At 47.6% G+C, this 121896-nt stretch overlaps 2 protein-coding genes and 1 pseudogene across 5 annotated transcripts; 1 reads left to right on the top strand and 2 right to left on the bottom strand.

Annotated features, from left to right (window-relative positions):
• The first annotated feature begins 5524 nt into the window (after window positions 1–5524).
• STK26 (serine/threonine kinase 26) lies at window positions 5525–37727 on the top strand. 2 transcript variants are annotated; one of them, XM_074599766.1, is made up of 12 exons: window positions 5525–5796; window positions 5903–6018; window positions 21619–21849; window positions 28843–28899; window positions 30581–30689; window positions 30768–30925; window positions 32682–32867; window positions 33526–33674; window positions 34356–34449; window positions 34920–34982; window positions 35073–35209; window positions 35769–37727. In XM_074599766.1, exons 2-12 carry the CDS (start codon window positions 5977–5979, stop codon window positions 35791–35793), a joined length of 1251 nt encoding a protein of 416 aa, XP_074455867.1. In that variant the 5' UTR covers window positions 5525–5796; window positions 5903–5976; the 3' UTR covers window positions 35794–37727. The 2 variants fall into 2 exon arrangements, with proteins under 2 accessions (XP_074455867.1, XP_074455868.1); XM_074599767.1 differs by having other exon boundaries at window positions 5659–5796; window positions 30789–30925.
• A 4365-nt stretch (window positions 37728–42092) lies between these two features.
• FRMD7 (FERM domain containing 7) lies at window positions 42093–53571 on the bottom strand. Of its 3 annotated transcripts, none has more exons than XM_074599764.1 (12): window positions 53485–53571; window positions 48678–48782; window positions 48270–48312; window positions 46908–46986; window positions 46091–46188; window positions 45832–45946; window positions 45500–45647; window positions 44294–44389; window positions 43873–44036; window positions 43570–43638; window positions 43401–43476; window positions 42093–43214 (listed from the first exon to the last, which is right to left on the bottom strand). In XM_074599764.1, the coding sequence occupies exons 1-12, from the start codon at window positions 53539–53541 to the stop codon at window positions 42201–42203; spliced, it is 2064 nt and encodes a 687-aa protein (XP_074455865.1). In that variant the 5' UTR covers window positions 53542–53571; the 3' UTR covers window positions 42093–42200. The 3 variants fall into 3 exon arrangements, with proteins under 3 accessions (XP_074455865.1, XP_074455866.1, XP_074455864.1); XM_074599765.1 differs by having other exon boundaries at window positions 46908–46941; XM_074599763.1 differs by having other exon boundaries at window positions 45832–46188.
• A 12920-nt stretch (window positions 53572–66491) lies between these two features.
• LOC141749073 (tRNA-dihydrouridine(47) synthase [NAD(P)(+)]-like) lies at window positions 66492–78054 on the bottom strand (annotated as a pseudogene).
• Between the last annotated feature and the right edge of the window lie 43842 nt (window positions 78055–121896).

The following is a 121896-nucleotide window of genomic DNA, read 5'->3' as shown; positions in this document are numbered from 1 at the left end:
AATTCTATAAATACTGTATGCATTTCACTTAAAAAAAATAAAAATAAAAAAAATTGTTGTACCAGCTATGCAAAGACGCTGTGCTGGTAGGGGTGGTGTTTTGTTTGCCCACTGGCAGGGCCTCTCACTCACTTCCTTCACCCCTTCCACTGTTGTGGCCAAACTATTTTTGGTATTCCAAGAGCGTGAGCTTTGCTGAAATTTTGGTTTCCTGCTAAGGGGGAAATTAGAGCAGGGAAGAGTTATTTAAAAGAATAAAATATATTTTCAAGCCGGAAGGAGCCTATATGAGAACATTAATTTGAGAAGATCAATGTTCTGTGATGTTAAACTACTGAATTGGATATAATTACCTATAAATATATATACGTGTGTGTGTGGTTTATTTTACAGCTGGAAGTGTAAGTAGAGTATATTTGTAATAAAGAGGTCAGAAACACAACACTAACCCCATCTCACTTATGTTGCAATATTGGAGGCATAGGACCATGCCACAGAAGACTGGCTTCTTTAAGCCAAATACTATATTGAAATAAAAAAATCAATATCAAGGATCTTTCTGTGACAAAGGGGGAAAGTTTGCCCTTGAATTTATGAACAGTCCATTCAATGCATCATAATCTTTAGTCACGCAGTGACTCACCATTCGCCACACTGGTACAATACACATTCTCTCTTAGCTTAGTACCTGCCTAATGACAACTTACTGATTTTTTTTTCCTGTTATGCAAAATTAAAGATAATGTTGAGGAAGAACTCCCAGGAAACAAATGAAACTGTGCTACAGACTTATCTAGTACCATGGGTACGAAGTCCACTTGACCTGCTAGCAAGTAGCCTTGCCTACCATTGCAGGACAGTTCTTCCCACCTCAGCTGTGTCCTGCTTGCCCAGATGTTGACCCTCCGGGTTGAAGCTTCAACATGGGCGCAGCCCGACCGTGCCAGAACAAAGCCCGTCCATCACGGCAGCTTGTCTCTGGCCGGACCCAGTGGCAGGGGCTGAGGGAAGCGCCTGAGAACAGGGTGAACAAGGGCAATGCTTGCACTTGCCTGCGGGGATTTGCAGCTCACGTACTTCCTCAACCAGAGGTGCTAGTTTTATAAACAGTATTTCCCAATGTTGTTGTTTTTTTCCTTCCATTAGATTGTCCAGTCACTTTTGGCCTGTAGCAAGGAGTTCACCAGCTTAACTATACCCTGTGTGAAGAAGTGCCTACTTTTGTTTGTTTTGAACTTGGCACCTGCTTGTTTGATTTAATGATCCTTGGTCCTTGCATTGAAGGAGATGGTGAACCAGCATCCCTCACCCATCTCTTCCATCCTAGGCATTTGCCTCAGCCTGATTATTTTCCTTAAAAGAGCAGGAAGTGTCAATTAAAAAATAGTTCAGCCATTTCTAAGAAGATTGCAGGAAGATGTATCATTTTGCCCTGCTCAAAAACATCATTTTTCCCCCTTGCTTTTGAAGGAGGACATGGAATGTGATAAAGCCATCATCCTTGTGTCAAGGATGTGCCATTGTCTCCTGGAGAAAATGGGGTTGGCCACGTTATGTGAAAATCTCCATTTGTGAACACTTAGTTGACACTGGCAGACTTTGACAGCTGAATACTCTAAATAATCCGTTTGTGCTGAAGGAGGTCCTTGCACCCCCTGTCCCGCAGAATAACTCAGCTGTCCCTTCTGGGGGAACCCAGAGCTGGAGAAGGCTTTTGCCAGACAGTTGTCCTGGTGGTGTGGGGCTGCTGTCACCATGCTGGGAACAAGGGGAACCTCTGCTTTATGTCCTGGCACTTGGCTGTGTGCATGCAGGCTGTGGGAGGCTGGAAGCAGCCACGCCAGGTCACGGAGGCAACAGGGAAGGTCGGATGTTGCAGGAGCTGGAGAATGAGAGGAGGCGAAGAGGATGGATGCTGGGCATGGAAAGGAAAGTGCTGGGCAGAAGTCGATGTACTGTGGTACTGTTTCTAGTCCAGCTGCAAGGTTTTATAATTTTAAGTGATTAACTGGATACAGAAATATCAAATTTGTAATATGGGATTGACAAGAGCCACAGCTATCTCCCATGGCAGTGAGTATCAGCAGTTTCTAGGGGCAGTCCTGGAAATTCTGCAGCTGCTGAGTAAGTCGCCTCTAAGACAAAGTGATTTCCCTAATGCCTGTGAATCAGAGATTGATTTATGTCAAAGAATGGAGAAATTATAGCCTTGCAAAAACATTTTCATTCTTCCTTTCCCATCTCTGGTGTTCTAATTCATAAAATAAATATGCAGCCCTTTTTTCCCAATCCCAGTCAACTTTTAACCTCCACAACGTCTTTCTCAAGGTGTTTCAAATGTAAAAACTTGAAAGGCATTGGATTTTACCAGTTTGGGATGCCATGTATTCCACTTTTATGTGATGTCCCATTAGCTGTTCTGCTTGTATTGATAGAAAGGTGCAAGGAGGAGAATTGTGGATCACCACCATGAGCCCGAGGCAGCACTGCACCGGCCGGCTGAACTGTGCAAAGGCGCCAGAGGGTTTGAAATACCCAGATCCACCCTGATACATGGAAACTGAGCATCACATTTTCTAGACAGATGTGTGAGTCTGGTGGGGTCTTTCCTCATGGTGAGTTTGTATCAGCTCTGCTGGAACCAGATCAGACACCTGCTCCTTCCCTCAGCCCAGCAAATCGCTGTGAGGAGCCCCTGGAGCCCACAGCTATAAGATGCAGTATTTTTCTGTTTAGCAGTGCAAGTAATTACATTTTATTCATTTATGTTTGGAAGTTTGAGAGAAATTTCTACCACTTTTTGTGGTAGGTCTAAACCAGCTAACGCAGTGCAGGCACTCTCAAAGAGCCCAGTATTTTTATTAGCTCCCTGCAGTCTTCTGATGTAAAAATAATTATATTTTCACACCAGTAACACAAAAATAGTAGTTAAACACACGAAACAGTAGAAGGTCTGACTTGGGTCACATCGCTACTGCGAGGCCCTGTGAGCTGTCCTAAATGAATTATAGACCCGCTTTAAGTCTTGGAAAACAGCAGCAACTGGTATTTACAGGGCGGGCTGGGAGGGGGAAGGTCTTTCATACAGCAATATCAGCAACTGACCATCTGACTTTCTTAATGCACAAATTAGAACTTGCTAATTACAGAGTGGCATACAATATTACAAGTCTTTTCTGAGGTGTTATGGTGCCAGCCTACCTCACTTCACAGCCTGGCTCGATGATTCAGTTGTTACATGACGGGCTGATTACTTAAGATTCCCTGACAGATTTTCCTCCCTGGCGTCGCTCACCGCATCATGCCGGGACTTTCTGAGTGAGGGAGGAGGGCACAAACAAGTCTTGCCTTTTTGCTGAACATTTTGCTTAGTGCTGTTCCTGCAGTTCTCTTAGCCAATCTGCCATGGGTGGGAGATGACTACAGGAGATAACTACCAGGGAGAATACCCCATCACATGCATAGCAATTGTCTTGCTCTTACTGTTTAAATAAACCTCTTACAGTCCATGCTGCATGCAAGTCAGAAATGCATAAAAGGCCAAAAATCTCAGTGTATGGCCTCAAAACAGGGAGTGTGGATTGGCAGTTAGTACTCTTCTCTGGTACGAAGTAAAGAGGTGTCTTCAAGAGGAAATACATGAAGGAGAGTATAAAATCCAGACAAAGCTGAGACAACCAGTTAGCAGGATTCTGGGGAGAAAACTCAAGGTAACAAATGGACAGAAAAAAGAAAAGCAGAGCCTCAGAGCCAGAAGTGGAACGGAGGGATGGTACTGCATTAGCAGCGCAAAACAAAAATCCTCCAATTTCATTTGTCAGGATTTTTTCAGGGGTCATGTTCTAAAGATCATTAAAAGGTAAGAGGAGAAGCAATTTAACTATGTTTGAGCAGAACAAACCAGGCAGGATTTGGAAGTTCCATGAGTGGATGTTCATTCATTTATTTGTTGAACCACTGTACACAATTAAGAAAGCTTTTTGTCAGTAGAAATCCCTCTTTCTTCCCAAATGTTTATTAATAAAAAATATTTTTAAATTAAGTATACAGTATAAACTTTCAGAAAATACTTACCTTAAATATTCCACCCATTAAAATCATCTCCTTATAGTTTCATAGGTAACTTAGGCGTGTAACTATCACGTAGAAGCCTTTTAAAAACACGTTATTTTTTAAAAGGTGCAGAAGAAAGTAAATATTTTAATAACGGGAAAGGCTTAACAAGCTGGCAAGTTGGAAAAAAAAATATTCCAGCATGAACCATGAGTCTGTCCTTAACTAACATCACTGTGAGTTTGTTTTTTGGTTCAAACCACAGTGAGTTAAGGATGGAAAGACTGCCTAACTTTGAAATTCTTGGCTTTTGCCTGCTTTAGCACAACCTTACCTTAAACAGAGGTGTTTTGTGTTCCTTGCCACAGTACAATATTTCTCCGAGTCCTAAGGGAGGGAGACTGCCTTCCGTCACATCCTTTCCGAAGGGACCCACCCTCTGAACAGGGTAGCTCCGATACGGCCAACAATCCAACATCTCCAGCTTACCTGAATGTTCTCTTGGCTTTTAGACCCATAAACCTGCGAATCTGAGACAAGTCCCTGCAATACCCATGAGGATATTTGCGGCGGGCTCATGTGATTTCTACACTCTTGCTCAGAAGGGTGAGGGGAAGACCAGTGTGATAAAAGATGTCATTTTTAACTTTAGCTGGCAAAACTTTCATGTATGGGAATGTGAATCACACACACGAATAGGTGACTCATGTCTGAATGGGAAAAATGTCACCCCAAACCAGTGTTATTTTCTCCTCCCCAGGCCCCGGCAGAAGGCAAGGGGCTGCCCGCCGCGGAGGAAGGTGGCGGTGGGGGACAGCAGCGTGTGTCGGGGGTTCCATGGCAGCTGGGGCAGGGCTGGCGGGGAAATCCTCCAACCACCTCAAACTGGGAGCTGAACCCCCATGGCCGCATCAGGTTTGCCCACACAGCTCGCTGCCAGGAGTGCCCCAAGATGAGCATGCACCCCCTGTTTGTGTCGCAAAAACAAGTGAAACCCATCAAATATCCACTTGATTATCTGCAACTATGTGCCTCTGAGGTGCAGGAGCCCGGGGTGTGGTGATGGCTAGCTGTTTGGGGGTACGAGGAGCTGAGGCTGTATGTCTGGCGGTACCTGTCCTGCGACAGCCACTCTGAGGGGGACAGGGCCCCGTGACAGCCCTATTGAGAGGGACAGGGCCCCGTGACAGTCTGTCTGAGGGGGACAGACCGGTGTGACATCGTATTCAGGGGCCCTGGCCGGTGTGACATAGCCCGAGACGCCCCAGGCGCCGCGCAACGTCGCGGTCGGCCCCGTCCCCGAGCCCAGCCTGGCGCTGAGAGGCGGCGGGCCCTAAGGGGCCGCCGCCGCCGCCCCTCCCTCCCTCCGTCCCTCCGTGCCCGGTGCCTGCCCGCCCGCCGCGGGCGGCCCGAGGAGGCGGGGGCAGCTGACGCCGGGGCCCGTGCGGCGGCGGCTCCGCCCCGCCAGGCCGGAGCTGAGACGGAAGAAGCCGCCGCCGCCGCACAGCAGCCGCCCGCCTCCTGCCGGAGCCCGACATGGCGCTCTGAGCCCAGCCCCGGCCGTGCCCAGAGCCGCCACCCCACGGGGAGCCCCGAGCAGCCGCCCCCGCGCCGGGACCAGGACCGGGGAGGGGGGGCATGGGCAGGGCCGCTGCTGGGAACCCGGCGGGCATGGCAGAACGGCGCTAGGGACCCCCTTCCCGCCTGCGTCGCGCAGCTCGGCCCCAGCCTCGCGGCCGCGAGGTGAGCCGGCCGCGGGCGGGGGCTGCCGGGCAGGGCGGGCCGCGGGGAGGGAAGGAGGGAGCGCGCCCCGTGCTAAAGCCGCCTCCCCGCCGCTTTGTCCTTCCAGGCCCCGCCGCCGCCCAGGAGTAGGGAGGCCGAGAGAGGGGAGCAGCGGGCGGCGCCCGGCCGCCGCAGCCCGCCATGGCCCACTCGCCCGTGGCGGTGCAAGTGCCCGGCATGCAGGTGAGCTCCGCGCCGCGCCGGCCCCAAAATGGAGGCGACGGGCCCGGGCTGGGCCGCGGGGCCCGGCTCCGGAAGCGGCGCTTGCGGCCCCACCGGGCGGAGGCCGCCGCTGGGGTGCGGGGTGGGCCAAGCGTCGCGGGCGGCGCGGCCTGGCCGCCGGGGGGCGGCGGGAAGGCCTCGCTCGGCCTAGGGAGCCGGGGAGCCCTCGCCAAGCGAGGTGGGGGCGGGGGTCGGAGGTAACGGGAGGCCCTGGAGGGACCCCGCTCCCTCGGCGTGCCCCAGGGCCCCGCGTACCTGCAGCCAGCCCCTCGCAGGCCAGGGGTTTCCTCTCCCTCCCTTCCCCCTTTGTTCAGGGTTGGCCGCGCCGCATCTAGGAGCGCGTAAGAGCTCCTAGAACTGATTAAAGGCGAAATTAAGTTAATCGCAGGGTGTGTGGGTGTGCTGTAAATGACATATCGGGCTCGCTGGCAAGCATACCTCCTGCAGGACCTCTCCACCGACCCGCGCCTGCCGCGGGGCCTGCGGCGCAGCTTCTCCCAGGACCTTGCGATTAATGGAAAGGTGGTAAAGGCGAGCTCCGGTGGTGACGGAGGGCAGCAGCCAGCCTGCTGCTGGGAGCCATCACCTGTCAGAAACCTCTCTTCAGCTGGGGATGAGGCCTGCTGTCATTTCTCCGTGTTAGGGGTTGTATCTGCTTGGAAAACAAACAAGCTTATGTGTTACTGATTTTCATCGGAAAGGTGGAATACCGCTGACTTTTCGTTCTTACTCTGCTGAACAGTCCAATAAAAGTTTGGTCAGGGGTCTTTATCAAATGTAAAGGAGCTGAGGATCAAACTCATTTCAGTGTTGTTTGTTGCTTGTCAGGCACTGGCAGCTCAGTCAATGTTTTGAGCTTTCTCTTAACTTCTGGGATAGGCATGCGTGTATAATGTTGGAGTTTTTTTTTAGTTCAAATAACATAGAAGCCTTTATGGTACATCCCTATGTATGCAAGGTAGACAGTAAAGAGTTCAGGAGGTTTCAGAACAGGAGGTTAAAATTTCTCTTGGTCAGGTGTCTTTATCACTTCTGGAAAGTGAAGAATTGATGTATAAACAGTATTTATATATTAATTTAGGCTAGTTACAATACCGAGGTTTGGTTTACCTTTCTGATTTCGAATAATTTGCAGGCTTTCTGCAATTAGTAAGATTTTGGTCTTCCACTGACTTTTTGTTGATGTAAGAGGATATAAATGACATTTTTTCAGCCTCCTTGTTCAGTTAATGTGTCAGGGTTACTATTCTCTTGGTACATCCTAAAGAAATTTTGTGATAAAAGATTTAGAGGCTTTAGCCTGAGCTGCTTCTGTCTTTTTTTAAGTATATTTGTATTGTGAGACTTCTGTTTCAAAACCCAAGTCTGTCAATTTTTTATTTTTGTATTTGCTTAGTGTATTGTTGTCCTATTTTTCAATAGCTGCCCTGCCATCACTAAAAGACCTTGAAATCATTTAGAGTCCTGTTTTCCATTGTTAAACCAATAAACTTTATGTAGTAGCATACTTAATTCCACTAGTATTGTTGTTAGTTTAACCCAGACCCTTTAACATGTATCTGTAGGTTTAAAGGATTTTTCTAACTGTTAGATATGTACAGCTGCATAAAATTAAAATATATTTTTCCCTTGGTGACTTTTTTTTTAGTGAAGACTATTGCACGAGTCCTGAAAGTCTTAGAATACAAAGAAATAGAATTTTGCGAAAAACTATTCTGCTCACTCTTTTTTTAGAAGGGTCATAATACAGTTTTTTTTTTAATTAAAAAAAAAACCCCAGCAACAAATACAAAAACCAAACTACCACACCTATTTGCTAAAACAGGTGGAGTGTGGTAGTTTGAGGTATAAGGGTTCCTTCTTTTGTGTTTTTTAACTTACCTGAACTACTCAGTCAGGATTATCCAAGTGATGATAAAAGCGTCACTGCTTCTGCTCAGTGTTAAAGTAAATGCATGGTGATCGACTGAAGAAGGAATAAACAGGTTCTTCTGTGATGGAAGAAGATCTGATAGTTAAGTTAAAACTGTCACTGTGGGAAAGTGCCTGTAATGTCGAAGCCTTTGTTTTGTAATCTGTGTTGAGGGAAGTGTTTTATTGAATGTAACAGTTGGAAACTGAATTTACCAGAGAATGTATTACAGGTTTGAAGTCTTCAGTTTCATTGTACTCTTGTACTTTCCCTCCTGTTTCATTATACAAAAAAAAGTATCAGCAAAAATCCGTAAATAATGTATTGTATAATTACCATACTCCAAAAAGACAACTTTGACAGTTTATCACCAAAATATAACTTTTTTGACTGTTTTAAAATCTTTCGTCCTGTGAAGAGTGAGGTTCCCTTTAAAAAAAAAATCCGAACGTGGAAAATTACAGAAAGTCACAAAGAGTTACTTTGGTGAACTCAAAGCCTGACTTTCAGTACCCTGGCAACAATGGAGGACCCAGAGGTAGTATTACCCGTTGCCCTTATGAGTAGTTAGGGAACCGTTTGTTTATGTAGTGGTTGTGTTCTGTTTAACCTGTCTTGTGTCCCTAACAGAACCAAATTTTATACCTAACAATTCTTGCCTGTGCAAGCAACTTCCTGAACACATTCATTTCCCTCAATCCTTTGGAAAGGCTGTACTTGATCCAATTGTATGATGTTAACTTACCCGGCTGCCAAACTCCTAAGCCCGTTCAATAAAATCAAAGTACTTGCTGAATGTATAAAATGATTGCTGTGAAGTTGAGCATAATACACCAAATTATGGCTCTTTGTACAGAATCCGAGACTAGAATGAAAGGTTGGTGTAGCTATGTGAGCACAATTAAGGTGTCCAGTTTGTAATGAGTTTGAATGCCAAGTTGGAATTTTTATTCAGTACTGTCACTGTAAATTTGTTCTTTCTTCTAATGGGATAGAAATATTCACGCTAGTTCTTAGTCTGGAATGCTTTGAGATATCACAGTGAGAAACTTGTCTGCTGGGACCATCTTCAAGGGATCCAGTTGAGCTCATACGGAGCATTGCTGGATGTGGCTTACAAGAGAGATGTTAGAGCCTACCTGTGTCTTTTACCAACAAAGTACATGTACTGAGCATAAAGTACTGAAAACAGAGCTGGAGTGAAGGTTTTGGAGCCCTTGTTAGTAGCCTACACTACGGCTTTTCTCCTGCCCAGCAGGCAGGATGCATAGTTCAGAGGGTTATGTTTGTTTCAGGTGATCAGAGAGTTTAAAGTACGTCAGTCATTTCAGATTGATGGATTTCTTATTAACTTATGGTATTGGCAGCATCTCGTATAGTACTCCAAAACTGCCTTACAAATGAAAGAGGCTGGAAACTGTTAACTTACAAGTGAGTAACAATTAACCTTTCTGAGGTGGACAGTGAGGAAATCTTTCTGTCAGCATGCTAAATTTCCAAACTAGTCTGTAAACTTCAGCAGTGGAGCATTACTCAAGTAATAAATACCGTTTTTAGCTGATAGTTTTTATGTATAAACTTTCCTGTTTCCTATTCTGTTGTGCAGAATCTTAAGTCTGTGAAATATTCATTCATTAAGTGACGGAAATATTGTTTCTTCTCATTTGCTTGCTTCTTGTCTGTATGTGTGTCTTTGGAACCTGGTTTGGGCCTTTGTGTCTCTTTATCTCTGCTATCCTACTCATCTAAACACTTTTTGTTTCCTTTCTCATGGCTTTGTTGATATCTCCTGATCCTGTGTGGCAGCAGTCTTGAGTGTGGCCAGAAAGATTGTTTAGACCTATCTCCATCTGTTTTTATTGGCATTCAGGCTATCTTGCAATAAAGAGCGTAACTTCCTCTAAAAGCAGAGCAGCTAGCAGCATGTGACGTGTCAGCCAGTGTGCTCTGATTCACAATTGTAGAATTGCGTGATTAAATACATACTGGGATGTAAAGGTGAGCTTTGCTCTCCGTGCTGCCAGTTACCAGGCTGGCTGTAGGGCACTGCTTGCCAAACAACCTGAGCCTGGCCGCTGGAGAGCCTCTCCCTGCAGGATGCTCAGAGGCAGATCGATTAGACTCTAGTTATTGGATGATGTATATAGAAAGGTTAAAGAAAAAGTAGCATTTCATTTTGGAAGTGGTCTTTTTCATAGACCAAGAAAAAAAAATGTTTTCTCTTAAATCAGTGCACCTGTAGAAATGGGCTCTGTGTGGTGCCTAAAGCTAGTCTGGAAGTGTGTCAGATTTCGAGTAAACCTTAAGCATTGTGGTTGGAAGAACGTGACTTATGTTAGGAGAAAGCAGTCTGTTACTGTCAAATGTTTCAATGTTTTGAGGGTGGGCATTAGAGGAACTTAAATCTTTGAAGAAAGATCCATTCAAGGATATGGTACCTCATTGCTCTCCTAGGAACTGCATACAGATGGTTCCACAGCAAATTTGAAAAGGCTTTAAACTTATTATTTAGAGACAAGACTTACTTAAAGGAAACTGGGAAGTGTAGTGCTTGCAGGGCACCAGGAGACTTCCACAGCAGAACACGTGCCCCTGTGCTACTTGAAGCAGATATGCATCAAAATATTTGTGGAATTCAACACTGCGGTTGTTCCTTTCCTTGTTGTGCTTGATGTACGAGCTGTATCATACCTAATAGTCTGCTAGCTCAGCTCAGCCTTTATTAGCTGAACTTGGCGCGTCCATCTTGTGCATTGTGGTAAGTTACTCTGATGACAAATAAAAGTAGGGCTCAGTCGTACTGTCTTACTGTTATCAAAGGAGGAGGATAGAGCGAACTCTGGAAAGTGTTTGATACATGGGAGCTGTGTAGGTATAATCAGCTGGAATTCAGCAGATGCTTTTATCAGGCTTAGAAGAAAAAATCCACAGCAGTCTTTTACTAGTACTTTTTGTGCAGATTTTACAGTTTAATACACGCGTTAAGTGCACTGACCTGGAATTCGGAGCAAAGCTGCTGAAGCTGCAGAGAGCACGTAAGACAAACTCAACTCGTCTCACCTTAATATCTCTGCTGTTCTGTATTCTCAGTTTTGGGCAGAGAATAATTTCCCCCAAAAGGTAAAAACATTACATCTGAAACCAGACTTCTAGCTTTTAGAAATATATAATTGTTACTTTATTTTGTAGTGGCTTTTTTCTGTGGAATTTAACATTGAAAAGATTGACACTGGCTGGTTTTGAACTCCAGCATCTTACTGTCATGCTTTACAAGTCCTAGTGAAAATTTTCTTTTTATTTTCTCCTTTTCCTCAAACAGGAGAATATATAGCTAGTAGCAGCTCAGTAATATATTGCAATTTGTTATCTAAAAAAATGAAACAAAATTCTTTAGATGCTTATTTTGAGGGGAGGATTTTTTTTTTTTTTTAATATATAGTAACTTTGTGGCACACTACGAAGAGTGTATGTGACTGAATGTGCCTCTGCAGCAGTATTTGTCATATGAGACCTATGAAACATCTTAGTAAAGATAGGCAAGTGAATTATCCTCAGTTTTCATTGTTTTCAGTTGTCTCCAAAAGTGAAAGACTGAATTTTAAATCTGTTAGTAAAAGTACCACTCATTTGCTCTTTGGTGATTCCCTTCAGGTTCAAGAAAGGGTCACCAATTCTGAAAAGTGGTAAGATACTATTATTTTGTCTTCCACTTATTCTTAGGAACAGAGTTTAATAACTGACAGACACTTGAAGAGTTCAGGGATGGTGTTGGGGATAAACAGTATGAAGTTGGTTTTTGAAATTTTTCTGTGACAAATGATTTTCTGACATGCTGTAATTAGTGGCTACATGTACGTTGTCTTTGCAGAAATAGAGTTGGTGAGGTATCTGTCATGTCAGGAACCACTGTTTCAAATCCTGATATTTTATTCTAACTTATAATAATTGAAAATCAAATTTCTTCCTAATACTGCCTCACCAGTTTTTACTCTATTTCAAGAACTGTCATTTGTTCTTTAAATTTAAACTTCGAGCAGTTCTTCTAGAGCAAGTCTGTTCTGCTGATTAGATGAGGATCACCGAGCACACTTCTTAGCTCTGAAGGAGAGACTTAAATCTCATGGGGAGGGTGCCCATCTAGTGATATTCACTGAAATCCCTTCTGCCAGAGGGATTGCTAGCCAAATAAATCTGGCAAAAAGAACTCAATCAGAGGAACTATTAACAAAGGGACTGACAAGGTAACAGTAGCTTGCTGGTGTCAGTCTCGTTCTTCCTCCTATCTCGTGCATGTGATTTTGCAGAAATAGGCTATATTGATTAGATCCATAGCTTGGGAAAGAACATGGCTTCAGCTTAGATCTTTCTTTGTAAAGAAAGCTTTGAAGAACTGCGTAGTTGACTCTTAAAAGCGTGAAGCCAAGTTTGTCTTGCCAAAATCTGTATTTGAGTGGTCCTGATTGAGGCAGCTTTTCTGGAAGAGCTTTGTGGCATGATCTGTCTTGGATCTGTGTGAATTCTCTATGCGTTGGTGAAGGAGAACGAGGAATGAGGAATGTTAGTTATCTGCAGGTTTCGCACTTGCGCTGTGGAAGGGGAAGCCTAAGAGCCCAGGGTGGCTTCACTGTTTTCATGAACCAGAAGTCAAGTGCCATCTGTTCGGTCCTGAAGAACATAGGTTGTTTTTCTGTTCCCCTCTGCTCCTTGATCTTCTGCAGGCTTTACTTTCAACTGGGTACTGTTTTATGTTCTGAGTATTTGAATAATGTTGAATGGGGGGCGATCAGAGGGTGTCTATACTTTGCTAGATGTCAAGTTGTGTTTCAGTACAGGCTTCTGTCTTGGGAGCTGAATGCAGAATAATAAAAACAGTGTACAGAGTGGAATGACCATAGGTGTTGTAAAGTGCCTAAATGTAAAACACTGAATGAAAAAGATTGAATTTCTACTGATGTAAATCAATTAAAAACATATAGAGAATTATGAGGGGAGCAAGATCATCTTGCTGTTGATCTCTCACCTAGGAAGGTGTCATCTGGCAACCGGTCATAGCAAGAACATTTTTACATTCCTGCACAGCTTTATTCCAGCCTAGTTGGTAAGAAGAATCTGAATTTTTTTTTCAGGGTGTTTCTCTTCCTTCTCCCCCCTCCGCCTTCCCTTCGCCTTTTATGTAACAAGATGCTTTGCCATGCTATGAATGAGCTGCAAAGTAATTGAAAAAGGATTTTTTTTGAAACGGGCAGGTTGGTTCTGGCAGGGTAGGTTTCTTGCTTCCTTTGTAGCTCGTTTTGAAGTTGCGTTTCTGGTTTTTCATTGTGTGCTTCTTGTAGCTTCAGGTCCAGTGTGATTGATATGATCAAGGGCCAGGCTTCCAGAGGAGAGTACAGCTTTCGGGCTTGTGGTCATCTAGCCTTGGGGAGAGGATAGAAATCTAGGATTCTAGTAGACTGGTGTGTTTGCCTTCCTTTCTCGAAATAGTCCTTACTAAAGCTAAAGAAATGGTGTGATACCCTCTAACCGTGGGTTCCCACCGGGGCTTCATTGCAGGCAGTGATTACGCCCGAAGAGTTATCTGTTGTAAATAAACTTGTGGCCTGCTCTTTAACCCACATTGTGTTTTGGAGCCATCCTTTTTCAACCGGTGTTTTTCTGCCTTGTGTTAATTTTGTTTAGCCTGAAAATAAGTAATGACTACTTCAGCAGAGAGATTTAACAGAGATACTTATGTGTGTGTTAAACTCGAGGTCTTGTTGTTGCTTTCTAGTTTATGAACTGGCAAGTTAAAAAGCTGGATTTTGTTGTTATTTTTGTTCTATCTGGATTTTAGTACGAGTTTAATCTTACTTACGGGAGGAAAATCTGTGTATCATGTTCTAACTTGCACAGAAAAAATGCTGAAATGGCTTCTCAGAGCATTGAGGAGGCCTTTAAAATTTATGTAGCAGTTGCCATTTAGCTGTAGGTACGGAGCCTCTAAATATTAGGAAAATGGTCCAAATGATATAGTTTATTGCTGGCAGAGTTTTGACGTAGTTTTTCCTTTAAGTGGGTGTGGCAGGAAAATTAAAAAAAAAAATTGTTTATGTGCTGATAAGCAGGCTGCTTGGTGAAAGGAAAGGCATACAGCTAAAAGTAGGCTGCAGCCCATAAATGGTCATTTTTCCATATTCCTGTTAGATGTGGTTTTTGTAATCTGTCTGCAGATTAGGTTTTTCAAAGCAGTTCATAAAATGGAGAGATTACAAATGTTCCTCAGCAATGAGGAATTGCAGTAGTCCTCTGTCTTCTGACTTCTAATTGAGGTGTACAGGCGGTTAGTTCATTGAGGTGGGTTAATTACCATTCAGCAGTCACTTGTCCTGCACCGTTCAGCAAAGGAGGTTAAATTTTTGAAAGATCAGCTTGTTGAACTCTAATAAATGCAGTGCGGAGTTTGAACACTTTGGCATACCAGAACCTGTTGTTTTCTTGAACTGACATCCGTCTCCATCCGCAGATGTCCATCCTTCCTAGCTATTGAGCGATCTGTCACTTAATGTCTTTTTCAAACCATGGTAAAGACCTTGCCACGTAGTTTGTGCTGTTCTCCCTCCCCAATTTCTCTGACTATATTGGTAGGCCACGCTTCTCAGCGGTGTGGGCAGACTGAAGGATGTGCAGCTGTATGTAGTGGTTTGAGGATTTTATTTTTTTTTTTGAAAGATAGTAGGTGGTAAAAAAGTATTGATAGGCAGAATGGAAGCGGAGTGGTACTCCATCTGAAATGTAAGGATACTCAGTTACAGAGAAGCCCACTGACGTGGGAAATTTCTCTTTGTGTTTCCTCTCCTCCCTGCAGAATACTCTTCATAAATAATCAGTGTAATTTTTTTTTAATTGCCTGTGTCAAAGAGCTGATCTTTGGGAGATGCGTTGCGATTCTTTCTTTTTGCTTATTTATGCTGTTCGCTAAGCTTCTTCATGTTGTATTACCAAAGTGAAAGAATAGCTATGAATAGAGGAAATGAGTTCAGTGGTTTCCATTTTCAGCACACCATGCTATTGACAGCTTGCGTCTGCCACAGGTCAGAGATGGTTTGAAGATGAGGGCGATTCTTTCCCTAAAAATGTGCGAATGGGTGGGTTTGTGTGCTGATTTTAAAGTTTTGATAGTCGTATGAATTTTCAAGCATCTTGCCTTACGGCTCACTTGATGAAAACAAAGCCACGTGGATTTTTTGCTTGCTTATTTTTGCTTTTGCTTTATATTGAGGTTCTCTAGGTGCTCACTAAAAATGGCAACGAGTTTTGGCCTTGTCAGATAAGGGAGACATTTCATAAAGGGTGTAACAGAGGTTGGGTCCCATTTAAGAACAGCAAATCTCAGATCTAGTTTTTCCTACTGACTGTGTAGAAAAGCTCGATAATGTAAAAGTTTGATAGTTCATAAAATCAAATTGTTTTGCTTTTAAAATACTTTTTTCTTCACTATGTATCATACAGTTCCAGTAAATGTAATGAAGTGTCTGCTATCCTGGTATTTGAGTCTTGAACAGGACTGCAGGGTAGCATCAGTTTAGCTACATGCGAAAGTCACTGAGAAGCAGGAGTGCGTGTACAAGATGAAGAAAAAAGATGTCTACAGGTTCCACCCTTGTTTTGAATATCTGCAGGTTAATTTTTTCTGCTTCTTTGTAAGTAATAATGGATCTGCACCTGTGCCTTCATTAACTTCAAACTATTCAAATTTTTATATGTGTGTGTGTGTGTGTATATATATACACACACGCCTGTGGCACTGTTCGTGTGAGTAACTTCAATTGTAATAGGATTTAAAAATAAAATTGGTGGGGTGAGGTGGGAAGGAGCACCAGGAGTTAAAATCTATCACTACCTGTGGTGGCTTTATTGTAAAGAAGAAAATATTCCTTCTGCAGGTATAATATGGAAATATATATAATATATGTGAATATATATTGTTATATAATAGAATATGCATGATGTATAATTAATATGTATATATAATATATCTGAAACTACATGCAAATAGTGTATGGAAAGAAATTCAACTAAGAAGAACGTATCGGTTGATTAAGACATTAAGAAGTTGCATATCCAATGTTACTCCCTCTTAGTTTCATTTTTTTGGGGGCTCTGAGCAGAAGAAAAACTTAAAGATACTTTATTATCTGAGAATAGGTAAATGTTTATGAATGGACCGATTACCTATGATTTCACTGTGTTCAACCCAGATGCAATGTAAGAGTTAGATGACTGCTGAGAATAGATGAAATGTCTTAACTTTTAATCTGTTTTTCTTTTATTGACTTTCAATAAGTCTTTTTTATTGTCTTTTTTACTCATGTCTTTTTTACTCATCGTATTTCAGGTCTTCATTCTTAAGACAATAAAAGGTATCTTGGAGACTTTACAGATAATAAACTAGGCCTCATAATTGCTGTTTAATTTTATTGTTAGCCATAATTCAGACAGTACAGACAGTGGAACTTAAAAGAGAAATGGTGCGGTGTATACTGACTTCAGCAGCAAAGTGGGCATACATTCCTGATCTGGCATTTTAATGCTAATGTAACTATGAGGCTGTGCAACAAATTAATTACTGGGGTGTTTTTTTAGTGGAGGGTTGGTTTTGGTTTAGTTTTAAATGTTTTGTCATAAGATAACCTCCTCCTTTTCCTCAGCCTTTCTGTAAGATAACTCTTTTCCTTATAGTTTACCTTTGACTTCTCCCTGGCTATGAAATCAGCTTTTTTATTTTAGTGAGCAATTACTTGAAATGACAGTCTTTTAAACACACAGGTAATTCTGGTGGCTTGCAAAATTACCAGAACATGTTAGGGTGCTTTAATAGTGCATACTCGAAAAACATACAAGTAGACATTCTGGTCTTCTCTTACCAACCTTTTATAAAATCTTTTGAGTTAATTATTGCTTCTTTATCTAATGTATATTTGAGTAATGTCTCCCAGTGTAGGCAAGCTAATCTGTAGTGCTGCTGCAGCTTGGAACTTTTGTTCCAAATAAAGCCTGTGAGATGCTTGGAAATCCAGACAGTATAACAGCATTTCAGAGTCAGGTTTTAGAAGCATTATTAAGACGACAGGATATGCATACTCACATCGACAGACTGCTTAGAAGAAATCTCACAAGACTGTGTTAAATTATTTGCTTTGGATCCTAGAGGATCCTGGGTTTGATCTTGTTAGATAGAAGGCATTAGCTCAGTCTCTGTCCAAGATTCTTTGAAGCTTTGGTTTTTCATCCAGTTGTACTTGGCACCCTTTTAATGGTATTCATTGATGAACCTTCTTACAAGACCTGTTTCTGTGAAAGAGCTGTCCTGTACTGACAGATCCCGAAGCAGTCCAACATAGATGCTGTTTCTTCTAATTTGGTTTATGTCATTAGATATCTGTACAATCATGGAAGTTAGATATTCGGTGTGCTTTAACTTTGCTTCAAAGGAAGAAGGCAGACTTTGGAGAACAGGTGTGTGAAAGGTGAGTCAACAAGTCAGTCTTGCAGCAGAACGCAGCCGGGGTGTTGCTGCATAGCCATGTTTATCAGAATAGAAAGAAAATACTAATGTAAGCCATATTGGCTGAATATTTGATGCAACTACTGCAAGTATGCTGGCAGAAGTTCTGCTCTAGTGTTTTCTATTTGGGGCTTCTGAGCGGGCGGTTGGACTAGGTGACCTCCTGAGGTCCTTTCCAAGCCGGATTACGCTGTGATCCTGTGACTCTGTACGTGCGCGTATGTATGTGTATAACCACAGACAGCAATGGCCCAGGGCTGGAGAGGAGGGGAGACTTTAGTGAACTCTAGTGCGGACTGTATAGCAGTGCTGGGCTGGTGACACGGGGCCTCCCTAAGCTACGCGGAGGGCTTGTATTGTCACGCTGGTGCTGGGGCTGTTACTCCTGCTGGCGAGGTTGGAGTTGGCATGCGAATTTGACTCTGCTTGTCATACTCTCTGCTGCTTTTGTCTGGGGAAACAGGCTTAGGGAGGGAAATCTTTCTGATTTGTCCACTTAAAGGTATTATCTTCGGAGAGGTGATGATGGAATCCATACGCTGACTATTGTATTGTTACCATCTGCTGCCAAACAGACGTGACTCCCCATAGAAACCAGTATTTATTTTTCAAAGGCCAACAATTATTCATGCAGGCAACTTTCAAAGCTTTGAAACCTTTTTCCTGTTCAGTGAAAGATCTGTGAAAGAACAGGGAATAACAATTGGTTGTTTTGCGCAGGAGTGTTAATAGTGTGAGAAATCTTAATTTTTACCCTCGTAGAAGCTTAGCTGGCAGTTGTACTGCAAAAATGTTTTGGTATACGTTGGGGGTGTGTATACACACATATGCGCTTTTCTTTATATAAAATATATTTCCGTTCTTTTCTATACCAGGAGAAGGAGGATAGGCATTACTGGATTATATAAATTTACCTTTGTTTAAAAAGTAGTCTTTTAAAGTTTTTTTTGTTTGGTTTCTTTTGTTTTTTAGTTAGTTGTAGAAAAACATTCCTGTAGAGCAATAGTCTGAAAGACAAGGAAATTAAGAAAGGTGAAAGCAGATCTGTTTCAAAGCGCAGTCTTTGTTCTGACGCCATGTTTTAAGTTATGTAGCGTTCTAAGTTTGAAGCCTTTCCAAAGGACATTATCTCAATATTCATCATAGTTGGTCAGAAATATTTGCCCTTATCCTGGAGTGCCCTGCAGTCCCTTGTCAGCCTTGGTGAATAGCCGGAGCTGTAAAGCTGACTTTGCTTGCTGTGAGAGGATTTTCTCGGAATAGAAAGATGTGACTCTTTTGTCTTGTAGTCCCACACAGTTTGTTCTCCTCCACTGCCCCTGCGTACCACCTCTCCCTCCCAGGGATGTACAGGCTGTTCTGCAGTGCCCCATCTCACCCGTATAATGGTATTAGTAGTTGTTGGAAGTTAAAATAGCCTTTAAAGCCCTGACTCACAAGATGTAGCTTGGGGGAGAGAGTTTGGAGGTCTGGCTGGTTTTGCTGATGGCCGTTAAGTGGGTGTACTACCGGGTTGAGTGATGCGCAGCTCCACAGGGGAGCCCAGAGCAGTTTTCTGCTTAAGGTTTTTCCCCAAGCAAAACCCAAGCGTTGCCCTTTCAGTTCATGAAATATTTGCGAAGGGTTGGATTAGCTGACTGTGTCTGTGACTAAATTGCTTTTCCATTTATCTGTCTGGAAGTGTTTAACAGGTTTCAGCTCAAATAAACAGGTAGTTGAATACAGGTTATTAGGTAGTATGAATGATTCCTGGAATCCCGGGTGTGTCTCAAGATGAAGGTAGTTTTTGTGAAGATGAGTATTTTAGGGTTAATGAGAAGTTTTGCCAATCCTCTCTAACTCTGTTGTTTCTTGGGAGTGTGTGCCTTTGTTTAGCGTAAATGTAGAACTATCGCTTAATTATTCCTTGTTGCAACTAATGTAGTTTAGGAACACATTAGATTGCTATCTAAGCGCGATTTGGCGGCTTAACTAGCAGCAGGGAAAGACTTGGTGGCAGTTGCTGCTGCTGTTGTAAAACCTGTCCCTACAATAAGTTTTGAAACACATCTGAAGACAGATTTTAAATTTAGATTTCTTTTATTAAAAAATGTTTAAAATATTTTTTGGTCTTGATGGCAGGAGTATATGGCAATATGGCTATCTTGGGGCAGTTTGAAGATTTGCTGTTTGTTTCTTTTTTCTTTTTAATTTTTTTGTCTAACTAAAAGCTTTATGACCTAGAATAATTTTCTTTCCCAGTATAATAATATTGGTTGTCCCAGATTTCAGATGAAAATAGTATTCATCCTGTTTTTTCTCATTTGCTTTAATTATGTGTTTGTTCATCTTTTAAGTCTTTCACTGGATCTATCAACAGAAGAAAATACAATTTTTTTTTCGCTTAATTACGTCTCTGAAGGTGGTGTGGGGTTTTTGTTTCTGTTTTGTCTTTAATGGAGCAGAGTAGCAACAAGCTCACTGTAGACAGAGGGGAAATTCATCATTCTTCTTGCTTTAATGTGCTGCTTGGGAACAGCAGTGTGTCTTGTATATTTGTAAAAACTAAAAATCCACAGATCAGCATGAATCTGCCATGCTACTTCATGTTCCCTCTTGTGATAGCACAAATGACAGCATGGTTTCTATGAGCAGTGAACTGATTCTGCTGAAAATAAACCTGACAAGTCATATGGTTAACTCTTACCTAAATCTGTTTCCTGATTCATCTCACCATATTGTGGAACAAATTCTGGTTCTGGTAGAAGGGAAGAAGCGACAGTAAGGGCTCGGTAAGGAAATGAGGCTGTCCATTTTGGACTAGGTTAAAGTAGTATTTTTTTTTTTTTCCCCCCAGTAAAGAAGTATTCTGGAATTTCATGTTGACACTTCAATATTTTGGTATCTAGCATAATCTATGCCTTGGGTTGAATGTCTGCTTTGTCCAAAACTGTCACTTCTTTTGCTGGTTCTGGGGTTTGGGGTGTGAGAAAGATCTAAAACAAAGCATCTCTTTCATATTTTCAAATGTTGCTATTGAATCAGAGGGCTTTTTTTGGCAGATGTTTCTTGATCAAAGATTGGTTTGTGCAATGAGTTGCCCAGTTCTGATAGCAGTAATGTGTTTCATTCTGATGCTCTGCAAAGCGTGGGCTGTTCTCTTAGCACGTCTGTCTTGCTCCTTAAAAACACTTTCCTGTAAACTTTCTTAGTATGGTCTGAAGTTTTGCGTTCTTAAACTGTGGAGCAAGTCATCCTTATCTTTCAGAAATCACTGCCGTGGCTTTTGGATGCGTAAGGTTCTCCAAGCAGCCATGTGGCCTGCTTTGTCTTGAAGGGAAAATGAGAATTTGCTTCCTTTTCGTTTCTGTTGTGACTACTTGAATGGAGCTGAGAAATTTGAAATATTTGTATAATAATCAGTCTGCTGATCTTAAGAGCAGTTGATCAGCAGAGATTCCAAGCCAGTTGTCCTCAGCAGTGCTGTGCTGCTAAGGCATGCTTGCTTGGGTGATACCAGCCAGTTCTGATCGGTACCCCAGTCTCAGTGCTCTGCTACAGCCTTTTTATTCCGTCTTCAAATGTCTGTCAGTCCTTTTTGCTCTGCTTTCCGTCAGCACTTTTAGCTGCCCTGAAAGATGCCTTATCTCACCAGATCTCAGACGTGCAGTCCTCTCACAAGGAGCTCCACGCTCTCTGACTTGACAGGGTGCTTTGTCTGCCCAAGGCTGTTGGGCAGGAAGGCCGCCCAGGCTTTTCTGCCTGGGTGATGGTATTAGTGCTTCTGTGCCAGTAATTGCATTCCCCCGTCTTCTGAATTACTGCACAGATAGGATTAGTATTAAAAACAGCTCTGTTCTTTCACGTTTAAGGGATGTCACGTGGGGAAGTGAAATGAGGTTTGTACCTGACTCCCTCCCTGGTGCGGCTCATTTACCTTTGACATAATTGCATAATGTACGTTCTGTAACTAATAGCTGAATTAGAAGTTAGCGTGCAGGAAATAAATTTCTGATGCGAGCCTTCTAGTGATGATAAATCTGGATGATGTACTTCTTGGGAAGTAATGAGGGCTAATAAATTGGAAGTAAATTAAGTAACTTGTGTGTATTTTTTTTTTTTTTCCTAGAACCATAGAGCAGACCCAGAAGAACTATTTACAAAACTGGAACGCATTGGGAAAGGCTCCTTTGGTGAAGTCTTTAAAGGAATTGATAATCGGACACAACAAGTGGTTGCTATAAAAATCATAGATCTTGAGGAAGCAGAAGATGAAATAGAAGATATACAGCAAGAGATAACTGTTTTAAGCCAGTGTGATAGTCCTTATGTAACAAAATACTACGGATCATATTTAAAGGTAATGTATAATATTGTTCTAAGATTTGCTAGCATCCAGTTGTGTGGAATGCAGCTAGGAGAAAATTCTAAAATTGAGGAAGAGTTCATGACAACATGACCTTTTTTTAGCGGGTTTTTGGTTTTCCTTGAACGGAGCTTTTCACTTTGTTTTGCTCCTTTTGCTGCTTTGCTCTTTGAGGCTGAAATTTTGCACAAAATGGCTAGAGAATGAACAGAGTTGATAGAGGATTCCTGTTGCTATTGCTATTGCTTTTGGATCTTGGTTTTCTGTCTTCCCTCCACCATCCCAGCACAGTTTTGTGGCCTTTCTGGGGAAGAAAAAAATACCTTCATAGCTATAGAAACAAAAACCTTTCTTTGATATGGAAAGAAGCCCTGCACTGTGTAGAGATGTGTTGGTAATTATGCGGCACGGTAGGGCTGAGACAAAGTAAAACTGACATCAGCAGAGTTGTGTAACCGCTGTGTGAAATGTTATCTAAGGCATAATTTAAAAACAAACAAACAAAAATGAAAACTTACAGAAATCCAAAATGTTGAGTAAGTCTTTTTAACTTGCAAAACTATCCAGGTATAATCACCTTAAATATTGCTTAAATGATCTGCAGGGCATACGTTTTCAGATGGTTTAAAAAAAAAACAAAAACCAACCATCAAACTAAAACCATTTAATAAAAGCTAAAGTACTAACCATAGTTAGAGATATCTTAAATGTCTGGGGTTTTTTGTTTGTGTGTGTCTGTTTGGGTTTTTTTTTGGGGGGGGGGGGGGTTGTTTGTTTTTGGTTGGTTTGCTTGGGTTTGGGTTTTCGTGGGTTTTTGTTGGTTTGTTTTATGGAGTTTTTTTCTTCCCCTGTCATTTCTGGCTCCTTAAGGTACAGTGTGTTTTTTGACATTATTCTAAAGACAGATCTCTGAGAGAGGTTCCTGTGTCACGCTTTCTCTTTCAGTGATAGTGTAGAAGTATTTGCAGTATTTGTTTAATAGCGTTCCTTGTAGATTTGCGGATTTTCCTCTTTAAATTGCCAAAGTATTCCATTTTTAATATTTGAATGCTAAGTGGGTAACTTAATTTTCTGTAGTCCAAATACTAAATTCTCATTTTGACCGAAGTAAGACAGCTGTGGTGGCTTGCTGTTTACTTAGTTGCTCAGTATTCTTTGGGTTCTTCTCCCTGAAGTGAAAATACAAGTTGTCACTGATGTCCCATCTTTCCTTCTCTTTACTGGGCTCAATCCGTGAGATTTTCGTTTTGTTTGTTATTAGGTGATAGAGGTCTGGGGTGCAGTAGAATTTACTTTCGCACATCATAGTGTATTAGAACAAGCTGGTTCTTCTCAAGATGACTCTGAATTCAGCTAGCAGTGTTCCCCGGGAGCAGTGCACAAATGGTACTGCAGATCCAGACTTCTTTACAGTCTTTTTTACAGTCCTTTCTTTTCTGAGGTGAGCTAAGTCCTAAATATTACCCTCCTGGGTATCTGTCACTTCAAGTTTGTGTTGTAAAAGCCCAGTTGTTTGCCCTGAAGTATGAGCAGGTCAAGGTAAATCTTGGAAAAGCGTTTTTGCTTGGAAAAGCGCTCTTGGTAAAGTTCAGAATTAACCAGTGATTTCAGCAGCTGGAAATGGAGAAATGAAACCGCTCTTTGGTGAGTGTTTTGGTTTTTTTTTTTTTTTGTTTGTTTGTTTGTTCGGGCTTCTTTTTGAGGGGTGGTGAGTGGAAAAAGCTTTATAAGTCATCGATTGAATAGGGAAAGAAAACAGTCTTTGAAGGTAGGTACGGAAAGCAAAAAGGGTGTTGCAAATCTGCATAAGTACCTGTGCATCTCAGCAGATTGGCTTGGTATGCAAGTCTTTCCCTTTCTGTTCCTTTTCTTAGATACATAAATATAGTTATTCTGTCAGTGATATAAAACTTTAAACTTCTGGTTAGGTTTTTCTTACTTTTTAAAAATCCTGGCAAATACAGGATCATGTTATTGCTGCAGTATTTTCTTCCCCACTGAGTTCTTTCCATGTCTATTCTACATGGATAAATTCTGAAAGATTAATGCTGATCTTCTGTTTACTTTTCACACTTCCAATGTGTTTGGGGAAGGAAAATCTATGTGTAGAGCTTGGGGAGGTGTTTGTGGTATTTTGGTTACTTTCCATTCCTTTCAGAAATTCCTCTTTAAGAAAATAAAACAAAAGAAAACCCTAAAAAGTGGTTCACAGGAATGTTTTTCATCCCAGACTAGCATGACAGGTAATTCTGCTGCTTGCTGTTCCCCAAGTAAAGGAATAAAAATGTCCACAAATAAATGAACACTTTTAGTTCTGTAATTAAAAATAAATAAATAAAAGGACTGTTTAAGTAGAACCGTGGCTCTGAATTTTTCTTAGGCTAGATTTATCCTTGGTTACTAATATGAGATCTTTCAGCTTGAGATTCCTCAGGGGAAAGAGTGTATTAGCTTTGTTAAATGTGCAAAGAATCTTTTATGCTGCATTTTCATTTCAGTAATAACAGCTATTTTAAAAGCTGCATCTGTCTACTTTGTTTTTTTTTTTTTTACTTAATTGCTGTAGCTTTTAACTTTTTATTAGCTGTTACTCTGAGAATGGCTGTCAGCCTACGTTTTTAGCCATGTAGTATGTCATTCATGATTTAATTTCTCCACTGTAGATATCTCTTGGAAACACATAACTTTATAATTAACGGTTAAAGACCATTGAGGCTAAATTCTGAAAATTAAGACAACTTATTTCTTACAAAGCAAAATCCTAGGCTGCAGAGATTAACAGCAGTTTGCTGTGGATATGACTGGTACGTAGATCACGCTCAAATTGGTCCCATAGGTTTGTTGGTGAATACTTAGTTTTGTGTATAAAGATCACTGAAAGTATTGTAGAAATACCTTTTAAGGTAGTGGTTAAAAAGAGCATAAACATACAGTAAATAGGAGGTATTTCAAAATTGAAGAGAGTTTTTTTTTTTGTTTTTTTTTTTTTTCCTTTTCATCTTTATTTACAGGAAAACAAAGCAGTTGAGCCAGTCTGCCCTTTTTCAGATCATGCTTATGGAATAGAAATAGTTTACTAAAAGATATTAATCATATATGTAGCTTTCCCTGAAGCTCTAGGAATGGCATTAGAAATGTTTTTGAGTTTTGCACTGTTTAAATCAAAGAAACTTAGTATTTTCCTGACTATACCAAAGCAAACCCTCAGTGCAAAGGCATTCAGGTTGCCTACAGCACTTACTGATATTTCTTAGCTGAATAATCTAGATCTGGTGTAAATCTTTCTTTAAATTTGATAGTGTCTACTTTGAAGCAACTGCAGCTGAGACAACGTGTTGGCTTCAGGCTTTTCCTGCGTGCCTCAGTTCATCCAGCTGAACTGTAGCGGAACATCTTCTGTCGTTACCTGGGTTTTTAACCAATTTTAAGTAAGCTTTGACTAAGCAGATCATTCTTGTCATCAATTAATAGTCAGTTTCAGGTTTCCCTCTGGTAAGATAGCGTATTTGATAATTAAAAGTTGTTATGACTAAACCACAAAGTAAGAGATGTTAACTGTGAGTGTTTTCTAACTGCAAGCATTTCAGATGAGATATTTTATTTTTGTACGGTCCGTTCTACATGTCCTGCAGCTTTAGAGTTTCCTTGCGCTTCAGGATGCAAAGCCAGCCTTGTGTCTGACAACGATGGAGTGGCCAGGTCTCTGGGAGCCTGGGGTTTCCCAGCTACAGGCTGGAAGGCTCTTCCAGGCTCTTCCAGATGCACCTGCTGCTGAAAGGGGGAAGGGAAGAGTGTCTTCATCTCAATTACTTGATTTACTAATTTTTAACTTAGTCAGCTCAGCTGATGCCGTGTAAGATACTCTTAGTTCTGCAGCCTAGCTGCTCGTTAGCTACAGCTTGTAAATCTGACTTTTAAGTGCAATTTTTAAAATACGGGCAGTCCCTTAATAGTTTTACCTAGCGTTGCAATGTCATTTGTCTGTTACCAGATATTTTACCCTTTACGAAAACCTTATCATTGGTAGAGATGGCAAGGTCTACCTTCTTGAGATTCTTGGGATAAAGCTGATGCCAAGTTTCAGTTATTGTGACAGAAAAAGCTGCAAAACTCCCCTATCTTTGTAATTTGTGGAGATTGAATAGCATTTCCCATTGAATTAATTTTAGAGCTTAGGTATTAGTAGGTTTTTTTCTGAAATTTTTGTTGAGTATCTAGCATGATCAGTAGTGTTTTCTAAACGTACTGGTGGGTGATGTACAAACATACATAAGTCAAAGAATGCACCATAATAAATGCAGTTATGTACGGTAGTAAAATGTTTTACCTTTACATCATGTCTTTCACAAATGCATGTAGAATTGTACAAGCTTAGAGCTGTGTTAATGGAACTCTTGTAACTGCAAGATAACTAAAATCCTGATGTAGATGTCTGCCGATGTTTGTGGTAGGTCAGGATCTAAATTTGTCTCATCGTCCCATATTGCACTTTGATTGCAATTAACATCACACCTCAATAAATAAAACGTCAGCTGTGTAGGGGACCCTTGAAAGCGATAGTACGTAGCAACACAGCGGTGCGAGGTACACTAGATAGCTAAAATGAGTGTTTTCCGCAAACCTAATGGCTTGTCAAAAAGTATTATTACTTTATCGGTTCAGGCAAGAGAAAGATTAAAGGTATTAAAAGTTACTGTGGTTCTGGCATGTTTTGGTTATGCAAATTTGTGAAGCTTGATAAAATACTTGAGCTGTACTTTCCATCTGATCCCACGTCTTCTCTTGATGACCAAAATTTCATGATTATTTTCCCTGTTTTGTGCTGTCTAGCCAAGGGGCTGAAATACCTATCCTTGTGACTGTTACAGACACGTGGGCTTTCTCTGTTCTTTTGCAATTAAAGCAAGCCTGAAGTTATTCTCAATTTTTCAGATTTGATTATGGAGATCTCCTAGAGTAGCATCCAGAGACTTCCATTAAAGTTGTGCAGTACTTTGTGCAGCAAAGCGTTGAGACAATCTAAAGATACTCTTTGTTCTACACTGTCTATTTATACTTGATTGACCTAAAATAGCTAGGAAAAAGGTTGTTCATGCTTGGCTAGAAAATATCCACACCCGGTTGCAGTGGATAGTAGCAATTTCTTTGAGACATTATTTCAGAAACACAGGACTTACTCATTTTCACCTGGTACTGTTTTCAAGTAATAGTCAAATCCTCCAAACACATCTGGTAACCACAATGTTTGCCTTAAACTGCAGTTCCTTGCAGGTCTTGTCAGCTGACAAAGTTGAGCTTTATAAAAACTGCTGGAATTAGCCAGCCCTTCCCTGCTGATCTCATAATATTGGAATAGACTCTCATAAATGGTGTGGTTTTTAAATTCAGTGTAAACCTAATAGAGCACACTTTGTTAAGATAATTGGACGTGCTTCTTTTAGAAACTGCACCTTTATTTGCTTGTTGAGTTTTCTTTAGATTTCTGTCACCACTCAGGCAATAGGGTCGGAAAGCATACAATGTAGAATGCAAAAGTCTTTAAAAAGTAGTTGTGCCCTAAGTTTGTGCTCTGTTACAAGGAACTAGCACTAGTAAGTATTTGCTGGAGAGTTTAACAGCTTGCGTGGTACATCGCCAGGTCTGGTTCAGTTGAGTATTTTTAATAACTAGGTTTTGTTTTAAATAAAGAATTGTTTTTATTCATAGAATTTCTTAGAGTAGTAGCCCATAGATTAATATTTGGGTTTCTTCTGATATGTGAGGGGACTCTGGCAAGAAATAGCAGAAGGTCCCAGTTTTGAAACATACACTCTATACATGTAATACCAAATTTTTCCAGTTTTGTTTATGTGAACCAGCCACCTTTTGCAGGTATGTCCAAGGGCGAAGTCAGCATCTAGAAATCAATGTTAGAAGCATTTGTCAGTTCTAGTATTCTAGTAGTTGAGACATCTCCACTAAGAAAGCACAGAAACTCCTGTACTCCCAGGGGTTGAGATTCAAATAGCACATGGTGAAGGAATACATGCACTGTCCAATAGTACTACAAATAATTAAAAAAATAATTCTTAAGGCAGGTTCCTTAAGTCATACATTTCATTGAATTCTGTTGTTCTTATCTTTGGCTGTTTAATGGCTGATTTTGAACCTCTGATCTGAAAACTTTGGAAACCTGAGCGTCTCTAGGGTTCCAGGTCTGGCGGTGCTGTTTCTCCTGGCTGGCGGTTGTAGTGCTTGGAATCGGAGCAGCCCCTGCGGTAGCGGGCATGTCTGGTGGCGGGGTAGGCGTCCTTGGGTATGGGCGTGTTCAAGGGCTGTCAGTTTTCACTTTTTGCTGGATTTGGCAGCTTAAGTTGGAGCTTGTGGATGTGTCAGATACACACTTGCATGTAGGTGAAGAGGCACCTGGCGGCTTTAAATTCCTCTTGTCTTTGAAGTGTGTTCATGCTCACTTTCGCTCAAAAGCAATTTTAAGTTCTGAGTATTTTCCTCGGATGAGAGGTGTGCTGATGTTACAAGAAAGTTTCCTAGTAAAATTTTAATGCTTCTGTATCACAAATGGCTGGAATTAATAATTGTCATGCAAAGGCAATCTTTTGTAAGAACTACAATCTTACACTAAAACACCTAGTTTAAATTTAAACCACCACCAAATCACTTTCTTCTTTTAAGTTCCATTCCTTTAGGTGGAATCATTTTAGATACCAGTTAGTGGAAAATTATTAGTGGTGGTGGGGTTTTTTTGTTGCTTTTTTAAAATACAGAAGTCAGACTTTAATTGGTATTTAGACATCTTGCACAGGAGCTGCGTAATCATTCTACAAGAAGTAATTACATGTGACTTGGTGATTATTGGGGCTCGATGTTTGCGTTCTCCTGACAGTATGCTGGTAGTCTATAGAAATAGATGTTTGTTGGTGGTGGTTTGGTTTGTTTGTTTTGTTTTTATGGCAGACTTGGACTTCTAACCCCTGCCTTCCTTTACAGGGCACAAAACTATGGATAATAATGGAATACTTGGGTGGAGGGTCAGCTTTGGATCTTGTAAGTATATGATTTTTTTGCATTATAAATACTAGTGAACCTTATTTCCTTGTGCTTTCGTATCTCTTTATAAAACCTAGTCTGTGGAGGCGGCTGATATTGCATCACTGCTGCATTGTAATGCTCCAAAAAGGTGTGAATTTGCATGGTAGTTCTGTTATATTGAGTTGATGTAGATTTTTTTTTTTTTCCCCTGTTTGTCTCTAAGCATTAGAAGCATCCATTTGTTTTCAGTCAAATTTAAGGCAATTTTTTTTTCGTTAGTACAAGGAGAAGTACCATTCTTGCCATACGTGGTGGGTTTTTTGGGTCATCTGTCTCACATGCTGTGTCCCTCCCCCACAAGTGGAATATTCATTACACTTGAATAAAAAAATGTTTCCTTTGGGATTGGGTCTCACGAATGAATGAAGTGTGTGCCCACAGAGTACAGTTAATTTTAACTGGTTAAAAGGTGTCAGGTTTTCCATTTTCAGGTATTTTCAGTTAAGCATGAAAGTGCCTTTTATTTAAGATAGTGTAGCATTCATGAAGGATGTAGCTTAGAGAGCACAAGAGCACAGTCCACTGTATGTGGATGTGGTTTCCCCATCCTTTCAGTGCAGCTCTGCCTCAGCTGTAAAGCTTAGACCCACCCTTTCCTGTAAGATAATATAACTCAGTCTTTGTTTGTGTGATTCTGAAGGAAAAATATCATGGCTTCAGTGTTAAAGAACAGTGTTAATTACGTATTTGCTAGCAGTGGTCCTGTCTGCAAGAGTTGAAGTGTGTGCTTAACTTCATAAATCTTTTTAGACATTATGAAATTACATCACATCAACACAGCTATGGAGATGCAAAAACATAGTAATTATGTGTAGTGTGTAGTAGTTTGTAGCTCTGGAACTTAGTCGTTTTGAGTAAAGGGCTGTTAGATGCTTACTGTTTAACACTTTGGAGTAGTTGATAGTCCTCTGTGGAACGTCAGAAATAATGAAAGAGCTTTCACTAGTGACAACTGAAACCACTGAACCTTTAGAGGAATAACACTATGTTTTGCTTCAGTTTGCCATACCATAATTTTGTGGTGTTCTCTGTTTGTGTTGTGTTGTTGTTAATTTTTTTTTTAATAGCAGAATCACCCACCTTAATTGCTTCTGTTCTGTTTACATAGCTTTCCAATGTGTAGAGTTTACACTTGTTCCATACTAGCATTTTTATAGTAGCGCATTATGTTCTTGACGCAAAAGCAAATATGGAATCAAAAATGCTGTAACAGGAAAAAAAATGCATCATTAAATTTAAAAATGCCAGTCAATAGACTAATTTGTTTTGAAATAAACTGAGTTGCTTAATTCACTTAATCTAAAATGGAAAATTCAGTCTGCTGTGGTTGCTGTCTATAGGAAGCTGTAACTTTGTGGAAAGCTAGTTCTAGCTTTTCACGTGCGTTGCATGCTGAGAACAGTGCATACTTCAAATAACAGCATTTTCAGTGTAGTATCAGTAGATATGTGAAGGTGATCCTGCCAATGGCACCTGTTTCGGACAGAATGGTTGATATACTTCATTGACTATTTCAAGAATTCTGTTAGTTCTTTGCTTTAAAAAAATCTTTCAAGTTTAAGATTTAATGCAATCGGTAACAAGGCAAAAATTAGATGCAAGACTAAAATTCTTTTAATGTGTCTTTTCTCTTAAGCTGCGTGCTGGCCCATTTGATGAGTTCCAGATTGCTACCATGCTAAAGGAAATCTTGAAAGGTCTTGACTACCTACACTCAGAGAAGAAAATTCACAGGGATATAAAAGGTGCGTAATATCTTAAATGTTGCTTTGTTAAAGCCTTTAAAATCATAATTTAATTTAGATATTGTTTCCCCTTGGCAGCTGCCAATGTCTTGTTATCAGAGCAAGGTGATGTTAAGCTCGCTGATTTTGGAGTTGCTGGGCAGCTGACAGACACGCAAATTAAGAGGAATACCTTTGTTGGAACTCCATTTTGGATGGCTCCTGAAGTTATTCAGCAGTCAGCATACGATTCAAAAGTAAGTATGAGAGTAGAATACCTTTTCTTCGTATCTGCAGCTCCAACAGAAATTACTTTGGTTTTTATGTTTTTTAGCTCTATCGGTATGGAGGAAAAAAGTAGATGTCAAATTACAAGGTTTCAAATAATCAAATAAAAATTACAATTAGATTGTTTTTATACAGTAGTTCCATGTTGCTGTACTCACGTGCAAGACCTGTGTAAACTCACCACATAAACTGATGCTTTCATGTTACAGATATTTCAGAGAAACTCCCTGGATGCTGGGTTGGTTAGTTGGTTTCTTTTTAATTTCACCTCAGTATTTTGCATTTAATTCAAACAGTAATAAAGCTCTCACAAATAGAATGCCACCAGAACTTACCAGCTTATTTAAAGCCAAAATGATGCTGAAATCTTACTGTCTTCTCAGATTTTTATAAGCAGCTATGGATATAGTTTCTTTCGTGGTATTTCTGAGCACCTGCACGATGCTGAAGATTTTAGCATGGGTGACTGATCTTGAGAAGGAAAAATAGTGCGTCCTTCAGAATGGGTAGCTGTGATAGCATTATGGTACCATCTACATTTCTTCGTCATGGGAGCTGTTGATGGATGACCAGTTGCAAAGGAGAGTTTCCCTATGCGAACTAGCAGTAGGAAAGCAGACCTGCTCCATGCTGTTCTGAGGGTTGGGAACTGCTGCCAGAAGTGACGATAAGGAGGGAACAGTTCCCTCTTCTTCCATGTGTATACCCGCAAGACAACCTAGAGCATGTAGTTAGTGAAATGGCAGTGTACTTTGGTGCTGGCATTGGACTTTCCACAGTCTGTAGATGCAACCTTAAATAGGAGGAAGAAATCTAAAAATCTTGGTATATGCAAAGTAATACTTCCATACCGTTTTTTCTTAAACAGTAAACATGATGTGCACATAAAGAAAAGACTGTTGAATATCTGAGTTACATTCACACCCCAGGAGACTTTCCCAGGATCATTCAGACTTGAAGGAATTTCTGTACATGTCACTGGGGTCATCAATTAAAACTGAGTTTTAATTTTCATGTTTTGGGTTTCAGTGGCGCAACTGTAACGTGCTCCCTAGGGCATCTTGGAAAAGCACCCTACCCGGTTTTAAAAATGTGCGTCGTCCAGTCAAAGGGAGAATAATTCCTCTTCTGCTTGCCCTGTTTGTAAATCAGCTGTCCCACCCCTTCCTTTACATTCTCCCAGCAACCTAATCTTTTGCCTTCCATATCTCCTCAATATGTTGCAAGAGCAATGCCTCCCCCTTTTCTTTCTATGCCAAAATGCTGGTGGGAAAGCATAGAAGATGCAAGCCTTGTTCTTTTAGAGTGAGGTGTGAAACAAGGTTGGATACCTCAGTGCATCTACGCTTTACAAAGTAACAGGAGCGTGCAGTTTTGCCATCGAAACAAAATCTGAATTAGATACAGGAAATTCGTGGCAGTTTGTAGTTCATTATACGGAAAAAAAAATCAAAGGAAAATTTAATATTTCTGAAGCTTTTTCCAAAAGCATGTGTATTTAGGTGCACATTTAAGTTGCTGAGAGTGTTGCAACAGTGACAGCATGCATCTCTGTCATTAAAGGCTGTCAGCCAGGTCTTCGGAAATTATAGCCTTCAACAAATCTTTGTGCATTAACTGCTTGGACCATTATGTAGACGTGGTATATGTGAAGAATTCAGTTGTTCAATACCTAGTCACAATAGTGCTTCATTTTGTACTAAAAGTAGCTTTTCGCTTCCTCAGGCTGACATCTGGTCATTGGGAATCACTGCTATTGAACTAGCCAAAGGGGAGCCTCCCAACTCTGATATGCATCCGATGAGAGTCCTGTTCCTCATTCCAAAAAACAATCCTCCGACTTTATTAGGAGAATTCAGTAAACCTTTTAAAGAGTTCATTGATGCATGTCTGAATAAGGACCCAACATTTGTGAGTAGATATATATATATATGTATGTGTGTGTGTGTGTGTGTGTATAGAGATGTTTTGGTTTTGTTTTCTGCTCTCTCATGCTTGTGAAGTATTTTGTTGATGTAGCGCATCATAGTTGATTGAAATGATTTTTGAGGCTATACTTTCCACTGTAAGTGGTAGTGGTGCTTTTTAATAGCTGTGTCTCCGTCCTAGTCTCTTTTGTTTAAAATACTGGAAGGAGGAGGGAGAATGCTGAAAGAAACGAGGGTGGCAGAGGCAGCTTCCTCAATGCACTCAAATGCAGGATATTGTCAGAAGAGAAGCTTTAACAGAGGCGAGGCTCTTAAATCTTTTTCTCCAGCAGAACTTTTGCTGTCTGTCTGAATTCTGCTTAGAAGGAAATGTTGCATTGGAGAATTTTGATTAGTCATTTTCCTGGGTGTGTACCTTCTAGTGTAGAAGGATAAGCAGTATAGTGTGTGTTTGTGACTTGGTCATATTTTTAGAGCGCTTGTAAATGTGGATTACTGGCTTTTCTGACTTCCTGTTTCACTAATTTCCGGATACTATATGAGTTAGCTCTAGAAGTCAGTTGTCTTACTAAATCTCCCCTATTAACATTTAAAATCGTGAAATGTTGGCATAACATTAAATATTTAAGTGTTTCTTACAGCGCCCTACTGCAAAAGAACTTCTGAAGCACAAATTCATTATGAAAAATGCCAAGAAGACTTCCTATCTGACAGAACTGATTGATAGGTTTAAGAGATGGAAAGCAGAGGGACATAGTAGTGATGAAAGTGATTCCGATGGTTCCGATTCGTAAGTTTATTTTCAGTTTAGTCTCTTTTGGGCCTTTTTTAAAATTATGTTACTAAAGTAGGTTTTTTGCAGTTTCTCTGTGTAATTAAGTTCTCTTGTGTATATCTGCCTTTGTTCCTTATTTTTTTCGTTGGCTTCTTTCAAGAAGACCCCTTGTATGAACCTAAAGACTAATGCAAAAGTCAAGCTATGTGCTCATTATTTCGTTAAGCTTTCTCTAAACTCAGTTGCAGTTCTGTTTAAGTGCTGTGTGTTTCCTAGTCTAGGGCTAGTGGTTTTACCAAAAGCAATGACTCACAATTAGAAATATTGCAGAGCAAGGTTGAGGTGTATGAAGAAGTTTGCACAATGCCTGTGGAACAACATACGTTCTGTAAGTCTCTTGCTTTTCTGGATATCAGATAACTGTTTTAAATGGGACGCCATGGGAGAAGGTAGACTTTCTGGGTAGATAACATCTTCTCTTTGCTTTGATGATATTTCGATTTATTCAGCCTCTGAAGTTGTTTGTTGTGTTTTGTTTTTTTTTAAAGTTCAGTTAATGCTTCAATACACGTTTTTCTTCTTATTTTAAGGAATACAGGACTAATCCATATAGATTTATTATGTATTAGGGTTACCTGCACTCACTTAGCGTTATGTTGTGGCTGGTATTATGTACATCGTATCCTTTTTCTTCAGGGAGTCCAGTAACAAAGAAAATAACTCTCATCCTGAGTGGAGCTTTACTACAGTTCGAAAGAAGCCAGATGCAAAGAAGCTGCAGAATGGGACAGTAAGTACGGTCTGAGGAGTTCTTCTTTCTAAGTGCTGGTGTTGAAACCAAGTTAAGGAAGATAGTGATAAAACTTAGTAATTATTCACTTATAAGAACTGACTATCTTTTTGTAGTTCAAGAGATGATGCTTGTTAGTGACATTTCTTATGCCTGTGTCAGCCTTAAATGCAAAAGATACCGCATGCTAATAGATTGGTATCTGTTCATAGGGATGTGAATTTTAAAGACCATATAATATTAGAGAGGAAAAACGGAACTGTTTTTCTGGTGATATATGACGTTTTCAGATGTGCGATCAGGCATCTGTTCCCACAACACGTAACGTTTGTTGATGCACTGTGCCTTCATTGGTTTTACAAGTGCTTTGTTGAGTTTAACTGAACTTCCAAAATCACTGTGCTATATTAAATGCAACCTAGATGTCATACAGGAATATGCTAATGTCATCCTTATTTGTTAACTTTTAGGATCAGGATCTTGTTAAAACCCTGAGTTGTTTAACTATGATAATCACGCCTGTGTTTGCTGAGGTAAGTCTTGTCTTAAAAAACTTCTTTGAAAGCATTACCCAAGCGGCTGATAAGTTTTTTAAGTTCTGTCTATTTTGGTTTGCTACTCAGCTCAAACAGCAGGACACAAACAATGCTAGCAGAAAGAAAGCAATTGAGGAACTTGAGAAAAGCATCAATATGGCAGAAGCAACATGTCCAGGGATCACAGATAAGATGGTGAAGAAACTTATGGAGAAATTTCAGAAGTAAGTTAAGGAATTTTTTTTGTATGCATTGTTAAAAAAAAAAACAACAAAAAAACCACAAAAGCCTTCTTTTAAAAGAAAAGAATTAAGTTAAGTACGCCCAGGAAAGGTTAGTTACAGTGAACTTTCTATGTTGGGGAAATTTGAGTAGTTTAGTGGTAAGTGAAAGATCTGCTGTGTCCTGGGCTTTAAACTTTTATCTTCGGTAGTTATACATAACACTTCTGTTTGAGACTGAAACTACTAGTAGCCATTACTGTATCTGTTTGCTCTTGTAGTGCTCCCGTTTTACTGTAGTTGTTATACCTTGCTTCCTTTAATTTAGCCTGCAGTTTTGTTATAAGCATGTTTATAGCAAGTAAGAGAGCAGGAGAATCTTTAACTTATCTTTTTAGCAGATGCTTTCTTGAGACTGTCACTTTGGGTGGCTTTTTCCTGTAATCTGTTGAGATGAAGGCATATGCTGGTTCAGTGATGCAAAGGTAGTTCTGTGCTGTTTGCCAAGCTGAAACAATACAGTTAACAAAGCTCTTGATTGCGCTTTTTTTTTAATCTGTAGATTTTCTGTTAATGACTCATCCTAAGAAACTTCACGTAATTGACTGCTGTTTCGTATGGACCCAGTGAAACCCACCAAAACTACTTCAAGCTTGGCAGTGCTTAGCTCATGAGCTCCTTGTGCCTTTTGGATCTTTGCAACATATCGATGGTGATTGAGGATTTGAAAGAACCTACTCGACTATTTTGTGGCAGTGCACATGGTTTTATATTTTCAGGAAATTATTTTGTAAAGAACAACTTTTAATATTGTAGTTTCACCCGTTTAATCTGATAAATGTTGAGGTGCAGTTTTGCTTTTAGAAATAACCATTACTTTAGTTACTATAAAGTGCAAGTACAGTATGTTTTGATGCTATTTTGTTCCTGTACATGGGGATGTACAGGTCTTTTGTATTCATGAGTTAAACTTTTGTAAATCACTAACAAGCTTCAGAGAAAATAGCTTTTTCACAAGCGTATTCGAAACACGTAATGTAGTGGCAAGGGTATTGCTGTAGCACCTGCTTCAACCAGCATATAGTTATCGTGCCCTGAAAAATAAACCTGCAACAGTATCTATTATAATTCTAAATTGGTACAGTATTTTAGGCAGCTCTATGATTAAATATATTTGAGAGCAATATGTCAATAGTTTGCAGGTGATATGTAGCAACAGGTGTATCCTGATGTACAGTATATGTATTACCTTTTAGAACAGGTTCTGAAGTAGTAATTCAATCTTATATCATCATGGTAGGAAGATTTAAAGCAATACAGTTGAGGGGGTGGGGCTTTTGGCAATAATGGACAAAACCTGAAGTCCAGTTTAACTTAATTTAATTTTTTTTCCTCTGAGTATACATGCCTGGGTGGAAGGGAGCCAGAGAAGCCGAGCGTCACATGATACATACCTCACAAGCAGGTATAAGCGTAACACCAGCGTTCTGTGTGGTGGTGTTGTTTCTCCTGTAAGATATTTATACACGTTTTTGTTCTTAAGTACATTAAATACAGTACATCAACATAATTTGTTTATAATTTTCTGAAAGTGTATTTTAAATATGTATTTACCAGTTAATATGCAAATAACTGAGTTATAGATATTCTTTCACAAAAAGGTAGTACTGTGCAGTACGGAGTGATTTTTTTCTTTTTTTTTTTTCATAAAAAGTAGGTAAGACTATAAAGTTGCTTTCAGTTATATATTTATGGTACTGCTAGATGGGTAATCTCTTCTGTTGGTTTTGTTTTTTTTTTCCCTTTTTCAACCCAGTATGTATATTATGCTGAAGTTTTGAACTGGGATTGTTTTTCAGTACTTAGCTGTGGAACTGTTGGTGTAAATTTATTTTTTATAAAGGCTGGGTGTGTTTATTTTATGGTTCAGACCTGCACATTTTGTTTTTGCACAAAAGTCATTTTAAAGAATCTGAAATATATCTGCCAAATATTGAAAAAGTAATGGTGTGCAAGTAAATACTGCATTTTTAGTCAAATGTTGCCATTACATCGTTTTTATATAAAGGACACTTGCGAGAGATGGTGGTTAGATATGCCAAGGACAATTATTTTCAATGGTGCCTACACTGTAAAAAAAAAAAAAAAAAAAAAAAAAAAAAAAAATTACTTTTAATTCCTTGTTTTAATTTTAAAAAAAAAAGTTTCTGTTTAAAACTTTCATCTGCTATATAACTGAAATCCGATTAGAATTTATATCTGAGAAAAAAGTCTGGAAATAGTTTTTGAAAACAATAATGTTATGGATTAAATAAATATTTTTATAAATGTAAAAGCAGCAAAAGTTGTAAATACAGTTGATCTGAAGCTTTACAAAATAACTGCATCACAGAAACATTGTAGTGCTCCTCTAGCTTCTGTAGTCGTTAGTCTTGTAAATCTGTTTATAGATGAAGCTTATTTCAATGTTTTGGGGGGTTTTAAATGGTTTAAAAATAAATATTTAAGTTCTGTAAACTTTCCTGAGCTTGTTCTGTTGTGCGTTTCATTATGCATTTTAGTCGATGTGCGGGGGTGTGGATATACCTCTCACAAACTCGTGTTCTAGTTCAAGAAAGGTGTTCCTCGCACAGAGTTGTGTGGTTGCTTTGAAAAAGGCTTGGGTCCCCCCCCGCTGTTCTTGTCCAGAGGACACCTGGCAGCTGCTACGCCGCAGGGAACTCTGGAGGCAGACAGAGCAGCCCCAGGGGTTGGTTTGGTTCCGTGCCTAAAGAGGAGTCTCCGGGATCCGTGTGCTCAGATGAACGTGCGGCCCATGACAACGTGGGGGAGATGTCAGAAGACTCTGGCTTCGTTGTGAGCTCGGCGCTGTGGAGTGAAGGTACAAAAAGGCTGGTGCCACCCTTACCTTGTCTTTCACTTCAGCAGTCTTGACCCAAATCTCTTTTAAAAAGAGTTCCACACAAATTTCTCAGAATTCAAAACATGTTTTTGCTTCCACGTCACTTCCCTTAAAGTGTTCTTTGTATGAGGAGAGCCAGGGGAGAGGTGATGGGAGTTCCTCCTGAATTTTGTAACTGGGCTCTCTACCCTGTTGTCACAGGGCCTTTGATCTATGCAACTCCATGAGCAGCTCTGAGTAGGCAGGGTTAGTGAATTATTTGGGAGTTGTCCTTTTGTGATAAGACTGTAACAAGTCGCTGAACTATGGTGCCTCTTCTTTTCCTGTGAAATGGGTGGGATGTGCCCCTACCTTGTAGCACAGTGTGGGGAAGAACTCATCCACGGGTGTATAATACAGCCTCCATCTCTTCAAGTCCCTTTGAGAGGTTTTGTTTGGGTTTTTTTTGTACTGCATATGGCATCTTATGTCTCTGTGCATCATAAGACTGTGAAGAATGGATGTCTGTATTACTGGTTTCCAGAGAACCGTTGTCTTTTTCCCCACCGTGCGTTAGTTATTGATGAACTGTGTAACTTAATCAGCAGTATTCTGTTGCCAGCCGATAGCTAATGGAAAGATATATCAAAATATTCGTGCGGGAACCATCTTCTTGCTTGTCTGGTTTGCTAGGCTTCCCACTGTAGGCTGGGAAGAATTGCTATTGCAGTAGTCTTATCAAAGTAGTTTGAATCGCAGAGCAGAGAAATGTGCTTGTTCTTGGGAAGGTGAGTCCTTTATCGATGTAACCGTCCTTGAGACCCTCTGACCGCTCTCCTGCGCCTCTGTACAGTGAGCACGTGGTATCGGAACCACCTGGTCTTGCCTTCCGTGGAATGGCTGTAGCTGAGTAGGAAAGTATGTAGGTGCTTAATGTGTTTGCACAAAGTTTAGCAGTTGTTAAAGGTCTGATTTTTATCACACTGTTTTATGACTTGACACTGGAATAAAATTATTTTCCTCTTTGCAAAGTTTTAGTGGTATGTATGTTGGCTTGCCTTTTTTCACATTTTTTTGTAATAAATGAAGTAACGCTTAATATGGCGATGAGGTAGATACACTGAAAACTGTCTTCGTGCTTCTCCAAACTGAAGTTCTTTGCATACTGTGTCCATTTTGCTGCTTTTTATATCCTGTGCCTAAAAAGTTGCTGCGCATGGTGCAGCTGAATTTCAAGATTAGCTTCCTCTCTAAGGGATAGATTTTATACGAACGCCAGTTACTTCAGTCCGAATGCATTGAGGAGCTTAATGGTTTTACGCTGTAATGTTGCTATACCTCCCCCCTCCCCTGCCCCCCCCTTAATAATCCTTACCCGTGTAAGAGCTATAAAAGTTTACGCTTTCCAGGTACTGCTGATACCTCTCATTGTCAACAGGCCAAATCCTTCCACGTCCTCTCCATTCTCGTTTTCTTCCCTAGTGAAATACAATCACTTAAATAGATGTTCTTGCCCCTTTCTGTTGAATAGGGCTGAGCAGGGACCACGGGGAAGGGCTTACTCGAGGGTTATTTCGGCTGTCCCTTGACACACAAGACACTGCTTACTGGGATTGTTCCTTTATTTTAGCCAGTCCCAAGAAAGCTCATTTAGGCAATGAATTTATCTTGAAGATGTCTATTTTGGCCATGAGCTGCTTTGTTCCTCTGCTGTTGCCCATCGTGGGGGCTATGCTATGGCAGAGCACGTGCACTGTGCCCCGGTGCTCTCTGCTCAATGGAAAAATCCCAAATTAGTTCCCAACCCTTGTTTCTCCCTCTCGGTACTGGTTTCCTAGCAGCGTCCTGAGTGCCAGAGCTGAAGCTCCTGGAGATGGGGGCGGGCGTGGATGGATGTTGATCCCTCTCTGTGGGGACGCTGTGGCTCTTCTGGGACATGCTGAAGGCAAACCCGACTTGGGCAAGCCTTTACCCGTGTCTCTACCTGCTTTCGTGAGCAAGGTTGTAGGTTTGCCTGTCCCCTCAAGCTATAACCCTTTACGGACGTTCTCCACAGGCTGTGAGTGCACTCTGTTCACTCTGTTTGAAACACTGCTGCTTTTTTTTTTTTTCCCCGCTACCAAATCGTGCCTGTAGACCGTCAGACTTAAACGCTGTATTGAGTGGTGGTTCTTGCTCTTTCCAAGGTGCAGAGCTTTGGGAAAGGGAAGAAACAACCCTCTACGACCAGAAAGTTTATACTCTCTTTAATAGAAACGTGTGCCAGAGCAGCACATGGAGCCCCTGTGGTTCACAGCTTCTTCAGCACAGGGTAACCAGGAGCAAAAGCAAACCCTACAGCGCGCTCTCTTCTTGATCCAACGCATTTCTTTGGGCAACCAGCCAAGAATGTGGCTGTTTCCAGCAGCATTCGGGGCTCTCAGCGAGGCTCCCTGGTGGCTGTGGAGGCTCAGGGGGAGCAGCAGGGAGAGGGGAGTGGGCCTGGAGGGAGCCTAGGGGCCATGTGGCGCTGGGCTGGGGGGCAGGGACGCCTGCAGGGCTGGGGGCGCGGATGTGGCAGGGCACAGGGAGGAAACCAAAACTCGGGCGTGAGCAACTAATTTTTATTGTCCACCTTCTAAAACAAGAGACAAGTGACGTGCGGGGTGAGCAGTACCCATAGGCCCAGCTATTTTTACCTATTTTCTGTCTTCTAACCTGTTTTCTGTCTCTGTCGCAGCTTCTTTATTTCTGAAATCTGTTCTAGCAGGTCACAGTGGTTTCTCAACCATGGATTTAGTGGGTTGCCGCTCTTCTTACAGTCACATCCTACAGAATGTTACAGGGTTGTTCTTACAGAAAAGTAACGAGATCCTCCCCTAAAATCTTACAGAGGTGTCACCATTCTCCAGTCTTTTGAGTGTATTTTGTGTAGTTTTAGGGTAATAATAAGTTTTTGTAATAAAAATGCTTTCAAGAAGTATCTTTATGCCTTTTCTTTTCCAGGGATCAATGGATAAATTGGGAATCCCCCTCCTGCCGCCCCACTGATGGTGAGCAGTCCCATCTCCTCCTCCTTTACAGCCAGAAACAACCCTGGTAAAAATAACATTGCGCTTGTGCGGCAGAGGAGGGTTTGAAAGCACCATGGTTACAGCAGACTGCCTCACGCCAAGGGTGAGCACCAGCTGCCTGTTTCTTTCCCCCCCCCCTCCTGAGCTCTTTCCCCCGTGCTCCTCCACTGGGGCCTGATCTGGGGGAGCGGAGGACCCCTCACAGGTCTTTCTCCCCCTGCCTTCAAGCGGGGCACTGAGGCGCCAGGGCTGTGGAGGTACTGCCAGAAAAAGGCAATCAATGGGCCTAAGAGAAGCGGGGCTTTGCGATATCATTCATTAACCTCCTTTCCACAGCTTGCTGTGGGATGCTGCTAAATGGTTTACAAGCACAGCTGGGATGCTTCTTGGGGAAGGCTAATGCTCTAAACCGGCCAGGGAGAAGGCGGAGGGGTTTGCTTCCTCCATGACTCCAAGCATCACAAGGAGCACCCCAACATGTGCCCCTGTCCTCCGGGGCCAGGCGCTCCCTGCAGCGTGGGTGGGAGGAGAGGCAGGATGGAGGAGATGAGCTCTGTGCTGGGGCATTGGCAGTGTCCAATGGAGGGCGTCAGCTCCTGGAGCAGCCTACCCTGGACATTCTGTTCCTCTCCAAACAGGCCTCAAACACCCTTCCCACCAGTGTGCTTCCCTGCCGCTGTGAAAAACACGTTTAAATTCTTCTGTGAGATGTCTCTTTTCTTTTTCTCCCTACCCCCTCAATGAAGACTGGCGGCTGAGCTCCAAGCATGGGGAGGACGCAAGGTCTTTGCAGGGCTTTTAGGAGAGCCCTGGCCCTTCTGGCTGGAGTGGAACCCCCGTGTGTGGTGGCAGAGACACACCAGCTTCCAAGCGTGGTGCTGGTGTTGAGTACTTCTGAACCTGTTGTCCATTAACACATCCTCTATAGCTAAGAGCACTCGTACAACACAAGCCCATCACAATGGTTTGGAAGCAGTATCCCTGCAAATGAGAGTGTCAGCCTTCTGCAGCCCCAGGTTGGCGCCGGCCACCTCGGCTCCCTCTGGCCAGTGTGAGGCACCTAGGTGAAATACCTGGAGGACCCCCGGCAAGTCCTCTCTTCAGCAGCGCCAGTGGCAAAGGACACCTCCTCATCCTCTTCATCCAGCTGGAGGCTGCCGGAGGACAGCCGCACCCGGGCCATAGGCGACCGCAGCACCCGGCCGTACAGGGAGCAGTAGTCAGTGGCCAGGAAGTCGGAGTCGGAGTCGCTGGACTCGGTGCTGCTGCCCACATAGCGCTCGGCCGAGCGCCGCGGCCCTGGCTGGCCTGGTAGGTGCTGGAAGACGCCCGGCCTCCGGCTGCTCAGCACGGGGCACGGCCCCAGCGGCCTGAACTCAGAGCCGTAGGGGAAGCGGATGGTTTTCATGTCCGACTGGCTCCAAGACCGCTTGGGGGGCTGCTCCTGAAGGCCGTAATCGAAGGAGCGAGCCAGCAACCTGCTCTCCCCAGCTGGGGCCATGCTTCTGCCCGCTGCCACACCCATGGCATCACGGTGAAAATTCCCGGCCCGGGTCCCGCTTGGGCTGCGCCTGGGGGGTTTTGCAGCTGCGGGGCTGCATCCGCTGTCTGCGTCCTCGCCGGACGCCAGTGTGTGGCATGGGGGCTGTGGAGGCCTGTCCAGGTAGAAGAGGACCTGTGGCGCCGGGGTGGCCACGGGCGGGGGGCATGGCACATCCGAGTACACCAGTGGCTGGGTGCTCACCTCCCGCGTGTTGCCCACCGAGGTGCTTTTACTGTTCCCGGCGAACTGGTGGTGAGGCTGAAAGGAGGTCAAGGGGTTCCTGGCGCTGAAGTGGTCGGTGGGCTCCCATGCTCGCTCCAGCTCGGCGTAGAGCAGGGGGAAGGCAGATGAGCTTTTGGAGTGGGGCAGGAAGGCGGGGGACGCTTCAGGCTTGGAGCGCTCCAGCTCGGCAGCGAACGTCACCTCCACAGGGGAGCTCCGGCGCCGGCTGTCCAGGATGGGCTCAGAGGTGTGCACCCCATTGGCATGGTAGGAGCCCCGGCTGCCATAGGCAAGGCGCAGCTCCTCCACCTGAGCAGGGGCAGAGGGTGGGTGGGTGCCCAGAGCCCCAGCCAGGCAAAGCAGGGCCGCTAGTGAGCCCACAGAGCTGAGGGTCAGCCCTGGGGACTCCAGCTGAGCTCCGCCAGCTGGGGCTGCGATGCCAAGACTCTCCCCCAAGCCCTGCTGTTACCTCTCACTGACACTGAAGGGACATACCTGCTTGGAGATGTCTGTCAGGAGGTCTGGGGAGGAGCGGCACTGCCTCTCATCATAGCGGGACGCGTAGTGCTTCCTGCAAGGCCAAGAGCGTGGGTGGGTTCATGGCCAGGAGGGTTGTGTCCGCCCGCACCACCTGGGCACTGCCCTCCTCCCTGCTCCCCGGTACCTCTCAAAGGGCAGGCTCTTCATCTTCGCCTTCCTCCCATGCTCCAGCAGCTGCCGCTGCGTCCTCCCGCTGCAGTAAGGGGGGAGAGGTGTGAGTAGCACCATCAGCCCCAGCCCCAGGGCATCCCCGTATCCCAGGGGAAAAGAGGGGACGTGGCAGGACCGAGGCAGCAGTCTCTCCAGGAAAAGCGGCTATCAGGCATCATCCCCTTGCATCCAGCCAGGTCCAATATAAAAGGGAAGCTCTGAGCCATCCCCATGCCCTTCCTGGCCTCCTGTCTTGGGTTTTCCCTCAGGACTTTACCTGTAGCGGAAACTGGAGCCCTTGCTGCAGAGAAGGGCTTTGGGCTTTGACTTGGGCTCTTCAGACAGCCTGAAGAAGGCATGGTATTCCACGCAAGTCTTCCAGAAAGCCTTGCAGGCGTCCCGGCTTGCCATGGTGAACTCCAGCGTGTCCTTGCACAGCGCCTGCATGGCCAGAGACAAGTGTCGGGGCGCAGGGCCAGGTTCTGCCGTTCGCCCTCCTCACCCCCCAAAGGACCACACTGGGCTGCTGGCAGCTCTGGGTGGCGCAGTGTCACCCTGCTGGGGACATGGGGGTGGCACACGCCACACTCACGAGGAAGGAGCATCACCCATGAGCAGCAGAAACAGACTTTATTCAAAATCAGGGATTTTGCTTGCCTGCTTCTGAGGCTGGCAGCTGCCTGCAGCGCGGTACTTACAGATATGTTTGCATGGAGCTTGATGAGAAAATGCTTCCTCTTGAAACTCAGTTTGCGAATTTTGGACCAGTTGAATGTGTTGATCTTTGTATTGCCCTGCAAGGATGGACACAGCAGTTTACAGCAGGATGGGGCAAGTGAGGACCGCAGAAACATGATGGGCCAAGACCTGAGCTGGGAAAGGGATGCTGAGATTTGGTGTTTGACCCTCCTCTCCATCACTTGGTCCTAAAAGTGGAAATCAAGGTTCAGGCCCTAACTCTGCCTCCTGCAGCTATTTGTAAAACTCCAGGATCCCAAGACAAACCCCGCAGAGGCAGAGTCTCCCAGCTGTCCCAACTCAAACATCACATGAGTTAATGCAGAATCACCCCCCAAAAGAAGACAACCCCTCCTCTCCTTTGCTGGAAGCACAGCAGAGCTCAGCTCCCATGCCTTCAGACCCAGCCCAAGCAGGCTGCGAGCATACCATACCCCTCATTATTGTTATGCATCAATTAAGATGCAGCCAGACAATAAAGGTTTCACGGCAGGAACGTGTAAAATTGCGTTACTCCATGCTGCGGCACTGAGACCCTCTCAGCTTTCTGGGAGAGCCCAGATTTTAATGGGCTCACAGATGCTCTAATCATCCATGAGGGGTGTTTATGGCTCTGAATAAATAACCGGGTCTGGCAGCGCTAATTATGAACAGCAGACCTACAGTTGGTTTTTTTGTTTTTGTTTTGTTTTTTCTTTTTTTTTTTCCCCTGCTCTGGCAAGATGTTCCCAGGTTGAAATTAGCCGGTGTGGGAGGCAAGCGCTGCTTCACGCTGGCTGCGAGGAAGTCTGTGTTTATTCTGCAGCTACGCCGTGATTACAGCATTATGTAATTGCATAGACATGAGGTGGCTATTTTCGCTGGAAGATTACACGGTGAACACATGTGACGCAGCAGTGTAACCTGTGGTGCTTACATGGCTGTGCTCGCCATGACAAGGGCCGAGTGAGCTGGGGCGGGCACGGCGGCATGCAACCGGCATGCATGGAGGTGGTGGGGCTGAACCCCGCAGCGATGCCTCAGAGCATCGCCTCCGTGCCTGAGGTCTGCCCGGGAGTGCTCCCTCTTTGAGGATCTGGGAGGGTTTGGAGCACACAGGGTCCCCCCCCATCATCCAGAGGCGATGTCTCTGGGGAAAGGCTGCCCGCCCTGAGCGCTGGGCTCACCCGCAGGACCAGCACCCCCATGTGTGTCACGGCCAGGTTGATCTGCGTGCCCTCGCCGTCACTGGCGGGGTGCGGGCGGATCCCATACATCTCCAGCTTCCTGGCCACGTCCAGCAGCTGAACGTCTGACTCGGCCGGCGTCTTCCCGCTGGAGACACAAACGCATCGAGAAGTGGCAAGAGTGAGAAGGCAGCCACTGAAATGGGCTGAAAAAATGCCTTTGAGCGTGCTGGCATCGCACCCACCCCGCTGCCCGCTAATGGGGACAGGCCCCTCAGTGGGCCCCTGCCGGGTGCTTTGGGTGGGCGTACGAGGCGCGGAGCAGCCCTTACCTGTGTCTCCGGTGGTAGTGCATGATCTTGTTGTCCAGGTACTCCTGGTTGGGCAGGTACCTGTGGGTTGCCAGGTGCTGCTGTTCTGTCTCCTCATGGAAGTCGCCCAGTTCGGCTGTGGGGGACACAAGGAGAGCATGGGTTAGGCTGCGAGGGGTCACGGCAGGGGGAAACCCTCGCTGCACAGCCGAAGCAGAGCCCGGTTGTCCCCCTCCCCAGGGAAGGGGCACCGTCCCCGCGGGTGCTCGCCTGCCCTTACACTGCAGCAGGTGGGAGACGAGCAGCGCCGCGCTCTTGTCGCTGCAGGGCAACCGCCCCAGTGCCAGGTCCTTCTTGATCTGGAGGGTGAAGAGGTACCTGTGGAGGGGACAGGAGTGTGCCCTGGGCAGGGGTGGCAGGCGCCAGGCTGAGCCCCGAGGGCTCTGCTGCAGGGGGCTGGCTGTCCCCGCACCTCTCTGCACTCGCCCATGTTACAACCCAGGGGATGAGGGTTTGAGGGGGTCACGGGAGGAGCGCCCAGCTCCTGCAGAAGGCTGCATCTGGGCACCACCATGACCAGTATGCCCCTGCCATTGAAATCCCCATTAGTAGCTTTCAGAGTTAAGATTTCTTTGTGCTTTTGAGGCCATTTGCATCTCTCACGGCTAACGTTCTGCAGAAGCACTGTCTTAGTTTTATTCGTAGCTCCTGTACACAATGCTTTCTCTAAAACGGAAGAGCTAACAATGTAATTTTCAAAAATAAAATAAAGGTTCTTCTTTCAGAACGCAGCATGAGGCAGGAGCTAGCCTGAGCGAAGTCAGACCTGATGCCCAACTGCTAAAGCATTTGGCAGTAAACAACTTGCAGCCTCTTTAGACGGCTGATCCTTCAAGTGGACTTTGTTTAAAACCAGGATCAAGAAAAGATACTCTCTTGGTTTTAGTTTTTTTAAAGCACATAGCTCTTTCAATAATTAGAATAACCACTGCTAACAGACAGGTTTGGGTAGATGAAGATAAACAATTAAACACATGCTTCACAATTGCAAAAATACAGGACTGTGCGGTAAGAAAGTAACAGAACAAGTACTGTACCTGGTCAGCTCTTCTCTCAGATGGCCAGGGTCCACTGGGAAAAATTTCACCATAAATTTGAAAAGAACCTCCTTAGGATCTTAAAACACAACATCTTCATAAGTTTTCTTTCCTGTGTCTATTGAGAACATTTACAACTCTCTTCACGCATGCTGTCGCCTTACAGAGGAAATCGCTCTGAGCCCTTACCAGTCAGGGCTGGAAGCCCTGAACATCAGGGACTCCAGCCTCTCCCCAAAAACCAGCCTGCCCAGACCCCCAGTGGAAGCAAAAAGGGAACTGGATGCCTAAAAAATATGAAAGAGAAAATGCCCCATCAATTCTTTAAATTGCAAAAACCCCTACCAGGAGGGGGGGGTTTCTGTGGAGTGGTGCCACGGGTGCTTGTCTGGAGCATGGCCATCGGCGGGGTTGGACTTTAAATCCAGCCCTCCAAGCACTTGGAATGTAACAGCTCCGTAGGACACTGGGCAAAGCTTTTCTGTGGGTTGAGTAAGAGCAAGTTGCCAAGCCCAAGGCAAAGAGCATGGAGGGAGGGAGGCAATTTTGTGGGCACTGACTGTCCCAGGACACAGTGGGACGGTTCAGGGGCTCCTGGAGGCACGGGAGCCTGAGAGAGCAGGCCAGAAGGGACGTGAAAGAAAAAACTGGCACCTGAAATAATCCCACTTCTGATGCACCCAGAAAGGGGAGGCTTTTTTCCAGGCTTTCCCCTTACAAGAAATTCATGCAGACACTGTACTGCAGCCTCCCTGTGACAAATACTGGGGTCATGCACCTGACCACCTCCTGGTCAGCATGTATTTGGGGAAAATATCCTTTGGTTTGCCACAGGGGTGGAAATAGGCATAGGCTGAAAGGGGCACTGTGTTAGCACTGGTCCTGGCCACAGCACAGGATGCTGAAGTGAGGTCAGGCTCGGCAGCATCTCCATGCGACGGCCTGGGGGGGCTGGGGGCTGGAGAGGGGAGTCAGAGCCAGCGAAGGGCAGGGCTCAGGTGGCTGAGTTGCCAGGAGTTGGGAAGGGAACAGGAGGGCATGCAGGGCGTGATGCCCACCACCCTGCCAGCCTGGCAACGGGCGCGCACGCACGCAGCCGCCCCCCGTGCCTCCACCAGGCTGCAAGGCAATTAACGGCTCAAGCCTAAAATGGCGCAGAAGCCAGATTGCAAAGGCAGTGGTGTTTCTACAGGGTTTTATATGGAATGTGGTGTCTTTGCAACCCAGCCTCATGCTATAAAATGAGCTCAGGTAAATGCTGGAAACCAGCCCCCCGCCCCGTCCCCAAACAATAAAGGCTTCACAAATGTGTCTGCACTAGTCACTGGCAGTGATTTAGAATTTTATTCTTTAAGTACTTACTTTTGACTTGCTTTGTTATGGGTTTTAGTAGCTCCAACCAGACCTGAAAGAAGGCAATGAAGAACTGTGTGAGTAAACAGCACAAGAGAAGGGGAATAGAAGCAGCAGCATCACGCTACAACGCAACACAGAAATCTTGGCCAGCTTAGCTGCTGCAGCAAGGGGTCCTGCTGGCAGGCCCACGCCGATGGCTACGGATAAACTCCGTGGGCCGTGGCTATCATCAAGGCTTTGCCAACCAGCTTGTGGCTCCCCTCATAACTCCCATTTTCAAGGGCTTTTTGGCATTGTGGCAAAACTTCCCATTGAAATTTTCCGTCCAGGAGGTGCCAGTGAGCCCCCAGCCATACAGACAGTTGCTGCAAGGTTGCAGCGTGGTGCAGCGCCAGGGCCCCATGCTGCACTCACGTGGTTCCCAGCCTGGCTGCAAAACTCCAGCCCGAAGTACTCCTTCTCCGCAAGGTTGAGGTGGCTGCAGGTGAGGTTGAACAACCCTTTTCCGCAGGATTTTTGCTAGCAAACAAACACACCACAGAAGCAGCAGGTTAGGCAATGCCAACAGCTGTGGTGATGGGATTTCAGTGCGATGGGGGAGAACTTTTAGCTCCCTGCCTTTACCCCAAGAGGATCTGTGGGAATTTTCCTGAACATGCTGCAGCAAAACCCTGCTCAATAAACGTTGCTGGCTTCAGCATGTGGGACAGGATGACTGCGCACTGTGTGCCCCTAACTTCTCTTGGAAATCAGATTCCTTCTCATCACTTCTCTCCTTTATTAAGGAGAAATTGCTGAGATCCCATCCCTGGAAGTTGCCCAGAGAAGCTGTGGCTGCCCCATCCCTGGAGGTGTTCAAGGCCAGGTTGGACGGGGCTTGGAGCAACTTGGGCTGGTGGGAGGTGTCCCTGCCCAGGGCGGGGGAGGGGGTGGAACAATGTGATCTTTAAGGTCCCTTCCAACCCGAACCGTTCCATGCTTCTATAAGGAATGTAAACCAGAGAGGAAAGGTAAGGGAAAGAAATGCTGCTTTTGGCTCACCTTTTGCAACCGTCACTGTCTGGGCAGCTCCATCCCTGGCAAACTGGCAAGCGCTCCCCAGGATGAGCATCTGCCTGAACCAGGGGTGGCCGTGGCAAACGTGCTCGATTAAAAGCAAACGGGAGCACACCCCAAACCTGTGCAGCAAGCCTGTGTGCCCCGACTGCCGGCGACTGGATTGCTGGGGACAAGCTACTATTATGGTTAATGGTAATTAACAGCAAGAGGACCCTGCGGAGATCCTGTGCCTTGGCCCCTGGCTCATCTGTGCACTTTAGCAATATTAATTAAGTGGCACTACACGCTGATAACTACACCAGGCTGTAGTTATTCCGAGTAAACAGAAACACTTGGTGGGTGTTCTGCTTGGCTTGTTGCCGCGCGGTCTGACAGAGCTGGGGAGCGACCCAGGAGGCCCCTGACTTTGGAAAACGCACCAGAATGCACCAGAAACGAACCTGGCAGTGACCCACCCCAACAAAGACCCTGCTACTCCTTTATCAACTTGTGAAAAGCAGACTAAAAATAAGTGTGGGTTCGTGCAAAAGCAAACTGGAGCAGAGAGGCTGGGTTAGACAGCTGCTAAATTATGGCATTTTGGGTGATGGAGGTGAAGGCAGGCTGCAGGTCCCCGTGCCAACGCTGCTCCCGGCAGGGATGGGAGGGACCCTGGCTGCTGGCAGTGATGCACACTAATAACCACCTTTCACGGCTTCTCCTGGAAATTGCTGGCTCCGCGCTGAAAGGCTGCTGAAAAGTGATAGCGTAATAACAGCATTCACTCTGCAGCACCCCCGGTTGTCCTCAAAATTACTAGATCACAAGGGTAATTAAAACAATTATAAATGTTTCTTTCCAAGCTAGAATTTTCTAGCATGAAAGGCCTTGGCCTTTGTCAGGCATCCAGGAAAGACAAGCATTTCTTACTGGGTTATTACCCACCACATGTCTGCTGGGAGCGACCCGCTCTCCTCCAAGCCCAGCACTGCCCAGGGCGGGCACTGATGGAGACCAGTGGCCCCATCCGCGGGAAAACCTGCTGGCTAGGGAGACACAGCCCTGCTGATGCTGGCGACGGTTGAAAAGCAGAGCTTTTCCTCTCACCGAGTGCTGCTTGCAGGTGTCCCGTCCTGGGTTTGCGGGGTACCAAAGTTCCAAGCCGTGCTGGGGTACGGTCGTGCGCAGGTGCACAGCATTGGGTGGGAGTAGTGGGTGCTGTGTTGGAGGAGTGCAGGGCAGGGCAGGAGGGTGATGCATGGGGCTGGATGCCCCACTTCCCACCCTAAATGTGCCTTCAGTGACGTTGCAGGACTGGGTTAGCCCTCACAGACAGAACCCCCTGTGTATAAGGCAGTGGAAAGCAGAGGCTGTGCTTGCCATTCCTGTCCTCGCTGAAAGCAGCTGGGACAGGGTAAGAAAGCAAGATGTGCATCCAGAGGCAGAGAGCAATGTTTGTGACGCATGGGGACACATACATCTGTCCCCAAACGACACTCTGGCAGCATTTGCTGTCCAACAGCAAAGCCATGATTCTGCAGTGTTCCCCGTAGCTTGGGCTGCTACACCCAGGTCTGCGGTTTTAGAGGGAAGTGACACCTTACAGGATTTGGTGTGATCTTTCTCCATCACCGTGGGAAATGCCTCCCATGCTGATGTCTTTTGCATGGCCACAGCTGGTACGCACCAAAAGGCACCAGCCCCACTGCTCCCCATGCCCTTGCTGGACCAGCTCACGTGCAGCTTCTTGTCAATGAACACCCACCGATACTCGTCATGATGGACACAAGACCATGGGAGATTTTTCTCCTTCACTCAGCCCCAGCAATTAGTTTTTCTGGGCTTGTTTGGTTTGCATTTTCTTTCTTTTTTTTTTTTTCCACTCTACTGCATCTTGCCCTCTAGCAAATTCCGCTAGCAGAGACGCCCAGGCTTTGTCTGCCCAGGCTGCAAAGTGGTTCGCCATCTCTGTGCTGCTCTGGGGGAGTCTCCGAAGCCTGACCAGGCTCAAGGCTGCTTCGTTTAAACTGTTCCAGAGTGAAGGGTAACTTTATTGGTGAGGGCACATGCCAGGTCACATCTCTGGGTACCCAGGGATGGAAGGAAGAAGGGAGGCAGCTTTGCAATATCTCCTCTCAGTGCAACAAACCTGTTAAAGGCTGATCTGTGACTGTCCCCGCACCTGGACCCTGGGGCCAGGGGTCCTGATGCCCTCCCAGGGCCAGGCGCAGGGCTCGCTGGCGTGGTTGGCAGCATCCCGGCAATATCCTGTCTGCACCATGGCTCAGCCCTGGCGTGTTCATCAGGGAGGGCACAACAAGAGACGTTTGGACAAGTGGCAGGTCCTCCGCTTTCCCCTGCCTTGAGGGCTCAGAACTGACTCGTCGGTGCCATCCCAAGAACAACCTCCATCACCCAGCAGAAGGAGATCCTTGGAGCTCAGCGGCCACAGAGAGGATGCCAGGCCCCAGCCATCAGCAAGGATGTAGATGAAGGCAGAAGGCTTCCCAGGCCAGCACCCAGCAGGAGAAGAACTCATTCGGGGGCAAAGCCGGACTGAAAACGAGCCTGGCTGCAGGTGCCAGCAGCTGTGATACCCACGTGAGGCAGGTATGGATGCAGACTCCACGCACGAGGCTGAGAGGGAACCAGGCCCGCCGTGTTTTCTCCCTTTTGTTCTTTCCCTTCCATTATACTGAAGTACTGCACACTCAAAAGAGCTTTCCAAAGTCAGGAGGGATTTAGGAAGAGTTGCTTGATGTATCTGCTCAAAACTTAGCCCAAAGCGGTCCTTTTATAATGGAGAAGTCACTAATTCAACTACTCATTTATTGTACCCATACAGCATCAAATGCATGAAATGCCTGAAAGGGGTTTCCAATACTGTTCCATAATAAAAAGGGAAATGACCAGGAGTTCCTCTAATGGAAGCTATTTGCTGCAATAACATGTTGTGCAGAGCTATAGTGCTGTAAGTGTTTCAGGCAAATAAGAAAGCAGAGATGGAAAAAATGCAGCAACATTGTACCAGCAGCATGTGTTAAATTGTCTCTCGCTATGCCCTGATCTAATCAATATGGAAAAAAAAGGCATTTTAAAATGACTAGTCTCATTTTTAAGCTGACTCCAGGTCTAGGATTCATTAATTAAACCAAATCAAACAACTTCCATGCTGTACCAAGGAATGGAACTGCTCTACAATCCTCTTTTGTGCAAAATACTGTCACAAAGAAACAGAGCAGTGCACCCAAGACCGAGCAGTTCTCAGGCTATGCAGTAAAACCAGAGGACAGGACAGGCTGAGAAATGCAATAGAACGTGAAAAAACCATTTATATTACACACTCTGGTCCCATAGGAGATGCAGGTAGGTGCTAGAACAGATCTACTTGAATTAGCTAATTCAATTAGCTACTGTGATTATCAAATCCTAACCAACAGTAAGTGCTCAATCACAATTGTAAAAAGCTCTGTTTCTAACACATAGTCAAGATATACATAGTTTCAGTTACCTATATACATATATATGTAAATCTGACACCATAAATATTAATACTTTACATTTAAAATCTATTTCAGACCTAGCATTTATTAAATGTGAATTTTTTTAGGACAGTGTGTTGTTGGACATTGTCATGCAGAAAATAAGATACAGTGAGTTTTTCCCCTCAGCTATTCACAAAAACACAGAGTTTTCCTTTCCAACGGAAGCCCAGGAAGAGATGCATGCAGATGTTTCTCACTAGGGATAATTTTGTTAAATATGCTACTTTTATCCAGTTGCCAGATTTTTCTTCCTTATTGAATGCTTATACTGGCAGCCAGACAAACAAGAGAAAAACTCCACACTTGTCAAGAACAGCCCTTCATATTACCATTACCTGATTGCCAAAAGACGACACCAGATAAGTAAAGGCCATTCCTCCTTCTTTATAAATAATGCCAATAACAGAGGAGAGCATGAGTGTGTTGGTGCTGAAAGACACTTCGCAACCAGCACTATAACTTCTTGTTTTGGATTTCAGGCTTTTTTTTTCTTTTTTTTTTTTTGTTTTGCTTTTTTTGTTGTTTTTGTTTAAAACTGAAAACCTGAAGCTATCAGAGACCATGCAATCCTTCAAAGCAGCAATGACTTCAATAATTAGCACAAAAAAAACCCCAATAAGAACATGATACACACTTACATCAACTACAAAGATCTTCTGGGAGTCATCCAGAAACTGGACTTTCAGGTGCAGCATCCTTGAGCATGTGGCTGAGCGTGCGGCAGGCACAGGAGTCCTAGCGATGTGAGCGGTGTGCCAGGAAGGCAGCCCTGATTCCTCTTGCACACATAATTTCCTCCTCTCAGCTGGATGGAGAAGGCTGCGTTCACAAATGTGGAGCGGAGGCTGGAGCAAAGGAACTGAATGCCTAAAAAGGAGTTAACCCCCCCCCCCAAACAGATACCTCCCCTGGTTCAAATACCACCACGGCATTAAAGGCTATTTTCCCCCTGTGAATTGTGCGTTTATTAATAGGGGGAAAGGCTGTGCAGCAGCTCAGCAAGAGTGGCACTGGTAGGGCTGAAATAAACACGGAGTGTTTGCAGCTGGTGGTGAGCAGCGCGAGGGCAAAGTGAGCCCACGCATTTTACCGCGGGGTCAGGGAAGGAGAGCTGCACAGCTCTCCTGCCAAAGCCACCCAGAGTCGCCTTTCCTCTGGTCTGGTTAAGGTGCACTGAAGACCAGCTGTCACAGCTTGCTCCACGAGGTGGGCAGATAAGCTCCCATCTGCTGAGCAGATGTGTGCAGGGTGGGCTGATGCTCTTGGCTGGAAGCTGGGAAATGTTTCCAACTGAACTTGAAACGAGGTGGAAGTCCTTCCTGGAGAGGACTTGCTGCTAATTCCCAGCTGGCAGCCTGGTTTGGCAGCTTAGTGAAGCCTCACAAGCCTTTGAGACACCTGTGTCAGACCTGGAAAGCCCACGTCCCCACGCACTAGCTCGTCCTCCAAGCGCCGGAGCCAGCTGCCCGCCCTCGAGACCCCCCCAGGCTCAGCCCAGGCTGCCGACTGCAGCCTCCCCGCAGCGTGGAGGGTGCCTGAAGCTGGCGCTTGTGATGCTGCTCTGCCCCAGCTACTGTGGGGACACCATTAGCCACCTGACCTCTCTGCCCACTCTCGTTCGACAGAGCCCCCCACACACTGAGGATGAAGGCAGGGCTGGGGCAGGACCCCCCACTTGCAGAAGCAAATGCACTGAGTAGTGCCAAAAGGCAGGTGGTGGACTGTCGTAGGGGACCATTGTTGCTGCTGCTCTTGATGGAAAAAGCCACAACCACGCGTGATCCTGTGGGACCTAAAGCGATGGAAATGCATCCCCGCAAACCGAAAAAGCCACGTTACGTGCTGCGGAGACTTTGCTTGTTGCTTCCTTCCAGGCTTCCACTGAAACTTCCAGTGTAAGTCACTCCAGGACATTTGCTGTGGTCCCTCTTACTCTTCCCAAGTATTCCTGGGGAAGTCAGGACAGAGCCTGTCAGGGCATATACATGGCTTGCCATCTGGGCTGGAGAGAGGAAAAACCGGAGTGCTGTTTAGCTACAGAAAAACTTGTTAGTCTTCTACTAACCAGGACAAAAAAAAGAAGCATAAAAGTTAAAGCAAATCTGTTTTTCCATGTGAATCTGCTCCACAAAGCAGCTAAGCTCCTCTCCTGCCAGCAGCCGGGGTTGTCTGGCTGTACCCTGTGTGCAGGCACTGCGTCCGAGGAACAAATTTCCAGTGCTGCCCTTGGCCGGGGTCTGAGAGCTTTGTGTCATGGGAGAAGGGCGTTGTCACGTACAGTCTGGAGGGGCTGAGTGCATTTTCTCTCCGCAGTTTTAAACGTTCATGCTGTCAAATGTTGATGGGCATCAAGGAGAAGAGCAGCACCCCTGCGAGTGGCTCTCATGTTGTGGGCACTGCTCTGCCAGGGCAACACTGGGAGCACTGGACCGGCATGAAGTATGGACGGGCACACCACGGGGGAGACACCAAGCCCCTGAAGCAGCCAAACCTCCCTACTACAGGCTTTCTTGGCATGACAGGGGCACTGACCCTGGGCTCCATGGATCCTGTTAGAAGCCGAGCACTCTCCAGCTGGGTTGTGGGTGAAAGAAAAGGTTTTTTTTCACTACCATGACATGAGGGAAGGGGACTGTGCTGGGTTTAGCTGGGCCTCTAGCCACCCTATGGAGGCATTTGTGCAGACAGTTGTGGAGCCAGCAGAGGGGAACAAGGTAAATAGGGACTTTTTTCGGTTCTGAGAGCCAGAAGAGATGCAGGATGAGCAAAGACCACTTGGGACGTGAGGAGAGGAGATACACCACCTCAGCAGACCCATTTTACCCCTACCCATCTCCTTCCTTCTTCTGGAGGGGACTTTGGGGCCGGCCGGTGTAGGATGCATAGGGAGCACCAATGCCCCGGGAGGAGCAATCCTGGCTTCCGGCCTGAGTCAGTGCCAACCTCCAGCTGGGCATGTATGTCCTCCCTACCCACTGCAGCAGGGCATAATGGAAAACGGTGCAGGAAAGTGTGGAAAAGAGGAAGGCTGTGCGCAGCAGTATTGGCAGGCAGGGAGCAGACCCTGAGCAGCAGCACTGGAGCACAGCAGCGTCGGAGAGAGTACTGCTTCAGGGCTCTTTGCTCAGCCAGCTCAGCCCTTGATTTTTAATACTCTGGACCCCACTACCACCATCCTGGACAGTTCTCCCAGGGAGGACTTCAGTTCACTGAGTGCATCTGACCCCATCTTAGGCTGGATGGTATTGCCTCCAATCAGGGTTGTCTTCAGCCTCTCAAACACCCTGGTTTTTGCCAGGATGGACCAAGCAGAGCAAGAAACAAGAAATGTCCTTCCTCCCAGACCCTCTGGCCTCTTTTCCAAGGTGAACTTTCACACTGGTCTTTAGGGCTTGTTCCCCTGTTGTCCCCAAAGTTAGGGGCTGCAGGACATCTGATGGAGAGATGAGTCACTGCAGCTACCCTCTGGTGAGCCTCCTGCAACTGTGAGCCACTGGCGCTGGGCAGTGGGAGACTTCAGCCACTGCCCTCCAGAAGAGCTTGCTTTGGTCCCCGGGGATGGATGAGTAAATGCCCCAAACCTCCCCAGTCCCTCCCCAAGTCAATCCTGAGAGAGGAGGAGGCTCATAAAGCAGATGAGATGTAACATGCTCCCCACGCATCACTGTGGCAGCAGCTCTGCGCGCAGCTCTGCCATGTGTTTTGTCATGCCCCACCCCTGGAGGTGTTCAAGGCCAGGCTGGGTGAGGCTTTGAGCAGCCTGCTCTGCTGGGACGTGTCCCTGCCCAGGGCAGGGGGGTAGAACTAGATGATCTTCAAGGTCCCTTCCAACATAAACCATTCTATGCTTATCTTCAAATTCAATTTAGAGGAAAGGGAAAGAAGACAGATAGATAAAATCGTGGAATAGAGATCTGCCAGGGCATTTTAAACACCGTAGTCCAAAAGCCAAGAACCCATACCTGGGTCAATGCTGAGAAGGAGAAGCACTCATCCTGTTTTTGACAGTCAAAGCATTTGCTATTAGCAGTTGCCAGAAAGAGGGAATCACCTAGGTGGACTTTGGTCTGTAATGGCCTTTCATACACTTACATTAGACCTCTGCTTCCTCAGCTGAAGCTGCTGGGAGAACATCCACATTCAATTCTCACCCTCCCAACTGCAGGGCCAGCGAGCAGCAGAGCCACTTGCCTGCCATTGCTGGGAGCAGGTTTAGGCACGGCCAAAGTCCTTCTGAGCAGCACTAGGCACACGAGAGGAATATCACCAGCTGGTTAATAAATGGAAGGCATGGCACCAATACTGCAAACCAGGGATGTTTCTTTCCAGACCAGTGTACCTACAACGTTGCTGCTACCACATCAATAGGAGTTGTTTGACGCTCAGATGGGATCCTGGCTAATGTACTAGTTGCTTAAAATTTTTTATAAAGTATGCCCCCAAAAAGGTATTTTCAAAAAGCAAAGCCTGAAGGAACCAAGTTAGTTTGGTGAAGAAAGAGGGAACAACAGAGGTCTCCTGATACATGGGGGACCATTCCAGAAGGACAGATCGGCTGTGGTCCCAAGAAATGGCTGGAAACTGCAGGGATGATTCGAGTTATTTCCTAGGAAAGACCTTAAGCTTTCGGCAGCAGGAGTACTGGAGCAGGGTAGAAAAGCCAGGACTGACTTGGACACACGGCTGTTAGGAACTATCTAGGCACACTTGGTCCTGCCATGAAACCTTTAACAGTGGCTATAACTTTTCACTGATTTCACAAGTCATATTGTATCTTGAGCATATCTCAACAGCTACAGTTCACATAAGCTTTGGCCCCAGAACCATTCTATTTATTGAACACCATAAACAATGATACATTTGCATTCCCATAAAACTTTATTTGCCAAACAACAGCAAAATAGTCTGACATCACTGTGCTGTAACTTATTACTCATAAGTAATTGCTTGGAAAATGGTAATAATTTAATTTTTTGTTCTGTGTTTTAGGTTGGTTTTCCCCTTTAGCTTCCAGCTGCGAGATCAGGCTTCTCTGACCAGCATTTTCTTTTGAAATCAGAAGGTGACATTATGCAGCAGCATCTTTTCTCTGCTTTTCCTGGGTCCTATCCAAGAACATCCTACCATGGTGCCTCCTCATCTTGCTAACATTCCCACCGAGAGCTGTACAGCAATGCAACACCACAGATACTGTTCAATGAAATCCGCTCCACAGACACCCTGGTGTTTTTCAGCATTAATAACTTGTCTGCAAAACTGGATGAGACCGACAGGAGGGGTGAGCTTCCGTGCATTAACACTGACCCGAGGAGTGAGGGTGAACACTCCTCGCCTTAGATTGGAAGTGAAGTCAAATTTAAAGACTTGCACTGTCTGACAGCCTCCCACTGGGTGGTTCCAGCACAGGTGATGGCAGGATTACACACTGGCTATGCAAATGATTTGCACGGGTGTTCAGCTGGTAGGGGTGAACAGGGACAGGGGTTTGGGGAATGGGCGGTTGCTGAGCAGGCAGCTCTCCTGCAGACCCCCCCTTCAGTGCCACCTGCAGGCACCTCACCTGTGTAGGAGCAGAGCGTGACCTTGATGTGGTGCCATTTCAGGTGCTGGTTAAAATAATAATTAAAAAAAAGTTTAAGCACTGATGCAAATTGAAAGTCAATCGCCCTAATCCCCCTGCTTTATTGTTTTTTTTAAGTAACAGTTTCTGATGCTCAAGGGAGCAGGTCATACCAAATCTTATTTTTGTGATTATATTTTTATTTAAGCTTCAGCAGCTGAGGTAAATGGCTCTTTTTACCCAGCTGTAATAACAGAGTAGGACATAATAAATAACTTCGATTATGCAGGAAAGACTCAAGATATGATTGCAATTCCAGATGCCTGACAGATTAACTGTAAGTGCAAAATTTTCTTTTAAGTACGATTAAGATATATTCACCCTACACTACCAAGGTCCTGGACTATAAATTTATTTCAATTTATCTTCTGTTTTCAACGTGTGCAGAACCGCGTTCACTTTCCAGGGGCGGGGCACAGCCGCACCGGGATGAACCAGATCTTTGCTTCCAAGGTCCCTCTCGCGGTGACAATTCAGTTTGCAGGGATCAGCAACTCAGTGCAGCAATACCATGCTCTACCAGGCTTCGAGGTCTATTGTCGACTTTTCTTCCGTTCTGAGATTTAATATGCTATGTAGAAACCACAACTGGGCACAGAAGGAGGCAGTTTGCTGTGAGCAAATGCAAATGACAGCACAGGCTATGCAAGGAACTAAATAAACATATTATCTCATTTTTAATATGCCAATTGTGGTCTGTTGTTAGCACAGCTATATAAAAAGCACTCAGTGATGTTTAATTCTAACAGCACTTCGAAGATATGAGAAAGAAATTTATACAGAAAAAGACAGCCTCATGGATGTATTAAGTCAAAGGAGTGCTGATGCCACCAAAGGCTCAGGCATCTCTTAGCATTCAGTCCATTCTAGCTAGGGCCAGGCTCAAAAATTGCAAATGTCCAGAGACTGCTCCCACCATTGCCCCTCATCCTATTGCTACGTGCCTTTGCCAACAGCCCCTCCCCAGCTTTCATAAGAAAGGTCCCCCTTTAGGGGCTGGAAGGTCTCCCCGGAGCCTTCTCTTCTCCAGGCTGAACCCCCCCCAGCTCTCTCAGCCTGTCCTCACAGCAGAGGGGCTCCAGCCCTCAGATCATCTCCGTGGCCTCCTCTGGCCCCGCTACAACAGGTCCATGTCCTTCTTGTGCTGAGGGCTCCAGAGCTGGACACAGTACTCCAGGTGGGGTCTCACCAGAGCGGAGTAGAGGGGCAGAATCCCCTCTCTGGATCTGCTGGCCACGCTTCTTTTGATGCAGCCCAGGATGCGATTGGCCTTCCGGGCCGTGAGTGCACATTGTTGCCTCATGTTCAGCTTTTCATCCACCAGGGCCCCCAAGTCCTTTTCCGCAGGGCTGCTCTCTATCATGTCATCCCCCAGCCTGTATTGATAATGAGGATTGTCCCGACCTTGCACTTGGCCTTTTGAACTTCATAAGGTTTGCTCGGGCCCACCTCTCTAGCTTGTCCAGGTCCCTCTGGATGACATCCCATCCCTCTGGCCTGTCAACCGCACCACTCAGCTTGGTGCCATCGACAAAGTTGCTGAGGGTGCACTTGATCGCACTGTCTAAATCATTGATGAAGATGTTGAACAGCACTGGTCCCCGTACGGATCCCTGAGGGACACCACTTGTCACCCCTTTCCATCTGGACATCGAGCCGTTGACCACCACCCTCTGGATGTGACCATCCAACCAGTTCCTTATCCACTGAACAGCCCACCCATCAAATCCGTATCTCTCCAACTTAGAGAGAAGGATGTTGTGGGGAACCGTGTCAAAGGCCTTGCAGAAGTCCAGGTAGACGATATCCGTAGCTCTCCCCTTGTCCACTGATGCAGTCACTCCGTTGTAGAAAGCCACCAGGTTGGTCAGACAGGACTTGCCCCTGGTGAAGCCCTGCTGGCTGTCTTGAATCACCTCCCTGTCCTCCGCGTGCTTTAGCATAGCTTCTAGGAGGATCTGTTCCATGATCTTCCCAGGCACGGAGGTGAGGCTGCCAGGGCGGTAGTTCCCAGAGTCCTCCTTTCTACCTTTTTTAAAAATGGGTGTAATGTTTCCCTTTTTCCAGTCACAGGGGACTTCGCCTGACTGCCACGACTATTCAGATATCATGGAGAGTGGCTTGGCAACTACATCAGCCAATTCCCTCAGGACTCTGGGGTGCATCTCATCAGGTCCCATAGAGTTGTATACGTTCAGGTTCCTCAGGTGGTCACGAACCTTGTCTTCACTTACAGTGACCTCATCCCTCGATACCCTGGTAGCATCCCTATACTCTTTCCACGACACCTGATGCTGATTGAATTGCCTGTGCAGTTCCTTCTTGCCTTTTAGTTTGACCAGCAGGTCCCAGCTCAGCCATGCTAGTCTCTTCCCTTCCTTGCTTAATTTTTTACACCTGGGGATCGAGAGCTTTTGTGCTCTATGAAAAGCACCCCTGAAGATCTACCAGCTAGGTAGCAGGAGGGAAAGCTCTTGCTTGTTCTCACTGTGTCTGGGAAGTGCTATCATTGCCCCAAAAAACTTGAGGCTCTGAGATTTCCTGGAGACATAATCCTCAAAACAACCTTTTTTCACTCACACCAAGGTGTCGGGGCAGCTAGCGGAAAAGTACAAGTATGCAAGAAACTTGAGGGCATGCCAACCTTGCAGATCTGGGACAAATAACTCTGAGGAGTCAGGGAACAGCTGGCCTTGCAGGTCCGAGATAAATAACCTTGAAGAAGTAGGGAGTAGGCAACAAGTTATAACTGTAGCTTCTAGCACATAGCAAAACCGTAGCTTCTAGCATGTAGCGAAACCGCAAGTAGGAGGGATTATTGTAATGAAATATTTAGAGCTAAGCCAATTAGAAATGATAGAATTTGTGTAATTTGTGTAACTGTTAAGTAGCTGTATAAAAGGCTTTCCGACGTGTCTAATAAACTGACATTTTGCTTGCATCAAGCAGCGTCCCGTCTCTCAATCGCGGCACCAAGGCTGGGCTCAAAAATTGTAAAATTGCAAGGCTCGACTTTTGGGGCCAGCTCAGTTCACTGACTGACACAGCTCAGCTCCGGGGGCTGGCTGGGCTCAGCATTTGGGGCATCTCAGCTTGACTCCTGAGCTGAATCATCTCAGCTCTTGGGGAAGACTTGGCTTGGCTTTTGGTACCAGTTCATCTCATCTTCCGGGGTTGGCTCAGCTCAATTCCTTGGCCAGCTCAGCTCCTTGGTCCGCTCGTCCCAGCTCCTTGGACCTTCTCTGGTTGGCTCCTGGGGCCATATCAGCTCTGCTCATGTGACACAGTTAGCTTGAATTTTGTGCCCAGTGAAGCTCAACATTTGGGGTGTGTTTGTCTCAGTTCATGTTGGCTACTGGGCTGGCTTGGTAAGGCTCCTAGGCTGACTCCGCATTGCTCCTGGGGCCAACTCAACTCAGCTCCTTGGACCAACACAACTTGGCTCTTTGTGCCAGCTTGGCTCAGCTTTTGGAACCGGCTTGGCTCGGCTCCTTGACTAACTCACCTTGGCTCTTGGTGGCAGCTCAGCTCAGATCCTGGGGCCAGGTCAGCCCAGCTTTTTAGGCCAGGGAACTCAATTTTTGGGGCCGGCTTGGCTGGGGTCCTGGGGCAGGTGCATCTAGGCTTTTAGGCACAGTTCAGCTTGGACCACGGGCCAGCTTTGCTTAACTGCTGGCCACGTTTAGTTAGGATCCTAGAAATGACTCAGCTCAACTACTGGGGCTGGCTTGGATTGGCTTTTGAAGCCAACTTGGTAAGGTCTTGAGTCTGGTTCAACTTGGCTCCTGGAGCCAGCTCGGCTCAGCTCGTGGGCAAGCTGAGCTCGGCTCCATTCTACAACTCAGCTTGGCTCGTGATGCCAGCTCAGCTCAACTCCTAGTTCCAGCACTGCTTGGCTTTTAGGTCTGGCTTGGCACAACTGCTGGGGCAAACTCTGCTTGGATTTTGGGGCTGGCTCAGCTTGGCTCCTGGGGTCAGCTAAATTAGGCTCCTCAGGCCGGCTTGGCTCAGCTCAGCTCCTGGGACTGATTTTGTTCAGGTACTGGGACTGACTCGGCTCAGCTTGAAAGAACCATCTCAGCTCGGCTTTCAGGGACGGTTTGGCTTGGCACCTGGGGCCAGCTCTGGATCATAGGATCAGCTCTGGATCAGCTAGGATCATAGGAATGAATCAGCTTGACTCCTATGGCTGACTTGGCTCAGATTTTGGGTCTGGGTCAGCTCATCTCCTGGGATAGGCTTAATTTGGCTCCTGATGCCAATTCAGCTGTGCTCCTGTGTGGCCCCAACACAGCTTTTGGCACTGATTTCTCTCTACTTCTTGGGCCGGCTCAATTTGGCTCCTGGTTCTGACACAGATTTGCTTTTAAGGTGGGCTCGGCTTCTTGGGTGTGGTTGACAAGGCTTCTAGGCTGGCTCGGCATGGCTCCTGGGGCCAACTCGGCTCCTTGGACCAAGCCATCTTGGCTCCTGGTGCAGGCTCGGCTCGACTTTTGGAAATGACTTGCATCAGCTGCTTGGACCAATTCCCAACATGAATCAGTGAAAACAAATTGTAAAACCTGAACATCAGATCATTATGTTCTGATAGTCTAGTGAATATGGACATTTATTTACATTCATAAACTGTTCTCTCTTGGTACATTCAGTGAAACTAAAGAAACCCCCCTAAGTCGCATTTCTACTTGGTCACAAATCACTCTAAGGCTTACAGATCTAGATATACAACACAGCAGTGCAAGAGGAAGTTCTCAGATATTTTCTATATATAACAGCGCACTGTTATCGTCTCAACATACTAACAGGACTTTTCAAGAAATCTTCAGGTTGATAATCAAACACCAGCAGCAAAATAATCTTCATTTTTGTAAAAAGTTTGAATGCCAACAGCAAATTGGTCTCATAAATCACTAAAGGAGAGCCTGCTAACACATGAGGTTCTTTCCTGATCTAGCTTAAGGTGCTTTTGCTTCCGTTAGGCTACACAACCAAGAGATCTCGGGAGAAAACAAACCACAGTGAAGTCTCACCTGCACAAATCAGATTCTGAAGTCAGACCAGCTTGCCCTGCAACAAAACACTTGGCTAAAGCACGAACACTCTGTGCCATTGCTTTCATGGCTGTCACCTAAAAACTATTCACCTAATGCTGCTAGTGCTCAAGAGTGACCGAACACAGAAGAGAGCCCACCATCTGTGTCTATTTCTTGGAGCATCAACAGCCAGATTTCTCAGCTGCTCAGGGCTTTACATTTCAATGGAAACAAAACCAGCCGTGCTAGAATTGGATCACAGACATTCTGGGGACTTTCACAAGTAGGACAGAATCAGTTGCAGCTAAAGTGCTATCTCCCCTCTTAAGTTGATCATCTAGTTTGAATTAACCAAAGGGACGTGAATGCTTTGAATTGACTTTTTGCAGAGCAGAGACACTCAAATGAAATTACCTATGAAGACAGCCTTGAAAGGTTTTCCAAAAACAGCATGTGCCTGAAGCTCTCAATGCTTTGCCTTGGCTTACAGCGTGTTAGTCTTTTGAAGAGGCGGAAAGCCTTCTGACCTTGTACATAAGGCCCAAACAAAAAACCAATGACCTGAAACACTTGCACTGAGTAAGTTTAAAATGCAAAGGTTTCTCCATGAGAATGGTCTTTATATTGTACTTACACAAACTGGATAGGAGTAAATATTTTAAAGCGCCGTCAGCAGCCATTGCCTGTAATCTGCCTATGGGTTTGAATGTCAAAAGCCCTTGCCTTTGCAGACCAAATCAGAACAATGTTGCATATCTAGTCAAGCTCTGTCAGGGAGGTTTTGCTCAGTGATCACACACAAAATACAGGACTATTTCACCATTTATGCTCCTTTTTTCATTGTATTATTCGTATGGGCAGGAACCTCTCTTAGACCAAAACATACCTACCAGAAGACATCATTTCAACAATGAAGGGGTAATTTTACTTCTATTTCCATATGACAGAATGCTTTTTCAGAAAACTGAGAAATCATTTAGCCGAAACTAATTCCTCATCTTGCCCTCCTAGGGAACCCAACAGCAAGCTTCCTCTGGACTTCAGAGTAGTTTCAAATGGTAGGAGCTCCTAATGACGGAAACGGAATCTTTCCCAGAACTCATATCCTGAAACCAACCCCTAGAGCTCTTCCCCGAAGGAAAACCTAACCGTTACACAGGCACCTGCCAAGAAAGGCCTGCACTGTGACTTTTTGATGGAGAAGGAGCTCAAACAGTACTGAAGCCCAGACAAACAATGGGGAGATCAGGCCAGCTGCAGTTCTAGAAGCTCAAAGCAGCTGTTTCTACCTGCTGAACGGAGCCACACAGGGTGTTCTTTCTGCTCCAGATCGCAAACTGCTGGACTGAGATTTCGGAGATATAGGGTAAGCAACAGTGGCTCCACAAAAAGATGGCACTCACTGACCTCTGATTCCTCCCCTGGAGCTGCCACATCTTCCCTATGAGTTTCTGAGACTGGTTACATCCTCTCCAGCTTCATAGTCATAGAATCGGGTCGTACCGAGGTTGGAAGCGTGGCCAGGGGAGCGAGGACCTGTGAATCCTGCATTGCGGCTGCCTGAGCTGGAAGTCTTTCATGGGCAAGTATAGTGCTTGGATCACCAGAACTGTCGCTTCAACATCCTTCAGCATCACTAAAGCAGCTTTGAAGAAAACCAATACCGAAGAACTCGTTGGGAAAGGCCAAGTCAGGAAAAAAGGAAAGGTTGATTACAGAAAAGTGTGATATATATACAGGGAGAACTAAGTCAGAGAAACTTCAGCTGCTCCAATGTCCAAGTTAAGAAAGGTACAAGTATTAATGAAAATAACCCTTCAGCGGGGCTGTGGCACCTGGGGCGGCCCGTTCCCATTGCTCCCCATGCTCCCTCCCCTCCCACACAGGCACGGAGCGGGACTGGAGGAAAAACTTTTAATGGAAAAACACAAGAGAAAAGGTCCTAACAAAGCCACTCTAAGCCCCCCTCCCTCAAACGCACCCCCCTCCCCTAAACACATCCCCCCCCAAATACACCGCCCGCTACTACTTTTAATGGAAAAACACAACAGAAAAGGCCCTATCGGAGCTACTCTAACCCCTCTCCCCTAAACACATCCCTCTCAAAATGCACTACCCCCATTCAAATGCACCCCTCTCCCCCAAGCACACCACCCCCCCAGATACAGTCCCCTCCCTTAAATCTGCCCCCCCACGCCCACTACCCTAAATACAACCCTCCCCCCACTCCCCAAAGGCACCCCCCCTCTGCCCTCCATCATCTCCATCTCCTCGCTGCGGGGGGGAGGGGGGTGTGTGTCTCTTCCCCCCTGCCACCCCCGGGCTGACAGACAGAGCCCTGCGCTTGCTGGGTGGCTTTGAGGGGTGGGCTCGTCCCCTGCTTCGTCCCCCGCTCCTCCGCCACTGCAGGCTGGGCCAGCAGCAGTTCCATTCCCGCTCCCCCCACCCCCGGCTCCTGGGACTCTGTCCCATAGAGGAATTCTTCCAGGATGTGGACGGCCTCCAGGATCTCCTCCACGCTGTAGTTGGGCGTCAGCAGCTCCTCGGGCAGCGAGAGGGAGGCATCATCGCAGAGCTGGGCAGCTGCGCAGGTGCCACCGGGGTCACAGTCGAAGAGCCTCAGGACCTCCTCGAGAGATTCTGCCTGGGGCACTGCAAGGTGGCCGGCCATGTCCCCAAGGACAAGGCTGTGAGGGACAGCAGAGGGGCTGGTGGGGACGTCGCTCTCCCAGGAGACATCACTCTCAGAGGAGTTGTTGCTGCTCAAGGAGGTGTCGCTGCTCCAGGAGGTGTCACTCTTTGAGGAGATGGTGTCGCCCTCTGAGATGTCACTCTCTGAGGAGATGTCGCTCTTTGGGAAGAAGTTGCACTTTGGGGAGATGTCGGTCCCTGAGGAGATGTGGGTCTCAGAGGAGATGTCACTCTTTCGGGAGATGTTGCTATTTGGGGAGCTGATGGTGCTTGAGGAGATGTCGCTGCCGGGGGGGGTCTGCGGGGGGGAGGCCCTGCTGGAGCTGTTGCTCTCTGAAGACCATTCCTTGGAGTTCTCGAAGGCAGGGATGGATGTTGGCAGCTCAGTGGGCGCTGGGGACACCGCTCTCCCCTCTCTGCCAGTGCCACCGGGGTCTCCAGGTGTGGGGATGCTGGTGTCAGGGTCCTGGCTGACCTCCACCATGGCTGGGGAGGAAACAAAGAGGGGGGTGCCAGGGACTGCCCAGGCCGGGAAGGTCCCGCAGCCCCCAGGGCCCCACAGGGCAGCGCCCGGCAGAGCAGTGGCGCCGTGGCCGAGGGTGGTGGTGGCCGGTGCTGGCACGTTGTTGACGGTCTACTTGATGTGGAAGAAGCGCGAGCTGAAGCAGCATCCGCATGGGGTCCTCTGCAGCCCTGTGTGGGTGGGAGGAAGCCATGCTGGGCTGGGGGCACCCTCTGGGGCACCCACGGAGCCGGCCCCCATGGCCATCAGGGCGCTGATGGTGTCAGGGTGGCAGAGGGGACAGGGGTGCCACACCTGGTGGTGGTGCCTGTGGGGCCGCCCCCACTGCGGGTGTCCAGGTTGTGGGGAATGGCTGCTGCTGCCCGGGTGGTGCGAACAGGGTGGCTGCACCTGGAAGAGAGAGAGTAGCCATGGTCACCTCCTGCACTCGTGGCCATGAGAGCATCCCCGGGCTCTGGGTCGGGGTCTGTCCCTGCCTTGGGGGTACAAGGTTTGTGGGAGCACAAAAGCCTGAAGGCTCTGGGGCGCTGGGGGGGACGTGCAGTGGGAGACGCAGAGGTGGCAGCGCCATGGTCGGTCCCCTCAGTCTCTCCGCTGCTAAGGAGTCTTTGGCATCTCCAGGATGGAATGTGGGAGCTCCCTGTGTTCTGCCCCCTCCCAATGGCCCCCAAAACCGCCCCCCCAGCTCCTCCTGGGGAGGGAAGGGGCTCAGGGGGGCTGGGTGTCCCTGGTCCCTACCAGGGGCTGTGTGTGCAAGAACTTTTTGCTTTAAACAGTATTTTTCAGGGGGTGAAAAGAACCAGTCGATTCAGCTGAGCTTTGTGGGGAAGAAGCTGCACCCGCAGCCTCCTTGTGCCACATGGCAAATGCCTCTGTGACTGTCGCCTGTGCTGCGCTGCCTGGAGTGACGCAGAGACAGGAAAAAGGACCTGGAGGGTGCGAGGTAAGGTCATGCAGCATCCCTTGGTGGCACGCTCCCCTCCCCAGCCCTCCCTCAAATCCTGCTGTTGGGTCTTTTAGTCTCCTCATTGGGAAACAAGCAGCTCTGGGTCCCCCTCAGAGTGGGGTGTACTTTCCCTGGGTGTGTGACACCGGGAGGAGATGGTACCCACTGCTGCATGCTCTGAAAAAAGGCCGGGATTCTGCACAACATCCAATGACAAGATGCTGAGTCTCTTTGTGCTCTGCAGGACCCCAGGGATTGGGTTAGTTCATCCCCTCCTGGTACTCGGGAGGATTTGGCACTACTAAGGACAACCCGGTAGGAACAGAGGCCTCTCGCTCCTGCTACGTGAACAGTGTGTGGCGTGGGGGAGTCGGGACAACTGCCATGAGCTGGAGGCCAGAGATCCCTCCTGGCTTTTATCCTGTTAATTAAACAGATTGCTCTCTGTTACTGAGGGACCTCTGGCTGCAAGATCATGTGAGACCATCTGCTGTGTAACTTGCGGCAGGGACCGATGCTGGGGGCGTGAAGGCAACTTCCAAAAGCATTAACCTTTTATTTCATTTCAGAGTGCAGCTGAACAACCCTGTTCCTCGCCACGCATTGTCCTAAGGCCTCCTCTTGACCTGACGCCACAGGAAAGGGCCTCCTCGGCCCTATCTGTAGGAATTTGCCTTGTGGTTAGGCAGGAAGGTGAAGTTGGTAGGTACAGGTCCCAGAAGCAGCTCACTAGAAGAAAGAAAATAACAAAAAACAAAGCAAAAAAAGACAAGGAGAGGTTTGTGTTCAGTACAATAGAGCCACCGGTACCCTGTTGCATGGCCCTGTGGCTCTACAGCGAAGGTGATGGCAGTCAGATGTGTCAAACCAAGCCTCTCCCCTCCCAAAAATTTAGGGCTGCTGCACAAAACCACCTCCTGTGCTGAGCTTTAACTTGCTCCTGTCATGATATAATGACAGCCTGCGGAGGCATAATTTAGCCCAGACCTGAAGATGTCTGTTTTAAGGTTAAGAAGTCCTCCAAGCTAAATTTTCTCCAACAGCAGCAACAAAAAAATCAACCTGTATGGTGTTCATTTGGGTTCCTCTCATTAAGGAAGCCATGCAGGATCACAGCCCGGAGGGTCCATCTTTGCTTTATCCCAACTTCCCACATCCGCTGCAAGGTTTAATTGGTTTCATGGCACCAGATCCCAACACGGATTTTAAAATGATCCAGTTGCTAACAGATCTGGTTGCTTTAACCCTGAACCCCAGCACTGGAGGGACACAGCCTCCTGATAAGGGCAATGCCCCTATTGCTGGGGAGTCACCCAGAATCGATGCCAAAATGGGTTCTGAAGTTTGGTGACCAGAATACCAGCCTCACCCCTGGCAATGACATGCCGAAAATCAACAGGAGCCACTGAAAAGCTCCTCCCCATCTCTCGCCGTGCTTATACAGAGCCAAAACCCTGCCAGTGCCAGAAAGCATTAAGGGCAGATCCTGAAATGATGTAAGCCAGTTCTATTGCCATCAGATTTATCCTAGTTTAAGACTTTAGCTATTTCACCCTTTGGAACACACATTGGATTTTCAGTGCAGAGACATTTTCTTCATAGTCAAGGAGGCTTAACTTATTTCCTGGAGGCTGGTTCAATACGGCATCACTAAAACTTCCCATAAGACATGGCAGAGAGAGAGTAGCCCAGCAGGGCACAGAACTGCACAACAAGAGCCTGAATTTGCAGCAGAAAAGCAGAAATGGAGTGTGCTCAGAGAACCCTGCTCCTGGTTAGCGTCTCCTTCAAATGAGATTTAATGAATAAACCTAAATTGCTTTGAAATGTTGAGTTCTTACGGCTACAAATGTCTATTACATGGCACTGTAAAGACCACAGGTTACAAAGCTTCGTGCAGTCTAACGTGGGCAGGTTCCGCTTGAAAAATGACATTTAAAAATTCGGATCAAACTCGATGTACTTGTAATGTGGTTTCAGGCAGCTGTTCCCAGTACTAACCAAATGGATGAGGATTAGCAAAACCAGAGAAGGCCACAGCCATGCTCTATTTTTGCTAATCCCTGTTTCCGTGAGATGGAAATAGCAGCTGGCTGCTCCAGCTCTCCTTTTGGCTGCCTTTGAGCTTGCAAAGTCATTTCAAGCCAGTGCCTGAGGACTAGTTGGTGGGGAGAAAAACAGTTTCCTGCTCTGTGTTGCATGAACTCAGAAATCAGGTAATGATAAAATGGGGAAAATGCCCAGCTTTCCTAACCTGGGGAAGGGGACCGCTTCCTGCTTGGCATCTGCACAGGCACGGCAGGGTGGGCCTGTGTGGGCAGAGCACGGAGGGATGTGATGCTGAAAGCCTGAGACATCCCACCGCTGCGCTCTCCTCCGTTGGTTCCTACGACTGTCCGGGGATGAACAGCGTGTCATGAGAGAGGTCAGCTCTTCTCGCTTTGCAGCAGGCACGGGATGACCTGCTGAAGCAGATACAGGGACTGAGCTCTTTATGGCAACTTCAAGCTCAGTTAAAACCGTGAAGTGAAGCCCTGGTTAACCTTTGCTGCTTCCTTACAACCTCTCTAACTGATGGGAAAGCGTCATCACCCTCTCTCTGGAGGCTGCATGCAGGCACAGGGACTTTGTGGGGCTCTGCAATGTCCCTTCCTAGCAATTTAAATGAAATTCCGTGCTTTATTACCTTATTCTAATCAAACCATCCACATTTTGGCTCGCCATCAGATAGCCTCTCCCCACGTAGTAAGGTGGCCGTTCATTAGTTTTCTGAGGTAGGTGTTCTAATAAGCCAACTGGAATATACCTGCAATGAAACGCAATGGTGCTATGCGCTATTGTTCAAGTGATACAGGCTTGCTGGGGTAAAGCTCCTCTTGGCTCCTCTCACCTGCACAGGAACAAGAGCCATTCCAGCAGCAACTTCCTGGTCTTCTCCACTCCCTGAGTATCCGACCCCCAGTGCTCAAGGACACAGTTGGTGAAGTCTTTGAGGGTATCAAGTCTCTCGCTGGAGGAGATATCCCAGTGTCTGCTCCTTCATTTCAGTGAAAAGCCACAGTTTGATGAGTGCCCCTCTGTAGCCATAAATAAATTTATTTTGTTATTCCCATGACTGATCCTTCTGAAAATGCCAACTCATTTCAGAGACCTTCCAGCACTTATTTGCCAGCCAATACTGCTTTAATTTCCTTTTTCAATTTCAATAGGAAGCTGCTGTTAGTTCCCACAGACCAAGTTTTAAAGCGTAGTTTTGCCAAGAGGAAACTTCTCATGTTTTGGGTTTGTTTAGGTATGTTTTTAAATTCCTTTTTCCCTCTTGCACCAATAGAGTCAGAAGCAAAAGGGAAACACAGGCGCTTGCCTTGCAATCATAATTCCCGAAACATCCATCTGCATGGCTCGATTAGCATCTTCGTAAGACAAAATATCACCGTTTCCTGTACGGAAGGAAGGGAGAAGGCAGAGGTCAAAGCGACACACGAGGACAAGTCACAATGAGTTAATCCAGGCATGGAATAAAATTCAAAATGGACACAGGATCCAAAAGCTAGATTGTCCAACGAGGCTCTGGGGCTCACATTTGGAGACTCACAGGGATGTTTCTGATTAATGTTCCCTTACAAGGAAAAGGAGAGGCTTCTCCTCTCTTCTGCTCCACTCCAAACTCCTACCCGGAAGGTTCAGCTGGGGCTTTCTGTGCCATGGTGCCCAAGGGAGAAAGCACCTGCTAAAAACCAAGTGGTTTGTGTCCTGCCTGTCCCTTCCCTCCTGCTCTGCTCAGTGCTGTCCCACCTGGCCCCCAGCACACAGGCAGATCTGGGCTGCGCAAGAGCTGCTGGTGATTCACTTCATCGTATCATCACCAGCAACATGGATACTCCAACCTTTCCCCTGGATTAAATGTCCTTAGGAGCCTGGGTTTTAATTTTTTAAAGATATTTCGAATCAAATGTGGCACTTTCCGTCCCTGTGACCAAACAATAGAAACACCTACCAAAAAGGGGCATGGGGCTTGCTATTTTAGCACATTCTGCTATGTAGTCCCAGTCAGCACTCCTCGTGTACCACTAGTCCCTGGATCGGCCATGAAGCTGGAGAAAAAAGTCACAGAGAGACCTCAGTGAATGCCCTGGAGGAGGCAGGGCAGAAGGGGAGCACCGGAGGAACGTGCTTCAGCAAAGGCAATAACAGCAGGTAAAGGATCCCTTTGGATGTACAGCCCAGCCAGTGGCTAGCAGCCCGGGCTGCGGAGGTGGCTAGCAGAGCTGAGAAAGGGCTGGATGCTTTCTGAGTAATGTTTTGGCTATTTGCAAGCCAGAGCAAGAAATGACTGTCCAGAGTGAAAGAGAATATTCACTGTCGGCAGGAACAACTCATCCCCATGCAAATGAGACAGTCCCATCACTTCCCCAGCCCTGCTGTAATGAGGCTCATTTGGCTGAAGTTTCTGTTCCTGAGCACTGCAGGAACCATCTCCCTTTGTAACGGAGACAAGGCTCAGGAGCACCAAGCAAAATGCTCTCTGCATCTGAATTTTTCTCCGTTATTAGCAGAAAGCACTAAAAGGCAGTACGCAGCTGGTCAAAGGTGTTTGAAAGAGCTGCTCAGCTGTGGGGAAGGGTAAGGTCACCCCCACATTGTGCTCTGCGCTGACTGGCAAGTGGAGTTCCCTGGGCACCACCCACCAATCTCATGCCACAGCAAGGATCCCTGTACCATGACCAGGGATGCTTTCCACTCCTGGATCTTGGGAATTATTTTAGGAGCCACATTAATCTTTTCTTGCACCCCCGTCTGTACCTTCGCAGACCATGGGATGTCCAGCACCTGCAGAAACGGGAGAGTGAGGCCAGGCTGAGGCAGGAGTCGGCTCCATCAGCTCATCCGCCACTGCTGGCAGGTGCTCTGACGCACTGAGTTCATCCCTCAGACGATCTGTTCAAACTTGTTGGACTGAGTCATCCGAGCACAGCCTCCTCCCTGGGAGACAAAAAGCGTTGGGGTCAAGACTTTCTGCCTCCTTGCATAGTGAAGGGCCTCCTTGGAGCTGCTCAGCAGCAGCCCTCCTGATACTCAGGGAACGCAGGTAAGACTCAGAGCACCTCAAGACTTGCAGAAAAGGGACTCTTCAACAAAAAAAACCAAACCCACAGCCCTTTTCCCTTCCAACTTCTGCTTGCTGCCAGGGAGAGACAGCCAACCATTCCTGGCTCTTTGAACAGCTTATTTGCCTTCCCGCTGAGGTCTAGTGCCCATAAATGAACTGGGAGCTCTGGATCAGACTGGCAGGAGCAGATCGGGTAACAGGAGATGAGGCAAAAGACAAGCATCTATTAAATGAGGGAAAATGTGCTGCAGAACGTCTTCTTGTAGACCAGGTCAATGGGACACCCAACACTGATGTCTACAAAGTCCACTTCAATTGCTTGGTTCAGGAGCTCTGCACATTTGGTCATTGTGTCTGGAAACATTCCCTCCAGCTACCAGAGGGGGACAGGTTGTATGAATTCAAGAAGCAGCTTTTCTCCTCAGAAGTGAGTTATCATTTCTGTGGTTCTCAGGATGATAGCACCCACCTGCACCCCGAAAATTATCTTCAGTATGGTGGCATTTGAGGACAGCCCACTCGGACCGCTGGCCCTGAAGCAGATTTCTGCACGCAGCCATCTCTCCACAGGTGACGTCTGCCCCGAAATGCTCGCATATCCTTTGGAAAGGGAGGTTACCGCGCTGAAAGAGACAGCAGAGAGATGGTTTGTCTGGAGATTTGCTCTGTTCCAGATGTGGCAATGGCAAATTTTGACAAAAGGAGAGAATTACCTACCTAGTGTGGTCAGTGGAGCCAAGTAGAGCTTGCCTTGGATTTCCAACTGGAAAACAAGAAGGACGGAGGAGCACGTTAGGAGAGTTGAAGCAGCAGTGGTTAAAGAGAAGGCTATTCCAGGTAGCAATTGTACCACTTGCCTTGGGTAAATCTCAGTGGGAAACCCAGGAAATCACTGGTTTTTCTTTGAGAACACCATGTATTCCAAGAGAATGTATCATTTGGATAAAAGAACCAGAAACCTGAAACGCTCAGTTTGTTTTCACTGCTCAGCTTGGAGAAAACTCAAAGCAGTTACAGATATAGAGGGATGCAAGACTGGCTAAAGGATGCAAGGACGGAGGTGATGAGGAGGAGAGGAAGGAGGCAATGCTCTCACCCCAGGAGAGCACTGTGCAGTACTCGCAAACCAACCAGCCCCAGACTGAGCTCTCCTTGCAGATTGTTTCCAGCCTCACTGAAAACTGAGCACCTGCTCTTCTTCCTGTGTAAAGGGCTGCAACTTCTCTTGGTTCTCACCCTTCCAAGGACACTACCACAGCCCCAGGAGTGCACCCACCTGCATCCTTCCCCTCTCCTGACAGTAATGCGGTACCCAGGCAGCTCTGTCCCCTGCCTGCCTCTCACCCGGCAAACAGGTCTCTTCTGTCTTCCCAAGCACAATCTCAACCACTTGGCAGGGACACGAGAGACAGAAGCCCTCAGCCAAACTCTCACAGCTCATCATCTTCTTCTCACATGACCGCAGCTTTATAACATCTTCATCTGTCACTGGGCCCACCGTTTTCAAGGAGGAAGCTTCCTCACAAGCGGTGGGACTGGGACTCTGCAAGGCGTCTGGTTTGGGATCTTCTCCCTGCTCTGGTAGCGCAGGACATTCAGGACCATCTCCCAGCCCCTCCTGGGGTGTTGTGCAGTTGGACACCTCTTGCTCCTCTGTAGAACGCTCCGTGGCTTTGCCTCCCTTCCCACCATCCCTGTGGGGCTTGCCCAGACCATGAAGGTACTTGTCAGCCTTCCTGAAGCTAAACTTCCTCTTGCGCAGCTGGTGCTGGAATGCCTTGGAGAGGTTGTTCCTCACCAGTGACTTCCCCTCCCACTGCTTGACTGAGTCCGTGTTGACAATGTTGTGGTAGCTGACCCCGAGGTGGGCCTGGGCAAAGCGGCAAGTGATGCCATAAATGCACTTGCCAAAAGTTTCGAAGAGCACACTTCAACAACTATTTTGGCTATAAAATGTGGACCTCTGTCTGATGTTATTCCCATGGGTACCCCAAATCTAGGAGTCATTTCTTTTAAAAATACTTCTACAACTTCTCTAGCTTTATTGGTGCGACATGGAAAGGCTTCAGACCATCCTATATAGATTAACAAATGTTTTAATCCTTCGCTTCTGGGTAACTCAGTAAAATCAATTTGCCAATATTCTCCTGGTACTTGTCCTTCTGCTGTTTTTCCAAATTGGATCCTATTCTGTGTTTTAGGGTTATTTCTGCAACATATTTCACATTGTTCAGTAACTGATCTAACCACCTCTATCATATTTTGACTAATGATTGATTTCTGGAGATGTTTCAGCAAATTTTCTGTTCCCCAATGCACGGTGTTATGCTCCCTTCTCACGAGGCTGCTCATGAGGGGAGTATGGCACTGCCACTAAGCCAGAGGGAGTAACTGCCCGTCCATCCTTCCGCGTTTCTGCTTGTAGTACTGTTATCAGATTTAAACCATCTTTATCGTAAACAGCTTTCTCTGGCAATGGTATCTTCTTTTCTGGTATTATGGCCAATATCACGGTTTCTATGTCTTTTTTCTGCAGCCCTTTAGCAGCTAAATCAGCTAGCTTATTCCCTTGTTCCTGAGTAGTTTGTCCTGCGTGGTGCGCTTTACAATGCATAATGGCCACTGCAGCAGGTGCCCTTATACACTCCAGGAGTCTTAAAATTTCTTCCTTCTGCTTGATTTCGGTGCCTTGTGTTGTCAGGAGTCCTCTTTCTTTCCATATAGCTCCTTGTGCGTGCACCACACCAAAGGCATACTTTGAGTCAGTCCAAATACGTACACTTTTTCCTTCTCTTAGCTGTAAGGCTCAGATCAGGGCTATCTGAGCGGATGTTTTGGGTGGCAATGCCTGGGCCTCTACTGTTACTTTTATAGTAGTAACAGCACATCCTGATACCCATTTCCCTTCTCTGACGAAGCTGCTCCCATTGGTGTACAGCCCTAGCCCAGGTCAGGCAAAGGGGTGTCTTTTAAATCAGGTTGGCTTGAATAAACTTCTTCAATAGTTTCTGGACAACTATGCTCAGGATTACTCTCAGCCTGTTGTGCCAAAAAGAACATTGCAGGATTAACAACGGAGGTAGTTTTCAAAATCACATCATCTTGTTCCAGAAGTACCACTCGGTACTTCAACGTCCTGCTGGGAGATAGACAATGTCCGCCCTTTTGGTCTAATACTGTAAGTAAGTACCATATGTAGAACGTAAACAGTCATTTTCTGTCCCATAGTAAGTTTCCGGGCTTCTTGTATTGACAACACTGTTGCTGAAACCGCTCTCAGGCGGCCTGGCCAGCCTTGACTTACTGTATCTAATTGCTTGGAGAAACAGGCCACTGCTCACCTGAATTCTCCCAGGTACTGTGTCAAACCCCCAAGGCTACGGCTTGCCTCTTGTAGGTAAAGAGTTCCAATGCCTTCTCCAGGTTAGGTAATCCCAAGGCAGGAGTTCTCATTAATGTCATTGCAAGGATCCTTTTGATAATTTCAACCGTTCATATAAGGGTTTTACTAACAGCCCATAGTCAGCCATCCACAGGAGACACCATGCAGTCTTGTCGCCACAACTCCAGCTCTTTCGCAAGTTGGTTTCCAAAAACAGTTGGGCTGTTTTTAAACCCTTGGGGCAGCACTGGCCGGGTATACTGGGTCTTTCTTCCCATTTCAGGATTTTCCCAGTCAAAGGCAAACAGTTCCTGACTCTCAGGTTCAAGCGGGATGCAGAAAAAGGCATCTTTCAAATCTAGCACTGTAAACCACCCTTGGTCTTCAGTTAGAGTGGTTAACTATGTCTATGAGTTTTCTACCATGGGGTGGATATCCTGGACAATTTGATTAATAGCTCTCAAGTCCTGTACCAATCTGTAAGACTTTCCATCTGCTTTCTTAACTGATAATATAGGAGTATTGTACTTGGACTCACATTCTCTTAGTAGGCCATCTTTCAAGAATTTTTGTACCAGAGGCAATAACCCCACCTTAGCTTCTAACTTTATAGGATATTGTTTCAACCTTACTGGAACTGATCCTGGTTTCAATTCTATTCTTACAGGTTCGGATCTTTTGGATTTTCCAGGCACCTCCCCTGCCCAAATGCAGTATGGCCGCAGTTTTGACTTCGGGCGGAATTCCTTTCTTTGCATGCTCCTCCTCCTGTAACAATAATACTGTAGCTTGGACAAATTTAGACTCAGGCATTAACACTTCTACTTCTCCATTTTTAAACTTTATTTCAGCCTCCAATTTTTCTAACAAATCCCGGCCAATTAAAGGCTTTGGTGCCCCAGGTAGATACCAAAACTGATGCGTTACCCACTGCTCTCCAATTTTAAACTTTAGGTGTTTAAAGAAAGGTCTGGTTTCTGATTCCCTGTGGCACCAAGAACCCTCACCGTGTCATACCCTAATTCATGTTCTTTCGTATTTATGATTGAATAAGCTGCTCCTGTATTGACTAAGCATTCTATTTCAGTTTCATCTTCCCCCACCCGTATTTTAACCAGATGGTCTGCTGGGGGAGATTCCTCCGGTCCCCTTCAGTCCCTAGCCTCCACGGCTAGCACAGGAGTATCTGGTACCCCAAAACGTAGCCCCTGCAACAATGGACATTCGTTCTTCCAGTGTCCGTCCTTTTTACAATAAACGCACTGGGTTTCTCCTACAGGGAGTTCCGGAAGTCCTCTGCCACGTCCTCTTCCCTGATAGCCACCCCTAAATCCTACCCTAGATCCTCCTCGAGGACAATAGGTCCCTTCTAGGGCGGCAATCAATTGAGCATTGCCTTTTTCCTTCTGTTGATCTCTGTTTTGGTAAAGTACCCAAGCCATATCCAACAGTTTTCCTAGGTCCTTAGCATCCGCTCCTTGTATTTTCTGTAATTTCCTCCATAGATCATCAGCAGACTGTCCAACAAACAAGGCTGCCAAGTGAGTCTTTCCTTTTTCCAACAGCTTCCTTCAGGTTATTTAAGAATTCAGTCAGAGATTCTTTCCTATCTTGCTCAATTTTTGACCAATTTATAGCCATTGGTATAGTATTCCTTATGCCAAACCGAACCCATTTCTCATATTGTGTTAATAACAATTTTATCTCCATTATTATCGATGTTCCATCCAGGGTCTGCCGAGGGAAAATGGTGTTCCAATTGTCCTGGCAAAGCTCCTGCTTCTACCTGGGCTTCTGTCTGAGTCCTTGCCACCATACGAATCATCTCTCTTTCTGTACTATCAAACAGTACTTGCATAATAGCTTCAATATCTTTCCAATCAGGGTCTTCGGTTTTTATCATCGTCTCAAAAGCACTAGCCACCTGATCGGGACCATCCCTGTACCTACCTCCAGCTATCTTCCAATTCACTTTCACTACAACCAGATCATCATTTCCAACAGCCTGTCTCAATGGAGCTTGTAACACAGCCCCTCGCCGACTACGAGTTCTCTCTGCCGCTGGCTTTGGTCCCAACGTACCTCTCATATTCATCATCCTATTCACTTTCTACCCTGTGATTCTGAGGTCTCTCCCTGAATCTAGGCGCTACCAACATTTCTGTATTCTCCCTCTTGCTCGCTCCGGGCCAACTTCAAGCATCTCTGTCCAATACTACATGTTGAGCAACACCTCTTTAATGCTTTTTCTCTCTCTTTCATCCTTTTCTAGTGCCAAGACTAAAGGATCCGACGGAGCCAAATTAATTCCACATTTTTTCTGACACTCCTTATGCCGACTCAAAGTAAAGAACGTGTCCGCATACGGAACTTCATCCCATTTCCCTTCTCTTCTTAAAAACAACGTCAATTGCAGTAAAGTATTATAATTTTAACTGCCATTCACGGTCCAGTTCTCCTCGCTTTCCAACTTCTACAATGGCCACCATTGGTTACAGTATTTAATCAAATCCTCCCTCTTTGCAACCCCACCGGGGGCTCCACCCATTTGTTTCCAATGACTCAAACTACAACCCAGAGGCAACTTTTTCAGTACTCCCCCACCCGAGGATGATCCGGTGCCTATTTTAGATACAAGAGATAACACACACGGGTGAGTCTTCCGCACAGCAACAATACAACTAACCAATTGCTATAGCAAACAAAGACACAGGTACAATAACAATTACCGTGGTTACATTCAACATGTACTTTAAACGGGGACTCCAACCACTTACCGAACCAAGCGGGGACTTTAACTCCTTTGTCAAATGGGGACTCCAACCCTTTTACCAAACCAAATGGGGATTCTAACCCCTTTACCAAACCAAATGGGGGGCTCTAACCTCTTTCCCGGGACTTAGCCCAACCTTGTGTACCTTCCCCTGTGACTGACAGGCAGGCAACCGAACAAAACTTAAAGAAAGAGTGCCTTGTACTTACAAATCAGTACTACTTGCTTAGAGGCTCTTCAGTCCACAGATCGGGGTACCCTCCGAGAATCCCTCGGGGTGCCGGCTAGGGTTCCACTACCCCAGGATCCGTTGAGGCTCAAAAGCAGTGTCCCATAGGGGTTGCCAAAGGATACCGTAAGACGGCAACTAAGGACTCTCTAAGACTCAAATTTTGGAGTGTTAGAAAGCAGGTGTTCATTATTGCAGTGCTGGGCGCACATGGGATCACTCTGCCTCATGTGTGCCCTGAGCTCCTCAACTAGAAAGATTATAAGCAATGATTAACATATTCATATTACCGCCTAGCAACAGTTTTCCCTCCTGGCACTTTGGGCGTGGGAGCAATCTCCAGACACATGGAAATTTTGGAGGCTGGCGCGGCGCCAAGTGGGAAAGGGTGGTTTTGAGGCTGAAGGTGCGAGGAAAGCCTGTAACCCAAAGCCTTTGTGGCCAAGCAATCGGTTCCCAGAGAGCTTTAGAACAAGCCACGGTTTTCCCTCCTGGCACTTCGGCCATGGGAGCAATTTCCAGACATATGGAAATTTTGGAGGCTCTTGTGGAGCCAAGTGGGAAAGAGTGGTTTTGAGGCTGAAGACGCCAGGAAAGCCCGCAGCCCCAAGGTCTGAGGCACCATGCAAGCGGTTCCCAAGGAGCTTTAGAGCAAGGCACAGTTTTCCTTCCGGGCTCTTTGGGCGTGGGAGCAATCTCCAGACATATGGAAATTTTGCAGTCTGGCGTGGCACCCATTGGGAAAGGGTGGTTTTGAGGCTGAAGGTGCCAGGAAAGCCTGCAGCCCAAAAGTTTGTGGGGCCATGCAAGCGGTTCCCAAAGAGCTTTGGAACAAGGCACAGCTTTTAGCTCCTGGTTCTTTGGGGGTGGGAACAATCTCCAGATATATGGAAATTGTGGAGGCTAGCACGGCGCCAAGTGTGAAATGGTGGTATAGAGGTTGAAGGTGCAAGGAAAGCCTGGATCCCGAATGTCTGCAGGGCCATGGTTGCGGTTCCGAAAGAGTCTTAGAACAAAGCACAGTTTTCCCTTCTGGCTCTTTGGGTGTCGTAGCAATATCCAGAGATATGGAAATTTTGGAGTCTGGCGCAGCGCCAAGTGGGAAAGGGTGGTTTTGAGGCTGAAGGCGCCAGGAAAGCCCACAGCCCCAAGGTCTGTGGGGCCATGCAAGTGGTTCCCAAAGAGCTTTAGAGCAATGCACAGTTTTTCACTCCGGGCTCTTTGGGCATGGAAGCAATCTCCAGATATATGGAAATTTTGGAGTCTGGCGCCGCGCCAAGTGGGAAGGGATGGTATTGAGGCTGAAGGCGCCAGGAAAGCCTGGAGCCCCAAGGTCTTTATGGCCATGCAAATTTTTCCCAAAGAGCTTTAGAAGAAGCCACAGTTTTCCCTCCTGGATCTTTGGGCGTGGTAGCAATCTCCAGACATATGGAAATCTTGGAGACTGGCACGGCCCAAAAGTGTGAAAGGGTGGTATTGAGGCTGAAGGCAGGAGGAAAGCCCCCAGCCCCAAGGTCTGTAGGGCCATGCAAGTTGTTCCCAAAGAGCTTTAGAACAAGGCAGAGCTTTCCCTCCTGGCTCTTTGGGCGTAGGAGCAATCTCCAGACCTATGGAAATTTTGGAGGCTGGCACAGCACCAAGAGGGAAAGGATGGTATTGAGGCTAAATGTGCCAGGAAATCCTGCAGACCCAAGGTCTGTGGGGCCATGCAAGCGGTTCTCAAAGAGCTTTAGAAGAAGCCACAACTTTCCCTCCTGGCTCTTTGGGCGTGGGAGCAATGTCCAGACATATGGAAATCTTGGAGGATCTTCTGGAGCTAAGTGGGAAAGAGTGGTTTTGAGGCTGAAGGCGCCAGAAAAGCCCACAGCCCCAACATCTTTGGGGCCATGGAAGCGGTTCCTAAAGAGCTTTAGAAGAAGCCACAGTTTTCCCTCTGGGCACTTTGGGCTTGGGAGCAATCTCCAGACATATGGAAATTCTGGAGTCTGGCGGGGCGACAAGTGGGAAAGGATGGTTTGAGGCTGAAGGCGCCAGGAAACCATGGCTCCCGAAGGTCTGTGTGGCCATGTAAGCGGTTCCCAGAGAGCTTTAGAACAATCCACACTTTTTCCCTCCTGGCTCTTTGGGCGTGGGAGCAATCTCCAGACATATGGAATTTTTGGATGCTATTGCGGCACCAGGTGGGAAAGAATTCTTTTGATGTTGAAGACGCCAGGAAAGCCCGCAGCCCTAAGTTTTGCGGGGCCGTGCAAGTGGTTCCCAAAGAGTTTTAGAACAAGGCACAGTTTTCCCTTCTGGCTCTTTAGGCGTGGGAGCAACCTCCAGACCTATGGAAATTTTGGAATCTGGCTTGGCGCCAAGTGTGAAAGGGTTTTTTGGGGCTGAAGGTGCCAGGAAAGACTGGATCCCCAAAGCCTGCGTGGCCATTCAAGCCGTTCCTGAAGAGCTTTAGAACAAGGCACAGTTTTCCCTCCTTGCTCTCTGGGCCAGGGAGCAATCTCCAGACCTATGGAAATTTTTGAGGCTGGCACGGCGCCAAGTGGGAAAGGGCGGTACTGAGGCTGAAGGTGCAAGGAAAGCCTGGATCCTGAAGGTTTGTGGGGCCATGCAAGCGGTTACGAAAGAGCCTTAGAACAATGCACAGTATTCTCTCCTTGTTCTTTGGACGTTCGAGCAATATCCAGAAGTATGGAAATTTTAGAGTCCGCGCGTCACCAAGTGGGGAAGCGTAGTTTTGAGGCTGAAGGTGCCGGGAAAGCCTTGTTCCTGAAGGTCTGTGGGGGAATTGCAAGCGGTTCCCAAAGAGGTTTAGAAGAAGCCACAATTTTCCCTCCTGGCTCTTTGGGTGTGGGAGCAATCTCCAGACATATGGAAATTTTGGAGGCTGGCGCGGCGTCAAGTGGGAAAGGGTGGTTTTGAGGCTGAAGGCAACAAGAAAGCCCGCAGCCCCAAGGCCTGTGGGGCCATGCAAGCGGTTCCCAAAGACCTTTAGAACAAGGCACAGTTTTCCCTGCTGGCTCTGTGGGCGTGGGAGCAATCTCCAGACATATGGAAATTTTGAAGGGTTTTGTGGGGCCAGGTGGGAAAGATTGGTTTTGAGGCTGAAGGTGCCAGGAAAGCTGGGATCCTGAATATCTGTGGGGTCATGAAGGATGTTCCCAAAGAACTTTAGAAGAAGAAATAGTTTTCCCTCCTGGCTCTTTGGGCGTTGGAGTTGCCTCCAGACATATGGAAGTTTTGGAGACTGGCACAGCGCCAAGTGGGAAAGGGTGGTTTTGAGGTTGAAGGTGCCAGGAAAGCCTAGATCCCGAAGGTCTGTGGGGCCATGCTGGCGGTTCCCAAAGAGCCTTAGAAAAAGGCACTGTTTTCCCTCCTGGCCCTATGTGCGTTGGGGCAATTTTCAGACATATTCAAACTGTGGACGCTGGAGGGGCGGGCGACAAATGGGAAAGGGTTGTTTTGAGGCTGAAGGTGCCAGGAAACCCCCAGCCCCAAGGTCTGTGGGGCCATGCAAGCGGTTCCCAAAGAGCTTTAGAACAAGGCACTGTTTTCCCTCCTGGATCTTCGGGCGTGGGAGCAATCTGCAGACATATGGAAATTTTGGAGTCTGGCGCGGTGCCAAGTGGGAAAGGGTGGTTTTGAGGCTCAAGGCGCTAGGAAAGCGTGGATTGCGAAGGTCTGTGGGGACATGCTTGCTCTTCCAAAAGAGTCTTGGAAAAAAGCACAGTTTTCCCTCCTGGTTCTTTGGGCATGGGAGCAATCTCCAGACATATGGAAATTTTGGACGCTGGTGCGGAACCAAGTGGGAAAGCGTGGTTTTGAGGCTGAAGGTGCCAGGAAAGCCCGCAGCCCCAAGGTCTGTGGGGCCATGCAAGCTGTTCCCAAGGAGCTTTAGAAGAAGACACAGTTTTCCCTCCTGGTTCTGTGGACGTGGGATCAATGTCCAGACATACGGAAATTTTGGAGTTCGGCCCTGGCAGTACTGAGAAAGGGTGGTTTTGAGGCTGAAGTCGCTGGGAAAACCCGCAGCCCCAGGGTCTGTGGGGCCATGCAAGCGCTTCCCAATGAGCTTTAGAGCAAGGCACAGTTTTCCTTCCTGGCTCTTTAGGCATGGAGCAATCTCCAGACACATGGCAATTGTGGAGTGTGGCGTGGCGCCAAGTGTGAAATGGTGGTTTTGAGGCTGGAAGTGCCCTGAAACCTTGTTCCCGAAGGTCTGTGGGGCCACGCTTGCGGTTCCGAAAGAGCCTCAGAAGAAGGCACAGTTTTCCCTTCTGCCTCTTTGGGCGTGGGAGCAATCTCCAGACATATGGAAATTTTGGAGGGTCTTGTGGCGCCAGGTGGGAAAGAGTGGTTTTGAGGTTGAAGGCGCCAGGAAAGCCTGGATCCCAAAGGTCTGTGGGGCCATGCTTGCGGTTCCGAAAGAGCCTCAGAAGAAGGCACAGTTTTCCCTTCTGCCTCTTTGGGCGTTGGAGCAATCTCCAGACATATGGAAATTTTGGAGGGTCTTGTGGCGCCAGGTGGGAAAGAGTGGTTTTGAGGTTGAAGGCGCCAGGAAAGCCTGGATCCCAAAGGTCTGTGGGGCCATGCTGGCGGTTCCTAAAGAGCCTTAGAAAAAGGCACTCTTTTCCGTCCTGGCCCTTTGTGAGTTGGGGCAATTTTCAGATATATTGAAACTTTGGAGGCTGGAGGGGCGACAAATGGGAAAGGGTTTTTTTGAGGCTGAAGGTGCCAGGAAATACCCAGCCCCAAGGTGTGTGGGGCCATGCAAGCAGTTCCGAAAGAGCTTTAGAACAAGGCACAGTTTTTCCTCCTGGATCATCGGGCGTGGGAGCAATCTCCAGACATATTGATATTTTAGAGGCTGGCGCGGCCCAAAGTGTGAAAGGGTGGTTTTGATGCTGTAGGTGCCAGGAAAGCCTGGAGCCCCAAGGTCTGTGGGGATATGCAGACCTATCTCAAAGAGCTTTAGAAGAAGGCACAGTTTTCCCTCCTGGTTCTTTGGGCATGGGAGCAATCTCCAGACATATGGAAATTTTGGAGTCTGGTGCGGCGCCAAGTGGGAAAGCGTGGTTTTGAGGCTGAAGGCGCCAGGAATGCCTGCAGTTCCAAGGTCTGTGGGGCCATGCTAGTGGTTCCCAAAGAGCTTCAGAAGAAGGCGCAGTTTTCCTCCGGGCTCTTTGGACATGGGACCAATCTCCAGACATATGGAAAATTTTGAGGCTGGCACGGCGCCAAGTGGATAAGGTTGGTTTTGATGCTGAAGGTGCCAGGAAAGCCTGCCGTCCCAAGGTGTGTGGGGCCATGCAAGCAGTTCCCAAAGAGCTTTGGAAGAAGCCACAGTTTTCCCTCCTTTCTCTTTGGGCATGGGACCAATCTCCAGACAAATGGAAAGTTTGGAGGCTGGCGCGGCCCCAGGTGTGAAAGGGTGGTTTTGAGGCTGAAGGCGCCAGGAAAACATGGAGCCCCAGGGTCTATGGGGCTCTGGAATTTGCATAATGAGGTGAAGTCTCTGTGCTCAAATAGCAATTAAGACTGGCTTTGCTATCTTTTGTTTAACCCAGGGGAGAGAATTCTTTTCTGGCTATCATGTGATAAAGAAGTAATGGGGAAGTCTTTGGGAGACAGCTTCTTTTTCATCAGCAGAGACACTAAAAACAAGATAACAGAGACCTTGTGTAGATATCTCTTTCCTGGTGAGGCTGCCATACCCAGTGATCGACCTTTGCCTCATTAGTTGTGAAACGTATATTAAAGATCTCTGTGTCTAATGAAGATTTTAGAGATCATGCTCAACATATATGAGAATAATACTCAAGCCTCCACCCAAATCATACTACACATTATCTAGGGGAGGGAAACCTTGTAATTTTGGATATAAAAGAATGGAGAAAGTGACTGTTAAATTGGGAGAGAAGAAACTTGTTACCTGACGAAAGCAGTCGAGGGGCTGTGTTCCCTTCCTCCACCCCAGGCACAGATGCCTTGCTGTGTAAGAGCTGCGTCTTTCACCTTCTGGGGAATTGTACACCGGGTTGTTGTACTAGCATTATTTTTCTAACCATATTAACCTTAAGTAATTAGCACTATTGTAGTCAGTGAATTTATCAATGGCAATCTCGAATATGCGACTGTCACTCTCAATAAATAAACTAATTTCGATTATTTGTGAATCTGTTTCAGTAAAAGTCCTTTGGTGGGACTCTAATAGTCAACCAGTCTAAGTCCTGGGACTATAACAGACAAATACCGAAACTAAACTTAACACGACAGGGCAGTTAGTAGACCGGTAGCGCCGGTAGACCACTGCCGATGGGGTCAGTCTAGCAAGTAATTCTGTCTTGCCTTCTGGGGACTCTCGGGTTTTTTGTTTGCTTTTTATACGCCTAAGAATATGGTGGATTTTCTCTATTTCTGTGTAGTTTTGCCTTTTATATTCACAGGGAACTTTTGTGGACTGTTGTTTTACTCATGTGTGTTGTCTTTTAAAGCGGTGTGGTTTTCCCTTCTGATGGAGAAAAGGCAACTCTTGAGCTGCTACCGCTGCCCGGGCACCACGAGGCACCCGCCGCGCTCCTCGCACCCTCCTCTCACCAGCTGCCCCCTTTGTCCCCAGGGTCCCCTCCTCGTCCCTGGGGTCCCCTCCTTGTCCCTGGGGCCTCCCACTGATGCCCGGGGCCACCCCCTCGTCCCCAGGGCCAGCTCCGGCCCCAGCAGCTGTCCATCACCAGCCCCGGCTCTGGGCACTCACCGCTGAGACGTCCTTGTTTCCGTGGTGCTGTGTCACACACGGCAGCTATGATTCCTGTCTCGGAGCTTTGCTTTTCATCTGAATTTGTGGGCATTGGTGATTTCTCCCTGAAACGATTGCTGACTCTCTTTTAAACGAGAAAATCCGCAGATTCCAGTTGGTGCTTTCCCTTCTGCGTGTTTAAATGATTTGATCCAAAACTGGGGCTTTTCCTAAATCCTGGGCAGGAGCTGCTGTTGAATGGTGGGTAGCGATGCCCTTGACACCGGTGACAAATTTTGTGTCCCCTCAGTGCTCCCTGTCCAGGCCGGGAGCTCGGCTCTCGCCCTTGGGCAGGCGGCATCACCCTCAGCGGGGCTGAGGATCGCTCTTGGTGCAATCCTGGGGTCCGCATGGGATTTCCTGGGATTTCTGGGGCTTTCTGGGGCTTTCCACCTCCTCCTCCTCCTCTGCTGCTGGCTGGACTGGAGCCGGGGGAGCCCCAGCCCTGTGCCCCCCTGCCTTGCCAGCACCAGGAGAGCATCTTCCTGGGATAACACTGCCTTGAATGTTGGGATGAGGAAGGCAGGGAGAGGTTCTGGGCAGCCAGGACCCAGTTCTGGTTCCTGCGGCTCTTCTTGCTCTTGTTTCTCCTTCGGTTGCCTGAATGTACTGCCTTGGTTGCCCGACTCCGGAGGTGTTTGCCCCTGCGGAGTTTGCCACCCTGTGCGAGGCGTAAGGGCTGAAATAACGTCTTTGTGGACGGCCGTGGTGAGGGGTTGAGTAGGCAAGAACAGTGTCAAACAGTGACGTGCAAAAAGGAAATTAAATGCTTAAAAGGTGAAAGATGACAGCCAAAAGCAAATCTTTTCCCCTGCTTTCCCCCTGCCAGTGAGGGCAGAGCTGGGAATTTACGCTGAGGCATTCGGCTCTGCAGCGATTTCTGTGTCTTTTCATTAAATTTCATTAAAATTCCTTCGTCTAATGAAATTCCAGATCCAGTTGCCCTTGGTGATCTTCTTATACCTGGGTGCTTCCTCGCGTTCACTCGGGATTGCATCGCTGGAAGTGCAGTGCTCAGCACCACAGACCTCCAACCCGTCAGTACTCCCTTCCTCCATGTTTGCTTGGAAAATGCTGTTTGCATATCCATTTGGAGCTATCATGGGACCAGTATGCTGGCGGTCCTCTATAACTTTCATCACCTCGACTTGCAAGCTGGTATCAGGGGTCACAGATGCATTGTCTTCAGATTGCTCGCTTCTCAAGACTACGGGGAAAAACAACAAAGGAATGCAATTAGGAGCAGAAAGGCTTTTTAGATGACACATTTGTTAAAGCATCAGAGGTCAAATCTTATCCCCAGTGGCAGTGGTGGTTTTGCCATTGATTCCAGTGAGGCTGAAATTTTGCTCCCAAACCTTATAAATTTTAAAGCAACTTAAATCTGATCGAAATAACTGAAGATTTTGTGATCACAAAGAAACTTCCTGCATTAATAAAGTTACCACAAAGTATACGCAGAATACAATAAATCACATCTTCATTTTGCAAATTGCTAGGACTCTAGATACGTCAGAATACATGACAGAGAGGAAGAGAGGAAATTACAGCAAAGCGTCCCTGCGCATGTCACTGTCATCTTCACCAGTCCCATCTGCCAGCAACCGGCGATGCACTCCCGATGAGTTCAGTCTCTTCAGGCAGGCGTTCAAAGAAAAGTCAGGATGAGCCTTTTCCTGGAACCAATGCAATTCTGAAATACAACAGTACCAGAAACCCCATGGAATATCCAAGCCAGGTTTTTCCTACTATAGCTAAGGCACCAGCGTGGGAGTCCCTCGCCGGAACTGGACTGGTAAATGAAAGCTGCTTGGCCACCACTCAACACTACACAAAACACATGGGCTCCCCTCAAGTGAGTTCCACCCTAAGTGAACAGTATTAAAACTACAAGTAGCCCCTATGCAACAGCAATGGGAACCACCCCAAACCCTTTGTGGGAACACTTCTGAACTCCTGCTCGTACAGATCCTAAAGCTTCCCTGCCACTGGTGTACCTCTGCCCCGTCTTGCTGCTACAGCTCCGTAAGGCGGACCTGGCTTTGCTGTCTACCTTTGCGACATGCAGAACTACATGCCAGGCACTAAACGGAGCTAAATTCCCTCAATTCCCAATCCTACTCTCAGGAGAAAGACGGAAGCAAGAGTAGGAACAAGAAGGTGTACAGCTCCAGACAGGTTTGACAATGGAAAAACTCTCCATTTTCCCCGAGCAGAGGGCGAACAGGCCATCACACTGTAGCGCTCTACACGACGGCATGAAGCTCGCTCCTGCTCTCATCCATTCCACTCTTACTGCTCTACAAACAGTCCCCACAACTATATTAAAAAAACCATTATGCTCACTATTTCTGTTAAAACTAAGGTTAATGCAGCAGCCACTGCCCTGGACACCTCATAGACGAAGAAAGGCTCACCCTTGCATTCAGTCAAATAAGCCTCTGTTTCTACCTTGCCATCACGTCTGTCTTCAACAAGCGATGACCCAGATGAGACCTCCATGGACGGCAGAGGCACCAAGGAACCAGAGCACAGCCAAGGGAGGTCGAAAGCCTCAACAGAAACAGCTACTATCCTGCTTTTTTATGAACAACAGTCATCTGGCTTTTGGTACAGCCACAACACAGGGGTTTTGCCAAGCATTTTTGGCAACAACGGTACTTAGGGTAGCAAAAATAAATGTTTGCTGCTGTGGTGGATTGACTATGGCCAGCTGCCAGATGCACACCCCACCGTGCTATCCCTCCCCCCTCCCCAAACAGGACAGGGGGGAAAAAGTAGGATGAAAAAGCTCATGGGTTGATATAAAGCTATGGAGATCCCTCACCAATTACTGTCACAGGCAAAACAGACTCAACTCGGGGAAAATTCATGTTGATTTATTGCCAACTGAAACTGATTTGGATAATGAGAAACAAAGATAAAACTAACACAACGCCTTACACCACCTACCCCCTTCTTCCCATGGCTCAACTTCCCTCCTTCACTCCCGATGGCTCTACTTCCCCCGCAAGGTATTGGGGAGGGAATTAGGATGGGGAATTGGGAGAGGTTCAGTCAGGGCATAGCGGTTCCTCTCTGCCGATCCCTCCTCCTTGTGCTTTTCCCGTGTATGGAGACTCCACAGGCCACGATTCCTGTCAGGAGAACCTGCTCCCGCGTGGGGCCTCCACAGGCCGTGACTCCTGTCAAGGAACATCCCCCTGCTCCATCACCTCCTCCCCGCCAGCTTCACTGACCTCAGAGTTCACAGCTCTGTTTCTCACTTTTCTTTATACGCCCTCACTCCTCTCTGGCATTTTTGCCCTTCCTTATACATGTTTCCAGAAGAGGTGCTGCCGGCGCCGCTGACAGGCTGTGCTCTGGGCTGTGGTGTGGCTGCTGTGGAACTGTCCATGCCCCGCACGGGGCAGCCCTGCCTTCCCTCACAGCGGGGCCAACACCTCGACAAATACATCCCACATGGTTACACAGCCTAACCGTACAGCAGTTATCTTCCACACGTGTCGCCTCGCTCTCCTTTGGCCATCTGCCTTTGGTACTCGCCATGTTGGAGATTTGAAGAGAGAACCTCCATCCCCAGGCAAAGGCCGGGTTTGGGGCCTCAGCGCCGCCTGCGACCGCTTAAAACCTGTAGCACAAATTCACACAGGAGCTGCGTTGCCCTGGGTCCGTATGGAGACCACAGGAAGCTTTTGTTCACCGCAAAAAAGCAAGGGTTTAGCGGGAGTGTTCCTCCATCTGGTGCTCGAGGAGGAGACCAGCTCTGCATACCCCGGGCTGTCGCTCTGGGTATGCAAGTTATTCACAGACATCCCTGCTGCAATTTAAAGGGTAAAACATTCCAATGGATTGGAAGGAGGGAAACAAAAAAAGAGCATTTCAGTAGTTTCAAGATGTACAGCCAACTGGCAGCAAAAGATAAAAATCACAAAAGGTCCCTCTGTTGTTGTTGTTTTCTCTTTCCAGTTTTATGTTTTATTGGTTTTGGCTGGGTGGGTCCTGCATGAAGAAAGGAACTCAAAAGGAACAGGCTTGTCTGCGAAGTCTTTGGCGGGATGCCAGCACACAGAGAGGCTGTTTCTCATGTGTCGAGCAAAAGAGAGCCTGAAACAGGAGACAGATCCTGCACGGCCCTCCCCAGAGAAGCAACACAACCCAGAAACGTGAGGCGCAAGGGTGGCTTTAAAATTAAGTATACATCTATATATTTATTTAGTTTTTTTAAAGCAGCTTTAAACCAGATGTAAATTTGAGCTGCCACCATGAAGCCAGGCCTGAGCGCTCTAAGCAAATGGGGAAGCAGTGCTTGGTGGCTCCTCTCCGCCTTCCCTTCCACCAGCCTCACCTGAACCTCTCCCGGTCTCTGAAACCATCATCATTTCTTTGACAAAGCTCTCCCTGGGGGATAAACAGAATAGTAGGACACAGGCATGATGCTCAAAAGGCCTTTTGACCAGCTGCTGGCAAATATTCAGTGTGAGAAAAGCACCTTGTTGTTGTCTAATTTGCACCAATTAAGCCTGCAGGACTGCACACACTGAAATCACTGCCTAACCTTGGCAGGAGCCAACTCGCAGCAGCACAGCTTCGTTAGCGCCCGCGGTCCCAGCACTGTCACCTGAACCAGATCCAGCCCGAGGACTGGCATTGCCTCACCCAGAACAAAGCCTCCCAGCACCGAGGCAAATCCTCTGCATTTGAACAGATTTCAGCCAGCTTCACTCCATCTTCCCCAACCACGTGCCAAAATCTGCTACACTCCATCAACTCATGCAGCCACTGAAATTAGTGTCCGCCGCTGTGCAAACACACAACAGCAGCATGTTTGCGGGAAACCTATGTTTTAAATAAGCCAAACAGAGAACAGGTGGCCTTATCAACAAAACCACATAGGTTATGGGGCCCATAATGACATAATAAAATTTGAGCATGGAGAAGAACGGCCAGGAGAGTAACTAATACACTATTACTCATCTTTCTGGGATGCAGGAGAAGGAGGTTTTAAAGAAACACTCTCCACATATCTTTGAGAACATCTATTAGCCAGGAAACTGCATCAGTTAGTCAGCCACTCTTATTTTTCCCCTCCTTGGGCTGCAGGCGCAGTTGCAGATGTCAAGTCGTAGCGAGTTACCGCCTAGCAGCTAAGCTGCGACTACCATCTCTGTGTGTGGGACTTTAACCACAGAAAGTATGAGATAATGCTATTACCTTACACCACTTCCAGCACCCTCTGAACTACCTTGAGCCCAGGTGGCGGTGGCTGGTGCATTTGGTCTACAAAATACACAACATCTCGCCCTGGCGAGGAAATGCTTTCATGAAACCACAGCTATCAAACACTGAAAACTGCTCCAACTTACAGGAGCGACGGTCCTGGGTTGGTAGATTGGATTGGGTTGGGTTTGGTTGGAGCGTGTCCAGAGAAGGGCAACGGAGCTGGTGAGGGGTCTGGAGCACGAGTCTGATGAGGAGCGGCTGAGGGAGCTGGGGGTGTTCAGCCTGGAGAAAAGGAGGCTGAGGGCAGACCTTCTCACTTTCTGCAACTCCCTGAAAGGAGAGGGTAGCCGGGGGGGGTGTCGGTCTCTTCTCCCAAGGAACAGGCGATAGGACAAGAGGAAAACGACCTCATGTTGCACTGAGGGAGATTTAGATTGGATATTAGGAAAAACTTCTTCACTGAAAGGCTTGTCAAGCACTGGAACAGGCTGCCCAGGGAAGTGGTGAAGTCCCCGTCTCTGGAGATATTGAAAAGACGTGTAGACATGGTGCTGAGGGACGTGGTTTAGTGGTAACTTGGCAGAGCTGTGTTAGTGGTTGGACTTGATAACCTTGAAGGTATCTTCCAACGAAAATCATTCTATGATTCTACGCACGTCTCTACCCTGCCCTCTGCACAAGACCCCGTTCTTCTTTTCACACAAGCAGTAGCCCTTCATTTTGAAAATTCACTTTCCTTTTCCAGGCCACTGATGTGGACAAACAAGTTAGGATTGCACACAATCCCAAGCAAACAGCACACAAATATCTCTATCTATGGCCGTGATTCCCCCGCCAAATTCTTTCCATTTTTTTTGCATTAGCCAAATCTTTAAGAAAGAACTAGGTACTCTGTATCTCATCCATGATTGCATTACATTTCCTTGGCAACAAGGCTTTTCTTGCATGGTACAGGTGGGAGTAATAGCAATTTTGCTCCTTTTCAAGTGTGATTTAGCAGACGGATACAAGAGCAGAAATAACACCACGGGCCCAGGTAACACCCACTGAAGTTAACAGTTCTCATAAAGGACACCAAATCAGGCCCAAGAAATCAGGGCTGTCACAAGCCACCATTCAGGGACTGACGCTTTCCTTGGGCAATCTTGTTCTTCTCTGCTGGCCCTTAGTAAATTTTCAGGAGTTATCCACAACCACAGCAAAATAAGGGTGTCCACGTGCCTACCAAAGGCAACAGGGTAGTGAGACCAGCTAGCAAGGAAACATCAGTTAGGGAAGGTCGGATCCAGGCCGAGCTGAGTTTTCTCAAGAGATCCCAATGATGGAAAGAAAATGCTCATTTAACACCGCACAGTTCAGGCTGTTTGTAAGGCTGGCAGTACACAATTCCTGAAATCTACTTCACATCACTGCAGCTGCACTGTAAAGCTGCCCCCTAACTAGAAAAAAACACCAAAAATGCTAGACAGTTGGGACCTCTGTCAGGAAAGGAGACCTACAATACAGTTTCAGGCTTCTTAACCCTTTCTGAACCTTCTGAAACCTTTCAGGTTCCAACTTTTTGGAAGGACTGAACAGGTTGCCCGGAGAAGCTGTGGCTGCCCCATCCCTGGAGGGGTTCAAGGCCAGGCTGGATGGGGCTTGGAGCAACCTGGGCTGGTGCGAGGTGTCCCTGCCCAGGGCAGGGGGTGGCACCGGGTGGGCTTTAAGGTCCCTTCCAACTCTAACCATTCTGTGATGCTATGCCTCTCCCAGCCATGAGAACATTAAAATGCAACTGAACCACAACCCCTGAGAGGAAAATACAATGCAACACAGCAGATGTTTTGTGAAACATCTTGGCAGAGGATAAATTTCACCCACACTCAGACCCGACACATGACTGTAAATCCGAGCTTGTGTTGCGCTGCCTCGGCATCAGGCCCCCGAGCAGGAGGCAACCTGGTTTAGCAGAGCAGACTGCCAAGGGAGTGCTCGAGCCTCCCCCAAGGCAGGCAGCGAGGTCGGGGAGACACCATGTTCCAGCCCAGCACAGCTCCCCGCTGCCACCAGATGCTCCTCTTAATAGCTGGAGGCTTGCTTGCTGCCCTCACACCAAGGGGAGCTTTTATGGGTTTAAGCAGAGCTAGAAGGGGAAACAACCAGACAGAAAATACCTTGACTTTGGTTTTCACCCAAAGAGCCACAGGAACACACAAGCCCTTGGGTGGGCAGAACTACCTCCTTCCCGGTGTACTGGGTCTGGCTGGGATGGAGTTCATTTTCTACGTAGCAGCTTGTATGGTGCTGTGTTTTCGATTTGTGACCAAAACAGCACTGATAACACACTAATGTTTTAGCTATTGCTGAACAGTGCTTGCACAGTGTCAAAGCCTCCTCTGTTTCTCACTCTGCCCCCTCAGTGAATAGATTGCGGGCTGCAAAACAGGTTGGGAGGGGACACAACCAGGCAGATGACCTGACCTGGCCTAACCAGAGAGATAGTCCATGCCATATAATGTCATGGTCAGCAATAAAAAGGAAAAAGAGGGGATTTTAGAGAGGTTAGACATCTTTTGCTTGGGAACTGGCCGGGCACCAGTGTGCTCGTGGGAGGTGGTGAGGGATTGCCTTTGCACCGCTTGTTTTGTTTTCTTACACTCTTTTTCTACTTCTCCTTTGTTTATTAAACAATTGTTATCTCAACCCACAGTTTGCTTTCTTTTATTCTTCCTTTCCTCTTCCCTCATCCTCAGGGATTTGGGGGGCAGCGAGCAAGCGAGCAAATGGCCAGCCGGTGCTTAGCCAGGGTCAACCCACATCATCTTGGCACCCACCGTGGGGCTCAAGGGGTTCAAGATAATAACAGATGCGATCAGCGTGTGCAAGATGGAACTTCCAGCTGCGACACCTGTTTAGTTATTGGGTTGGCTGCTGCAGATCATGACACTGGCATATTTACTTTGGGAGCTGCCATATATATTTCCCCACGCCTTCCAGTACTTGATCCCTTTTTTGCTGTACAATAAACTCCAAGAATTGTTAATGCCTGCTCTCAATTTTCACTGTTTGCCGTGTTGTCTATCACTTTGTTTTGCGTTGCCTGGGAGAGCTATGATAAAAGCACTGCCTTTGAGCCTAATCTAGTATTTGGGTCCTATGTTGCTGCCATCCCAGTACTCCAAGAACTATCTCATGGAGAAAATCATCAATTACCCCCTTTTCTCCTGAAACCTACTCTGTGGAGAGAGGAAAGAAAGGCACCTACCCCCTCCTCTCCTCCAGGACAGGTCTTTATAGCCTTGTTGTAATGGCCTTTCAGCTCCTTGCATACCCTTGTGTAATCAGACTGTTCATACCGGTGCATGTTGTGAGCCTGGTTTTGATTCTTGTTTGTAAGGTTAAACAACTAATTGGGAATGCCCCAAGGGAACATGCTCCAAGGCGATCGATCTCTTGGTGGCGGGGTGCACATTGCAATAGGTATGCTCAATAAGCTAACACCCATGTCACCACCAGTCAACAAAAGGAAACCCAGGCATCCCTAGATGTTGTGGGATTCCGGAGAAGGCATATTCCAGGCTACAGTCAACTTGTGAATTCCCTCTATCAGGTGACCCGAAAAGAGAACTATTTCAGCTGGGGCCCTGAGGAGCAGCAAGCCTTTGAAGAGATCAAAGAGGAAACTGGTGGTGTGGTAGCCCTTGGGCCAGGCCAGACAGGATCACATGTGAGAAATGTGCTCTCCACCGCAAAGCCTCTGGCAGAAAGCACCTAGAGAGACCCAACGTCAACCTCTAGGGCTTGGGAGCTGAGGTACAGAGGATCTGTGGCTCACTACACCCTGACAGCGAAGGAGATACTTCAAGCCACATCACAAATAGTTGGTACAAAAAGGCCAGCTCCTCTTGGCACCGCGACTACCTGTGGTGCACTGGATGTTCAAAGGACAGGGTCTGCTCTTGCTGCGGAGCAATGACTTGAGACACCCCTCCAAGGCTCTCCATTCCCCTCTCTCACCTCTCACCAGCACTAAATTTGTTTCAAAACCCATTGGCTGCCCCCGGCGTCGCACGGCACTGACCGTTTGTGCAAAAGGCCTGGGGACAGCACAGCAAAGGCACCCGCAGCCTTGCAAGGCGGCAGCTGGAGCTGGAATGCGCCGAGGGCCCCCGGGGACACGATCTTCCACTCGGCTCTTCCTCTGTGGGGTACAAAACGACCAACAAGAAGGAGCCTTTGGCCATTGTTTGTCGGTGAAGGGGGGTGACGGGGAGAGGGCATGAGGCGCAGCCTGCCAGAAGGCATGGCTGAGCTAAGGAAGTCCTGCCTGGGCTTCGGTGTATCCGCTCCTCTCCAGGAGGGGCTGGGGGAGGCAGAAAGGAGAGAAAATAGAGAACAAATGATCATATCACCCTTGAGAGAAACCTGTCTGCTCTCGGAGAGCGTGTTTAGCCCAAGCATGCAGTGCCTCTTGCTATACAAAAGAAAAAGAGGAAAGAAAACCCCGCCAGTTCTTCCGCTACCATGTTCTACCACCGAAAAAAAATGGGAGGAAACAGATGCTAAACTCTCCACGGTCAGGAAATTCTCTCTTTCATGAGGGTGCAGTTACTTCAGTGTATTCAGGTCAAATAAATAGGGAGAGAATCGTGACTTCACCCCCTTACTGTTTATGTCTCCGCAGACATTTCAGCCTCTCTCGGTGCCGCTCCGAAGGACCAACCACAAAACGGCATTCAGGCTTTCGCAGCGCACTCCCAGACGATGCAGGCAGGAGCCAGCCACGCTCCAGCCCCTGCCTGCCCCGCAGATGCCCAGCGGCAGATCCCCAGCTCGCAGCCGCCCGCTCCATGAATTCCTGCAGCCCTCACAAAAATTCAGCATCTCTCGTTTATGGGACACGAAGGACGGTGTGCTGCTGAGCTTTGGCCAGGCATGGCAGTACTGCAGCTTGCATATTAATTTTTTTTAATAGAGGTGGAAGGAGCATGGAGGAGACTTGGGTGGAACATCTGCAAAAGGGATCTCCAGGCCATTAGCAAGCGCAGTTACGGCTTTCCGGCGCTGGGCTCCCCGAGGAGCGCTGAGCAAGTGCCCATAGGAAGCGACCATAGAATTTAACCAGCATTTTACATGCTCTGCAAAATACCTTACACAGGAAGTTAAACCCCCTCATTAGGAGCAGGAGGCAGGCAGGAGAGCAGTTTGAATCCCTTTCCAGTTGGGAGCAGACAGACCTTACTGAAACACTGAGTTTTCAGAGGCAGAAGGGAGTCTGCAGCAACGGTCTCGCTCCATCAGTGAGGGCAACCTACCAGACAAGTGATCCCTGGGCAAAGCCACCGCTTTCCCTGTGGCAGCATGCATCTGCCCCGCACGCTTTTCACTAGTTTAAACCAAAGCTTTTACAGTACTGGATCTGTGTTTACGTTTCTGTTAATTCAATATTCACCGGGCAGACGGATGGATGCACAGACAGATAGCTCCGTCCCTGTATTCATAAGGCCCAAACTCAAAACTTTGGTCTGAGTAAATCAGTTCACTCACGTATAATTTAAACATTACTTCCTTCCCATTTCGGGGAGCTTTAGAGTTTGTGCGATGGCTAAACACAATGAAATTAGAGCAGGAGACTCTTTTTGCCTCTACGGCCAAGGGAGAGACAGAGTTGCTCAACTGCACGTCAGATGAACCGGACTTGTCCTGGTGGGACCAGCTCACCGCAAACACGAGCAGCTCCACACTTGAGGCTTGGTGGGCCTGATAAAATGGTGTGATGGTGCAGAGAGGTGCCAGGCAGCTTTTCAGGGCACCAGCACTTGGCTCTGCATCGCGCTGAGCCCTAAAGCCTTCCGCCAAGCCAGCAACAGCGTTCTATGTCAGTGCCCGCACAGAAAAGGGGAGAGGGCCGTCACCTAACTCCTCCTGCAAAGCTGAGCCAGAGAAACTCGAGAAGAAAACACAGAGGTATAAAAGCCCGTGTTAACTGGAATCAAAAGATGAAGATGTAAGAGATTAGTTCCGACTGAAGCTGAATTTCACTGCAAGGCTCTGCACCGAGCCCAGAAGGCTTTGCCGTTGTACCTGTTGCTAAATGTTCCTCCAGACTCCCTCAGCCGACCCATGAATTGCAGAGGAGAATACACCCTTTGCCCATTTAGCCTGCATTGCGTTGGTGGTAGCATTAGCCCTCGCACGCTCCTTCACATTTTCATAAGCCCCTTTTTTGCAATTCTAAATTCTTTCCCCATACAGAAAATAAAACTAAGGTGAATACCGAACAGATCCAAAAGGAAACTTTCGCTACTGACACCCGATGCACAGGGACCAACAACAACGCGAGGGAGCCTGAAAAAGCACTCATCTGCCAGAACTAGGCTATGTTTTGATGCACGATAGCTGTTTCCCCAGTCTTCTCAGGTATTTGGCACTGAGCGTTGCCCTTATAATATAGAAATGTCTGCCGTTACACGTAGATTTTGTAAGCTGTTCCGTACTTAGTTGAAAGTAGTTAATTATACATAAGAACATTTAACTACTATGCAGATGTAGGTACTCTAATACCACAGCGATGAGCTAAAACACAACAGTAGAGGCAGATTCAGGGGTCTACACCCAAACATGTCCCATTAATGTCAGCTGAACTCCATCAAGCCGCTGGCTGCCGTCCTTCGTGAGGATGCTGGGAGGCAACGACTTCATGATGCCTGTGACATTACTTTGCATTCCCAATTAGCCAATTTAGCAGAGGTGCCACAGGAACTTTACAGCTATGACATTTCTCCACCCTGAGTCCCTTAAAAATCCTTTCCTTCTCCAAAAATCCTTAAGTAAAAAAGCATGGCTGCCGGTAGTCTGAACGCAAGAAGAGAAATCAGTAGCCAGCATTTAAGTATTTATATCTTGAGACAAAGATAGTGTCTAAATAATGCTCCTAAATGTGCTCCTGTCGGTTTCAGCCATTAGCTCTCCCCAGAAAGCGCATATCCTACCCTATTGTTCCTGCTCAAATGTTTGAAAGAATTACTTTTTCTTTGCTTCTTTTGTTTGGGGAGTTTATTTATATTTCCTCTTCGACATGCAATTACTACTAGAAAAAATAAGTGCCATCTTACAAGGCAGCTCATCGATGCCAGTTAAATTAGGTGCGAAGGGTCACATTTGTGTATATATTGCCATAGTTACAGACCTTGCAATCTGTGGTTCTGTGTTAAGGTACGTTCAGCGCGTGCAGCTCAGGATCAGAAACAAAGAGCTGAGGGCCAACCACGGCCCCAAATTCACATGCAAAGACTGGGAGCACACGCAGCAACCGGTTCTGCCCAAACATTTCCAACAATTATTTCGGCATATTACGCAGCAACTCCCTTACATCGCCCTGGCGACGTCAAAGGGCATCTCACAGGTATTTAATTGCTTCTCTCCAAGCCCAAAGTATTTGTATCTCCAGACAGATATCAAGACACATTTTTAGGCAGACACATGGGATTTCCCCTGCACTTGCCCCCAGGCCCTTTTTCCTTACTGCAGTTTGAACAGGAACCATAACTTCTTTCAGGTTTCTCCATCAAACAGGCCAAACACGTCGTCGTGTCAAAGGAGGGAAAGGGAAAGGGAAAGGCAATGATGCAGGATGGAGGGCTGCTCCCAGCTCTCATCAACAGGCTGCTAGGAACAAACCTGCCGCACAGCCTGGCTTTATTGCACAGTAAACCGCAACGACCAACACCTCCTTTAAACGCAAACACAACAGCGTAGGACTGAACACTTGCCTGCTGGTTTGCTCCCAATTTCCCACATTACAGAAAACTTAATTCATCGAGCAAAGCCTTTTCACTCAAAGGTGGGGTACAGCCTTACCGCGCTCTCAAATTTGTGGCGATGCTCAGGTTGGAGCCCAGGGTGTCAGGTGTACCACCACTGTCTTCGCCTTCAACAGCAAACGATTGCTTTAGGAGTCTCCTGCACTGCTTTTGAGTGAAATCAACCCAGTTTCTGGGTATTCGGAAGTTTGATGTTCCAAACAGGCCAACGACACCTGCCATGCATTCGGCCACTGCTATGTTCCAGGATATCCAAATTGGGAAGGCAAGTGGTGTCGCACAAAATTCCTTTTAGGCACATGAAAAACCTAATCTTGTGTTTCTAGAAGAGCCCCGTGACTGCTGGGTGCCTCTCTGGCTGGGGCTTTACACCCCAGAAAGGCACAGAGCTTTGAGGGGCCTGACACCCACCTGTGCCTTGGTTTTCCCTCACAAGGCAGGCGTGTCATCAAATCCACGTCCACCCCACATCCAGAACCCTCAAAAGTCACAAGGTGACTCCTAGACATGCAGACGCCTTTCTCCTGCCTTCACCCCTCGATGGCAACAATGAGAAATAATCCTTCTTTGCATCCAGAGCCATTACATGTGGGCCGTGAGCACGGCGGTCAGCCCTGGCTGGCACACGTGGGGGTTGCTTTGCAGGAATAATCGGTGGGTGGGTGATATTGGCAGCCCAGTTTTGGGAGCAAAGCTGCCATGGCTGTAGGTGTTATCCTGCATTCGTGCAGTCCAGCTCGGGCAGAGATGGTCCTCACATGCCCGCCTTCTAACCCAAGACTTCAAAACCTTAGTTTGTCGATGCAAGCCTGCCCTGCTGACCCGATACTGACACCAAACCAAACAAGCAGCTTTTAAGCAGGCACCGCGAGCGCATCCCTGTCTGGAACACTGCACGGTCTCACCGACAGGGCTTTTCCCTGCAAAAGGGACTGTCAGCTCGCATTCCTCACGCACCGGGGCCCCGCTCGAGCCAGCCACACTCCGCTGGGCGACAGCGGCAGCAGCTGGCTCTGAACAGAGGGAAGCAACACGGGATTCAATTAGCATCATTACCCATGAGCTTTTTCATCTCTCGGCTGAGCCCCCACCATGCACCCCAGCCGATGGGACGGGGCTGTGCACGCGCAGTCGTGTCTCCTCTGCCCTCCCACCCTGCCCTCCTCAAGCATACACTTATCCCTGAGCAGGAGCAGCTAAAGGTGCCCTTTATCACCATTTATGGAACAAAGCCTGAATCTTTTTTACAAGGAGCTGGGGATTTTGTTCCAAGCCTTATGCACCTTTTTATTTCACCCTTTTCTATATTCTGCTAAGTCTCTCCCATAACTCCTTTTCAACAGCAAGTGAATTTATTGCTACAGGTGGCAAGGGACAAAACAAAAACCATAAGCAGGAAAGGACAGGACCAGTCACCCTGAAAGTGCCCATCGCATCCCCTCTGAAGGTGCATCCCCCCATCTCCAAGGATGAGCCCAGTGCACCTACACCTTCACTCATGCTTTAAAAGCACAAACGGTTTGGGAACACATGCAGGCAACATCTAGTTTGTGCAGGAAATTGCACGGCATGGATATACAAACATTGCTATCCTGCAAAAAAAACAACACACTGATTTGCCAGCTCATGTCACACAAATTCTCTATACATGACAGCATTTAGCTAACGCGGAGCAGCAGTGATACCCTTGCCACAGTTCTGGAAAGCCCTGGACCTTCACAGCAGCAGGCAAGGCGGGCACCAGGCTGCAAAAAAAGTCGCGTACCTTGGGAAATAAAAGCATATATGTTTCTGCAAGGACATGCACCCTGTTGGAGGCATAGGGCCAGCCCACAGCGAGTCGAGGTGCACTAGCTCGTGTTTTCTCCATGAACAGGTTTGAATCCTGCTCAGCTGGTGCAAGAGCTGCAGGAAGCCCCACGCTGCGCTCGACCTGCCCGCACAGGCAGCGCAGGGCCGGCCCCGGCTCCAGCGCACCACTGCTGCCAGGGTTTGCAAAAGCTGCTGAGTTTTCTGGATGTTGTTCCAGTGTCATGTCTTTCATTTGCTGGAGCTAGCACTCAGTAGCGAGGCAAAATCACCTCGGCTTACAGGCCATATGCTGGATCTATGTGCTGACACGTTTCCTTCCTGTAGTAAAATGAACGGGCTCTCCCATACATAGGCTATACCACTCCCTTGATATAAAAATCTTTAAGGAGCCAATCCTTCTTGTCCGTCCCACTTGAGAAGCATCAAAAGAGCACTCTGAGCTGTGGTCACAGCCAACCATTTGGCACATGGGCTGCAAAACGCCTGAGGACATTGGGATAAAGACGGCAAATATTCTGACAGGTCCCAGTAACAGCACCTTCCCACAGCAGTCGTGATTCACCGTTCATGTCAGCAGCATGCAAAAAGTGACCCCTTCTTCCTTCAGAGGAGACAAAAGGAGTGCTTAAGAAAAAACATTTAAAAATATGGGCTTGTCCAGCAGAAAACCTGAGCGAAACTCAATTCCCACAGAAGCCCGAGGGATCGCCCGTTGCCTTTAACCGCTCTTGGGCTTTTCCTTGTCTGTCTTCAAATACATCCTCCCCCCTCCCCACAGCAGCATGCAAACAAGAGCGAGGGCCCCAGCGGATGGCAGGGAAGCCATCGCTGGCATTAGCACAGCCGCTCTTTCACAACTACGCGCAGCAAGAAAATCGAGAAACCCAATGCAGTCAGCGTGCCAAAAGTAATCTCCCCAGAAGACGTGGCAACTGGGAAGGGTGACGAAAACAGGTCCAGGGACGTCAGGAATGAGGCAGCAAGGGAAGCGCCTATGTACCCAATTAAACCAAATCTTTTTGGTCCTCACCTCAAAGGCATACTCCCATGTTCATTTTGTTTTCAACCCCGAAAGAAGACTGCATTGAACTTTCCTCCTGAGCCGCATTGCCTCCTCCCATCTCCGAGAAAAGGGACTGTGACTCCCTGCTTCCCCAGCCTCGACCTCGATGGTGGCTGGATGCGATAGCAGAGAAGGGGCAAAGGAAGAGATAAATGAATTAAGCATCTCTCTTGAGAGTTGGGTTATATGCTGAATATGAAGTTCTGACCCATTGCTACGGCACTGCGGCTCCATAGCCTCCAGGCCAAATCTGGCAGTCGTTTATCCAGCTCAAAACGTGTCTCCCCACACCCTCATAGCTGGAAATCACAATTGAAGCGGCACCAGGCTGAACCCCAGCTTCTTACCACCAGCAGAAAGAAACACAGGGCTCTGAAGCATACTTTGCTGGACTCTTTGCAGCAGATCTTGTCCCAGATTGGTATTTCTCCAGAAACCCTCCTGCACACTCAGGAAATGCTCACAGTCCATCCATCTCGCAGGCACCCCCAAGCACAGCCCCTGCCCCGCCGTGCCCCGACTGCCAGGGAGAAGAGCTGCACCTGTAGCATAAAAATTGGATTTCCCACTTACACACTCAAACATGCATTTAGGTGCCAAAACTAAACTTGAATTAGGAATCTCAATAGTCATTCTTGCAGTGTATTTACCCTCATGCAGCAGAGGGTGCATTAAGAACCAGGGAAACGCGGCACGGAGGGGTTTCTCTAACACCAACAGACAGACCTGGTCTCCCAAGACACCTTCAGACCTAAATCAGTGACTCCTGCTGCTGCCAGCAGAAGTTGTGCCTCCTTTCATGAGAGTGTTTGAAGCATGACAGGCAATGCTTTTGCTTTTCTGACCAGTGCCCCAGGGAGTATCTAGCAATCAGGTCCGTGTCCCCTGGCTAGAGCTCTGCCCAGATCCATGGAGCTGTCCTGCAGGAAAGCTCTTCCCCCGAAACGACGTCTTTGTTTTTTCAACTCTAGCTGTAAATAAAGGTGAAACTTTCCAGGAATCCAAGCAAGGTGCCTGGAAAGGTTGCAGCGCAATTATCACTCAGAAAGTTCATGCCTGAAACCATATGAACAGACTCCCTATGTATTATAGACAGTTTACGTGGCATTGCCTTAATTCTTTATGGGTGCAAAACCCACTGATTACAATCAGAGGAACGTTAAGGAATACAAACACGCCAGCCTGGATCACACGAAGCTTCCATATAACCCACCGTTTCCTCCTATGCTCTGGACAAGGGCAAACGCTTCACAGGAAGAAGGCAAAAACTTCATTAACGAGCAATTACGGAATAACCTGTGCCTTGGAGAAAACTGCTTCTAGCTGTGTCAAACATGGGTTGGCTTATGGCCTGAAATGCATTTATTTATTTCCCTTTTATACAAATAGTTCTACCTAATGCAACTCATTATCTTCCTAAGAGTTTATTAAAATGCTTGGCTTTAACTTATTATGGCAAGAAGTGGCAGGGAGCAGTTACAGACCAGACAGAGGCCAGAAAGGCAATACCCGCCCTTGGGGGTTATTACGGGCGCTGCTGTAGCATCCCAGAGGGAGAAAACATCAACCCTGAAGAGTCAGAAGCAAAGATTTGGCTATTGCACCAGCAGACCCCTTCCTCAGCATCCCCCTTTGCAAGGACCCACTTACTTTACGCAGTTCACAGCATCAGACCTGGGCAGAAGGTCCCGCTGAGAAATTCAGCTCCCTTCCCGCTTGCAAATCAACCCGCAGGCTCAGATATTTGCTCATTTACTCCAGGCTTTTGTGGCCCCCTTTTCCCTCTGCCTCCCCAGCGAGCTGTGCCTGTGCTGCCAGCAGCGGGAAGTGCTCAGCGCGACCCGAGCACCGCCGGGCATGAAGCATCACTCACAGCAGAAGTCGTGGCTGGGCTAACGAGGTGATGGAAAGAGCAGGAGACTGGTAACGTCATCAGCACGCACCGTAATTACACAACAAAGCTGCTCTGCAGCCAAACACTTCTGACACAAGCCCCAGCCGCGGGGCAGTTTGCAGCACCGCCTTTTCGCTCCCCACATCGCAGAGTAACCGCACCAGAGATGCCGTTCCAGGCACACATCCACTCCAAGCCTTGCCCTCCACAGGGCAAGCAGTGACGAGCGGTGCCACAGGGCTGCCCCGCCACCCTTCTCCAGAAGGGCAGCACCTCACCCTAGTGACTAACTGACTTTTTTCCTGTTTTTCCTTCCTCTCAGCAGCCCGCCCTTGGGAACGGGATTGGAACCTGTTCATTTCACTTGAATTGTTCAGCAGTGGCGAGACTCCTCCCAGCTCTGGCGCTGTGTTTGCCATCGGGAAACCTGAAACGACTTCTTTATGGGAAGCAATTGCGGCTGATCCCACATCGCCTGCCACGGGCTGCGCTGGAACCCAGCACGCCTTCTTGTGGCTCCGCTTTCGGTTCAGTTCGTTCACTCAAAATGAAGAAAAAAACAAGTACAAGGGGTATTAGGATCCATCTTCATTCCCATTAGAATATTTAAAAATCTTCCGTTGAAGGAGTGGAAACCCACATACAACGGCATTTCTGGAGCAAGGCTGTTTCCTTGCTATGAAGCTGAGGAAGCTTTCCATGCAAATCGCTCCCCCAGCCTGTAGAGCTTTCCAGCTATTGAAATTCTATGCCATTTTCCTAATTCTGCCAAAATTAGGTGGGAAAAGGAAGGTACTTGACTCTCCTGGGAGCGTGAGGTATCCATGCAGCCCTCCAGTCGGAACTAAAACCCACCACTGTCACTGCAGCAGCCCTGAGAGCAGGGGACCACAGGATCTTGTTCAGCGTCAGGAAATAAAACGGTGTGGCAACATGAAACGTCAGCTGAAGCCACCAGCTCTGAGCCTGGGAAATGACGAAGACTTGTGGTGCTCTCCCAGCTCCAGCCCAGGTCCAAGTCCCTCCTTGTCCCAGCTTCCACTTCAATATATTTTAACACAAGCCTTGTCTTCAAGGCCAAGGTCTTTGCCACCCATAACTACCTCCTCAGGCAACTGAAGAGACAATCCATGGGAAATATCGCCTGAAATGAACCCAATCCATTTGGTTGTAGAGAGACCCTACACAGACTATACTCAGATGTTCCTTTTATCATTTAACTAATCATGACTTGGAAATTGAGCTAAAGGACTGAGGAAAAGTCTCCCTGGGAACTGCTGTTCAAAGCTCCTGGCTCAGAGCAGGAGAACCCCTGGGAGAAACCAGCTCCCTGCAAAAGGCTCTTATCGCTCCACTAAGACTGGAGGAGCAATAACAGGAAGAAATTGTTTTGGCAGGACTTACACCATATAAAGTAAACTCACTGGCCGCCGTTGTATAAAATCTCACTGAAAAATGCTGGCAGCCATCATCCCCCGTGGCTGCAGACAGCATCCCCCGGACTGCGGTGTGCTCCTGGCCACGCTCAGCCTGTTGGCATCGCCCACCCGCCAGTGCACCACCTTGAGCCCTGCTTCTGCTCCTTGAGCCCTGCTTCCGCTCCTTGAGCCCTGCTTCCTCTCCTGGCTTTCCCCGTTATCTATAAGCAGATGCTCCAAGCACGACCGCAGAGGGTCACCGAGGGACACGGTGTGCGTTGCTCGCCTGCTCTCGCTGCTGCCAGTGTCGTCTTCAGCTCCGGTCTAAGGCGTGGAAATCAGAGAGCAGAGCAGAAGTTCAGGATGTGCTCTGCACCCAGGAACGCTGTCAAACTCCCTACAGCAGAAGGGAGGGATGAAAAGATGGTAACATGCTCTGGGGCTGGTGCTTTTGCTGGCTGGGAAGCGCCCTTCCACTGCAAACCCAACTCCTTGTGCTGCTCAGAAACCCGGTGGATGCTCTCCTCCTCCTCCTCCTCCTTGCTCTCCGCCGCACTGCCTGAGCTCCGGCAGGACCCTGGTGCCACCCTCCAGCCACCCAGCCGATGCCATCCTCTACACCGGCGTGGGCAGGGGAGGCCAGGCACTGCCGTGGTGCTGCGGTGAAGCCCAACACCTACCGCTTTGCCGAAGCGGAGAGTCTGGAGGCTCTGCGACCCCACTGCTGTGGCTAGACGCATGACTTCATACCACTTCAGCTGAACAATTCCAACACTGAGGGCAGATGCTCACATCGGTGGCATTAGTTTTACATACAATAGGCATTTTTCAGACCTGCGAGTGAAACGAGGCAGTTTTAAACTGATTAATGGTTTTCTCAAACAAGTCTCTGAGTGTACGGGAGGCCTCTGGCAGACAATGTCAACCCAGTTGCAGCAGGACGGCATCAGCTGCGACCTCGCGCCAGCCCAGCGTAAGAGGAGCTGCAGGAAGAAATGAGCTACAACCATTCCCAGTGTGGCTTATTCGGACGGGGGACACAGGACCGCTACCGCCAGGCTCCCCATCCCTCTGCCAGGCACGTGCTTCGCTCCGCTCCTCACCCCAGCATCAAAGCAGCTTTTCAGTTCACTTTCTCATGCCAGCACACAAATCCAGCAGAGCCCTCCAACTGAAGCCAGTGTCTACTGAAGTGAAGACACCCGCAGTTTGCCGCAGCAGTGAAGGAGCCGGCCTGCATCTCCTGCTGCCTCGCCAGGAGGGTGATGACACCCTCACCACCGGTGCTAGATCCAAGAGTGCTCCCCACCTCACCTCTGCACCCGGAATGCGGCATCGGGACCGAGACAAGCCTCCAGCGGCAAATTCCCTCCTGGCACAGGGCAGGTTGCTGGCAGCTCTGCTGCCCGTGCGCGGAGGGGCTGGTTGCCTGCGCAGGCTCCCTGGGGCTTTACCGGGGCAGCAAAAGCTCAGCTCCTGGGACACAGAGTTTGCAAAAGCCCTGGGAACTTCCACACTTAATTCTGCCCTGGCATATGACAGCGGAGGAATGTCACGCACGCCCCTTCACTCTTTACACCTGCCCCAATTTGGTGTTTTCCCTCTTTTAGGATGGCAGCCAAAAGCGAATGGAAAACCCAGCGAAGGGGAACCGAGAGCCTGGGCAGGAAACTCGGCGGGGGAGCAGTCTTCCCTGCAGAGAGGGGGAGCGCAATTGGGTCAGTGAAGCTTTCAAACCCTCTTGCTTCTTGCCGCCAGGCAAGCTGTAGCCAAACCGTTACAGGTAGCCCTGCGCGAGAGGACCTGTGGTTCGCACGGGTGAGGAATGCTGTTTTGCAACTTTGGATAGCGCAGCCTGGGAAATACAGGCTATTGCTGCCAACCATCTAAGCCACAAAGATTAGGTAAGGGAAAAAAAACAAAGTGAAAGCAAACACGGGCAGCACAGTGTTTGCTCCAGTGCTCAGAAAAGAAACTGAGGCACAGACAGGTTAAAAGGCATCCTCGGCCACGCCACAAGACTGCGCAGATGGAAAGAGAGCCTGCCACATGCTGTACCTGCCGATTTACGCCTGTGTGATCCAGGCCACATTTTTTGGCATCTCAAAGGCAGGGTTTTGATGGGTTTCTGTATCCCACCCACACCCACAGATGCCGATTTGCCATCACTTGACGCATCTGCCACGCATCGCTGACAAGCCAGAGTGGGCTAAGCAGCGAGAAGCTGCAAACTGTGGTGAGGGACAGTGCCCTGACTCCAGTTTCACTTCCCAGTTTTCCTTAACCCCGAGGATTCCCGTGAAAAACCCCAGCGGCGAGTTGGAGCAGAAACGCAGGGATCTGGGCTAAGCGTGAACTCTGCGCAAAACCAGCCCTGGGCCGGCTGCCCTGGATACTCTGCAACATCCTTTTAACCCAGCGAGACATTTTAGGATGTGAGCAAGACCGAATCCTGTTCTTGCCCCAAACAATAGGCTCTGCAATAGTGCTGCAACCAGAATTTCCTGTTCCTCCCCTGCACCAGCTCCCGGGAGAAAATATCATTGGAAAGCGCTGCCACGAGACAAGCCACTTTGCAGTGCACGGGGGCAACTCCTCGAGGCTCCCAGGGACACTGTGTTTGCAAGAAGCAAAGCACCACAACCAAGTCCAGGCCAGGAAGCAGGCAAAACTGCACCAGCGGCTCGACACAAAAGCCTGCCAGCCTGGGAATGGCTGTGGATAATTCATTATCGCATCCAGCCTTTTGCAACATCTGGCCACAGCTTTCTCTCACGGATATTTCACTACCCTGCAGTCCTTGTGAAAGCATCGCACCAGAGCGGGCTATGATTTGGAAGGCTTCAATCTCAGCTTGGCTGGGGTGAGTCTCAATGTCGCTCCTCTTGCGGTGCGAGAAGCTCGGGAATGGGGCTGGCCCAGGGCATCTCTCGCGGGAGGGCAACTGGTCCAGAGACGGCACAGGTCCCAGCAAGACCAGAGCAACCACTGGCACTGCATCAGACACTGACAGGTAGCAACTGCATTCAAAATGCTCCGGTGTTGACCTGTTGGAGCTTCTACCAAGAACGAGGAATCAAAATGGATTGTGATCCCAAACACAAGCAAGTGAAACACTCCTACAGCAACACAGGAACTGGGTATTCCACAGCTCTGCTGGGCTTGAGGATTTGAGGAGAAATGGGGAGAATTATTAGTGAAACAGGAAAGGACTAAACCAGTGTGCTCAACGCAGATACCACCAGCACCCTGCTCCAAGCACAACAGCTTTTTGTCTTTCCACCTGACAGCCCAACACAGGAGCTATGGGCTTGATGCGGCAAACATCACACACCTGGGCTCTGCTGCCATCCCCAGCCTGGTCCACAGACCTCCGACCCTTCTCAGCTGCAGGAGATGCGATGTTCAGGGTGGGGACCACCTTCACGCAGTCAACATCTTTCTAATGTCTCATTCGTACCATCTCTCTAGCTCTACTTGTGACACTTGTCATCAAACGCTGGTGTCATTCACTTTTCTATCACCTTTTTTCAAAGAGGGGCAGAAACAATTTCTATGAGGTTTTTTGGCCCTAAGTGACTTACCTGCCTAGAAGTATTGTATTGGGTTTGCGCGGCAAGGTTTTGGTAGCTGGGGAGGGCTACAGGGGTGGCTTCTGTGAGAAGCTGCTAGAAGTTTCCCCCATGTCCAATACAGCCAATGTCACTCGGCTCCAAGATGGACCCGCAGCTGGCCAAGGCCGAGCCCATTAGCGATGGTGGTAGTGCCTCTGGGATAACATAGTTAAGAAGGGGCGGGGGGGGAAACTGCTGGGGAACAGCAGCCGGCAGAAAGGAGTGAGAATCTGTGAGAGGAACAGCTCTGCAGACACCCAGGGCAGTGAAGAAGGAGGGGGAGGAGGTGCTCCAGGCGCTGGAGCAACGGGCAGCTCGGCAATGTGTTCAAACGAAGGGAGATGCAGAACTGTGGGCTCCGGATGGGGTGACGTCCTCTTTCCAGAGAGGAAGAGTGGAGAACCTATGTGCAAGAACATCGAATCATAGAATGGTTTGGGCTGGAAGGGACCTTCAAGCACACCCAGTGCCACCCCCTGCCCTGGGCAGGGACACCTCCCACCAGACCAGGTTGCTCCAAGCCCTGTCCAACCTGGCCTTGAACCCCTCCAGGGATGGGGCAGACACAGCTTCTCTGGGCAACCTGGGCCAGGGGCTCACAACCCTCACAGCCAAGAATTTCTTCCTCACATCTCATCTCAATCTCCCCTCTTCCAGTTTAAAAGCATTCCCCCTTGCCCCATGGCTCCCCTTCCTGATCCAGAGTCCCTCCCCAGCTTTCCTGGAGCCCCTTTAGGGACTGGAAGGGGCTGGAAGGTCTCCCCGGAGCCTTCTCTTCTCCAGGCTGACCCCCCCCAGCTCTCTCAGCCTGTCCTCACAGCAGAGGGGCTCCAGCCCTCCCAGCAGCTCCAGGGCCTCCTCTGGCCCCGCTCCAACAGCTCCGTGTCCTTCTGCTGTTGGGGGCAGAGCAGCGTGAAGCTCTCGGAGCTCAACTTACAGCAAAAGCGCCTTTTACTGGGAGATAGTTGGAAAATGCTTTTTTAAGTGGCTTCATCAAAAAAAAAATAAATCCAACACTACTCCATGATTTATTTTAACGACCACTCGGTGCCCTGCAGGCTGCAGTGAGACAGGTAACCGGCCTCCCTGCACTCAGCCCTCCACACACACTGCCCCAAAATCCATTCGCTAATGTGTAGGTGCACAATAATTTTGTTACACCATTTAGGCACCGGGGAACTCTTCCCCAAGAGGCTGTGGCTTCCAAACGGGCATCGCTGCCTGCTTAATTATCAATCCGAGCTCACCCTGCTCATCTCCGGCGCTACCAAAATCCTTCATGATGTTTGCAAAATGCCCCCTTCTGGCAAATTATAACTCAGGTTTTCAGGTCATATTGCGTAGATGAAGAAAACTCCAATAAATCTGCCGTTTAACGGAAAATTAATGCTGCGTCCTAATGTCAGCACCGTGCTCAGAAATAACCTCTTTTCCACAGATGGCTATTGCGTGTTTGACGTAAGAAGGCCGAATACAACAAACCTAAATTAAGAATAAAACAAAAAAAAAGCCCCACAAAAATCAAAGCTGGCGATGCTCATGCCCTGAAACACGGCTGGAAAGCGGTCACTGGGCAAGACACGTGTTGGGATCCCTGGCTCGTGGTGCTGGCAGGAGCCTGGCCCCCAGAGGCGGCCAGGGTGGGAGCAGCACTGGCTAGGTGGGCAACGGAGCAGCAGCATTGCTCCTGTGGCATTTTTTTTTGCTCCTATTTCTCCTCTTTTTTAACCATTTTATTTATGTCAGGGTTTTTCTGCTGTTTGTTGGGTTGGGTTTGTTTGTTGCTTTGTTTTTTTTTTTAAGCGAGGCAGAGTAATTTTATTAAATGAGCTAATATTACTGCAAAAACCAGGGAAGTCTTTGAGATCACAGGACATAAACAGCCAGGTAAATACAGGCAGAAATAATTGCTCCAAGCATAACCGGGTTGCTGTAATTAGCTGGGTGGTTTTCAGCCCCCGGCCTCAGATCCTCGGGATTCCTGAGACTATTTCTGAGAGCCCTTAGTAAGGTAAGTCTGCAAGCAAACCCATTCTCACGCTTCACCTGGAAGTTTCATAGGCACCTGCAAGCTGAAAAGAACAAAAAACAACCAAACAGGACAGCTGAGAGCAATTAGTGCTCAGGAAAAGGAGCCCTAGCAGCAGTGGGAGAAGATGGGAGACTCCGGTGCTTGGGGAACCAGGGGGGAAAGAAGTAACACTTGCAACAAGTATGGAACGAAGGAAAAATAGAGCAAAGGGCCAGAAAACCAACCTTTTGCACGCATCATTTTCAGTACCCAGGATCAGGATTGCGGACTCAGTTTGCGGACTCCTCCAGGCAGACCTTTCCCGCTGCTTCTGGTTTAGTTCATGAGGAGGCTCCCCTGGAGGAGACAATGCGTTTTCCCTTCCCTTGCTTGCACACGTACGTGTGATGCACCTGCTTCTTCCTCCTCCCACGGGCAGCTTCTCCCCTCAGACCGCCGGCCCCTTGTGCCAAAGGGCTCCCGTCCCACCCTGCTTGATGGCCACCGCCTGGAGCTCCAGTTTGAGAGCCCCACCAGCAGCTGGATGAGCTCCTGGGCTCTGGGACGGGTCTTCTTTTGCGGGAGGAGGGCATAGCAGCGAGTTAACTGTAACCTCTCTGACCAACGGAGCCCATCCTGAGGCCACCCGTCCTGCCCCATGTCCCCAGGGTCACCACTGACATGGGAGGACAGGAGGTTTTGCTCCATGTGGCTCTCATGGCATGATCTCCCTGGGTAACGCAGACCCTGGGCAGCACAGCGAGCCCCTCTCCTGCCCCGACACGACCACCCTGTCGGTTCTCCTTACTGGAATGTCTGAAAAGTCAAATTAATTAATTCCAGCTGTGCAGGAGGGTGCAAACAGCATTCACATCGCAGCAGGGAAATGGGATGGCACAGCAGAAATCCGGCGCTCCCTCTCCCTGTCTGGTCACTTGTTCAGCCAGGGACTGAATGCCGCCAGTGTGAGCCGTCCCCCCAGCACCTGGCACACAAGCAGGATGGCCCGGACGCCTCCACGCAGGGTCTCCAGCAATGCAGGGGACAAGTTAACTTATCTTCATAGACCTAAATTTGGCACTTTTATTTTCCCCAAAACCAATCAGTGAAGATACCGTGGAGGGAGTGAGCAGCATTCCATAAATATTTGATTTAAACAGTTACAGTACGTTTAGATCCATCTTGCTGCATCACAGACCGAGGTTTTAATAACCCATAACCAACGCAGCTGCGAAGCCCCGAGCACGACGACTTTGCACCATTTAAAAATGGAGCCGGGGCTGGCTCTGCCACGAGCTGGCGTCACGTGGGGGAAAGCGTTGTGCCTCGTCTTCTATTAATACACAAAGGAGGAACGGGGAGGTTATATCAGCTATTAATCCCTTTTATTATTCCCTTAATCCCTGCATTTTGAAATATCTCATCTAATAAAGGTTAAATTGTAAAACAAAACCACGAAGGTGGAGATCTGAACGCGGCACCTAAGAGGAACCCTCCAGACAGGCTCTGTAAAAACATGACTAAGACTTTCTCACTCAGGTTGCCCCATCGGCTTCCCTAAGACTCCTAAAACCAGTAAGGACTGAACCCTGCCAGCCAAAAAACATTCACTACAGCCAACAGAAACACTCTCCCAGACTCGAACATACTTTGAATCAGCCTGGGTGAGTACTGACACAGTTCTGGGGCAGCTCAGGCGAGCATAAACCAGGCATAAACTACTGAAATCTGACACACAGAGTGGAAAATAAAACCAGCTGCCACCAGGATTGGGCCCACGGTAGTCAGTGCCCAGCGCAACTTGAAGTTGGCGCTTCCTCAAACAAAAACAAAAACCAAACAGAAAACATTCATTTTATGCTATACAGAGTTTGTTTTTTTCAAAACTAACGTGGACTTTGTGGCTTTGTACTCATTTTGGGGGGCAGGAGGGGGTCTGTCCCGCAGGTACCTGCGCAGGGGGGTGACAGGTATTTATCAGGTCAGAATACAAAGAAAAGTGATGCGACCCGCACCGGGACGGGGACCGGGGCCGCTCCCGCCCGCGCTGCGGCCGCCGGGGGGTCCCGGTGCCGGTGCCAGTCCTGGTGCCGCCCGCAGTGCAGCCACCGGGGGGTCCCGGTCCCGGTGCCGCTCCTACCTCACCGCATGGCCTCAGCGCCGCACGTTGACACGGTCCTGGGAAACAACCGCAACTCTCCGCTGGCGGCTTGAAGTTGAAATGTTTCTTTAAAAAAAAAAAAAAAAAAAAAAAGGCTCTAAAAATTCAAAAGCGACTAATGGTGCGAGCTCCTCCGAGTAAAATAAAATTACAAAGGAAAACCAGCCGGGAAGGGGGTGACCGTGCCATGCACGGCCCCGTCCGCCGGGCCGCCCCCGGGACCGGCTCTGCCCGGGGAGCGCTCCCCACCGGCCCCGGGACTGGCCCGGGACCCCCCGGCCCCGCACCAGCGCTCAGGGAGCGGCGGCGAGGGCCGGGCCGGGCCGGGCGAGGGCTGCCCGGGGGGCCGGCGGCTGCCCGCAGGCAGCGGGGCGGGGAGGGGCGCCCGCCGGGGCCCGTGTCGGGCCGTGCCGCTCCGCCGCCACGCATCCCCCGCAACCCCATCCTGTCGGGGCCCGCCCAGCGCCGGCCGCTGCTCGCCGTGCCCGAAAACAGTGAAAAGAATAAAAAGAAAAATTAAAAAAAAAAAATATAAAAAAACTCGCCCCCACTCCCACCACCTGTGATAAGAAGAATCGGAGGAAGTGTGGCGGCCTCTGCGCCCACCACCGGCACGGTGGGACCACCAGGGTGACAGCCCCGTCCCGCCCCACAACAGCCCCCCAGCAACCACCCTGGGGACACCAAGGTGCAGGAAGTTGGTATTGAGGACCTGCTGGGTGCAGCAGGACTGGGAACAAGGGCAGGGGTGGCATTGCCGTACAAAAAGTGGCCGGCCACCTCCAGCCTCTTCTGCGGGGGCTTGAGGGCCCCCAGCCCCATGCACGCCAAGTCCGGGCTGCGCAGGTGTCAATGGCAAAAGGACACGTTGCCTGGGGCACAAGCCAGACCCCCGAATGCCAGGTTTCACTACAGCTTCTGTTGAACACCCACTGTGGTGAGATTTTAAAAAATACCTCAGTTTTATCAAGGCTCCTTAATACTGAATGGCGTTGCGCATCATGGGCTAGGCTCAATGTTAACTACTCTCTAGCTTCTTCAGTCTCCCTCTCTGGGATACCTTTCTCCACCTTTCTGCTCCTGAATGGAGAGAAGACGTTTTAAACAACCAAAAGCCCACGGGGGGGAAACAAGATCATCTGGAAACTTTGGAGGCCGGCCCTGGCGGAACTGAGAAAGAGTGGTATTGAGGCTGAAAGTGCTAGGAAAGCCCGCAGCCCCAAGGTCTGTGGGGCCATGCAAGTGGTTCCCAAAGAGCTGTAGAACAAGGCACGGTTTTCCCTCCTGGCTCTTTGGGTGTGGGAGCAGTCTCCAGACACATGGAAATTTTGGAGGATGGCGTGGCGCCAAGTGGGAAAGGGTGGTTTTGAGGCTGAAGGCGCCAGGAAAGCCCGCAGCCCCAAGGTCTGTGGGGCCATGCAAGCAGTCCCAAAGAGATTTAGAACAAGTCACAGTTGTCCTTCCTGGCTCTTTGGGCATGGGAGCAATCACCAGAGATATGGAAATTTTGGAGTCTGGCGCGGTGCCAAGTGGGAAAGGGTGGTTTGAGGCTGAAGGCGACAGGAAAGCCTGCACCCCCAAGGTCTGTGGTGCCATGCAAGCGGTTCCCAAAGAGCTTTAGAAGAAGCCACAGTTTTCCCTGCAGGCCCTTTGGGCGTGGGAGCAATCTCCGGACATATGGAAATTTTGGAGGTCGGCCCTGGCGAACTGAGAAAGTGTGGTTTTGAGGCTGAAGGCACCAGAAAAGTCCGCAGCCCCAAGGTGTGTGGGGCCATGCAAGTGGTACCCAAAGAGCTTTAGAAGAAGCCACAGTTTTACCTCCTGGCTCTTTGGACGTGGGAGCAGTCTCCAGACATATGGAAATTTTGGAGGTTAGCCCTGGCGAACAGAGAAGGGGTGGTTTTGAGGTTGAAGGCGCCAGGAAAGTCCGCAGCCCCAAGGTCTGTGGGGCCAGGCCAGCGGTTCCGAATGAGCTTTAGAACAAGCCACACTGACCCGTCCTGGCTCTTTGAGTGTGGCAGCAATCTCCAGACAAATGGAAATTTTTGAGACTGGTTGGGCGCCAAGTTGGAAAGGGTGGTTTTGAGGCTGAAGGCACCTGGAAAGCCTGGAGCCCCAACGTCTCTGAGGCCATGGAAGCGGTTCCCAAAGAGCTTTAGAACAAGCCACAGTTTTCCCTCCTGTCTTGTTAGGTGTTGGAGCAGTCTCTAGACGTATGGAAATTTTGGAGGTCAGCACTGGCGAACTGAGACAGGGTGGTTTTGAGCTTAAAGGTGCGAGGAAAGCCCGCAGCCCCAAGGTATCTGGGGCCATGCAAGCAGTTCCCAAAGAGATTTAAAACAAGGCACACTTTTTTCTCCTAGCTCTTTGGGTATGGCAGCAATCTCCAGACATATGGAAATTTTGGAGGCTGGAGTAGCGCAAAATGGGAAAGGGTGGTTTAAGGCTCTAGGTGCCAGAAAAGCCCGCAGCCCCAACGCCTGTGGGGCCAGGCAAGCGGTTCCCAAAGAGCTTTATAAAAAGAGACAGTTTTCCCTCCTGGCTCTTTGGGCGTGGGAGCAATCTCCAGAGATATGGGAATTTTTAAGGTCTGCCCTTCCGAACTTAGAAGGAGTGGTTCTGAGGTTTAAGGTTCCAGGAAAGCTCGCAGCCCCAGTGTGTGCGTGGCCAGGCAAGAGGTTCCCAAAGAGCTTTAGAAGAAGCCACAGTTTACCCTCCGGGCTCTTTGGGCGTGGGAGCAATCTCCAGACATATGGAAATTTTGGATGTCGGCGGTTCCAAACTTAGAAAGGGTGTTTTTGAGTTTGAAGGCACCACCAAAGCCCGCAGCCCCAAGGTCTGTGGGGCCATGCAAGCCGTTCCCAAAGAGCTTTAGAACAAGGCACAGTTTTCCCTCCTGATCTTTGGGCGTGGGAGTAGTCTCCAGACGTATGGAAAATTTCGAGGTCGGCCGTGGCAAACTGAGAAAGGGTGGTTTTGAGGCTGAAGGCGCCACGGAAGCCTGGATTCCAAAGGTCTGTGGGCATTCAAGTGGTTCCCAAAGAGCTTTAGAAAAAGCCACAGTTTTCCCTGCTGGCTCTTTTACCGTGGGACCTGTCTGGAGACATATTTAAATAGTGGAGGCTGGCGTTGCGTCAAGTGGGAAAATGATATTTTGAGGTTGAAGGCGCCAGGAAAGCCCGCGGCCCCAAGGTCCGTGGGGCCATGCAAGCCGTTCCCAAAGAGCTTTAGAAGAAGCCACAGTTTTCCCTCCGGGCTCCTTGGGCATGGGAGCAATCTCCAGACATATGGAAATTTTGGAGGCTGGGGGGGCGCCAAATGGGAAAGGGTGGTTTTGATGCTGAAGGCACCAGGAAATCCCGCAGCCCCAAGATCTGTGGGGCCATGCAAGCGGTTCCTGAAGAGCTTTAGAACAAGACACAGTTTTCCCTCCTGGCTCTTTGAGTGTGGGAGCTGTCTCCAGACATACAGAAATTTTGGAAGTCGGCCCTGTCAAGATGAGAATTTGTTGAATTGAGGCTTAAGGCTCCAGGAAAGCCTTGATCCTGAAGGCCTGTGGGGTCAGGAAGGCAGTTCCCAAAGAACTTTAGAACAAGCCACAATTTTCCCTCCTGCCTCTTTGTGCGTGGGAGTAATCTCCGGACATATGGAAATTTTGGAGGTTGGCCATTCCGAATTGAGAAACGTTGGTTTTGAGGTTGAAGGCGTTAGGAAAGCCCGCAGCCCCAAGATCTGTGGCGCCATGCAAGTGGTTCCCAAAGAGCTTTAGAACAAAGCACAGTTTTCCCTCCTGGCTCTTTGGTTGTGGCAGGAATCTCCAGATATATGGAAATTTTGGTGGCTGGGCGGGCGCCAAATGGGAAAGGGTGTTTTTCAGTCTGAAGGCACCAGGAAAGCCCGCAGCCCCATGGTCTGTGGGGCATGCAAGCGGATCCCAAAGACCTTTAGAATAAGGCAAATTTTTTCCTCCTGGCTTTTTGTCCATGGTAGCAATCTCCACACATATGGATATTTTGCATGGTGGGGTGTAGGAATGTGTCTGATAGAAAATGGTCACGTGAGCCAGCCTCCCTACTATGAGAGATTAGATTAAGGGCAAAACAGGTGGTAGAAGATGGAATTAGTACATGGGAAAAATGGGAACTGAGAAGGTAGAAAACCTGTTGTGCTAATGACTAAGCAATTTACTATGTGAATTCTTGTAACCAATCTGATCTGTGAATGAACTGCATGGACAGCGCGTGGACAGTGTAACTAGCTAATCAGAAATAAGCAAGTGACATGTACGGCTACAACACAGGGTATAAAAGATGATGATCTGTGCTTAATAAACGGCCTCTGTTGATTCACATTGGATCGTCTGGAGTCCAGTTATTTCTCCTCAGATGGTGACCCTGACGTGATACCGATCGGCGCTTGGCTTGAGCAGCAGAACGTGAGGGGCGGAAGACCCAGAAGGAGATCCACCGGCTGGAGGACGGCTCAGCTGGACTGAGACCGAGTGGATTGGGCAGCAATCCGGAATAGAGGAAATAGACGACGTGGCCACGGACACCCAGAGAGAGGTGAGCAGCCGGGGCAGGAGATGGGGCAGCAGGTAACAAAAGAAGAAGGGGTTATGTTAAAACTTCTCCTGCATATCCTCTCTAAGAGAGGGGTGAGATACGATGAGCATATACTCAGAAGGCTGTTAACCTGGTGCAGAGAGAACGGATTTGCACCAGAGCCCCAGACAGCTTTTAGACAAGAAATATGGGAGGCTGTTGGGGAAAAACTGTGGGAAGTGATAAGTAATGGAGATAAAGAGGCATCACCGTTAGCAACGACGTGGCGGTTGGAGTATTCGACCTTACAAGATATAGAAGCAGAGCGAGCTGCGACAGCCGAGGTGTTTGCAGCATTACAACCCACAACCCACAGGGGGAGGATCGAACAGACCAGGTCCGAAGGTTTGGGAAGATCACCTGCCGATCCCCTCTGCTCCACCTGAGGAAGTTCCAGAGAAAGAAGAACCGATGGAGGAGGACGTTCCCTGGCCACTACCACCACCCTCAGAAGTGAGACCAACAGCACCTCCACCAGAATGGTACAATCCTAGAACTGGGTTTTACGAAGGTCCACCTAAGTCTCCACGGCAGCGTGTTGATGTGCACCCCAGACAACCTTTTGATCCATCATTGTACCCGCCGCTTCCACCGTCACCTCCCTCTCCTGTTGAACAAGAACTGCTGCAAGGTGTATGTGTGGAGGCAAAAATGCTGCAACAGAAATTGGAACAGTTAGAGAAAGAACGGCAGAATCGATGGAAACTAGAGGAGGAGCAAGCGATACGAAATATGGAGAGGCGACTGAGGGGTGAAAGCGGCGGGGCTTGGGGTGGAGGTAACGGGAGCGTGGGAGGAGAGTTTGGGGGTGCAACCGCGGGCTCAGGGGAGCTGCCGAATATGCGAGGGCATTGGGGTGGCAGTAACGGGAACGTGGGAGGAGAGTTGGGGGGTGTGACCACGGGCTCAGGGGAGCTGCCAGATCCGCGATTGCATTGGAAAGGAATTATTCAAAATGCCTTGATAGAGGGTGTAATGTTACCAATAGCATTTCCGGTGATACTGGGGGGAACTACGGGAGGTCGAAAGAATCCCAATAGGTGGGAGGGTCTTCCTTGGCCGATTGTAAAGGAAGTGAGAAAATCGGTGCATTACTTTGGTCTTAATTCTCCCTACACTCAGTCGTTTCTTAACAATATTTTCACTACTAATATTATGACTCCTTTTGATAGCCGGACACTGATGTCCCTTATCCTCACACCAATGCAAGAACTAATGTGAAGATCAAGGTGGGAGGATGGTGTACAACGTGCGGTTGTAGCGAATTTGAGTAGAGCAGAGGGGGATCCGTTACGGTTGGCGACTATGAAGATGTTATCAGGAACAGGTCCTTTCGCTGATGCTCAGCTACAAGCGCGGCTAGATGTCGCTATCTTACAACAGTCTGCAGAGTTGGCGCGCGAAGCACAGAGGACCTTGCCAGAGGATGGCAAGGTCACTCCCCCATATACGACGATAAAACAGGGCCCCAGCGAGGGATATATGGAGTTTCTTGATAGACTAAGGAATGCGTTAGACCGGGGAGAACTGCCAGTGGCAGCCAAAGAGGTGGTTTTTCATTCATTGGCCGTAGAGAACACTAATTCAGCCTGTAAGTGTATTTTGCAAGCTTTGCCTCGACACGCCACCATTACTGACATGATAGAAGCATGCTCTAGGGTAGGAACACCTGAAGAACAGGCAGGATTTTTGGCCTCCGCTTTTGCTGCAGCTGTCAAGCCCTTGATTAATAATCGTAATTTGTGACCGAAATGTTTTAAGTGTGGGAAGGTTGGTCATCTGAAGATACAGTGTAGAGCAGGAAAGCAGAGGGGAGAGACAGATATGACGCCTGTTAGGAGCGGAGGAACGGGAGGATTTACAGGCACACGTAATCAGTGTCAGAAATTTGGACATAGAGCATCTGAATGCCGCTCAAAATTTCGTAAGAATGGCTTACCATTGGGAAACGGGCTGATGAGCGCGGGGGGGCCCGAGCACGATGACACAAAACAGGCCTCAGGGTCAGGGTGCTTGGGTAGTGCAGCCTCTGCCACCACAGGAAGCGCCGGAGTGGACGTGGCAACAATAAAGGAGATTACCCTAATATGAAAGGGCCACTGGGGTATGGACTGAGTGCACTATTATTAGGATGATCTTCCATTACCAGACGGGGTTTGTTTGTGTTACCTGGGGTAATAGATGCTGATTATACGGGTCCAATTAAAATGATGGTATGGACACCCACTCCACCTGTGCATATCCCAGCGGGTACTCGCATTGGACAACTAGTGCCATTTAAGGCTGCCGTTCCGACGGCTGGAAATCAGATAAGGGGGAATAAAGGTTTTGGCTCAACAGGTAATGCAGATATATATTTAGCCCTTGAAATCAGTAAAACAAAGCCCTTGCAGCGAGTTGCCCTAAGAGCACCAGGGGGTCAAAAATGTGTCCTTGATATGCTTGTAGACACTGGCGCTGATGTGACTGGTATCAGTCAAGAGTGTTGGCCACCCTCTTGGCCCCTAGAACACCCAGCTATATCCATAATGGGGGTCGGAGGAACTCAGACGACAAAAATAAGCAAAGAGATCATTCAATGCCAAATGCCTGATGGTGGAGTTTGCTCAATTCGACCGTATGTGACAGTAGCACCGGTATGCCTGCTCGGCCGGGATGCTTTAAGTCAACTGGGCACTCATTTAACGACTGGGGGGACGGATTTTCCGGGGCGGCCATTGGGGCAGGGTGACCTATTTTGAAATTGAAGTGGAAAACGAGTGACCCGGTGTGGGTGGACCAATGGCTGCTCAATTCAGAAAAAATCGCCCACATTAAGCAATTAGTACAGGAACAGTTAGAGAAGGGACATATAGAACCAACAACCAGTCCCTGGAATACACCTATTTTTACCATCCCAAAAAAGAGTGGCAAATGGCGGTTACTGCAAGATTTACGAAAAATTAATGAGGCTATGGAAGACATGGGTGCTTTACAGCCAGATTTGCCATCCCCTATCATGATCCCTAAAGGGTGGGAGATTCTGATAATAGATCTCAAGGACTGCTTTTTTACAATAACCTTGCACCCCGATGACTATCTGAAATTTGTTTTTTCCATGCCAACAACAAATAAGAATGGGCCTATGTGTAGGTATCATTGGGTAGTGTTGCCACAAGGAATGAAAAATTCACCCACCTTGTGCCAGATGTACGTAGCATGGGCTTTGGCACCAGTGCGAAAAAACCACCCTGAGTGGATAATTTATCATTATATGGATGACATCTTGATAGCTGGACAACAATTAGAGTGTGACAAGGCTATTGAGGAGCTGCAGCAGGTACTAGGGAAAGCAGGGTTACAAATTGCACCAGAAAAAGTTCAAAAAGAGCCACCCTGGAAATATTTAGGATGGGAAATATCTAAAACTACAGTTAGGCCACAGAAGTTAGAGATTAGAACACACATTTCGACGCTGAATGATGTTCAAAAACTCTTAGGAGATCTAAACTGGGTTCGTACATTGTGTGGCCTTACGAATGAAGACTTAGCACCTCTCATGTGCTTGTTGCGAGGAGGCGGTGGCATTGATGCCCCTAGACAGTTATCTTTAGATGCGCAGAAGGTGATGCAGATGGTCAGTGATAAGGTCATCAACGCCTACGTGCATCGATGGGACCCTGATCATTAGATAGGTTTATTAATTATAAATCATGATGAACATCCTTTCACTTTAGTAATGCAATGGGTACAGGAAAGGGACCCGCTACGAATTCTGGAGTGGATTTTTTTATCTCTCCAACCAAAACGTACGGTTATCCCGAGGATAGAGGTGATGGCGCAACTTGTGATAAAGGGGCGTCAGAGGATCGTTGAGATATCCGGTCAGGAACCTGAATATGTGGTAATTCCTTTAGTAGCTGAATACTTGCAGTGGGCCTTACGACACTCTATGGTGTTACAGATTGCACTTTTGAACTATGCTGGGACAATTAAGGTACATTTGCCTCCGCACAAGTTTTTTAGTGTGTTACAAGTAGGACACATTGAGGAAATTCCCGCGTTGTCTCAACGACCTGTCCGAGGGCTGACAATCTTTACAGATGCCGGGGGGAAGACACAGAAAGCAGCAATAACATGGTACATGGACAATAAATGGCATGATATTGTGATCACGGACTGTAAAGGGTCCACACAAAAGCTAGAATTACGTGCTGTACTAGAAGTGTTTCGCAGGTGGACAAAAGGAGGTATTAATATTGTATGTGACTCCTTATATGTGGTTGGAATCGTTCAACGAATGGAGCGTGCTTTGCTGAAGGAGGTCAGAGATGAGCAGCTGTTCACCCTGCTCCATGAATTGTTG

The sequence above is a fragment of the Larus michahellis genome, chromosome 9 (assembly GCF_964199755.1).
Source record: "Larus michahellis chromosome 9, bLarMic1.1, whole genome shotgun sequence".
Taxonomy (NCBI): domain Eukaryota; kingdom Metazoa; phylum Chordata; class Aves; order Charadriiformes; family Laridae; genus Larus; species Larus michahellis.
Note: the sequence above shows the minus strand (reverse complement) of the source record. Positions and strands in the feature narration are given on the sequence as shown.

Coding starts and splice junctions, on each gene's coding strand:
- STK26 (XM_074599766.1), top strand. CDS start 5,977: ATGGCCCACTCGCCCGTGGCGGTGCAAGTGCCCGGCATGCAG. Junction 30,690..30,767: donor AATTCACAGGGATATAAAAG/GTGCGTAATATC, acceptor TCCCCTTGGCAG/CTGCCAATGTCTTGTTATCA. Junction 35,210..35,768: donor CTTATGGAGAAATTTCAGAA/GTAAGTTAAGGA, acceptor TTTAATCTGTAG/ATTTTCTGTTAATGACTCAT.
- FRMD7 (XM_074599763.1), bottom strand. CDS start 53,541: ATGCTGCACCTGAAAGTCCAGTTTCTGGATGACTCCCAGAAGATCTTT. Junction 46,189..46,907: donor CTGAGAGAAGAGCTGACCAG/GTACAGTACTTG, acceptor TCCCCTCCACAG/GTACCTCTTCACCCTCCAGA. Junction 45,648..45,831: donor CACTACCACCGGAGACACAG/GTAAGGGCTGCT, acceptor TTGTGTCTCCAG/CGGGAAGACGCCGGCCGAGT.